The following is a 144,179-nucleotide window of genomic DNA, read 5'->3' as shown; positions in this document are numbered from 1 at the left end:
AAGAGTTACTCTAGGGCAAGACAATGGCTTTTGCTGTTTTGAGGATTATGGGTTCTTAGAGCCCAGTAACGGCTGTTTTATTTATCAACGTGCGCATTTAAATAAAAATGAGCCTTTTCGCTCCAAAAAAAACATCGTCTCACAAAAATGTTTTCGTGAAACAATATCAATTTTTTAAGTTTAACGATTTGATTTTTGAATGAATGGAACTTTAAATCCTTTTTTAAACTTAATGAATAAACTCTCTAAAATCACTTCAATATTTTTTTAAGGAGTCATTGAAGATCGACTGGGCCCTGGTTATGGAGTGCTCATAGCCGAACACTCGGAACCTCTGCATCCCCGAACGTATTAAATTGACACTCGGCCCATCCCTTATTTTTTGGGATACCGAAGTGTGAAAAAAACTATAGACGCGCAGTTACGTACGAATCGTTACTCATGAAAAATGCCTAGATGGCGACCGCGCACAATTGATTTATTGAAGCAAACTTTTGGTAACCACATATAGTTTCACAGATCGTGTGATTTAGCGCCCCTTGACTATTTTCTGTGGGATATGTGATGTTGCTAATCTACGGCACAACCGGCCAACCGCTGCTGATAAGCCCAACACGATTGACCACTTGAAGGACAACCTTCGGTGTGTTAATGTCCATATAAGGCTACAAATTTTGGATAAAGTCAATTTAACTTTCAGACCATAGTTTTTCATATGGAGAACATAGTTTTTACCGTCAAGAAATTTGTTCGTTCTTACTCTACCTTTGTTAAAAAATTTGTTAAATTTTTACAAATTAAAATAAATACAAAACTTAAAAGAGTGAGGTAGCGCATATACTCTTTTCTCTTTCTCTAAATATCAAATTTTCATATTCCAATGTTGCAAGTGAATAAAAAGTTACATTTGAAAACATACCAGCATTGGTAATCATTTATGCTTGCTAGCAATTTTTGTTTACGTAAATATTCATATTTATAATGCTTTGTATTTCAGGTCTTGAACTAACTCTACTTCCTGGTACATATACATACACTTTTGAATGTGTGCTGCCCTCAGAATGTCCTTCATCTTTTGAGGGTGTCTATGGTCTTATAAGATATGACACAAAAATAACCGTAATCCGACCACGAGCATTTAACAAATCCTACAAAATGGCATTTAGTGTTCTTAAAATTTTTGATCTAAATCATCTTCCTGAATTAAGAGTACGCATGTAATTTCATTTTCAAAGTTTTGAAATTTTTTAAAATGTATTTTCTTTTCACTTTAAGGTTCCTGCGAAAATGGAAGAATTCAAGCACTTCTGTTGCGGACCGTGTAGATCAAAACCGCTAATTCTATTATTAGAAATACAGAGAACCAGCTTTGTTCCAGGAGAAATAATACATTTTAAAGCTAAATTTTTTAACACCAGCAGCACAGTGGTTGAACAAATTCGTGTGACTTTGAATTTGGTAGCTTTGTACTCGGTAAGAAATCGCATTCGTACAAAAGAAGAAAAAATTGTCATTGCCAAGAAAAAATTCGGTGCATTTGATTCGAACACGGCTCAATTTATTGACAATCTTCAAGTACCTCCAACTCCACCAACATGTGTTGGACTTTGTCCAATTATTAAGATAAGTTATGAAGTAGCTGCCACAGCTAAAGTGAAAGGAGTCCATATCAATCCGATTGTTGCAATTCCAATAACAATTGGTAATGTTCCGTATGTTGGACAATCAGACAATATTATGCCAGAAGATAGTTTGATAGCCAATTTGTCAAGAGGCATTGCACCGATACAATCGCCGGATGTTGAACTCCGTAAGTTTCTTAAAGAGTATTTTGAAGAGCTATGTACATAAGGTTAATCTTATAATTTCATTCAACCAATATAGCTCCACCAACATACGAGGAAGCACATTTTCTAAGAAACCTTCCAAAAGGTACAACTAATCAAGAAAAGGAAGCTCAAATTGATAAAAGTTCAGATAAGTTCTACCCGAGGTATCCTTTTTACAGTGAAGCGGCTTATCAATAAAATACAACTCTAAGACAAGGAGTAATTTACTTTGGTAGATAAATTCTGACATTGTAAAAAGTTGAATATAACTAAAATTGTATACAAAATATTTTAAATTAGAGACATAGTTAACAAATAATAAACTTTAATGTTGTATAACTTTTCTATCGTTTAAAGTAAGCATCAGGTCATACAATTTATGACTTATAATTTGTAAGGCCATTTTTTCACTCGAACTTATTTTCCTAATTTGAGGTTTTGTATTTCTTCATGCCAAGTTTTCATTTTCAATGCAGGAATTTCAACTCAAGTAATGAAGAATTGGGAATTAAAAAAAGGCAACACAAAATGCTTCAAATTATTGGACTTGATAAATGGGATGACGGCGACAATGTTTACGGGTTTCAACACATTAATGGTGCTTAACCTTGTAAAATTCTCTTTGCCTTTTCATTTTACTCACAAATTTAAATACACATCAGTTTGGTTTTAACTTTCGATATATAGAATTTTGCATTCCTTAAATATTTCGAACTTTTGATTAGAATAAAACAAACATGACATTTTGATGCTAGAAGAGTCGAAAAGAGTGGGTCTAATTATTCTGTCCGTCTGTCCTGGCCCATACAGCCCAAAGGATTGTGTCGTTAGACTTTGGAAATTTAGGTTTTGAGCCAAATCACGTTAGGATTTTTTTAATGAGAAATTTGATGAGAAATGCAAAGTGTTCCAAAAGTACTAAACTTCGAAGAATGGAATGTATATTGTATAATTCTTAACTGACGTAAAGTGGACAATTTTGTTGATAAGGAAAAATGTATTAAATCGAATTCAAAATATAGAAATAATAAATTAAATCGGGTGGGCTGAAAAAGGTGTTCAATTTTGTGTTATGTTTGTGGAAGGTAAAGAACTTGAAAACAATACTTATGTAATACTAATAAGAATTCGATAGAAAAACATAAAATCAATCACACAAACAGATGGGGCACTTAAATGTCATGTTTTTAAGTTGTTTCAAAATGTATAAATATATAATACTTACTTATAAAAATAAAAACTTGCTTTTTTTATTCATTATAATTGTTTAAGAAGAATGAAGTATTTCGGGGGCAGTTATAGCTACAATACGTTTCCAAAAAACAATTTAGTGGAAAATAGCCTTACACTTACTTACTTAAGGTGGAGCTAAAATCCTGTGTGAACTAGGGCCTCACCCAACAAACTTCTCCATCTAGCTCAGTCCCTAGCTAGATGTCTCCAGTTTCGCGCTTAAAGTTGGGTGAGGTCACCTTCCACTTGTGCGCGCCACCTGATCATCGGTCTTTCTCTACTGCGCTGTCCTGTGGGTGTGAATTCAAAGACTTTCCGGGCCGGACCATTAGTTTCCATGCGCTCTAAGTGACCCAGCCATTTTAGTCGTTGGACTTTTACCCTTCTGGCTAAGTCTACGTCGCTGTACAGCCCGTACAGCTCGTCATTCCATCTTCTCCTCCACTCCCCTCGATGCATACTGGACCATAGATCACACGAAGAACTTTTTTCGCGAACCAATCCGCTTTTGTCATAGTCCATGCTTCTGCACCGTATAGCAGCACGGGGATGATAAGGGTATTATATAGCAACACTTTGGTCCCCCGAGGACTTTACCACTCAATTTCTTTCTTAGTCCAAAGAAAGCATGAGTTATTCTGCGTTTGATCTCAGCGCTGGTGTTGTTTTCTGCGTTTACAGCGGAGCCTAGGTAGACGAAGTCCCTGACTACCTCAAAGTTACGTCTGTCGATGGTGACGTTTTGACGAAGACGTCGGTGCTATAGGTCCTTTCTTGACGAAAGCATGTACTTTGTTTTGCCCTTATTAACCGTTAAACTCAATTTTTGACGCCTCTGCCTCAATTCTCACAAAAGCCCCATTGACATCACGCTGAGTTCTTCCGATTATGTCAATGTCATCAGCATATGTTAGTAATTGGACAGACTTTTGAAAGATAGTGCCTCTAGTGTTGACGTGTGAGCTCTAAACTATTCTTTTAAGCACGATATTAAAAAATCACATGACAGCGCATCACCTTGTCGAAAACCTTTTTTGACATCGAAAGGTTCTGTTGAGTTGTTTCCAACCATAATGGAGCAGCGTGAATTCTCCATGGTCATCCTGCACAAACGGACTAGTTTGGCAGGAATGCCAAAACTAGACATGGCTCTATACACCTCGTCCCTGTAGATGCTGTCATATGCGGCCTAAAAATAGATGAAAAGATTGTGGGTGTCGATTTGGTGTTCCTGGGTTTTTTCCAAGATTTGCGTAATGTGAATATTTGATCAACTGTGGACTTTCCTGGTCTAAAACCACACTAATAAGGACCTATAGTATTGTTGACGATGGGCTTTAGACGTTCACATATTACGGCAGAGAAGATTTTATAGGCGATGTTAAGTAGACTGATTCCTCTATAGTTGGTGCAGTTAAGAGGGTCTCCTTTTTTCAGGATCGGGCAAACAATACTGAGGTTCTAGTCATGGGCATGCTTTCTTCCGACCATATCTTACAGATAAGTTGGTGCATGCTCCTAACCAACTTATCTACAGCTGCTTTAAAGAGCTCGGCATTCAAGCCATCCGCTTCAGCGGCTTTATTAGACTTTAGCTTAGATATGGCAATCTTTCCTTCGTCTAAGTCGGGAGGACGGGATTGTTGGCTTTCGTCGTCAATGTTGAATGGATCATTCTGCCTGACAGCGGAATGTGGTTCGTCGTCGCCGTTATAGAGTCTGCAGAAGTGGTCTTTCCATATCCTCAGCATTGACTGTTGTTCCCCTATGATGTTTTCACTTTCGTCTTTGCAGCCTTCGGTTCTAGGTTTATGTACCTGTAAATTTCGTTTCACCTGTTCATAAAACTTTCCAACTTCATTCCTGCTTTTAAACCTCTCAACATCTTCGACCGCACACTTCTCATGCCTTCTCTTTTTCCTTCTGAGAAGTCGGCGTTCCTCTCGCCTCTTCTGCTCATAGAGCTCATGAGCAACTCTCGTCCTTTTATCCAGCGCCGCTTTGCGTGCCTTTTGTTTGGCTGCATTTGCCTGTCGACATTCCTCATCAAACCAGAGGTTCCTTTTTGTTGGCTGTTTGAAACCCAGCACATCAGAGGCGGCTTCTCTGATTGCATCTTGGCAATGTTGGCACTGGTTTTCGATACATTGTGTTAGCGGTAGAGAACTTCGAGAGAGGTTACTTGTAACTCGGTCGGAAAAGGATTTGTTGATCTCTGGCGATTGTAGCCGTTCAACGTTGTACCTTCTCCCAGCACCTCCCTGTTTTGCCTTGGGTCTGGAAATCCGAAGTGCTACCTTGGCTACAACGAGATAGTGGTCCGAGTCGATTGTGATTCCTCGGAAAGTTCGTACATCAATGAAACTGGAATCGTCTGGCGTCGATCGCAATATTGGCATGAAGTTTTGCCCCGGAAGCAAAATCTATGAGCCTAAATCCGTTGTCGGAAGTGTTGTCGTGCAAGCTGTTCTTCCCGATTATTCCATCAAAGATGTCTTCCCTTCCTAGCTTGGCATTAAAATCGCCCAGGACTATTTTAATATCGTAGCTAGGACACTGCTCATATGTTTTGTCTAGGAGCTCGAAGAACATATCTTTGGTGTTGTCATCTTTCTCTTCTGTGGGGGCGTGCGCGCATATCAGGCTTATGTTGCCGAATTTAGCATTGATGCGTATGGTCATGAGGCGCTCATTGATGCACCTATAGCTTAAGACTTCTTGCCTAAGTCTAGCTCCAATGACTAAGCCGCATCCAAATAAGCGCTGTTGGTTTTCGTAGTAGCAGTCACTTTAGTAAATATCGCAGTTTTTCATGCTCTTTTTGCCCGGCCCATTCTAGCATATTTCTTGTATGGCGGAACAGTCTGCTTTATAGCAGTCTAGGGCCTCCGCTAATTCCTCCGTCGCACGTGGTCTGTTAGAGCACCTAACATTCCACGTGGGTATCCGAACAGTAACAGTAAATCCGTCCATATCCGAGGCTTGTTGGTGCTTCGCAACTCAACTTGGAGGGCCAGATAAAAAGCATAACTCCAAAGATGGGGAGCCGGATAAAACCGCTCCTTATAGGCGTGGGCTCCGAATAAGTCGAAGAAGCCATAAAAGGTGTTCACTAAGTAGTTCAACCTTACTGGAACTGTAGACGCCACCGTTGATTTCATCTCGGGAATTCCTCCGCTGCCGTCTGGATAATGAGAGGTGCCTTAGTGGAAACACCACACCTTTCCCCCCTCTCTCGTTTGCTGCCCCCAACAAATTTCCACTGGGGTTGGAACCCAATCTCCAGTTGAGATACTAGGCATCCGATGTTCACCACTGGGAGGTGAGAGTACCTCCTGTTTATTACTGTGAATCTTTCATCCCATAAATCTGGTAATGCATTAATATTTCTACAAAACCAATTTTTAAAAAAAATCGTTTTTCATGTAATTTGATGATGTTATGTGATTTTTGAATTCGTTGGTTATGTATAAAGTTAAAGATGCATCACTTAAGATCGTCTAAGATGCACAAATTGTGTTAAGATTTGTATGCAGAAATATACAGCGGCTTCCACGACTAATCGGACACAGCAATGAAACATTTTGAAAATGCATTTTCTACAAGAAAATGTATGTAGAATTGTAGATTGAAGGGGATTTTCGCCGTTACAACAAAAATAATTTAACGTTATCTTCATCACATAAATTAGTAACCTTTAAATGGATTAACCGCTTCAATTCAGTTTCAAAAGATGCAAAAGAAATTATTTAAATAACGTTTAATGAGAAAGTTCATAGCACTCGGTTGTATGATAAGGAACTTTTACATTAAAATTGTTAAAAAGTAAGTTTTTCTTCGAGAGGAGTTACTTAATTAAGTCATTAATATTTCTTGAAGTTCAAAAGTGAAGTAAGAAACACATAATTTCCAAATAGTTAATACTAAATATTATATCAAAATATGTTGTTTAAGGACAACAAAGTTAAATTAATTTTAAAGAAAAAAAAACTATATCTATCGCAATATAGTTACAGCTTTAAAAAACAAAGAAGTGGTGTTAACCAACTTCAAACTCAAAAATCTCAAAAAATAACCAACGATCTTGGAAATATTTGGCAGACGTAACATGCTAAGCCTCACCTTTCATTTGGTACTATTTTTATCAGTGAACACACAAAAACAAAAGTTCAGCAATCTCCTTTGATATGAACTTTTGATTTTGTCAGCTGCAGAATTTAAGACAAGTTAAAAATAAAAAGAAATTTATTCTAGGACCACCATCATATTTGTTGGAGTTGCGAGTAAACAAATTATAAAAATATTGTATTGAAAGGTCTTATTAAGTAAGGTAACAAGTTATGGGAGCTATATTTTATCCCAAAAAGTATACAGTTGAGGTGATTAATCAGTAGTAAATCCTTCGGCCAATGGGATAAATATAGGTCAACTATCAATAACTTTGTTTATTTTTTTCTGAAGTTTATCAATGCATCAAAACGTATTCAACAAAAGTATATTTTAGTGTATCTTATATAGGCACTTCGAACACCAACCCAAATACATTGGTTGATAAGATATCACTATCTTATAGGCACTTGCTTTAGGTTCAATTGATTTATTTTCAATCAACCAATTTTCAAGCAACGTATACAAAAAATTAAAATTGTTATAAGAAATTAGTTGGATTTGTCTGTTATTTGGCTTTGTTTATAACTAGAAGTGAAATTACATCAAACGTTATTTCGCAAAATGGTTGTAACTTGTGAGATTAATTTCGATCAAAATTCTCATGGAACTTATTTTGCTGGACAAACAATATCCGGATGTGTTATTTTGAATACGGATAAAACAAAAACTATTCAAGGTTACTATAAGAAAAGTCTTTCTTTTTGATCTGATAATAGTATCTCCCGAACTGCAGGAAAAAAAAATTATAACCAGTACCTTTATCAATGATTCCAACATTTTTTGATAGTGTTTTGAATGCAGAAATGGAAAATTTTTTGTGTGCAATTCCGTGTTTGATACATAAATATTGAAAAATTGTTTCAGATTTTCCTGAACTGTTATAAGTGGATTACGTATAATTGTGGTGAATGAAGTGTTTTGAGTTTGGTAGTAAATATTTTAAATTTTGTGCTTATTGCCCTTTTCAAAACAATTTTTTTGCAAGAAACAGGTTGATTAGATTTGTTTACGTGTCAAAAATTAATAAAAAAGCGGATACTTCCCTTACAATATGCTACGGTCTGGACCTGTACTAAGAGTAATGATGTCGATTTAGACAAGACGACAGCAGTGAGGAAAAATTGGATCGAAACTATTAGCAGAAGGAAGCCCGAAAGAGAAAACATTCAGAAACTTTCTTAATATTGTTGATACAGTGGAAGAATATTGAAGGTATAAGTGTTAAGAGAGGACGTTAGCGAAGAAACTTCATGACTTACATGCAATCAAAAAACTATACTCTGGAGTCTGGATGACAGGCACCCTAGCTCAAATTACCGAAGAGGAACAGGTTGGGAAGCTGTTTGCAGAACTGGACTGGAGTCTAAAAAATAGAAGCATCAGCGCATATTCTAACACATCATGCAGCTATTAAATTCTTCTGCACTTATCTCAGCAGATAGTTCTGAACACAAAATACAAGATAATTTTCTGACATTGTTTATGTTACATAATTCAGTTAGGACGAGATCGGTACAGTAATTAATTTTTTTCGTAGTTTTGGAAACAATGATTCCGCATATCGATTACAGAAACAGAGCCATTTTATGCAGAGCTGGACCCTATTAGGTTTTCAGGATTCTAATTTCGCAAGTGCTTTTATGCAAAAACACAGTGTGACCAAGGGAGTTGGTGCACATTGGTTCGCATCGAATTCCTGAATATTGCAATTAATGGGAAAGACAGAGTGTGGTAAGGTACTTCAAATTCGCATAGTACTGCTAAAAAAACGAATCTATGTACTTTACATTACGACCGAAGTTGATCTCAGTGCTATACTGATAAGCAATCTAAGTACTGCGAGTATTAAACTGTTGAATCTAGACACTTTCCGATGATGTTCAATCGACGTAAAGGAACTAAATATGATATTATCATTAACCAATTTAATTGCTCTGCGTTCAATACTGGGCAATTGGCTTAAGTAAGGTGCAGCCAGATCAGAAAGGGAGGAAAGTTTCTTGCATTGCCTTAGGAATCACAAACATCAAGACATCGCGTTGTTCAGTCCCATTGATACAAATGCCATCTATGGATAATGCCAAGGGGTTGTTTCTCGTTTAAACAATACAAGATAACATTGGGTTTTCAAAGCATTAAATTTCACGCTTATCATATTTTGTAGCTGCAGTTCCACATCCTTAGAGTCGGGATGTGAGTCGGAAGAAGAATATGAAAATCTAAGAATGCTAACAGCGAAACAATGATTAGAAGTTGCTGACAGGAGATAATTAATACAAATCAGAAATAGTGTAGGAGATACAACAGAGCCTTGGGGCACACCAGCATTTATTATGTGATTTTCAGACTTGAACCGATTCAGTACTATTTGTATTGAACTATCCGAAAGGTTATTACTAATCCAATGGAGGAGGGATTCATGAAAACCAAAGGCATTTTCGATAAGAGAGCCGGATGCCAGATCCTATCAAACGTTTTAGAATTATCAAGTGCAATAATCTTACTTTCTCCAAAACGATATACAAATTTGTTCTACTGTTCGGTGAGATGAACCATGAGTTTAGTAGTGTACCTCTTGCTTCAAAAGTCGTTATGCCGGTCATTAAGAAACTTTCGTATTTGACATATTTTTTTCATTGATAATTAATTAGAATTCCATGACTTTGAAAAGAAGCGACTTAAGTGCAACTGGTCAATAATTGGAGGGGGAGGAGGATTCGCCTTTTTTAGGAATGTGTTGCACAAATGAAGTAGGATGGTAAAAAAGCTTATGCAGTAGTTTCGCACTTGAGATCTTGTAGGACTTTCGCTACAGTACGAATGCGATACAAGATTGGCCCCATTGAATCATTAACACGCTCAGTGAAAAGCGGAGACAGAGGAAGATTTCCCCTTGTATGACCAACATTTTATACTATAACCAACATTTTATACTGCATTATGAACTTATTCCGGTTTTGCACAGTTCCATTGGCTTTAAAACAACGGAAACTTACCTCCTTATACCCAATAACCTCTTTACAGTTCCAAAGGAACTTGTGATCATATCAGCGCTGGCGTCAACGTCACTATCGACAGAGCAAAGTAGCAACTTAAATATCCTAAAATGAAAATTGTGACCGTCCCAGTTGACTTTCTCGAATTGCCAAACGGTTCTCTTAGGAATTCTTTCTTTAAATTGAGTGTTTTAGCAAGAGAAATTAAAAGATATAACACAGTGGTCAGGTGTGAAATAAGTCAAGACCTTCCACGTCCGAGATTCGAGTGGGTTCGTCACACTCTTCCTCTGGTGTTGTTGGCCCAAATGTTGAAGCCAAGCAATAAAGAATTGTGTACATTGAAAAAGCCCGTGAAAGCGATTTCAGTACGAGGATAGGACGAAACATGGAATCAAACAATGCATTAAATTCACGAGAACTTGACACTCTGTTCGATAAAGGAAGCAATAAGGAAAATGTAAATCATATAAAATTGAAAAAAACATCATTCATTTTGTGTACGAGTATTTAAATTTAAACATAGAAAGCGTTAATTAGAAAAGGTCAAATTATGTTATGATAGTTTCAACTACAGTGATAAGAGTAAAGTTACTTTGGTAGGGCGTTTCTTAAATTAGCATTGCACACTTGGATCTAGGATAAGGCTGATTCTAGTATTGAAATAGAACTTCAATACTAGAAATATATATATATATCATTTCCTGAAGGTAGTAGTTACATAAGTGCTACCTCTGTTATAACTCCCTTTGAAACTTTCAACTAAATAATTTTAATTAAATCAAATTTTATACCTAACCTTATTTTAATTTAATTATAGGATTCGCTCTAAAAATAATTGGCTTTGCTCGTACAAAATGGACCGAACACTCTAACATTAATGGAAAATCAAAATCAAATTCTCAAAATCAAATGACCACCTACAGTGGCAGAGAAGACTATTTGGCGTCTACAACTTACCTTTTAGGATCCAAGGATAGTATGTGACAACCAAAAATTGTATCACTTTCCAATACACATCTTTTTTTATAATTTCAGGTGAAAATGTTGAAATACAGCCTGGAATTCACAATTTTACATTTGCATGTGTTCTCCCTGCACAGTGCCCGTCATCGTTTGAAGGAAAATACGGTCACATACGTTACTTGGTAAAAGTTGTACTCATACGCCCATGGAAGTTTGATCAAACGTATTCACGCGGCTTTACTGTTCTTAAATTAATGAACTTAAACTATGACTCACCAGTTCTCAGGGTAAACACAATTTGTTGTTCCTCATGCAACGGTATTAAGTAAAACTATTTCATTAATAGGTTCCTGCTGTTCAAGAGACCTTTAAAACATATTTCTGTGGACCCTGCACAAGTCAGCCTATAAAGTTGAAAGTCTTCCTGCCACAAACTGGATTTGTTCCTGGTCAAGATATAATTGCCACCGTCACTGTAACAAATGAAAGTACGCTTAAAGTGATAGATTTGAAGATATCTTTTGTGATGCTTGTAACTTTGTTCAGTCAGCAACCGAAAATGAATTCGCATTTAGAAAGATTTAATTTGGCTAAAATAAAAGGAGGATCTGTAAACTCTAAGACTTCTCGAACTCTTAGTCATCTTATTCGCGTTCCAGCAACACCCCCAACGTGCTTCAATTCGTGTCGTCTAATTAAAATTTCATATGAATTAGAAGTTGAAGCAAAACTCCAAAAAATTCATCATAATCCTCTCATTACCATTCCGATTACAATTGGAAACGTTCCGATGGTTGATGTGGTTAATTATCAGCCATTACCGAGTCTAAACAATTTCCAGATAAATCCTTCATCGAGAACTGAAGACATCGATATATTTGAAGAGCAAGTATCTACAATTTCATCGGGGAACTCACAACCTGTAATCGATTTTGATGATCTTCAAATTTGTAGGTTAAAATAATATTGCTTGAATTATTAACTTATACATTATGTACATTTGTATTTTCTCCAAACTCATAGCACCGCCATCATATGAAGAAGCTGTATACATGACTCGAGCAGATTGTAATGAAGATGATAACAATGCCCTGGGGAAGAGTGAATTTCTTCCAAGGTATCCGGTTTATTCTTGTTCAGAACTCTGTTCAATATCTGAAACTGAACCTTTTTCAAATAACGAACCTCATAAGAGTACTTGGCTGTGATAGAATTGTTGAAAAAACTTTTTAATTTAATATTGTCTTACGTTTATTGTTTTTGTTTTGATGATGATGATTACTGGGAAATGTAAATCTTTGATTTAATTTTATAAGTTGAGTTTTTATATGTAATGAAAAACATTAATCGGATGATATTATTTAAGTTAACATTTCTAAGATTTCGGAGACTTTTGTATTCTCAGAAATATAATCAAAATTAAACATGCAAATTTCTTAAATTTGCTGTCAATAGTCTGAGAATTCAATTTTAATGATTCGATTTCTCAAGAATTCTCTATCGCACAATTCTTAAGGGAAGAAAAGAAATACAAAGCTTATTTGATTTCTAGGTGAAAATAAATCATCTCCTACTCCGTCAATCTGACTCAGAAAGTTCTCAGAAATCTTAGAAATATTTCAAATCAATTCAATTCATTTTTATTTTAAATCAGTGTATACAATTATTATTATAATGAGATATTACAATAGCAAAATTAAAACTAAAAATTTACGTTGAGAAAGAAATTTTAAAATTTCAAATTTGTGCTATGTTCATAAATTAAGTAAAATTTAAATTTATGCGTATACTTTTGTGATTTTTAGTTTAGTCAAAACAAAAAGAAAAAAATCATTGATACAAATTAAATTATTGTGATACTTATAGGGAAGAAAAAAATCTATCTTACAAGCATTTTTATTTTCGTATAACAATTTCCAGGCAAAATTATTAATTTTGACTTTTAGTTTAGTCAAAACAGAACGGTAGATCATTGTTTTTTCAGAACTTGGTAAAAAACGAAACAACAGGAAGTTTTTAAAGTGTTTAAATATGGGTTGCAGAACTTCTTTATTCAAAACATATTTAAATATTGGTCTCGATATTTTTTCGCATTTGAGAGACACGTCCTATAGAAGACTTCCAATTTCGGTTACCATTCAAAATATTGACACATTCATCTAATGATAGGGAACTTTTGCAAAATCAGACATAACGCTAATGTAGCATACTATTTCAAAATAGTCAGTAAACTTTTGTTTCGCATTATGGCTAACTGCAAGCACTCGTTATTTACTTATGTCAATGTACATAGAAATCGCTGCTTAAAATTATAATTGGGCCTTATGAACGAATGATTCAACCGAAAGTTATTCTTTTTTTAGTTCTCGTTATCGATATCTAATCCACAATTCAAAAGAAGTGAGATAAACCACGTTTTAAAGTAGTTTGTGAAAAAATAAAAAAAAATTGTTTGTGCTTTTCATCGAAAAAAACGTGTTTTTTTTTGTCTTGCAATAATTAATTAAAACAATTAAATTTGTCGTAAACGTGGACAAAGTTCTTAAATGACGCAACAATCGTTTTTCTCAAAGCTGTGTTAAGATCTTTATTGCTTCCAACCAGTGGTTCAAAAGCTGAATTAAAGCGCGCGCCGTGTGGAAGTAGGGGTAAAATACTTTACAGACGACGATATGCGAAAGCTCATACAAGAGACTTCTAGAGAATCCACCGTTGAATCTGCCGATGAACAGTTTTCTGATACTGAGGACATCAACGAGGAGCAACGTTTGGAGAAAAACGTCATCGGATTTTTAAGAAGAAAGAAGAGATTAATAAACTGCAAAAACAGCTTCAAGAAATTCAGCTCGAGGAGTCTGCAACCAATACCAAAACTAAATCGACTGCAGTTTGTTTCAGGGATATTGAAGACTCCATACCCCCTGTTAGTGGCGACGACAATTTACCTGTGCAAAGTTGGATGGAACCATTCGAAGACTATTCCGAAATCTTAGGCCTGATGAAGTAAAATTTATTTCCGGGAAAAGACTTTTGAAAGGTGCAGCCAAATTATACATCAGAACAATCATTACAAAAAGTTGGCAAGGTATAAAAATTATTTGATCAATGAGTTTAAAAAGAACGTGACTAAGGCTGATGTATACAACGATCTTCAAAATAGAAAAAAACGTCATGACGAGACTTTCCAGCAATACGTTCTTTCAATGATGGAAATAGCTTCACAAAGTGACATTGAATAAGAAGACATTAATCAATTTATAATTAAAGGAATCGCAGATGTTGAAATTAATAAGTCAATTTTGTATAACGCCAACACCATCATTGAATTAAAATCAGCCTTACGCAAATATGAGAAGTTAAAGCGCAATTGTCGAAACAATTTTTATGACGTCAGGCCATCGAGAAGTACACCAAATAGTTCTCATGTACGCAACATTACACCAAGCCGATCAAATGTCACAAATCAAGGTTTTAATCGTATCAGCACTCAAACAATACCTGATAAGCGAGAAGTTTCGTGTTTTAAGTGTGGGAAGCAGGGGCACATTTCACCCCACTCCTCCGCGAAGAAATCTTTCATAATTGTGAATACGAAAGATCAAGTCGAAGAAAAAGAAAAAATTGGTTTACCAGCCAGCGTGAACACATATGAAGACAGCGAATCATCAAGCAATGAATTCGAGAAAATTATCAGCTTTAATTTTGTCAGCAACACTCTTGACTCTTTTGGATTCAGGTTATATACCTCCGTTTTTGATATCATCATTAGACCTGAGAAGCCATAAATATGTTTGAGTAAACAACAGCCCGCTGGATGTACTAGGAAGTATAAGTTGTATCATATCTTTTGAAAATTCATTTATAAATTTACAAATGTTAGTTGTTAAGAATAATTCAATGTCTTATCCTGTAATCTTAGGTAGAGATTTTATGGGCAAAAATGGTTTTGTTCCACAACAACAAAAGAAGAATTATGTAAATGGATTTGATCGAGATCTTCAAGTATCATTTGGCCTTCGTGATGCTCCAGCAACAAGTCAAAATACTGAGCTCATAAGTACAGGTGATGATGTCAACTTAGTTTTTAAGGTTATAAATATTGACTCGGGTTGGAATGTGAGTAAATTAGATTTTAATATTGATGAACATTTACCTGAGGTTATAAAATAAAACTTTATTAGGATCGTTACACCAGCTTTCTCTAATTCGAAAGTTAATGTGGCGGAAAACTCAATTAAATACACGTCTTCCACGACGCCTCTAGGGCAATTTGAATATGTAAAGATGCCATTTGGCATTAAAAATGGTCCATCTGTGTTCGAACGGTTTATTAAGCAAGTATAAGTAATTTTCCAATTCCCAAGAGTACAAGAGAGGTTCACAGTTATGTGGGTCGTTGTTCATATTTTCGAAAATTTATACAAAATTTCTCAAATTTAGCCAAACCATTGTAGGACCTTTTGAAGAAAAACTCACCATTTGTTTTTGGTGTTAATGAAATAGAATCTTTTAATTTACTCAATCTCCAGTTCTCTCAATCTATAGTTCTCATAACGTAACGGAATTGCACTGTGATGCGAGTAGTGTAGGCTTTGGTGCCGTTAAACTCCAAAAACAACATCACAATAACAAATTCCATCCGATTTTTTTTTTCGAAGCGAGCCACAGAAGTTGAAAATAGATACCACAGTTACGAGCTAGAAACTTTGTCAATTATTTACGCCTAAAGACGGTTTAAAATATATCTCATTGGAATAGCTTTTAAAATAGTCACAGACTGTCAAGCACTGACATTGACTCTAAAGAAAAAGTCAATTAATCCGCGGTTTTCTCGTTGGGCCTTAGAGCTAGAAAGTGTTTACTATAAGGTTGAGCACCGTCATCATGTTCCCTGATGAATCACGTCGATGCTCTTAGTAGATCATTTAATATACTCCACGTTGAAGATGAATCTTTTGAGTTTGCTTTAGCAGCAGTACAGAGACAAGATCGTAAGATATTATTAATCATCAAAAAGTTAGAAAAATCTGAAAGCTCAATGTATCAGATGATAGATGGTCTAATATACCGAAAAACTAAAGAAAAGGTTCTTTTTTACGTCCCTCTAAATTTGGAAGACCAGGTGATTCGAACTTATTATGAAGCAATGTGCCATTTAGGGGCACCTATCTACAACCTACTGGTTTCCTAAAATAAAGAATAAAATCAGAAATTATATTAAAACCTGTCTTAAATGTATTTGTTTTTCTCCTGATTCTGGAAAAATTCAAGAAATTTTGCATTCAATACCTAAGGGAAATATGCCCTTTGACACATTGCATAATGACCACCTTGGCGCATTATCAACTAGGAGCAAAAAACACCTTCTCTGCGTAACAGATGGTTTTACAAAATTTTTAAAGTTTTTCGCCTAGTACACTCTTGTTCGGAACGAACCAGAGAGACAGTTTTGTGATAGCGTCAAACAGTTTTTAAAATGGATTCCAAAAGAGTAAGATTCGAAGACATGAGAAATAAAGCTAGTGGAAATATAGAAAAAAGCCAAAACTTAAACAAGGTTTATTATGATAAGCGCCATAAGAAAACCCATGTGCACAAAGAAGGAGACTACATAATGGAAAAGAATATTATAAACACTCCTGTCGTTAATAAGAAACGATTTGCTAAATTTAGGGGTCCATACAAAATAGAGAAAGTTATGCCTAACGATAGGTACCTGATAAAAGATATTGATGGTCTACAATTAACCCATTTACCATGTAGGGGAGTCTCATCACCTTCTAATATGAGGCCATTTTTGACTAAATATATCTTGGAACTTGACGAAGACGCGGATGACGTTGGAGATCATGATAACAATGATTTTAATAAATAAAAAAGAAAAATTAATGATAAAAACCAAACAATTTTCTTCAGATCTGGATTTATAAATAAAAACATGCATATCTGTATTTATGTTTTATAATGTAATTTCGTACAAATACATATATAATCATATTTATGAACATTTTAATGTATTATGCATTATATGAATAATTGCATGGAAATTTTCACGATATTTTAAATTAATTTCATGCAAACTTTCGTATTATTTTAAAAGAATGAAAAAAAACATCAATTAATCTTATTACTTTTCAAAAATGTAAAAGTTCGATGTTATTCAAAAGACAATTTATTTTATTAACATTATTAACTTTACAAAATACTTAATGTTTATTATATATTAAAATGAAACAAACATTATCGCTATAATAAGAATCTTCATTTATTTCAGAAAAATGTAATCGGGCGATTACTCGATCAGGCTGGCCGATCTGTAGCATACTATTCCAAAATAGTCAGTAAACTTTTGTATACCACTATGACTAACTGCAATCATTCGTTATTTACTTATGTCAATGTACATAGAAATCGTTGTTTAAAACTTTGATTGGGCCTTATGATGGAATGATCAACCAAAGTTATTCTTTTTTAGTTCTAGTTATCGATATACAGCTTTGTCAGATTATTAAATAAATATCCTTCCTCCTTAATTCGTCTTACGAAATCCCCAACACTAAAAAGTTTAAAATATTTTCGTCCTGATCAAGGTTGTAATATGTAAAGCGAACAGATTTCTTTTATGTCAGACCTATGTAGTCTATACATAATTTAATTCTATGATTTCTGTTCTTAATTTGAAGATAACATTTATTTCAAGAACTGGAGCTCATTTCCAAAGTAATTTTTTTACGCCACATACAAAAATTGTTGTCAATAGATACTTCTAGAAGATAAGTTGAAATAACGCGTCATTTATGCAGTCGTAAAACAACGTTTTTAATTCTTCCGGATTATCACTTCGTAGTGAGATTGCAAAATTGTACGTCCCCGCTAGATGCTATCAGTTTTGATAGGACTGTAACCCTTGTCAAATCAGATCTTGAGGATACGTTTTTGGAGATTTTCATCAGGCCGACGTATTACCTTGGTTATGTTATCTGTCCTTGACTTCAGATTTTTCAAAAATATTTGTGGAAGGAAGGTTTCCACGTGGTTGTCATAATGTGGCAGTCTAAAAATTCTTTTAAAAAACTTCCTCTGAACACTTACCAGTTCTTCCGACTTCCCGTATGAATACACTTCATTACTATGCCAAAGGCAACATTTTAAATTTTGGGCTGGACCAAGGGAATTTGTTAGTAAACAATTTAAACACATTAATAAATAACCAAGATATTTGAATTACTACATTACTTAAAAAGCATCGTCCCCGAAGGTGCAGTTAAGACTATATAACCTATTAAACTGTTATGTAATTTGAGCTCTTAATTTGTACGTGATTTGAGCTCTTAATTTGTTGGTCAAAAGTATTGCAATATTGTCATAGCTTGTTAATCTGTAACTGTAGAGGAACTGCGTTGCCAGAAAATATAACTAAATCGTCTGCGTAAAGTCTAATTTTTATAATTTTATCATTGAGGATCCTCCCCCTGTGATATAAATTTTGACATAATTTATAAACAGGGAGAAAAGCAAAGGACTTAAGACAAAACGTTGATGAACTTCGGTTTGGCATTTAAAGTTTCTTGAAATTCTTGGACCTTTATGAACAGCTGCTTCTCGTAGAACTATATTTGATAAACCGATTACTAAAAGTTTGTATATTATTGATTTCTTGTTGACCATGACAAAAGCAGCTTTCAAATCAACCAACAAAGCGTATAAACATTTGTTCGTGTCGAAAAAACTCCTGGCCAAAGTAACTAAAACAAAAATTTGATCAATAGTTGAAACATTTGTGAGAAAACCAGTTCTAAACAATTTATAAGTTGAACTTATAGAATTTCTGACAACAGTTGTCTTAGAGAATTTTTCACAGCAATGTGCCTCTAGTTTTCTGGTTGATTCCGATCACATTTTTTAAAAGCAGATTTAAAGCTTGTTTTACCGTAGTAAGTATCAAAGTTAGGATTTTATCACAGTTGGTCGTATCAACGAGTGGTAAATTTGGTACGTATTCATTATGTTTGTTAACGTAATTAATAGTTTTTTTTTCTATTTTAAAATATTAGTCCCCAATTGTTGGCAGATGCGATAATTTCAAAATTGTTTGTAATTCTTAACTAATTGCTTTTAATAAGACATAAATCAAGCGTTAAGATGAAAATAAAGATTCCATTATCGGAAGTAATATTTTTGAAAAAGTATTCTTTTACACTGCCGGGTCATGAGGTTAAAAGCAGACATTTTGGAGAAGTAAAATCCCCATTTCTTCCGTTACATGATGGATTAGAAAAAAACAACTATGGTAAATGATGGACAATTTTGTTACCAAGATAATATTTAATTTGGGTAAAGGAGAGATTTAGCTAAGGGAACTTTGATTGAAAATTTTGAATTGAGTCAAGAATAAAACGGGTCATTAGAATAGAAGCGCATTAGATAAATGGAAAAAAGAGGCTGGGATGCGACCCACACTGATAACTTCCCATCCCGTCTGTCGACGTTAAATGGATTTTTTTTAAATATACTTCTTTGATATCACTTTACAGTATATTATATAAAATTTAATTCAAGTCTCTATCGTTTTTGGTTCGTTAGATATTTAGGGTTAACCAAAATTTTCACCTTTTTTCAAACTACTATGGTAAAAAAACCACCCACGCAATTTTCTTGAGAGCCCTTTCTGCATCTTTCTGCCTTATTATCTGTATAACAAAATGTATTTGAAATCGATATCTCTTCTGATTCTTGAGCTACGAATGTACGGACAGACATCTTTCTAAAAATCTTTTATTTCGACTCTAGGGACTTTGAAACGTCGAGAAATGTCAAAATTTTCAATTTGACAAATACTTCAATTTGACAATAACTTCTTATGGGAAGTTAAAAATGTAAACTTCTTTGGAAAGTGACTTTGTCAGCTCTCATTTCATTCGATTGACAGTATTACACTTGAATGATCTTCTTCTCCCGTAAGTCTCTTATATGGTAATTGCTTATCACCATACGAGTATGTTTGGTTCTAGCTCCACATTTGACGGATTTTTTAGATTCAGTTGATGGCACAGCGACTGAGGTCAATATTTGATTTGGCGAAGCTATGTAACTTCAAGGGAAATTGGAATACTTACTTGTTAATTTTCTATCTTTTGAGTCATCCAAAAAGCACAAAAACATTCTTTCTTTATTCGATTGGAGCAATAAAGGTTTATCAACATATGTCGTAAGATATCGCATAACTCTTTTTAGAGCTTTCCAGTTACTTTCAGTTATAGATTTTATTTTACTGCTTAAAATATTAACAGCTAAGGATACATCTGGTCTTGAAATGTTACTAATATAGAGTAATGACCCAATAGGTTGACAATATAAGGTATTATTTGGTAACTTTGGACTTGTTTCATCATTTACACTCAAGAAACCTGTTTCGATTGGCGTTTCGTTTTAAATCTTCAATTAGGTTCTTATTGTTTAATGAAATTTGGAGTTTTGAGCCATCTTTTTCACGCTTGATTTTTATACCTGTATATAATGTTTTGCTTCTCTCATGTTTTAATCTTTCAATGTTTTTTTAGGTCTTTATAAATAACATGTATTAGTTCTTCGTGAAAACCAGCCACTAGAATGTAATCAACTTATAGCAACATGAATGTTGTTTAACCGTTGCTTTCTTTTCTTGAGAATACACACGAATCAGCTGTCGATGCCTTGAATCTCATTCCAAGCAAGATTTCTGTTGCTCTCTTATTCCATTCTCGGGCTGATTGCTTTAGACCATATATACTTTTATTGAGTCTTAGTACCTTTTCTTCATTGACCAACATTTTGAACTCTTCGGATTAATAAATTAATTAATTAATTCACATTCAAGTAACGTCTCAAACTCGCAACCACAGGATGACATCGTATATTTTCGTGCTTAAACACTGAACCAAAAGTTTCATCACAATCTTTACCGTATTTTTGAGAAAATCCTTTTTGCAACAAGACGACCTTATGAATAGAAACTTGTCCGTCTGCATTAAGTTTTAGTTCTAAATTCATGCATATTTCTAGGCAGCTTTGGATTGTTAGGTTCATTTTCTATAATTCTCAAGGTCTTTGCTACCGAAACTCTACTGGATTTTGTATCAAATATACGATAACCTTTTGAGTAGAGTCGTATCCAACAATAACGCGTTTTTCAGCTTTGACATCCCATTTCTTCTACTTCTGCTTTGCAACTATGTAAATGAATACGCTAGTATGGTTCCGATGCGTTTTTTCTCCTGTAAACTGTGTCTTCTCAAAACAGTTACTGGATACCCTATTTCGCAAATAGGCTGCAGTTAACAAAACATACCTATCCAAAATCAAATATTTATTTTTTTTTTCAATAAAATACTGAAAAGCAAAGAAATGAATCAACGGGAAACATTCGTTTTTTGTATAGGGTAATTGCGGGAGAGATGCCGCGCTTTTTTAAAAATTGATGTAATTTTTTATAAAAGTAAAAAAAACACATAAGATTCGCAGCCGGCTCAATCTTCCTTTTTGAAGCTTTTTTTTCTTCTTGGGGCTTTGGAGACTTAATTTTCTTCTTTTTTTCTATTGAGCTGGGTGAAGTTAAGACTTCTGCCTTCTGTCTTCTTCTTGAAAAAGTCAGCGCTGGAATTTTCGGCAGTGGTAAAATTTCTTGAAGTAGTTTTGTTGGCGTAGGTTTATTGAAGCATGTTGAAGTGTGTGTTTCATTTTCAGAATGATTACAGTTGTGCGATGTATTGCTGGTGGTTGGAATTATCGGTTCCAAGTTCGATTCAGGAGATAAAACGATCGTTTCTGACGGAAGAGCTGCCGATTGCTGAATCTCGACCGCAGCTGAGTCTGATATGCTAAAGAAGTGATCTGGAATAGCTTGAGGATTAAAAGGGTAGATTCCTGTGGCTCTGAAACCTGAAGCTCCATTTCCAACAGACGCGGCTTTCTCCCATGCATTCCCAATTAAATGCCCAGCCTGGTATCTTGATAAGTAGAGGTGAACACCAAGACTTCGTAATTCAGAATGAAGTTTTAATGTCAAAATAGGTACATATATTAATTCAGAGTAAGTCAATGACAAGTACAGTGATTATAATATTTAATATTAAGGTTGCGATTACAACATCTCCTCCGCTACAATTACAAAGGATGTAAGCACTTAGCATCCTTGAGGGAACCGTACAGGAGCCTTTTTAGGTCGTTTGAATCTTCTTAGTTCGAGTGGACCAGCTGGTGAATCCATATCCGCATGATTGGAAGCGTGCTGGTGCACTTCTGAAGTTGGTTGTGTGACTTGTTCAAATGATTCCTGCTTCGGTTCAATTTCCATATTTTCAGATGAACTATCATCATTGTTTTGTCTAAAAGATGAAGAAAATTCATGGTTATTTAAATTAACATTACCTTCCATTGAATCTTGTTTAGAACTTGGTGAAGTTTCTGAACTTCCAATGAAAATCGAGTCTGCTTCAGGTTGATGACGCCTTATGTATCCTCGATCAGTTTGGATACCATACATGTTACTACCCAACACGCTAGTAATAACTCCATTGCACCACTTCTTAGACTTCCTGTATTGTCTGGCTAGAACTTTTTGATTTGGTTGGAATTTGGAACTCCTTGGAACCTTGGAACTCGCCTGGTGCGCTGCTTATCCCGTACGGCAACCGATTGAATCGTAAGAGACCAAAAGGTGTGTCACCACATATTCTCTCGAAGATTCGTCCAGTTCAATCTGAAGATAAGCTTCCGATAGATCAATTTTACTGAATACTTTTCCTCCACGAAGCTTGTGAAATAAATCTCGTGGTCGAGGAAGTGGATGACGATTGCATGCGATTTGTGGATTCACCGTTGTTTTAAAATCGCCACAAATCCGTATCCCACCATTAGCCTTCTCGACGATCACCACCGGTGCAGCCCATTGAGTGGGCTGAACCCAGGACAAAATTCCCTCGGCCACCAAGCGATCTAGTTCTTTTTTCGTTCCATCTAAGAGAGCATAGGGAATTTGACGATGACGTACAAACTTTGGAACTGCACCCTCCTTCAATTCCAAGTGAGCTTGAAAGGATGTGCACTTGCCTAGCCCCGATGAAAAAAGTCTGCCGTACTTCTTGCATAACGTCTCAATGCTGTTGAGAAGAAAATCATTAGATTTAATTTGTAAAATAGAGTGTTGAACCTTTAAGCTGAAAGCTTTAAACCAATCTAGACCCAATATGTTCGCACCAGAGCCATCAACTACGAGCAAATTCATATTATGTGTGGAATTTTCGTATGTCACCTGCACAGCCAGTTCTCCTTTTAACCTTAGTGGTGTTCCACCGTATGCTTGGAGAGACTTGGTTGTAGCACAGCACTTTGGTTGCCCCAATTTCTGGAATCCTTCTAATCCAACTAGCGAACAAGATGCCCCCGTGTCAACCTGGAATCTCATCGGGCACCCATTGACAACGACATCCACCATAATCCACGGCCTTGATTCAGCTTTCACCATCGCACATTCATGTGACGCAACGACTTCACTAAAATGAATTTGTTCAATTGAATTAGCTGTATATTTACCGCTCGATTTTATTTTGTCTCTTCTGTTTGACTTGTGCTTTTTGTTTCGTTTTGAATTTACCGTACTAGCATTCCCATCGTTCACACTCATCAAACAAACAGCTGCTATATGCCCAATTTTTTTTGCATTTATGGCAAACAGTTTTATTGTGGCGACAATCGCTTCTCTGGTGATTCACAAAACAGCTGGGACAAGATTTTCTCGCTGAATCGGATTGTGTGCGCGACTGAGAACATCCCTTTGAGGTCGATAATGCATTTACCTCCATCTCATTATTGTTCTCTTTGATCGCCGAAAATGTTTTTTGTGTTGTCTCGTATGCAGTGGCTATATCCAACACATCTTTTAACTCTGGGTCAATCTTTTGTAAAGCTTGCGTTCGAACAGTGTCATGCGGAGTATAGAGAACAATGATGTCACGAATCATGTTATCTACGTACGATTCTGAACACGTTTCTTTTGGACAAGAAAACTTACAGTTGCGTGCCACACCTCGAAGATCAGCAACCCAATCGGCATACGTTTGCCCTGGCTTCGTCGAAGTTTTGTGAAATTGATATCTGGCAGCTAGAACATGAATTTTGGACACGAGATGCTCACTAAGCTTCTCCGTTAGCTCTTTGAACGACTTTGTAGATAAGTCTTCTCCCCCATAGAGCTTCTGAAGAGTTTCAAAGTTATCACTTCCAATCCAAGAAAGGAAAAATGCGCGCTTTTGTTTATCCTCTGAAACTCCACACGCCTCGAAATGTTGCTCCAACTGCTTCAAGTAGGTTTTCCAGTTTTCATCTTTTTTGTAAGCCGGAAAAGGCTGAACAACTGACATACCTGAACTGCCCACAATTGTGCCCCGCGTGTTTGTCTCCATCCATGATTTCTGAGCCTCCAAAATCTGTGCCATCCAATCATTTAGTGATTTTAAAATAGCTTCCAAGGTTGCTTTGTCCATCGTTTTATCTTACCCTTTGGTAATTTCCTTGAATTATCGCAATTTGTGGTTCGAAATTTAGAAAAAAAAATCCTCGTCGCCAAATGATAAGTAGAGGTGAACACCAAGACTTCGTAATTCAGAATGAAGTTTTAATGTCAAAATAGGTACATATATTAATTCAGAGTAAGTCAATGACAAGTACAGTGATTATAATATTTAATATTAAGGTTGCGATTACAACATATCTCGTTATGGTTCTGTTTTTATGATGGTTCATCCAAGCCTTGGCTTCGTTATGGAAAAATTATTTTAATGGCTTGAAAAAACTTCGATCTAAAGGTTGCATTGCTTGTGTAGTATGACTTGGTAAGCAGAGGATAATGATTTCGTTGTTTTCAGCCAATTTCAGCATCTCCAAGGCGTTGCTTTGAGACGTGTGACCATCCAAGATTAACAGTGTCTTACCTACAGGTTTTCGTAGCATGAAATGTTCTTTCAACCATCTAAAAAATAACTCAGTATTGATGTACGATGATTTTTTGTTCATGTAAACATCGGAGCCACTTGGTAATCCGTGCATAAACTCTGCTTTTCTATTTACTCCTTTCATTATCAAAACAGGTGGTAAGAAGTTTCCCTCTGCGTTACAACATGGTACAACAGTGACATTTTCTCCTTTCTCCTTAGCAGTTACCACATGAACGTCCTTAACACCTTTTTGCGTTAACACCTTTCCCGGTTTATTGTTCAGTTGTAATCCGCTTTCGTCCATATTAAATATATTTCCGGGTTTGTCCATTAAATTGTTTTCAGTTAAAACTTTGTGAAGAACTTCAAAAAAGTCATTTGCTGCCGATTTATTCATACCCTGAGCGCGGGAAAGGGAAATTCCTTCGGATTGTCTTAATGAAATGTCTTTATTCCTTTCCAAAAAGGAGGCAAGCCATGCATATCCAGCTTATTTTTTAGTTAAGTTAAATTTGTGTTTGATATTCATTTTCTCCGCTAGCTTAAACGCCAAGCTCCTAATTCCTTCTCTGTCAACACCAAATCCTGCAGCCGCTAATTTTTGTATGTGATCTGCTAGCTTTCTTTCATTTTCTTTTCCAAGAACACCTGTCAATAGATATACAAATTACCTTCATATACCTTCAAAGTTCAATAACTAATTAAGTAAATAATTACCCATAAAGCCTAGTGGTTTCTTTACAAAATTTCCATCTTTTAACCGTCTCGAAAGAGTTCTAGCCGGTACGCCAAACAATTTTTCGGCTTTCCGAACGGACATCCCATCTTCAATGCTTTTTCGAGCATCCTCCAATGCCTCTTCGCTCCAACTTCCTCGGTTTGTTGTTCTTTTATATTTTCGTTTCATTTCTTATTCCTATATTAAATTTTAAATGCAAAATAAACAATTTAAATATGCGGCACCTTCTCAAAAAAAAGTGCGGCATCTATCCCCGTAGTGAGGGAGAGATGCCGCACCACGTTTCATATCGAAAAAAAAAAAACGAAAACAGCAAAAAATCACACCAACCACTTCTTTACACACTATTTAATGACACAAAATACTTACACTTGAGAAAACACGCGTGAACTTGTTTTTGGATCCACAAACTGCAACATACTGAAAAATTTCAGTTACATATTCTATGCAAGTTGTTTTTTTTGTGTACGTTTTCTTTTGAGTACTTTATGAACAGAAATCAAAAAAAAAATTTCCGTGGATGACTAGATGTATGAGTTTGGTTGAGTGCGGCATCTTCCCCGACGCGGCATCTCTCCCGCAATTACCCCAATAAAAACTCGTCCCCCAACTAAGATGAAGAATTTCTTTAAAGTTCTTTGTTTTCTTTAAAGCTTAAAAATAGTTGCTTTTTTCAGGTTAACACTTTCAATTGTTTACAAATCTTTACTATTTGACACTTCAAAAATGAAATTAGAAACGATGTATTAACGTTATATTGTTAAAAACCGTTATAATCTTATCGTTTATGAACGACAATAATTACAATAAGAATATAGAACCAAGATTTCTACGTATTAGCGAAGTGGATCGATTTTTATACCGTTATTGGAAATGTGGGTTGAATTTTATAAGTTTGGAACAACTGAACACAGTTTCCTAATTTTCGGATTTGTTTATTTTGTTTAAATTTATAAAAAAATATTTTCGATTACTATTTATAGGAACACTAAAGTACGTACACAATTCATATCCATCTTAAAACTTGGCGCCCAATATGCCATCTTATGGGAAGAAACCGTAAATCAGAATGAATTGTGGATTGTATTTTATTCACTTTTGAACTGGGAAGAACTTTGGTTCGTGTATTTGGTAACAAACTACAATGATGCCAAAGCATTGTTTCATGCCCATAATCATAGTCTAAAGTACTTTTCACATGAGCACGACCAACGACCAACGAATGAACGAATATTCGTCGATTTTGACGTTTCTTTCACATGAGAGTTTTTAATTCGTCGCGAATGAAGCCACAGCCGAACACCATTCACCACCGAAACCAAAATAAGAATGATTTTTTAGGTTAAGTACGCGCGATTATTTTATTCGTTGCGAGTGTGGATTATGTGGAACGCGAATAAAGTTTGAAAGTTCGTATCAACTATAATTTTTTTCGCGACGAATAAATTTGTTTTCTTAAATTTAATCATATATTATATTGAAAAGTAAAAGTGTGTATCATAAATCAAATATAAACTATATTGCTATCGTTTTGTTAAGAATTTGTGTGGAAATATGTCTTCAAACGTATATAAACTCACATTTTGTAATTCATTCGTCGTTCGTTGGTCGCGCTCATGTGAATACTACTTAAGTGTAGCTACAATAAAATTTAAGTATATGTATGTATATAAAAAACTGAAGAAGTTTTGGGTCATGTTTCCTTTATCTCAGCACGAATTTTCACACGCGATTTTTTTAATTGATAGATAATCTCTAAAAATTATATTATTCGCAATTTAAGGGCGAAGAAATTGTTCCATTTTTTTTTTGGGAAATTTTACATAAATTTGGGAAAAATTTGGGTAATTGTGCTGTTCTCACATTTTAATGGTTAAAAACAATAATATTTACATTTAACGGAAAATATGGCGCAATCTAAGAAAAATTCATTATTTGAATGCAATTTTAATATGTATATCAAAATAGAAAGCAATGGTGGATCCAGAGGGGGGGGGGGGGGAGTCGCAGTGGTCATGACCCCCATCTGAGAGATAATTTGTTTATATTTTTGTAGGAATTCCCTCTAATTCAAAACAAATCGTATTGAGTTAATGGGTATGACCCCTATTATATATTATGAATTATTTATTTCTTTTCACTAAAGGCTAGACCAAGAACATAATATGAATCTGACAATCAGCCCTATTTCAAAAACTTAGCACAAATTCATCAAATTTTGACCAATGGACAATCCAGAAGAGTCATATGAGCCATAGATCTTACACAGTTAAGTTGTATAAGTAAGTACATTCACCAAAAAGTTACTTGCTGTCAAAAACATTTAAAATTTTTGTAACTTAAGTAATGCTTTAAATTATTTTCATAAAATTTGTTGTTTTTAAAAGGAAATCTTGAATAAGAGATCTTAAAGTTTATATTAATTTGACTATAAATTCGTGAAACTAGCCTTCAATTCCATCTTATTTTGTATGCACATAAATAGTGAACATTAAAGTGATTTTCAGTTGCGACACATAGGAACTATGTATATGGCAAGTATTGCATTAGTAAAAAATTTCGAATCTGTTTGACATTACGATGATAAAAACTTCAAAAAAAGTAGGTCCCCCCATTCCATCCGTTTGTCTGTCTGTCCTGGCCCCTTAGGTCTTACCACTGTGCCGACTAAGACTAAGCTGATTAGCTTAAGAAGTATTTTTTAAATTTTTTAATTAAAATAACAGCAGTCCCCATAAAATTTGTTTGGGTGTAAATTCGAAAATTCGAATTTTTTTCAGAAAAGAACCAAAATATTTTCTTAGAACTTTCTCTAATTTTTTCTTAAGTCGAGTTCTTTCTACAAGAAAAACATATTTTGGTATTGCTCCAGAAGGGTACCCCCCATAAAGATGTTGTTTTCAAATTTTCTCAAGAACTTAATCAACAGATTTCAATAATCTTGTGTTTTAATTCAAGCTCCTTTCGATGGTCAAATTTTTGTTCGTCACTTTTTTGTATGGCATTTAAATTTAAAAAAAATTATGTTGCAGGTATTGCAGCCGGGCAATATATTTCTTTCAAAAATGATTTTCTGTTGAATAAAACTTTTAAAAGAAATCTACATTGAAGTGAATTTGCTTTAGATATTCTAGAACTGAGATTTAAACACGAATTTCAAGAATATAAATTTCCCAAAAACAGCAAAAGTAACACTTTTGTCAAACTAATGGCTAATTGAAAAACACAATGCACGTTTCATAACTATTAATATAAAAGCTTTGAATCTCTTGAAAACTGAAGAGAAAAGAGATTCTGAAACGTGTAATTTGTGGCTGTCACACAAAAGTTGCTTCCCAACTTATTTGTTTAAATTTATTTGTTTTTATTTTATATTTAGAAAAATTATGTACTTAAATGCACATATTTCCTTAAAAAAATTTCTCTCTACAATTTTACAGTTGTGTTGACTTCTTTAAGGGCAAAATATTTTCTAGCATCAGCTCCAAATACGAGTTGGCGATAGTAATAATAATAGACTCCCGAAAATTGAGTCCGAAAACACCACGTCAAAAAAAACATTTCTCATTTTCTGGGTTTTTGAATTTTTGTAGCGTTTTTCGCATTGATATAAATGGCAACAAAAACGAATATATTCTTTTTGGAAGAATGCAAAGTTTTCAAGCAATTTCGTACATTTTTCAGTGAAAGCAATAAAAACCCTCTAAACTATTGTGGTTTGCTTTCATATGAAGAAAGTCTACTAAATTTAATAGTTAGACCATACCTTGCTGGATAATAGCGTTCTAAAATAATTTAATAACTAAAGTTGTCATTTTAGCCCTTGAAATGTATACATTTAAGGTTAATATGTACATTATGTTATTTAAATTTTGTTAACCTCCTTTTAAGAACATTTTTAAGCGATAAGTAAAAACTCGTCTATATGTTAAGCGCGTGATTAAAAGTCTGGATCCGCCCTTGATGGAAAGTGATCCTTGGAGTTAAAATCAATTAAGTTGAAGAAAATGCCCCAGCAAAAAATTAAATCCTGACGATGCTCGAAAACAGTGGTAATTATTAAATAGTATATAATAAATTATTGTTTTTCTTATCTAATGTAATTTAAGGAATTTAGTTAACCTCTACAAGCACCTCAGTAACGAACCCTTGGCTGTGAGACTGGCAGAAGAGCTGGGTTTGTTGATGGATTTTAAAAAGTGCAGGATTCATCGAATCCCAATGGCTACTACACGCATACAAATTCCATTGGTTTCTTCCATTGCGACAGGGGTACGTGCCGAGGCAAAAAAAAAAAACACGTTCTGTTGGGACGTGGTTTGAAGAGGCACGTATCCGTGTGCAAAAGGGTAATGTTCTTGTACAGTTTCGCCCGAAAATTTTAGAACGAAACGATAATGGTGGAAGACTTTACTTTCGCTTCAAGTTGTGTGCCAACGAAAACCATCGCAGATTGGTATAACTACTACCTTGAAGTTATCGTTGGTGGGTCTGGACGCTTCGTTCAAATTGAAGAGAGTAAATTTGGCCAACGAAAGTTTAATAAACGTCGTCGGGTGGATGGACATTGGGTTCTCGTTATGATTATGTTAGTTTGTTAGTTTTAATAATTATATAAACTATACAATTGTATTAATTTTTTTATGTCAGGTACTGTTTCCGTTGATAAAGAAACATGTAGAGGATGGGACGATAATCCACACCGACTACTGGAGGGCATATTATTGTCTGGCAGAGCATGGTAACATCTATTAAAAGGTGAACCATACCCATCTCCATTATCTAATTGTAGCGGAGGATGGTACTTGTGGATAGAATCCCAATGAAGGGTGGTAAAACGCGTGTTTTATAACGATAGTTATAACCACAGTTTTGCCGACTGGGTTGTCGAGTACCAGTGGCGGAGTAATATGCAAAAGAAATGCCTTTATCCGTTTGAGGAATTGAGAAAGATTCATAAAAAAAATGATTCACTATTGTTTACTTTGTATTTTGTAGGTAGGTACTGTTTTGTGAAAAATTTAAATGGAAGGAACTTTGCACATACCCTAACTCGCACCCACCCCAAATCCTATAGTGTGTCCAAGCAGAGGGTTGCAGGGGGGCAGAATTCTATACCTCACTGTCTTTGCGTCGTTTTCAAACCGAAACTATTGAGCTTTTTAAGTGATAAGAAAGCAATGTAATAAAAAACATTATCGTTTAATTTTCTGTTGAATAAATGCAAAAAATAGTTTAATTGCTATATAAATTATACATTTTTTGACACTTACTAGCGAGTTTTTCGGAAAAAAGGAGTGATTTTGTGTTTCGAGATTTTGAAAATGCGAGACTTGAAAATAAGTTATGTTGGGAATTCGAGATTTCGTTACGCGAATTTTTTTTCAAATTTGCGAGATTTCGGTAAAAGTGATTTTATCTGCGGTTACAGGTAGTGCTCCCATTCTTTTAGTAAATATCTAGTATACTTCTGGAAAATCTTTTAGTTTTTCTTTAAAATAATAAGCTAATCAAAAATGCAGTTGACTGTGTTTCTAATTTCAATTTTGTATCACATTGAAACTTCTATCGAATAAGGAAAACTTGGAATAAAAAACAGGATTTGAAACATAATTTAATTGACCAAATTTTAAGTAGATTTAAAATATGGTCGAACACTTATATCATTTTTACCTTCACTTTCTTTTTTGAACAACTTACAAATTTAAATAAGAACTCACGATACTGCTGAAGCCGTAACTATCAAAATTGTATATTTTTTCAGTTAACAGACAAACCATTAGTATCCCGTGCAACCATTGAATAATAGTTCTTCAACCTTTTGTTATTTTTATGTTCTTGCACTCAAAAATCCTAAATAATATTTTTAGATTTTCTATTGTCTTTAACGCCAAATTTAGATTATTTATATTTATAGAATGGTATTACCAACAATTCTTGGCCTTAAAGTGCCTTAAAGCGTTTTACAGTTATCTACATTGCTTGACCGCTAATTTATATTAATTCAACTATCTTTATTTTCAACAAGGACTTGACAACTTTTAATTTATTTTATGAACCCAACCTATTACTAATCATCGAACTGTCACTATCAATTTATTCGCTTTTATCATGGTAGAGTACTGAAATTAGGAATTGGCGACCGCAACTTTAACTTTACTTAATGGGGTTGTCAACAAGCAAAATATGCGTTATTGGTCGGATCACCATTTCGTGCACGAAAAATTTTACTTTAAGCCGATAGTAACCATGTGCATTCAAGAATACACAAGCGTCCACAGGTTTTTCTCTAAACACACCTCAGTCTTTCAACTCCTATTCTCACCTCCCAGTGTTGAACATCGGGTGCCTAGTACCTCAACTGGAGATTGGGCTCCAACCCGAGTGGAAAGTTGTTGGGGGCAGCAAACGAGAGAGGGGGGAGAGGCACCTCTCCCTATCCAGACGGCAGCGGAAGAATTCCCGAGATGAAATCAACGGTGGCGTCTACAGTCCAGTAAGGTTGAACTACTTAGTGAACACCTTATAGCGCTTCTTCGACTTATTCGGAGCCCAGGCCTATAAGGAGTGGTTTTATCCGGCTCCCCATCCTTTGAGTAATACTTAGGATCTGGCCCTTCAGGTTGGGGGTTTTGCCGTCGAAGTGACTTCCTAGCCACGTAAAAGCATCATAGTTGAGAAGCACCAACAAGCCTCAGATACGGACGGATTTACCGTTGACAACTAACGCAAACGATTTAAGGACAACGAACTTCGGAAATGCACGTGGAATGTTAGGACCCTTAATAGACCACGTGCGGCCGAATAATTAACGGAGGCCCTAGACCGCTATAAAGCGGATTTCAACAAGAAATACGATGGAATGGGCCGGGCAAAAAGAGCATGCAAAACTGCAATATTTACTATGGTGATTGCTACCACGAAAATCAACAGCGCTTATTTGGATGCGGCTTCGTCATTGGAGCCAGACTTAGGCAAGAAGTCTTGAGCTATAGGTGCGTCAATGAGCGCCTGATATGCTCGAACGCCCCCACAGAAGAGAAAGACGACAACACCAAAGATATGTTCTTCGAGCTCCTAGACAAAACATATGAGCAGTGTCCTAGCTACGCTATTAAAATAGTCCTGGGCGATTTTAATACCAAGCTGGGAAGGGAAGACATCTTTGGTGGAATAATCGGGAAGAACAGCCTGCACGAGAACACTTCCGACAACGGATTCAGGCTCATAGATTTGGCTGCGGGCGAATCGTCATGGTAGCCAGTACGCGTTTTCCACACCTCAACATCCACAAAGGAACTTGGACTTCTCCAGATCAATCTACCGTCAACCAGATTGACCATATTGCGATTGACGCCAGACACGCTTCCAGCATCATGGATGTACGAACTTCCAGAGGAGCTAACATCGACTCGGGCTACTACCAACTAATGCTTTTCCGACCGAGTTACAAGTAACTTCTCTCGAAGTTCTCTGCCGCCAACACAAGGTATCGACAACCAGTGACAACTTTGCCAAGATGCAATCAGAGAAGTCACCTCTGATGTGCTGGGTTGCAAACAGCCACCAACAAGGAACCCCTGGTTTGATAAGGAATATCGGCAGGCAAATGCAGCCAAACAACAGGCACGCAAAGCGGCGCTGCATAAAAGGTGAAACAGAATTCACAGGTACATAAACCTAGAACCGCAGGCTGCAAAGATGAAAGAAAACAGTTGATGCTGAGGATATGGAAGAACCACTTCTGCAGACTGTATATATATACATACCGAATTCCGCTGTCAGGCAGGATGATCCATTCAACATAGACGAAAAAAACCTCCCGACTTAGACGAAGTAAGGATTGCCATATCTAAGCTGAAGTCTAATATAGCCGCTGAAGTGGATGGCTTGAATGCCGAGCTCTTTAAAGCAACTGGAGATAAATTGGTTAGGAGCATGCACCAACTTTTCTGTAAGATATGGTCGGAAGAAAGCATGCCCGATGAATGGAACCTCAGTATTGGTTGCCCGATCCTGAAAAAAGAAGACCCTCTTAACTGCACCAACTAAAGATGAATCAGTCTACTTAACATCGCCTATAAAATCTTCTTTGCCGTAATATGTGAACGTCTAAAGCCCATCGTCAACAACCTGATAGGTTCTTATCAGTGTGGTTTTAGACCAGGAAAGTCCACAATTAATCAAATATTCAAATTACGGCAGATCCTGGTAAAAACCCAAGAACACCAAATCGACACCCACCATCTTTTCATCGATTTCAAGGCCGCATATGACAGCGTCTACAGGGACGAGCTGAATAGAGCCTTGTCTAGTTTTGGCATCCCTGCCAAAGTCGTCCGTTTGTGCAGGATGACCATGGAGAATTCACGCTGCTCCATAAAGATTGGAAACAACTTAACAGAACCTTTCGATGTCAAAAAAATTTTTAGACAAGATGATGCGCTGACATGTGAGTTTTTTTTAGCATCGTGCTTAAAAGAATAGTACAGAGCTCAACACTAGAGGCACTATCTTTAAAAAGTCTGTCCAATTACTGGCATTTGCTGATGAGATTGACATAATCGGAAGAACTCAGCGTGATGTCAATGGGGCTTTTGTAAGTATTGAGGCAGAGGCTGCAAAAATGGGTTTAACGGTTAATGAGGTCAAAACAAAGTACATGCTGTCGTCAAGAAAGTACAAACAACACCGACGTCTTGGTCAAAACGTCACCATCGATAGACGTAACTTTGAGGTAGTCAAGGACTTCGTCTGGAAAGCAATTACGTGGTAAAGTCCTCTCTCGAGGGACCAAAGTGTTGCTATATAAGAAGACCCTTATCATCCCTTTCCTGCTATACGGTGCAGAAGCATGGACTTTGACAAAAGCGGATGAAAGCACCTTGGGTCGCTTCGAGAGAAAAGTTCTTCGTGTGATCTATGGTCCCGTATGCATCGAAGGAGAGTGGCTGTACCTACAGCGACGAAGACTTAGCCAGAAGAAGAACTTGACAACTTTTAATTTAATTTATGAACTCACTCTTTCACTAATCATGGGACTGTCACTGTCGCTTTTTACATGGTAAAGTACTGAAATTTGGAGTCAGCGACCGTAACTTTAAGTGCGTTTTTTTTTTTAAGTGACGAAGTTCATTTTCGACTCAATGGGTTCATCAACAAGCCAAATATGCGTTATTGGTCGGATCACCATTTCGTCCACAAAAAATATTATTTTAAGCCGATAGTAAAGTTTTTGAAATACATAATAATACAAGTTGTCAAGTCCTCATTGGAAAACCATTTATACTACAGTTCTTATATAACGTATGTATCATTAATTTCAAACTTAAAACTATATTTCACAAATCAAATAATACAAGAATTCATAAAACTTTAAATAAAATTAAGTAACCAAATAAATAAACTAAAGATATTATATATGGAATCACGATTTATTCGAAAAAAAATATGCGTCAAGACAAGGTGTAATGGTCATCTTCTGATTAGCCCAACCATTTCATCGGGGCGAAAAGCATATACTCGTATGAACACCAAGCTGGAAGTTTATTGTTGCATAGCTATATATAAGACCACCAGTTCAGGCGGTTCTTCTTAATCTCTGAACAATGCATTGTATATTTAAGACGGTCTTTATTTCGGAGTTGCTGACTATTTTGTGCTACATCGTGTCTTTTAACCACCTTTTTAATCATTTCAATTTGAATGTCTGGATGTAGATCGTTATTTCTTATATACCCAAAGCCATTCCTTATTCCACAAAGGACTTTGTTTTGAAATTTTTTGATAGCGTATTTCCAAAAGGGGTTAAGTAATTGTTTTGATGATGTTTAGTTTGCTCTGATCGGTGGGTCAGAATTCCTTTCTATTAACTAATACATTCTTTAGTACTTTAAACTTAGCTCTCTACTTTTTCATGGGTTCTTTTCATTTAAGCTTTGTATGTCAAGATATTTGAAAATATTGCAGTAAGGTATTTCTGTACATTTGGCACCAATAATACAGGACTATTAACAAAGGTTGCCTCGGCATGATAATGTTGATATGAAAGATAAAAAGGCTTCAAATTTATTTAGTTCTGGGTAAATTTGGTACTTAATTCTTAAGATTAAGCTCGTAACACAAGCTTTTAGCATTTCTTAGAATTGTCTGAGAAAGTCCCTTTACATTTTGTCCCAAGTGCAGATAAAGCTTGTCAAAGACTTGAGTAACTTATAAGAATATAGCCCAGTATAATTGTTTTCTTCAATTGCCTTTCAAACCACGCCGGTTCTGTAACCGTATTTGCCAGAAATGGGCTAAAAACATTTGCCGAAGTAAAAGTAAGTGAGATTTTCCTTGGCTTTTTTGCCAGTCGGAAAGTTTTTTGACTAATCAGTTTTATCAAATGCATGATATTTCTGTTTCAAGGCTATGCCAACGGTCTTTAAGCCATGTATTCTTTCAAAAAATGATATTGAAAACAATTATAATATTTTCCTATTTTTTCAAAGCTTTATAGTTGAAAATTAGGTTTGCTTGCATGGAAACACTCTATTTTTATGCTGTAGCCAAGCCCCTTAAATCAAAATCATTAGCATTTGCATATTACTACATGTGGCTTTATCGATTACACCTTACCTACATTACCTACAACCTGATCTTGATTAATATAGGCTTACATAGGTACTTGTTAATAATATTATTTTAAATTAACACGTTCGATGCATTATTTTTCTGTAATATAAAATAAAATGCAATTTAAGTTCATGCATACAAGTCATTGACATATTTAACCAGTTTGATTCTTATGACAATTTTATAGCTTAACATATTAAACTCTCATTTAGAATAATCCAAACAAGTTCTCTTAAACCACGTCTAACATCTTTAAACCTGCTGTTTTTGTATTTATCAAATTAATAATGAATTATTTATAATACCTATTCAAAGAATTTCTCATTGCAAAGCTTCATGTCGAAACCGATTGAAAGAGAATTATTTTTCAAAACAGCTCTAAGCTGATCCAGTATCAAATCTGACCTTAAGATGAAAACTGCTAATTGGACAAGTCGTTTTATTACATTTGTTTGTTTTGCAATATTTGCATTTGCTGATAGTGAGTTCAATTTTTAAATTGTATCTGATATGAAAATAATGTATATTTTTGTTTAGAAAATTGTTTAAACCCTAATAATCGTAAGGGTTATTGTATAACATCTAAGGAATGCCCTGTGCTCCTGGCTTTAAGATCTAAAACATCACCAGCAAATGAAGAAATCAAATTCCTAAATGATTCGGCTTGTCAGGATGGTTTTGGGGAGCCTCCGTTTGTTTGCTGCACTATTGATTCAACTTTTAGTAATCCGGGGATAAATCAAAGATTATCAAATGATTTATTACCTGGACTTCAAGATTGTGGTGATCAACCAAGTGGAAGTAAGATCTACAGTGGAAAAGAAACAGAAATTGACGAGTTCCCTTGGATGGCTTTATTAAATTATGGTGAGTTTAGTTAAAAACAAGTTTTTATTTTTACTTCAATTAATAGAATTCAAAAGTAATTTACACTTTGTTGACGATGTTTTATAACATATGTAAGTGAAATTTGCATTGATGGCCTGGAAACCAGTTCTAAGAAATGTATTATTTTGCAAGTAGGTTCATAATTTATTTTACATATCTTAAAACTTTCTTAAAACGAACGCGATGATTTTATTGAATAAAGAATCTTCGCGAGTGCATCGAAAAAATTAAAACAAAATAAAACTCATTTCAAATTTCGTTATCTCACGAAAAGATTGGAAAACAAATTAATCTTTTGATGCTTACGTTTCAGTATTTTCATAAGTGGGCCAGAAAAAAGTATCCAAGTTTGAAAAATATGTTTTGTATGAACAAGAAACAAATACGACAGCTTGTTTGAGTAATTGTCAAAAATTTAAACCGAAAAGGGACAGGAAACTTAAAAAGAAATTTTATAAAAATCCACGGTATCAGTTTTAGTAATAATTTGAATTTGGAATCAACGGGAAGTAGATTTGTTCCAATGGTTGGCAAGGTTTCTAAAACGTCAGAGGTCAAGTTTCTACCAATATTTTAGAAAACTGCAGCTCCATCAACTCAAGTTTCTGTGGAACCAATTTTTAGTGCTCTTTTAGTCATTAGGAAAAATAGGAGTGAACTTTTAAAAGGAACAATTTAACAACAATTTAATTCAACACGTTTAATAACATTTGAGTACATTTTTATTTGTATTGAAAATCACATATTAAAATTGAAATTCATAATTATTTTTATAACTTTAAATGGTTTTCACTTTTTTGAACTTAAAAAGTTATAGTTTCATAATTTATTTTAAAAAATTGAAAAAGTAAGCAATTTAAAAAAAATAAAATTATGAAACCCTGAAACCAAGAATTTTTTTATTGAAAATAAAACTAATTTTATGACAGACAAATGATAAATATTTACTACTCTTAATTCGTTTTACAATTTTAATGTGCTTTTTTTAAAATGTGTACTTCGAGACATCGTTCACAATTGAATTTGATTGATACATATATTGAATATCGTTCTATAAACTGGCGCACATTGGTTTAACAGTTTTGAACATCAAAATGGGAGGGAACAACAGAGTAAGCTAAAGCATTTCACATTCTCAATGTGCGCTTTAAAAAAGAATCTCTATACTTGACAGTACGCCTGAAATTGAGCTCAAGAGTAAGCCGACTAATTTGACGGAACATTGCATTTCATCATGCTCTTTGTTTTTATCAAATTTTCTCTTTGTTAAGCAAATCTAAAGCTTACATCTCGACATGAAAATGGTTTTGAGTTTTTCCATAATGTGATCTTGTCTGTTTCGTTACACAATTTCATAGGGACCAAACTAGTAAAAAGAACTGATGAGTTATCTGAGCTTTCCAAAGAAAATGTTTGTTTAAAACAACTTTTAATCGATGCTCCTACAAATTTCCATTTAGATTTTAAACAAAGATCAATGTTTTTTATCTATAAATTTATTGTCAAGACATTTAAGATATTTTTGTCTGTCTGTTTCGCCAATCAAAATGCTTTACTTTAGAGGCAAGTAATCTTTTTTAGTTGTTTGAAGCTGGAAATATGATGGAAATAAATCAATACCATGGTTCACTACTAATTTTTGTATCTCTCTATACTGTGCATTGCTAAGGTCTAACATTGAAGCTAAGACTTTTTCATTTGAAATGATAGGAACTGATTGAAGAAATCAATTACTTTAAAACCATCAAGCTAACCTTTACTTTTCATCCTCATTTTTGCGGCAAAAAGAAGCGTAGTACTTACTGTACTTTTTTGTCGATCAATCAAAAAAAGTTCACTAAAATTGTTTGCGGTTATTAGGGATGGTGTGTTCAATTTCGCTTCAAGCCACCTTTTAAACCGTTTTAAAATTTGCATACTACAAATCAGTTTTATAGTTTCAAACAAACCTTTCGAAAAAAATTCAAACAAGTCAAATTTTTCCCCTAAAATTCACAACAAGTGATTTCTTTAAAGATAAACAACTTCTTATTTTAAGGATTTTTTAATGGTTAATTTTAACTTAACCAATTTCATAACTAAGAAATTTAGGTTGAAAAGATAAAATAAAAAGTGCCTGAGAAAAACAATAATCACAAAAATGTGTTAAAATTCCATTTACAATTGGCTTTAAAATACTGAAACTTTGATTGCTTGTTATTTAAAAATTAAAAAAACTGCATGAAAAACTGTCTTATATATAAAACAGGTGACAATATATGTATTTAAAAAACAACAAATATTTAAAGGAATGAAAAACAAAATCTCATCCAATGTCCGTAATTTTGTACTACATGTTTCACTGGGTGCCGCGCGCGCCGCTTGCTATTTCGCATTGCATATGTACATAATACTTCCAGAAATCAAATTCTGCATAATATTCAACCTCTTACAAAGGGTTTTTTTTTGGCGCTCTATGGCAGGCATTTTGTGTTTGTGAATTCTGTCAAATCTTTTGTTTATTATTCAGTTATTTATGCCAAATCACCATGACAAGTTATATGATTTAACATCATATGTTAAAACTTTATTATCCAAATGAGTGTTCGTTAACGCAAACGTTGCGCGCATTGCTCCCGTTATACGGTAGACGTGGTGGCCCTTCGCAGTCGACTCTTAAACGTTTGGTGACCAAATTTGAGACGACTGGTGCAGTAAACAATCAGCCAACACCCGTACGTTTAAGGAACGCAACATCGGCTGCGGTCCGTGAAAGTGTAGAGCAGAACCAGAGAGAGTGTATTCCTCGCCGTGCCAACTCAGCCTTTCACAGACTTCAACTTGTCGAATTTTGGCTTACACCCATAAAAGATCCAACGTCGTTTGTTCGTTTGATTTTGCAACACATGAAATGTCTCCTCTATTAAACCATTTCAAATAAAAAAACGACCTCTCGAAAACTTTTCAGACACCTTCTGAAACTAAAGTCTTACCCAAGAATCTTTCCCAACCCATATTTGGAAAATTCTTTTATCAAATCTGCAGCAAGTTGTCACGTGCATCAACAACATGAAAATAAAAACACTAATATTTTACATTTATTTTATTAGAAACCTCAGAACAAATAAAAAAGTAAGAAATTTTAAAAATTATGACAGTGAAAAAAATAATAATATATTGACTTATGTGATATACACTCCTTATATCAATTACTACTAAATTGGTAAAGTTTATGGATTGAAAAACGAGTGCTTCCAGCTTTTTTTTTGAAATAACCACACATTTTACGCTGCATTAGATCATACAATTGCTTGAGGTAGCCCTTTTTGTTTTCGTAAGTTTTTGCGGTCAATTTAGTCGTAGGAAATTCTAGTTTAAAAATTCCGTGATAAGAAATGGACTCCATGCTATGACACCGCAGCTGAAGATTTCCATTTAAAAAAACTTTCACTTTTTTATTTTATTTATACTTCACGCACTGTTATGGGAGATCCAAAGAAGGTTTCCGAGGTCTGACTATTAAGAATTCTAAACAGTAGTGAAGCTTTGGCCCAATAACCTTATAACGGTTATGTTTCTATTATTCTTTAAAATTTCATACATTTCCTAATGCCTATTTCAAAAACCCTTTAAGTTCACTAATTTAGGAGTATTGTGTATGTATACAAAAATCTCAAAAAATTTCACTTGAAGTAATTTCGAAAAGTATTTGAAGTTATGAAACCGATAGAATGATAAAAGCCTGAAAATGATTTTACTCGCTTTTCAATTAAGATTTAGATTTCGTTTAGCTCCATTTTGGGAACAAAGCTGACAGAGTCATTAATTTTCTGGTTTAAAATTGGTAGCACTTTCATTTAAAAGCTCTGTCAAACTAAGCTGTCATTTTTAGTGTCTTAAAACAAGTTGAATGTATACGAAAGCGAAACATTTACGATAGTAAATCATTTAGCAAACTTAAAACGTGTTAAAATTGCTAAGACTTACTAAAGATGCACAAACTGTGATTCAAATGTTAATACCGCATTAATTGAAGCCAGGATATCTGTTCACATCACCGCAAACACTCTTCTGAGGTACTGGCGCAACATACAAGAAACACTGATTTTCCGAAGAATATTTGTTTCTGAATTTCTTACTTAATTTAGCTTGGGTAAGATTGAGAAGAGAACCCATTTAGGTATACAGTGGCTATTCGGTGTGCTCTGTATTTAAGAGGTGTCCATTGGTTTGTATTTGGGCAGATGGTTACAGTCAATTCAGAGAGATATTTTGAATGATAACGATTTTTATGATCGGGGATTGAAGATTTAATAGAGTTGTGTTTCTAGCAAGATTAGGAAAATTTCTAAAATACATGACAAATTCTGTCCTTATTGTTTGAGAATTTCTTAATTTTACGATTTTTGAACGTCAGGCTCATGCGATTTGACAACAAAATTAATTTCTGTTGAACTACTTAAAAAATCATGTTTATGTGTGATTTGTTTTTCAATCTTAATGCAAAAGTTCAAACGTCATTATGAAAGCAAATGTTCATTGAAAACGTGTATCGCTGTGTTTATTTTAATAATAATAAGGTTTATTTCGAACTCGAAAAATGAATAAATAAAAACATCCTCTTTGATCTGTTTTGTATTAAAAAGGAAATTTTCCGTTAAACAAATGTCTTCAGTTCTTGTGTTGCATTTATAAGAGTATACAAATTATTTAAAGCTTTGAAAAGAGTTTTAAAAAGTGACAGATTGAAATTTTTTGTACTTTGTTATGTTTTCTTTCTATTAAAAATTTTCAATACAAAACCCCCAAGTGAAGTTAAACTTCAAACAATTTTTGAAGAGCGCATATCAAAATTTTAAATGAAATGTCACATCAATTTATTCTGAAAACATGTCATGTCCAAAAAATGTTCACTTTTGTTTCTTATTTTGTTCAAGGTCAATAAAAAGTGCTATTTTATTCAGAAGTTTTACAAGGCTATTCAATATTTTTTAAAGCTGAAATTTTTTTAAATAAAGTATCATGTATGTAGGTGCTTTTGGTCTTTAAAAAAAAAAAAAAAAAAGAAACTGTGTTGGCCTCTGAAACATATTTCTACAGGAAGAACAGCAGTCATCACCAGGAACTCAATTATCAAAAATAGAGCTCCGAATAAAAACAGATAGGCAATTAATTATATTTTAACGAATTTCGAAACACTGTGCATTTTACTTTACTTTTTTAAATTCATCTGAATGTGTTGTTGTTTGTTTTTAAAGGTCCAGGAAAGGATGGTAAGCCACAATTTTTCTGCTCGGGCAGTCTCATCAACTCAAGATACGTTCTCACTGCTGCTCATTGCCTCGTTGGAAAGCCTCTGTAAGACCTCCTTTAGATTTGACTAAGTTTTCCTATATACATGTGTACATATATATAATATTATTTACATACATATATCTACATTATGTATAAACTAACTACATATTTGTTTCTTTTATTTTGTATACCTTCAAGTCATAGCATTCGTTTAGGAGAGTACGATACCAGCAATGATGGTATCGATTGTATCGGAACTGATTGTGCTGATCCAGTTCTAGATGTTTATGCCGAAGATATTATAGTTCATCCAAATTACAATGAAAAGAGTCTCCATCGACATAATGATATTGCCTTGATTCGATTGAAAGATGATATTCGATTCACTTCGTTTGTTTCGCCAGTTTGTATGCCTTGGGTCTTGAAACTCAATCGAAGTGAAGTGGGCAAAAATTTGGTAGCTGCTGGATGGGGTAGAACATTGAAAGGTAGGTTTCGACATCGTTTTATTCTTTATCATGCTTTGTTTCAAAAAATTTTATATCTATTTTTCCATCACAGAAAAGAGAAGTAATATAAAACTAAAAATATCTCTACCAATAAATGGGCCAGTTGAATGTCAAGATGCATACAAAAGAACTAAAGCCTACGTGTTGGATTCACAACTTTGTGCTGGAGGTACATTTATTGAGGATACCTGTGATGGAGATTCTGGGGGGCCATTGATGGTTTTCAAGCATAAATGGGCGATTGAGGGTATAGTTTCTTATTCACGTGGATGTGGATTAGAAAATTTACCTGGAGTCTATACTCGTGTAGCTGAGTTTGAAAATTGGATAGTTTCAAATTTGAAGGAATAAGAATATGTATTCCATGTTTTTATTTTGATTTTTTAAATAAATACATTTATGTACATAGACGAGTATGAAATGTAAAAGTAAATTTAAATTAAGTTTTTTGTTTCTGAAAGTGGAATGGATTACTATCAACTCGACAATAATACATTATTTTCAATTTAAGATTTGAAGACTCGACGGATAACGTAAGTATTAGTTTTATGAAAGTTGTATGTAGTTCTTTGTTTTATAACGTTGTAAGTCGTTGTAATCTTCTAATAACACTTTCAAATTGATTCAAACAAATTTCGGGAACAAATTTCAGAAGAATAAACAACAAAAATGTGCACTTTTACAATTTAGTGATGATACTGTTTTGTTGATATTGTGATATTATCGCTTAATCCAATTTTATGTGATATCTGTATCAGCTTTCAAAATGTTGTCCAAATATTGATGGGTTTTGTGATATCCGTTGGTTCAACTATTCCCTTATGAAAATAATTTGAAGAGAACTAACCGAAATCAACCACAAGTTTTTATTTCGTCCAATGGTAGGCTACTAAGATTTAATATTTTTTTGAGTCATCTGAATAGGTACAAAAATGTAAAATGTTCTTGGAATAAAACAAGTTTATATTAATTTTGGTATTTGGTACTTCCACACTTTACTTTTAATCATTAAATAAATTATTTCCGTTATGAATTTTACAGTCTTTAGATGTAGTTCAACGATATTTCGCTAAACCCTTACTTACGAACATGTTCCGAAAGTGAATTGAAATCACTTTTCAATTTCACATGAAATGAATTTGCATGTTCTTCAGTTCGATCGATTTCGAAATTGCTTTGAACTGTCAGAACTGAAGGATCATCCATTTTTATTTTGTTTCTGAAGTAAAATATTTGCTGTTTTGAAAATAAGGACAATATTATTGGCAATTTTAAGGGAAAAAAGGAAGCAGAATTCAAAAGAAAAAATAAAATATGTATGTATATTGGATTCATCTGACACAATGTATGTATGAAAGTGTGTGAAAAAAATGTAGAATTGTTCTGATACATTACGTAAATTCTTGATTTCCCAACAGAAGGAAGTTATATAAGATCAATTCACAGAATTAAAAAATGTGATATGAATGCGTATAAAAAAAGCAATAAACCGAAATACAGAACATCCATTTGCATATTCAAAAATCCAAATTACAATAACGAATTAAGGAACACCCAAATTCACTTTCGCAAAGTGTTTTCACAATAAGTGGCAGAACATGGATTATTTGGCTTCAAACTGACAAGTGACAACCTCTCATTGATTGCGGCTACTAACCAACCCCAAGTACAGTCAATAATGTTAAGATCAAATGAGAACCGCAGTTATTGAAGGAAGTTCAAATTTTGCTCCTCTGTCCAAGCTGAATGACCCGTTGTTATGTTAGTAGGCCAAGTTTATGAGTCAAAAAATGTTTACGAGTTGAGGAAAATTTCTTTCTAAGATTCCCTTATACCCATCTGCAGTAATCTTTGATGTAACGACCTCCACTTTAACTTTTTCATAATAACTGCTGGCAACCTTTAATATAACAACACCTCCTTCAATTTTTTTTTTTTATTTTCTCAAATCGTGTAAATAAAAGGTTGGCCTATCAAGGCTACCAAAATTTAATAGTTTTATCGACTGAAAAAAACACGTGCTAATATGCTCCTTCTCAAGATTATTTAAGTTTTGAAAAACTCTAATAGCATAACTTTCCGTTCGTTTAGGATGGCTAGAATTATAAAAGATCTTGAAATTATTGAGAGACTTGCGTTTACGTCAATTTTGTTTTCAGTTTTTGCCCCAGAATCATAAGAATCAGATATAAACCTTAAAATTGCTCCTCTTCAAGCTGCTATTTCTGCACTTCTTTTTAACTTCCATTGTGTTTTATTTGTACGAATCTTTATTTTTTAAGTAAGAATAAAATATATTAAGACTTTAGCCAATTGTATTAGCTGCTGCATATCCGGTTAGTTCTTGGTATCTAATTAATTCGAATTTAACTTTTAAAACACTGCTAAGTATGCGAAAACAGGAGTAGCAGTTTTATATTGATATTATTTGTGAATTATGTTTAGAAGACGAAGGTAGTTCTACGTAACGTTTGACGCATATGTTATTCTTTGGCAATTGTCACAGGCCGTTCTGGGTTTTGTGTCTTTTGCTCTTGAACAAAGATGACCCCTTTTGCAATGAATTTTCTCGGGGACTATAACTTTGCAGGCTGCGAACGTTCATTCATTTCAACCTCTAACAACTTTGTTGCCAGTTTAATAAGCGTATGATTTCTGAAAAAAATATTCGATTCTTTGGTGAGTTGAAATATCGAAAAATTATGACAGACACTATTGCTGATATATCTAGTAATTTGTAAAATACAACCATCGTCCAGCATTGTGTTTGACGTGTTTTGGAGTAAATAGAAAACAGCGACTCAGCTTTGGTTTTGTTGTAGTCCCGTATTAAATAAATAAATTAGGTGGAGCAACAGTCCATGAAGAACCAGGGCCTTGTGACTTACAACATTCTACCTTTTCTATGTGCAAGTAATGTTATCAGAGATGGAAGGGACCTACAGATTATATGCTGCTAATTTGAGAACGCACTCTTTCAAGACAAGAATTACTCTTGGAGAATTTGTCGATTCCTCGCAAGAGTCAGTTCCCGTGAAAAAAGTTAGGTGGCACAGGCAGGGATTGAACCCAAGACCCCTTGCATAACAGTCCAACGCACTAGCAAGCACGCTACGAGTACTAGTCCCGTATTATGAGAGGCTTATTTTTAGTTATATTGCGTCGATATCAACACCATTTATTTAGAAAATCAAAATATAGATGAGTGGACTGCCGAATACTGCTTCCCGTTTTTCTTAAGATGGTGATTTTGGTATAGAGTTACTTCAAGGCCAAGTACACGGATGTGAAGAAGTTAAGGATTATACAACATCACCACATCATATGCACGACTAAGTCCTGTACTGTGATCAGAGCTTAGCTATTACTGACCAATAGTTATAACTAACTTTTTGCACTTTTTCTTTATTTAAGTTCCAATAAAAACAATTTCAAAAACCACCAGAACACGTGGAGTAAATAAGAGTTAAGAGAGTAGTTAGCATCGGCAGATGTCACAAAAACCCTCAATATTTGAAACTAATGTAAGAAGCATTTTCGAAAATGTTTGTGCGTATTCAGTCTTCAACCAACTGTTTGCCTTTCCTCAAACATATCATTACTAGAAACAAGTTTTGACGTGTGGTTTTCAAGAAGAGATGGGTGTCCCAAAATTAACGCAAGATTTGAATTTGCCGCCATTCGTGCAGTGAAGTGTTGGCAACCCTGAAAAAAAGCAATTTTACAGCTAATAGTATAGGGTTATTAAAAATGGAGCGTTACACGATAGAACAACGTGTCTTCATTATTAAAGAATATTTCAAAAATAGTGAAAGCTTGCCGGCTGCAGTTCAAAAATTTCATACAAAATATGGTCGGAATAGTGTTTTAACTTCGTCAACTGTGAAGAGATTAATTGAAAAATTCATGGAGACTGGATCCGTTGGAGACGCCAAACACACTGGTCGTCCAAAAACAAGCCGTTCAAATGTGAATGTCGAAGCAGTGCGTGAGAGTGTTGCTGACAATCCAGGAACCTCAATTCGACGTCGTGGACAAGAATTGCAAATTTCAAGAACCTCTCTACAGCGTATACTCACCAAAGATCTGTGTCTTCATGCTTAAAAAATTCAATTAACACAACAATTGAAGCCTAATGACCATGGACAGAGAAGAGAGTTCGTTGAATGCATTATTGAAGATCAACAAATGGACCCCGATTTTTCGAGCAAAATCATCCTAAGCGATGAAGCACATTTTCATCTTGATGGCTTTGTCAATCGCCAAAATTGCCGCATTTGGGGTTCGGAGAACCCACATGTGATTGTCGAAAAACAAATGCATCCACAACGCGTGACTGTATGGTGTGGATTTTGGGCTGGAGGCATAATTGGGCCATATTTTTTTGAAAATGATGCTGGTCAAGCAGTGACTGTTACTGGTGCTCGATATCGCGACGTGATTACACAGTTCTTTCCAATGGTTTCAACAAGACGGTGCCACATGTCATACAGCCCGTGAAACAATACAATTACTGCATGAGACATTTCCAGGTCGTGTACTCTCTCGTTTCGGTGATCAAAATTGGCCTCCTAGATCGTGTGATTTAACACCATTTGACTTCTTTTTATGGGGTTATTTGAAATCACAAGTCTATGTCAACAAGCCCAAATCACCCGTGCATTAAAGGAGGAGATTCAACGATGCATTAACGAAATTCAGCCACATTTATGCAGAATGGTCATGGAAAATTTCAACAAAAGAGTGCGCATGTGCATGCAAAGCCGTGGAGGCCATTTGTCCGATGTGTTATTCCACACATAACCCTATCCTATGTACTTTACGAGTAAATAAAAATATAACTATCAAAAGACTAAAAACGGCGTTTTCTATTTAATTCAAATCTTGCGTTAATTTTGGGACAGCCTTTATATTTCAATATTATGGCCAAGAATCCCACTTTATTGAAAGATTAAGGTTTACATTTACGCCGCAGATGGTTCCACTGAATTCTAACGGAGAAGCAAAGTTTTCCACCACTTTTTGCGTAATGGAGCATTTTAATAGCAATAATGCCTTGAGTGTTACCTTCCAAGTTGCCAATTGTCTCGGGCTTATCGGTGTAGACAAGGTACTTCGAATAACTCCACAAAACATATTCAAGCTGTGTTAAATCGCAAGCTCTTGAATTCCACACGCCCCACTAAAAGTTTCCTTCATCCCGCCCTCCGGCCGCCGCCGTGCGTACCGACCCATTATTAATTTCCTATAAGAAGTTATTTTTTATGAAAATATTATCATTTTTCAACGTTTCAAGGTCTTTTTCAAAAGGTTTTTGGAGGTTTTTGCCTCTTGCGAGGAATTGACAAATCCTTCAAGAGTAATTCTTGTCATGAAAAACTGCTTTCTCCAACTAGCCGTTCGGATTCGGCCTAAAATTGTAGGTCCCTTCCATTCCTGACAACAATACTCGCACACAGGAATGGTTGAGAGTTGTAAGTCCCTAGGCCCTGGTTCACAACGGACTGTTGCGCCACCCAATTTAATTTAATTTTAATTTTTTGGAGATATGGCTGTGTGTGTGGTATAATAAAGGTATTAACTTTAGAATTATTTCGCTTAAGAGGCTGAGATGCGACCCACACTGATAACTTCCCATCCTGTATGTCGGTTTGTCTTGCTTAAAAAATTGTAGGTTCTCGATTTGGGTTAAAAAAAGTTGTCAGTTGAATTATTCTTAAACATTTTAAAATTACCAACAATATTTTTCATACAAAGAAATAGTTTAGTTTGACAATCTAGTTAAATAGTTTTTTAGTCGAAAACAAATGTTTGCCAATTTAGGTAGCGTTTCTTAAATTTTTACAAATTAGATTAATGTAAGTAATTTTAGAGATATTAAGAACAGAACATCAGTTTTTACCCATTTTGCGTACTATTCCTTGTAGATTTTATTTTTGTATGAAAAAGCGGACTGTTGGGTTTTTATAAAAAAAAGTACTGAATATCGAAAACAATGTCTTCTGTATTGTTTTTTGTTAGGTTTTTATTATTTGTAAGAAAGAAAACTGTCAATTCGATTTTTCTCAAAATTTTACTTAATGTTGACAACAATATTTTTTAAAAGAAAGAAGTGATTTAAACCAATATCTCAAAGCTTAAAAAAATATTAGAGTCGAAAATCAATTTTTACCAACTTTTATTATTTTTTGTTTATAGATTTTTTTCATAATTTTTCAGAATGTTGAAAAGAATATTTCTTATAAGTTAAAATAAGTTGGAAGTCATAATCTTAAACATGAAAAGATATTTAAGTCATAATGCAATTTTTACCAACTTTTAGTAATGTTTTTTTTTAGGTTTTTATTTCTTATAAAAAACTGTCAATTTGATTTTTCTCAAATTTTTACCAGATGCTAAAAACAGTTTTCTACTAACTGCATAAAATTGTTTTGGAGATGAAATCATTTTATATTCGTAAAATTTTCAAGGTGACATTTTCTTTTTCAGTTTTATTTGATTTATAAAAAAATGATTAATTGGATTTTTTTTTCAAAAAAATTATTTTTTTGGTATCACGTTACAATATATTATATACAATTTTTATATCTCTACTGGTTCTTGAGCTATGGACGACGAAAACAAAATTCGGATGTACGAGTACGGATGTAGGAACTTACGTACACACGCACGCACAAACATCTTTCTAAAAATCTTTTATTTCGACTCTAGGGACCTTGAAACGTCGAGAAATGTCAATTTGTCAAACCGGACACACTACAATAACTTCCTATGGGAATTTTACTAGAAATATTCAACCAGTATTTTTTTAAGAAATAAAAACTTTTAAAAATATTACCACTTTTGGTAAAAATTGTGTGTTTTATGAAATATTTTTAGCTACAAACCAATCAAAAACTGATAAAATAGTGTTTTCGATTCAAATATCATAAGAACAAAGAAAGATATTAACTTCAAATTTCTTCAATAAAATGCAAATTCTTACACAAAACGTTATATATTTTGTTAAACTTTTAGGCAACTCCAATCAGGCACGTTTCTCGTATCTAATTGGTCAAATGCGAAAAAATACCTTCCAATTAAGTAAACATTATTAAAAAGTTGACTGGAAAGTAAGCCAAGAGATAGCGCTCTAGCTATCAAGTCTTACGTCAAAATGACAGCTGATCATAATTGTTCATTAAACTGAAGGCTTAGTCTGTGATTTTTTTTATTATATGCATAAATCTGATGTTTTATGTATAAGGGTTGCTTGTCATTTGGTAGTATTTGCAATTCCACGATCAACTGAAGGTAGAGGTAAGTTCTTAGTTTTAAATTTATAACACATGAAAAGCTTAGGTACTAGTTGCCTTGGTTAAAATTTACGTTCACAGAATGCAGTTGTCTGCAAATGAATGTTGTCCATTATGTTGTCCAAACCTGCCCATTATGAAATGGCAAACCAAACTGAACTGAAAATCAAATGACAGCTGTCAAAAAACTAACTCCGAAAAAAATATTTCCAGACTAAAAACTACAAGTCTAAGAAAAGGGAATATACAACAATATGTGAAATGTAAAAATCATTTCCTTGAAATACAGTTGCTTTTCTTTGTTTCATAAAACCTTTAAAAAGTAAACTTAAAATTCATCAAAATTTCGTTTATTTCCATTGAATAATATTGTCCAAGCTAAAAGCTACATTTATATTATGTACACATTTTTGTTTTTCCTATTTTTGGTTTACATAATCTAACTTCAAGGTCGAAGAGTGCTCCTTATCCAATCTTCATAATCAGAAACTTTTGTATAAATTCCTGGCCATCCTTCAAGACCACATTTGTTTCCAAACGAGACTATACCTACAATTGCGTAGTTTGTTGCATCCTCTCCCATCATAAGTGGACCACCCGAGTCGCCATCACAACTGTCTTCAGTGAATTTTCCACCCACACATAATTGAGAAGTAGAAAGATGTACACGTTTCGCTGCAAATTTCTGAGAACATTGTTCAAAATCATTTAAGGGTATGTAGAGCTTTTGCTTGATGTCACTTTGTCGAGCTAAGGGTAAAGAAAAAGAAAATTTGTATTATTTGAATTTTATAGAATTTAGGCATCTACTTTAAAATATAGGATAGATTTTTTGCGATTTCTTATAAATAGCTATCGACACATAACCTTGGCAAGCATTCAATTCTTTATTAAAATTATTTCCCAGAAAAGACCTTGTGGCCTTAAACTCCGCAATAATCTTTGCTTGATTTATTTACACATCAAAGTGAATCAGCGAAGATATAAACTTATTCAGAAGAAAATAAAATTAATTACTCACTTCGAATTCTGTTTAAGACTCATGCATTGAATCGCCACAGCTTGATTCAGTATTTACCATAAAAATATATGTACTTACTAATTTAATTTATAATATTAACATAAAAGAAGCCTTTCACGTTTCACTTACAATTCAGTGTTCTGCCCCAACCAGCTACGATTAAATTAGTACCCGTTCGAATTGATGGTTGCAGCCCCAATGCCGACGGGAGACAAACTGGTTTAATAAAATCACTGTACGTAACAACTCTATCAAGACGTATAAGTCCAATATCATTTTGCCTGTTTGAACTTGAGTCATCGTACTCGGGATGTGGTATTGACTCTTCAATGCCCATTGTAACGATAGGATCTGCGCAATCATTTCCAATGCAATCGATGGGCTTGGACTTATCATATTCACCCAATCGTACAGAAACTCTTTAATAAAAAATTAAAGCTGCGTTTGAAAAAATTTCAATTTGTATATGAGTCAAGGCGCACTTACAATTTCCCAGATGCCTGCAGAATAGCTCCCGTTAAACAATGTGCTGCTGTTAGGACGTACCTCTGGTTGATTAGACTTCCAGCACAGTTAATTTGCGGCTTGCTACTACCTTTTTTCAATTTTATAGTCACTCTAAAAGATATACTCGACAATGTACATACCTTTGGCATATTCCAGAAGTACCATCCAAGCAAATTCATCCAAGAGAGTGTCATTTCCATTGTATATTCTATCACCAATAGCCGCTTGTCCACATCTTGGGGCAGAAGGTAATATAACACCTTCTCCACCTGCTCCAGCTGCTGTTGAAGCAGGTGTAGGAATTTGAACGTTTCCGGAGACAGAATCATTTGGTGTGCAACAAACATGCGGTGCTTGACCAGTTCCACCTCGACATTGGGATTTCTGGGCAAATATTCTGTCCTCGGCTGGGAGTGGACGTTGCTGGATAAGTGTTAGGAGACGTGGACAGTTGTGTATTGAGATACAATTGCCATTTCTATTGTCTGGGGTTCTACATGAATCTGAAGTATTAATTTTAAAGAGTTACAAATGGTTTTCACTTAAAGGCTATAATAGGTAGAGTGTAAAGAACATACTCTGTCCAATTGATAGCTGCACAAGGGAGCATAAAATCAATGCACCTGCAGTTGACATTTTACAAATGCCATGTCTTTTATAAGTGTTGGTGCTCCATTTCGAAGACATCATTGAAATTACTTGGAAATGTTTTCGTTTTTGTTTTTGTTTTCTGTTTTTAGTCTTTCTTTTAATCTCTGACCTTGACTGGTTCGTTATCTTCTGACCTGCACTGACCGACCAGAGAACAACAAGGTTTAGTGTTAATTGTTGTTCTTTTTATTTTATTTTGTTAAGCTATTCGACCACAACCACCATCGATCTTTTAGAGAGCACGACTGAGACTGAACTTACCGCTGCTGCTGAGCTGTCTTTCTAGTCAATCTCTGAAGCTTTGAGATAATCTCTTATTTTCTCTTCCTCAGAATAGTTTATTTAAATTTTGCAAATTACGGCGGTGGCGGTGGCGTTGCGCGTGACGTTCGATTATCGCGTATAAATCTGTGTTCCCAGAGAATCTTTTCTTGAAACCGGTATTTGTTAATACTGCCTTTTTTGAAACACCAAAATATACTTTGAGTGGTTTTAAAATGAAGGTCCAATGTTTTGAGTGAACTGATAAATTTATTGGATTAAAATTATAATAAACAATGCACGAGCGAACCGTAAAACTGTTGATCGGTGCCGGGTGAACTTTACTTATGAACAAATGTATGTAGGAATTTATTAAAAAAGCTATGTATGGGAATTTCTTAAATATTATTAATCATATGCAAAGTGACGTTTAGATTTTGTTTGTATTATTTTAATAAGTGTGGAATTTCCAATGTTTACTTTTTTTATATATTTGTCATGAAGGTAGGTTTAGGTATCTACCAATGGCAGGTACGAACTTTTCTCCTCAATTATTATAATTTTTTTAAATAATGTATGAAATTAATAGCTTGAGATTTAATCTTACAAATGTTTCTCATAAGATAATTAATATAAATTCTCAGGTAGGTACAGAGATACATAAGTTAGGTAATAATAATAACACAATTAACAATATTTTATTTTAATTGAATTGCAATAACATGATTTATAGGCATCGCATATGAAATAATACTCATAAAAAAAGGTGTTTTGTTTTTGATTCATCAATTTATCGTTGGGGCTGTAGAGTTCTGGAATTAAAAGTAACTTTCAAGTTAAACTTGTTAGATTTATAAATAACCCTTAAACTGGTTGAATATTCATATTTATTCGTTTGCGCATTTTATATGTGGGTTCTATTTTTTATCTAGTGAAGATTTGATCAGAATTTATGAGTAATAAGGAAAAGCTTTGAGTTGGAGTATCTTTATAAAATTGTAGTTCATACTAATATTTATGTTTAGCAGGGGTATCAGATGCATTCATTTATTAACTTTCCATAGGAAGTTATTGTGATGGGTCCGGTTTGTCGGATTGAAGATTTTGATATTTCTTGAAGTTTCAAAGTCCATAGAGTCGATATAAAATATTTTTTGAAATATGTCTGTGCGTGCGTGCGTACATATGTACGTCGGTACGTTTGCGACGTTTTTTTTGCCGTCCATAGCTCAAGAACCAGTTAGGATATAGACTTCAAATAAATTTTGTTATCCAGATAATAATACAGAAGGATGCAGAAAGGGCTCTCAGGAAAAGTTGCGTGGGTGGTTTTTTTTACCATAGCAGTTTAAAAAAAGGTGAACGTTTTTGTTAACCCTTAATTTCTAACAAACCGAACGCTAGAGACTTGAATGAAATTGTATATTATTTATTGCAATGTGACACCAAACCAGTATAAAAAATCAAACTAACGATTTTTTTTATTAATCAAAAAAACTGAAAAAAAATTGTCACCTCGAAAATTTTACGAATAAGAAATGATTTCATCTCCAAAACTATTTTGTGCAACGAAGAATAACGTTTTAAGCATTTGGTAAGATTTTGAGAAAAATCAAATTGACAGTTTTTTTTTTTATAAAAAATGAAGATCTAAAAAAACATTACTAAAAGTTGGTAAAAAATAAATTTCGACTCAAAAATCTTTTTTTTACAAAAATAAAAACCTAAAAAAAACAACACTAAAATTTTTTAAAAATTTACTTTCGACTCAAATAGCTTTTTAAAAATTTGAGATTATAGCTTGCAACTAATTTTCACTTATAAGAAATATTGTTTTTAACACTCTAAACAATTTTGAGAAAAAACAAAATGACAGTTTTTCTTTCAAAAAAGAAAATCCTAAACAAAAAAATAAATAGCAGTTTTAAACAATTAATTTTCGAATCATATATCTTTTCAAAACTTTAATATATTGGCTTTAAATTACTTTTATCTTTCAAAAAATATTGTTGTCAGCGTTCAGTAAAATGTTGAGAAAAACTAATTGACAGTTTTCCTACAAAAAATAAAAATATAGAACAAAAACAATACGAAAACTTTAAAAATTAAAAATATTGTCTTCTAAATTTTTTTTATTTCACAAAAAATATTTCTTTTGATGTTTATTAGTTTTTTTATAAAAATCCAATTGTCCGTTTGTTCAGAAAAAATAAAATCTACAAAAAATAGTGCGAACATTTGGTAAAAATTGGTGTTCGATTCTTGTTATCTCTCAAATTAATTTCATTCATCCAATTTGTAAAAATTTAGGAAATGCTACTTAAATTGGTAAAAATTTGTTTTCGACTAAAAATCTATTCAACAAAACTAGATTTTCGAACTAAATAATTTCTTTATGAAAAAAATTGTTTATAATTTTTAGTTTAATTTTTGGAAAAAATCAACTCATAATTTGTAAACAATATACGAAAACAAAAACAACAAAAAACTGATAAGAAATGGTTTTTGAATAAAGTATTAGGGGAACAAAAAAAGATATTGACTTTATATTATTTATCTCACGCAAAAGTTTGTTATGTTAAAGTTTTAAGCAAAACAAAGCGACAGACGGGAAGGCATGTTTTCAGTGTGGGTCGCATGCCAGCCTCTTTTCAACTTCCCGTAGGCCCGTAGGGAGTTATTTTAATTGGTCCGATTTGTCGAATTGAAAATTTTGACATTTCTTGCTTGCGTTTGTACCTTCGCGATATTTTCTTCGCCGTCCGTACCTCAAGAACTAAAAGAGAAATCGACTTCAAATTAATTTTGTAATACAGATAATAATGCAGAAAGTGATCTCAAGAAAATTGCATGGGTGGTGTTTTCAAAAAAAGCAGTTTAAAAAAGGTACAAAGTTTGGTTGGAAAAAAAAATGAATAGTTCTTTTACAAAAAATAAAAACTTAAAAAAAAAGAGGCTGGGATGCGACCCACACTGATAACTTCCCATCCCGTCTGTCAATTCTCTTGCTTAAAAGTTTGTCTATATGTACTCGTATAAATTTTTACCAAATTTGCGTTCTATTTTTTGTAGATTTTATTTTTTATTAAAAAACGGACTGTTGGATTTTTATATACAAATCACTGAATATCGAAAACTATATTTTCTGTGAAATAAAAAAAGGTTTGAAGCCAATATTTTTAATTTGAGTCGAAAGTAAATTTTTACCAAGTTTTAGTATTGTTTTTTTAGAGTTTTATTTTTTGTAAAAAAACTGTCAATGAGATTTTCTTCAAATTTCTACCGAATGTTAAAAACAATATTTCTTTCAAATTTTTGAAAATATATTTGAGGTGAAAATCAATTTTTACCAACTTTTGTTAATTTTTTTTTTAGGTTTTTAATTTTTTGTAGAAAAACTATCAATTCGATTTTGTTCAAAATTTTACTAAACGTTAACAACAATATTTTTTGAAAGATAAAAGTAGTTAAAAGCCAATATCTACAATTTTTGAAAAGATATTTGAGTCGAAAATCAATTTTTACCAACTTTTGTTAAATTTTTTTTAGGGTTTTAATTTTTTGTACAAAAACTATCAATTTGATTTTGTTCAAAATTTTACTGAATGTTGAAAACAATATTTCTTATAAGACAAAATAAGTTTGAAGTCTAACTTTCAAGTTTTTGAAAAGATATTTGAATCGATATTCAATTTTTACCAACTTTTGTTAATTTTTTTTAATTTTTTTGTAAAAAAAACTGTCAATTCGATTTTGTTCATAATTTTACTGAATGTTGACAACAATATTTTTTGAAAGAAAAAAGTAAATTAAAGCCAATATCTCAAAGTTTTGAAAAGATATTTGTTGTATTTATCAGATTTTAAAAACATTATTCTCCGTTGCTCAAAATTGTTTTGGAGATGAAATCATATTTAACTCGTTAAATTTTGGAGGTGACAAATTTTTTTTCAGTTTTTTGATTTATAAAAAAACCGTAGATTTTTCAAAAAATATACTTCTTTGAGATCACATTACAGTTTATTATATAAAATTTAATACAAGTCTCTAGCGTTTTTGGTTCGTAAGATATTTAGGGTTAACCAAAATTTTCACCACGCAATTTTCTTGAGAGCCCTTTCTGCATCTTTCTGCCTTATTATCTGTATAACAACATTTATTTGAAGTCGATATCTCTTCTGGTTCTAGAGCTATGGAAGACGAAAAAAACTTCGCGAACGTACGAACAAACGTTTTTTCATAAAAAAAAGAACGCAAATTTGGTAAAAATTGATGTTCGGTTCTTGATACCTCTCAAATTAATTTCATTCATCGGATCTGTAAAAATTTAAGAAATGCTACTAAAATTGGTTAACATGTTTTTTCGACTTAAAATCTATTTACCAAAACTAGATTTTCAAACTAAACTACTTTATTGCTTTTTTTTACCCAATTCTACAAACTTTTAAATAAAACGAATCTACAGACGGGATGGGAAGTTATTATTGTATGTCACATACCAGCATAGAGTAGGTATGTCAAAAAATCCAACACAATAACGTCATGAAGGAACCCTAGGATAACGTCACATATTGACCAAATTCTGCACCCAACCTTTGGGTCCCAAAATTCAACTTTTCACCTTAAAGATTTCCGGAACCTACTGTCTACCTTTGAACAAACCGCAGCAGCCTTTTATAAAGAAAGCTATGTGGGTCAGGGGCTGTTAATCTATTAATTGAAACATACAAACTTGAGAGTGGTGTAAAATTTAGTGAAAATTAAGTAACGAAGAAATTAAATAATTTTAAAGTAATGTAAAAGAGAAGGCATACCTTAACAAAAAAGCTAAATAAGCCTATAATATTGAGTGATGGCTACAGAAACCTACGAGAGCTAATAAAAACTCAACTCTCCGCTTTCTAGCTTTTTAAAATTATTTACATCTTTCAACTGCTTTCTAATATTGTGCAAAACAAAATATGCGATAGTAATATTTAAACTGCATTTTGTTATAAGATTTGTCCTGATTACTTCAAGAATTCTCAAAAGGTGTCATAAAACAAGTTTCAATTCTATACCTACAAGCAGAACAACATTAGTGGAACTTATCATTATGGGTTCCAAAAAACTTTCTCTCATTCCGGACTCGTGAATTATATTCCACAGCCATTTACATGTTGCCTGTCTGAGTTTCAGTATTTCAACATGTGTGCAACCCCTATGCATGATGGAAAGCTATATTTGGCAAGCGATTCGTCTTTCGCTCTCACAGCTGTTCTTCATAATTTGATGGAAATTTTGTAAATACATTGCTTTGTTCTTTATTAATTTGGTTACTAAATTTACAGTTCTAGACACAGTACTCTGGAACGTCTTTATCCAAGCTCCAACTTGAAATCCAACGTCCTCAGAATAACGTTAAAAAATCTTCTTCGATACTTATAGACTTTTTAAGAATTAACAAGAGCAAATTTCTTCGTTTCGATAAATATGGAATGATTGCTCTGACTTGAGTATTTAAACTGTTATTCTTTGCTTTTATGACAAATTAATTATGAGTTTAGAGTAAAAAGTATGTGCTAAGACTTTTTCAAGTTGCAATTTTGTAACTTTAAACAAATTAAGTAATTCTTTCTCAAAAAAGTACCTATACTTCATTTCATGCCTGCGTAATGTCTGCGAAGACAAGCGACAATTCCGGCTTAAGAAGTCATAAATTGCCGAACCAAACTGAGTAAAATTTGAAAGTTGTCAAAAAGAACAACTCGAAAAAAACTTTTTTTTCCATTTTAAAAGATGAAGTAGTTTTTATTTTTTAATTGATGACAGTTTAAAAAGTGACAGCCTTTATAACTCAGGCTCACGAACTCTATAAACTCCTAGAAAAACATACAAAATTACTCTAGCTAATGTCTTCGATCTCTGTGAAGCGTTTTCAAATTCCCTCTTAATCAAATTTATAAATTACAATTTAATTTCAGCACACTCTCAGATCTCGCCTTAAAAGGGGCAGCAAGTGTAAAAACTAGCCGTCAAATTATGGCTCATAGCTAGGTGTTGATGTTTTAAGTAATTATTCTCTCTCGCCTTAAACGGAAACAAGGTGGAAAACAAATTAAAGATCTTGAGATTGTAGGTCAAATTTACATTCTTTTACATAAACATACATATATTACATGTACCTACTTATGTGAAAACTTAATTGAGTAAATGTCTTTTTAATTCAATTTCATTTTTATAAGAAATTACCAACTTAAAGAATAATTTAACACAGGTAAGTTCTACCTATCTATGTAAACCTAGGTAGGTCTAGGCATACTTTAATTTCACTTGAAATATTAATTCAAAAGGATTTATTGATAGTGCGTGCACCTGCCAACTGAAAATTTAATTAAATAGCAAATGGTATTTATTCAAGCTTGTTATTTTTTCAAGCCTAGGCATTTATTTCGTTAAAATAAATTAAACCTCTTCAACGCCCTACTACCCTATCACTGCCTGCCGTCACGATACGGATACGGTAATGTTTTTTTTTATGAAAGCCCACAAAAGAAATCAAGGGTTGTCAACTTTGTAAATAAAACATAAAATGTAGGTTGAGTTCAGGGCTCAAGCATACCAACTTACCTATCTATGTATCTATACATATCCATCTATAAACTCATCATAAAATGCAAACAAAGTAAAATGCTTTTCCATCTTCACAATGCCAATCTATCTATAAATACAAACCCTATTACAGCGCTAGCTTAACCGTTATCATAAAAGAGATGTCTGCCAGTGCCAAAAAATTGTTAAATCACAATTCATTTAAAATGTATAGATTGTTTTGTTTGGCTCGGAAGTCATCATAGGCATACAAAAAAGAAAAACAAACGAGTAAGTTTATACATAAAATAGGTTATCCCTAACCTTAACCTACCTTAACTTAAAAAACACGCGTAAGTATTTTTGGGTTAATCTTGAATTAGTTTTGTTGTGGTTTTAATTTTCATAGTCAACCCGTTTAGCATCTGACACTGAAGACTGAACAGAACTCTGAATTCGATAGTGAATAAGGGAAAGCTTTTGTTTTTAAAAAGCTTCCCTAACTAAGGGGTAGCAAAAGCTATATAGCTTTAAAGAACTATAGCTGTTGCAATATTTTGTCCACTTTTGGCAGCGACAGCATGAGTTTTCTGTCCTTCACTAACATATAAAAATATTAAAAGCTGTGAGGTGAATTTGTCAAAATCATTTCTCCTACAGTTTTCCGGTTGGTTTAAGGCATTTTATAAATAACAAGGACTTTTTGTTGATAGTAGCTCCTGAGCTTCTCAGCTCTTGAGACGACTAACAAACAAGCCATAGGTTTGGAAGGACTAGGTTCGCAATATTAGTTCAATTCGATGTGTACGAGTGCAATAATAAGTTTGAAACTCGATAGTTCGTTAGATCCTTGAAGACGTTTATTTTTATAAGCACAGTGCTCGAGTAGGTATATCCTTGTAGCATTGCCCTTGTTCATCGAGCAATGGAATCAAATAGAAATATTATGTTGCAAGTTTTATTTCACACTATCGCCTGTTTAATATCTACTACACATATGTATGTACATATATATATGAATAAGAACATTGTGTTTCTACATACAAATGTACATAGATATATAATAAAAGGATATATCACTTTCAGTAGTTTTTGCTTTTATATTTTCATAAAAGAATCTGCAGTTTCTCAACTATCACCAGAAGGATAATTGTGTTTTTCTTGCGCGCCGCAATTGCTATCTTTTGAAGTGAGTGTTCGTATACTAAATTGCTGCTGCACATCACATCATACAAAAGGATATTGAAGACACATTTATTTCTTTTTGTAGTCGTCTATCTTTTGGATTTTGCATTGTGTGTTCCGAATTAAGTTGCATTTCCTTCCTCTTGATTGAATCTACACTTTTTCTCTTTAAAGCTTAGTATTCAGTTTTTCGCAAATAAAAATGGGGACTTGTTTTTTTTTTTTGGAATATAATTTGGTTTACTTTTCTTTTGTATAGTTTTGTCACAAATCATTTTGTATTTTATCGTTTATTTTATTTTGTCCTTCCTTCTTTCTCTCTGGTGTTGGAGTAACATATACATTGATATATCTATTCATACAAGAAGCATTTAAAGGAAAAAAAGGGTTTTTAAAAGGATACGACATTTTTTGAAAACTGTCTTTCAAATATGCAAACTTTGATTGAGGAAACAGGAACATTTCAAGTACACATACAATATAATATTTAATGTTCCCATTTGGAAGTTTGATTTGGTAATCTTTTTTCAACTATCGCTGTTTTAATGTGTATGTAGGTAGGTATTAGTATGATTGGAAAATTTACAGATTTTTGAATGTCTCGACATTCTAAGGACATATAATTCAAATTCGAAATTAATGATTTTTAGAAAAATATGCGTGTGTACGCATATGTATGTTTACATCTGTAGATAGATATGTAGATAAATAAGATTTTTATTTCTTGCCTTGAATATTTTACATTGCTTACAAAAATCAAAGGAACATGGCATTCCGCCGTCTGCCTAATTGACAAAACATAATCGGATACTTGTTTTTTGTGTGATGCTATACTCCAGAACGCACGAAGCGATTTCCACGGTTTTGCATTTGTTTGAAAGGTCTCGGGCGCCGTGAGGTTTATAGTAGACAAAATTCGGGACAAATTTTAACCGAAAAGCGGTGAACTCTATTTAGCTTCCCATAGAAAGCTATCGTTAAGTTCCGATTTGTGGAATTGATTTTTTTTTAAATTTTTTGACGTTTCAAGGGCCCTATATTCTAAACCAAAGCTTACTTTTGGGAACTTTTTTTAGTCAACCATATCTTTAGAAACGTCAGATATATAGACTTCAAATAACCTTTGTTTTCAAGATATTAAGAAAAAAATGCAAACATTACTTTTAAAAAAACTTAGTGAGAGTTAGCAATTTAAGAAAAAAGTGAAAAATTTGCTTCACCTCAAATCCACTTATATAAAATTCTGTATTACACATTCTGAGCAAATTTGGTATAATTTCGAAAAAATCTGTTTTTTTTTTTTAATCAAAACACAAAATAATTTTTGCAACGTAGAATATTTTGAGAAAAAAAACTTATAGTATAAAATGCCTAAAGTACAAGAAGTGCGAACATCGGCCGCCGCACAAGACATGCAAGCCAGTCAACAAATAAATTTCAACGTCGCAAACACGGAACCCCAGTTCCAGATTAGCCACTGGTATTTTAAACTAACGCGCTAGGTCGCATGTACACTGTTGATCCTAGAAATGATGAATGTTTTTATTTGCAACTGCTGTTGGTAAATGTACGTGGACCAAAATAGGAAATAGGAATGATTGCGCCAAATCGATCGATGCACGATCCAATGAACCAAGAATTAAATCGAGAGCTGCAATAAAATGTCGATACATTCAAGGAATTCGTTTGAAATAATGTGCCGTTGCTGAATGAACATCATGGACAATAATACTGGTGGTCTATTCTTGCTGGACGCATCTGGAGGAACAGGGAAAACATTTGTCATTTCATTGATTTTGGCCACTATTCGATCAAGATGTGACAGCACTGCACATTGTAACACAATTGATACTCCAAATTTAAACACAATTGATACTCCAACATGCAATATTTCCCGATTCAGTGCAAAGGGAACATATTTGATGCAGTGCAAGCTCATTGTTTATGGGATGAGTGCATAATGGCACATTGGAAATCACTTGAAGCACTTAACTTCACACTGAAGGATCTTCGACGAGGTAACAACATCTTTGGCGACTTAATGATATTGTTGACAAGCAATTTTACTATTTTAGGTAGATGAATTGAATGCCTGAAGGTATCACTTTTGTGGAATATTGTAAAAACATTATCGCTAACCACTAATATGAAAGTTCAACTTCAAAATGATCAAAGCCCTGCACAATCGTCCAAACAATTGTTAGCTGTTGGAAATGGAAAAGTGCCAGTTGATGCAACAACTGGATTAATTACTCTTACCAACGGCTTTCGCCGATTTGTACCAGGATTTCCATCACATAACTTGCAACTCAAAGTTGGTTCAGTTATTATGATATTTCGTAACTTGAATCCACTGCAGCTTTGCAACAGTACTCGACTTACGCTGAAAAGACTTATTCCGAATTTGATTGAGGCAACCCCGAATATCAATAATTCCGACAGAACTACCGTTTGACTTCAAACGATTTCAATTTCTAGTTCGCCGTGCGTTCGCAATGACAATTAACAAATCGCAAGGCCAATCGCTTAGTGTTTGCGGGATAAATTTAGAAAATCACTGCTTTTTACATAAGCAGCTATATGTTTCGTGTTCACGTGTAGGGAAAACATCCACTTTGTTTGTGTTAACGTCAGACCAAAAAACAAAAACTTTGGTTTACCAAAGACCACTTTAATGAAACGGATAATTTGCTGACAAGTATAACGCTTCGATTCAGTATTTACTTTGGATTCATTTTCATTTTTTACTTAGGGAAGTTCAACTAAATTACACTTTATTTTGTATAATCAAAATTAATTCATACTTCTTCTTCTTCATCTTTTAATCCCCAAACGAAATGAAGCCATATGCTGATGAAACGGAGTTCACCGTTTTGCACATTTGAGCCAGTTCGCAGTACATAATCGTCGTCGTTGTAAGAAAACTTCCTAAGTCCATTTTTTGCAAAAATGAAATAAATACGCTAAGTTCATGCAAATGACAAAATTAATATTTTTTTCAAAATTCCGTAAGCTTAACGAAACACCATTTTTAAATTATAAAGAATTAAAACTCCCAAAATCTATTAATTTGCATGTTGATTTCAAAACTTTTAACGCAAATATCTCAAAACACAAAAAATTGGACCTAGGGAGTTTTAATAGAACGACGACCATATAAAGGATTTTAATGTCGACTTCGTTCAACAATGATACAATTTCATTTTCAACCAAAAAACCCGTTCCAAGAACATTTCTTCTGTTGTCTTTAAGAATTGGACATTTACCCATGAAGTGAAATACATCTTCTCCAACTTGTAGATTACATAAGGAGAATAATTTTGGTAAATCCTGTCTACGTGGAATGAAGTTAAGAGGTACGAGTTCACTATTACCGAAATCTCCTCTACGCTGTTTTCATCCCGAAAACAGTCTCCTCCAAATTGTGATTGAGCTTACCCTAAAATGCTCTGTGTAGAGACCTAGTTGGTGGGTTAAGGCATTTTCGTCATAACTTTTCATCCGTTTTCGCCGATTTGTGACTCTTTCCAGTAATTGATATCAAAGTTATCCATGTCACACTCCCTAGCAAGTTTCATGCACTCTGCAAACCATCCTGACCTATCTCGAATAGTTTGAAGTGACACTATTTTTGGTAACCGGCGGGCGTATTTGGTGCCAGTCCGAAGACTCTTTTAACATTGAAGCGAATTTTCCCACAACCTCATATTGCAGTGCTCCCCTTAATTGATATGCATAGAACAAGTTTGATTTTGGTTCTGCCTTAAAAACAGTATACCTACTTACTTTTGTTTCAGAAACAACTACTCTATGATGCGCTAATGGAGGCTTTTAAACTTGTAAGCTTTTCTCTCAGATGTGTTTCCATATTCAAATTTTTTGTCAAGTTCACTTCGAGGTATTTGAACTCTGTGACTATCTCTATATTCTCACCATTGTAGTTCCATTTTTCATTCAGGCAGTTACTTATCCTCCTTCGTTCTGAAAAATCATGATCTTTGACTTTTTCATGTTTCAACTATTAGGTTCCATATTTAACAGCACGCGGGAACCAAAATATCGTCCGCGAACAATAGTGCTTTCGTAAGTTCTCCAGCTTGTTCGATACCAGCAGGTAAGAAATCTACTAAGTCTTCGATAAAGAAAGCAAATAAGCTTGGGCTCATCGTACAACCTTGTCTGACGCCTGATTCCGTTCTGAGACATTTCGACTTTTCTGTATTATTCTAAAATGCTGCATTAGTATCCATACACAGGCAGAAATTTTCCAAACTTTAACGACAAAGAACTTATAGAAAAGAGCTTGCCTATTCACTGTGTCATATGCAACCATCAAATCTACGAAAAACGCGTATAACGTCTTCCTTCTACTTATAAATGAATCCGCAATTTCAGAACAAAAATATGAGTTAAAAATTTGTCTAACTTCAAATATCGTATTTTACAAATAAAAAATCGTATTGCTTTCAAATTGAAAGTTTTTATTAGGTTATGTAGCAACCCAAGCCTCTTTTAAATTATTTCATTTCATTGAAATCAGTAAATGTATCTATAAATATAGTGTATGAAGTTTTTCAAGGTAATCTCCCACTTGCAGAACATAGCCAGAAATTTCGCTAATAGTTAAATACAATTATTATAGCAACTTTACGTCTTTACTTTTGGCATACCTATTTTCGTTCATACCTGAATGCATCAAAGAGTAGCGTTTTTAACATCTGGTAAGGTTTTTTCTTAGAAAAATCGGAGTGATAGTTTGTCAGTAAAAATAAAATTCTTAGAAAAATATTACTAAAAGTTGGTAAAAATTGATTTTAGACTCGAACATTTCGCTAATCGATAACAGTATATACAAGGTTATCTATGTTGCGGTTTCAAAAGTAAACGTTAATAAAACACATATGAATTAGTTTGTTTCATGATATTTGTTTTTTATTATAAAGTTGAAATGTTGACACTTTGTGTTTAAAACACTACATCATTAAATGACCACCACGCCTTAATTGTTTTGAGGTAATTTTCGACCACTTTTTGGCACATATTGGGAAGTATCTCAGCCATAACTTGACGAATGTTGGTTTTTAAGTGCTCAAACACGGTCTTTGTCGTAGCCAGAGAAATAAAAGTAGAGCGGTGTCAAATCGCATGATCTTGGTGGCCAGGTGATACCGCCACGGCAAGAAATAAAGCGGCCAGGAAATGTGTTTTGCATCAAAGCCATATTCGCTTGAGTTATGTGGCATGTGGCACATTGACGGTGACATTGATTCCACATACGAACAAATACGTGCCAATCGCACCCCCTGAACCAAAAAAAGATCACCAAACAGTGACTTTTTGTGGATGTAATGGCCTCGTTTTTGAAGAAAATGTTTTTTTTTAGTACCAAGGTTTTAACAATTTGTATTCGTTTTTTGTAAACGTCAGACTTAAACCTGAAAAAACAACTGGTTAAACAATGGCATTATTAAAGGAAACAACCGTCAATCCTTCTTTAAAGTTCGACTTAACTGCTCGGAGATGTTATTTTTCAAAATTATGCCGACCCGACAAAGGAGATTTTGCGTCAATTATTCTTGCTTAAAACTTTAACAAAATATTCATAACAATATTTTTTGTGAGATAAATGATTTCTTCTCCTAATATTTGAGCCAAAAACCATTTCATATCATTTTTTTGTAAGTATTCGTGTTTTGTTAAAAAATTCTGCCATGTGAAATTTCTAGAAATTAACAAAAAATATCGAACAATATTTTGTTTATGATAAAATAGCTTAATTTAAAAATTCATTTTTCATAGCGAGATTTTGAGTCGAAAACCAATTTTTTCATTGACAGTTTATTTTTTCTTACAAAAAATAAAAACCTTTAAGAAACATTACTATAACTTTGTACAATTGTACATTGGCCTTGAATTTCTGAATATTGCAATGTCTGGGAAAGACAAAGTGTGGTAAGGCATTCCACTTTCGCGTACTACGGCTAAAGAACGAATCTATGTACTTGACGGTACGACCGAAGTTGAGCTCGGGGTTATACTGATGAGCATTCCTAGAAGCGCGAGTATTACGGTTGAACTGTTCAAGGGGAAGAATCAACCTGGATATTTCACTAGAGCATAAATCGTTAAAATAACGGTAAAAAATGGTGAGACAAGAAACTTTACGACTAAGTTAATGAACTTATTATGATATTATAACCTATCAATTTAAATGCTCTACGTTCAATACTGTCCAAGAGGCTTAAGTAAATTGCAGGAGCACCCGCCCAGATATGGGATTTATACTCAAGCTTTGGACTTATATAAGTCTTGTAGATAAAAGGCAGATCAGAAAGGGAGAAAAACTTCTTGCATCGCCTTAGAAAACCCAAATAGTGGTTGGTGATACACATACCGAGAATATCGAGATGTTCAGTCTCCTCGATGCAAGTGCCATCCATGGATAATGGCAAGGGGGATATATCTTGCTTTAACGATCCAAGACAGCATTGGGTTTTCGAAAAATTTAATACCACGCGGTTTTTTTTTCCATTGTTCAATGCTATTTTTGTCGGTATTTAAAGGGCTTATCATATTTTGACGATGCAGTTCCGCATCCGAAGAAGAAGGACGTGAATCTGAAAACGAATAAGAAAAGTATTGTATTAGAAGTTACAGACAGAAGATCATTTATAAAAATCAGAAAGAGTGTTGGAGATAGAAAAGAGCCCTGTGGCACGCCAGCATTTATTAGGTGATTTTCAGACTTGAAACCATCCAATACTACTTGCATTGAACAATTCGAAAGGTAATTACTAATCCAATGATGGAGGGATTCGTGAAAACCGAAAGCACGCATTTCGATAAAAGAACAAGATGCCAAACCCTATCAAATTCTTCTAAAATATCAAGTGCAATAATCTTACTTTCTCCAAAACTATGTAAAGATTTGTTCCACTGTTCGATGAGATTAACCATGAGATCACTAGTGGATCTATTGCTACAAAAGCCGTATTATCGGTCATTAAGAACCTTTTGATCTTCGAGATATTTCTTGAGCCGATAAATAATCAGCGTTTCCATGACCTTGGAAAGAAAGGACGTAAGTGCAATCAGTAGGTAATAAGAGGGAGAGGGCGATATGCTGGACAAATGCGGTTTTCCATCCGCTGGAAAAAGCTTACGCAGTGGTTTTGCCATCGTTGAAGAATACCTCTTCAAAGCAATAGGGGTAATACCATTTCGACCAGTGGATTTATGCATGTTAAGATCTTTAAGGACTCTCGCCACAGTGCGAAAAAAAATTTTCGCCATAGATCAGTATAACTTGGGTGTAGCTTTAGACTCAAAACATAGATTTACTGAGCATATTAGCTTTGTTGGTAAAAAAAGCTTTATTAAGAGTTTGGGTCTCGATTTCCGCCATCCTTATGTATGTGTTCAAGTTTTTGTTTTATTTTCATTAGCTGCTCGAACTATGGTGCTACGTTATCCTCTTTATTACTTAATTGAAATATTCAATGAATCTTATTTTATTGTACAATTACAGAATTTTCAACTTTGACGAAACAGAAGTGCCAACTGTAACTGTACTGGAAACACCTAAAGTTTTGGCACCAAAAACACAAAGGCAAGTAGGGCAGATTGTATCCAATGAGAGGGGCGAACTCGTAAGCGGAAACACGATCACGCCGCTATTCGTATTCCCACGTGTGCATTACAGGAGTGGATGGATTCATTCAGATATATTTGTTAGTGCAAACATATTCAAAAGCACACTCTTAACTCGAAAGAACATCCGATCCTTTTTTTTATATATATTTACGCGGGATATGAATACCCTTATCATGATTAATCACAGAGCGAGCAATTAAGAAGGGAGGATAGGATTAGAAAGGAGATACCGATTCACATTGGTTTTAAATGTCTGCACATTGTAATGACTGGGAAACATTGAGTCTGGTAAAGCATTCCACATTCATGTGGTGCGACTGAAGAAAGAATCTCTGTCCTTTACAGTATGTCCGAAATTGGGCTCAACGGTAAACTGATGAGCATTTCCAGAGGAACGGGTGTTACGGTTGAATTGTTTGAGGGGAGGAATGCAACTGGCTATTTCATTAGAGCATTGTTTATGAAAGTAGCGATAAAATAATGACAGGCATGAAACCTTACGACGACGGTGCTCGAGAGATACAAAAGTTTCAGTTAGACAACGGTCACCGAGCTTCGGACGTATATAGGCTTTATAGATTAAAGCCAGATCAGTATGAGTAAAAAACTTCTTGCACCTAAACACTTAACAGCATTTTTGGCGATGTCAAATATGTGATCACTCCACAACAAATGGTTTGTAATGCACATACCTAAGACTAAAAGCTGTTCGGTCTCCTCGATGCAAGTACCACTCATGGATAGTAGACAGCATTGAGTTTTCGAAGCATTAAATTCTACACGGTTTTTGATTCCCCATTGGACAATGCTGTCAAGATAAGAATTTAATGAGCTCATCATACGCTGCCGTTGGTAGTCCACATCCGAAGAACAAGGATGAGAATCTAGAAACGAATATGAAAAGCTGAAGGTACTGTCATCAGCGAAAAAATTAAGTGGGTTAGAAGTATCAGACAAAAGATCATTTATAAAAATAAGGAAAAGTGTCGGAGACAAAACGGAGCCCTGGGGTACACCAGCGTTTATTTTGTGGATATCAGATTTGAACCCGTCCAAGACTACTTGAATTGAACGGTCCGAAAGGCAACTTCTAACCCAACGAAGAAGGGATTCATCAATACCAAATGCACGCATTTTTGATAAGAAGCTTGGTGCCAAACTCTATCAAATGCCTTTGAAATATCAAGTGCAATAATCTTACTTTCTTCAAAACGATGTCAAGATTTGTTCGACTGTTCGGTGAGATAAACCATGAGATCACTAGTGGATCTATTGCAACGAAAGCCATACTGCCGGTCATTAAGAAGCTTCCGTTCTTCAAGATATTTCTTAAGCTGAAAATTTATCAGCGTTTCCATGACCTTGGAAAGAAGGGACGTAAGTGCAATTGGACGATAGGTAGATGGTGAGGAGGATTCACCTTTTTTAGGGACAGACTGGACTGATGCAGTTTTCCATCCACTCGGAAAGAGACCTGTAGCATAGAACAGATGGAAAAGCTTACGCAGTGGTTTTGCCAGCATTGAAGAACACCTCTTCACCTATTGCAAACATTGATTTAAATATTTATCAAGTCTTTTTTTTTAAGCAGAATTAGAGGTAACAATGGGTCAAATTGAATCATTAATAAGTAAGTAAATGTTTTAAACACGGTTTTCGGTATTTGACAAATCAAAAGGAAGTCAAATTAATTTGTCCACTATCCCGTATGAATACTCCCCATGTCGTACGAAGGTACCCCATTGGTGGGGAGGATTCGTACAAAAATCTTATTTCATTAAAATGCCTTTCACTTAGCAGTGTACATTTTTTTCGTAAAGTTTAATAATTGCTGAGGCAAGTTAGGTTATAACGAATTAAAATAAATTAAAATTTCATTAAATAATTAGCCAAAAAACAGAAGTTTTATGAATTTACTATACAACTATATTTATATTAAAGTAAATTAAATTTACCTCTATCGTATAGTTTATTCTTTAATAATAACTAGGCATACAGCTTAAGGTATTGAACATCTAAATGACCTCTCCAATTGATAAATTTAATAAACATAAAATGTAACAATACAATGAATAAATTCTGAGTCACTTGCTTATTAAATACAAATTATCTATTATTAAATGATATACACTCGTAGGTATATAAAACGATAATGCAATTTTGTTTAATTAGATGTTATCCTGTTTTTTTTAAGGCTTACGGGTATTGCTACTGCTAGTGAGTTGTGAGTCCTACTGGCGTAAAGGTTGTAACAATGGAGCCTGGCAATTTAGATCCCATTGACAAAACCTTCTCTTATGTTTTTCGTTATCTTACTTTCTTTGGATTATTCACTTACAATTACAATTTAAATCAGAGGAAACTCATCCATCGACCACTTGCGGTTGTCTATTGTGCATTTATAGATTTTTTTTTACTTGCAACATCAAACTTTTATTTAAATTATTTTCCCTTTGCTAGTTATCATGAAATATATACAAAACACGACCTTGCCTTGTTCTGGAGAAGTGATTTGCTTTTAGTGAATTTTGCTTGCCTTGTAATAAGTCGAGTAAAGAGCTGGACAATGCGAAGTAATATTAAAGAAATATTCGATGAACTAAATAAAATAAGGCTCATTGACCTGGCTGACTTGGCCCGCAGTAATTTTGAAGTTCGCAATGAATTGAAAAAGATTATATTCTTAAAGTTAATGTGTTCTATCACAATAGTGTCAATATCATGTTCGTCAACTATGTATCAATCCATTGGTGGCTCAGCAGTGGATTATTTTTGGGAGGTAGTTTTTGTAATTAACATGATCCTATTGAATGCGGTTGAAAATGAAATAAATTTTGGAATGCTGTACGGGGTGTATCTGTTTAAATTGCTGAATTTTCATCTCCAATCAATGGTGGAAGAAATAAAAGTTTCACTCGAAAATGTTAACATGAGTGCCGTGAATGAAGAGACAAATTTTTTGTGCGGTGAATTTTTGAAAATAGCGAGAACTCATACAAAAGTGTTTAAACTTATTGTTGAATTAAAAAACTGTTTTCAAATGAGTATAATGTTTATTTTGTTGGGAATTATTGCTTCGCAGTTTTATTTTGCATTTTTGATAGTCGTACTTTTGAGTGGGACTTTTGCAGATGTAAGTTTTTTCGCGACTTGTGCATTCTTGTCGTTGGTTACGGCTTTTTTAAACCTATGGTTGCTTACTCATATTTGTGGTGATATAATTGATTCATGTAATGAACCAGCACATATTTTAGGATTGTTACCATCGCATGTTTTATTAAATGATCGACTGGAGAAAACGGTAAGCTGATGGTTATATGATTTATTTAAACAAATAATTCAAATTGTTTTTTTTTTTCTTTTTTTTAATTTAATTTAAGATACAAAGTGTGACTTTGATGGCTAAGCAAGAACAAATGAATTTGTCAATTTACGGCTTCTTTAATTTAGAATGGGCAACAGCATTTATTGCTACCAGTACGGCTTTGGATTATTTAATAATTGTCGTGCAGTTTGATTATTATAATTTTAAGTAGTTTTAATAATCTTAAATATATTTTTGTTTTTTTTTGTTTTTTTTTTAAATATAATGCATATTTTAATTGAATGTATTGATTTAATTTTTTAATTATAATCAAAATGTAATCACATAACGATAATTCACAAGCAATTTTAGAAGAACTAACATTTATAGTAAGCAAATTCATAAAGAGATTCTAATATATTTCATTTAGCATCAAAAACAACATTTATTTATGTTTAAAAACAAAAGGAAATGTTTAAGTAAGTTCTCAAAAAACATGTTTATTTATTATAGACTTTACAGAATTAGTTATCGATTGATCTTTTGTGCCTTTGAAGACTATAAATATGATTTTTTATGACTTTAAATTATAAATCCATTACAATTTTGGATGAAAAATGTTAAAATATTAAAAAAAAAACTAACTTAAGAGTGGTTTGTCAAGCTATCACTGGCCAATGGCCAGTCAGGGGGTGGTTGTAAGGTCATATTTAACCCCAAGGGAGATTATTGTTAATTAAATTTTCAATTCAAAACTTATCGTATTGCGTTATATTTTTGATTATTAACTTCCCATAGGAAGTTATTGTAATGGGTCCGATTTGTCAAATTGAAAATTTTGACATTTCTCGACGTTTCAAGGTCCCTAGCGTGCGTGTGTACGACGCGAACGTACGTCCGTACGTTCGCGACGTTTTTTTCGTCCTCCATAGCTCAAGAACCAGAAGAGGTATCGATTTCAAATAAATTTAATTATACAGATAATAAGGCAGAACGATCCAGAAAGGGCTCTCAAGAAAATTGCGTGGGTGGTTTTTTTACCATAGCAGTTTGAAAAAATTTGAAAACTTTGGTTAACCCTAAATATCTTACGAACCAAAAACGATAGAGACTTGAATTAAATTTTATATAGCAAGAAAAAAAAATTTGTCACCCCCAAAATTTTACGACTAAAAGTTGACTTCATCTCCAAAACAATTTTGGGCAACGGAGAATAATATTTTTGACATCTGATAAAATTTTGAGAAAAATCTAATTGACATTTTTTTTTTATAAAAAAAAATAAAACCTACAAAAATTACTCAAAGTTGGTAAAAATTGAATATCTATTCAAATATCTTTTCAAAAACTTGAAATTTAGGCTATTTTATCTTATAAAATATTTTGTTTTGAACATTCTGACAAATTTTGAGAAAAATCGAATTGACAGTTTTCTTACAAAAAATAAAAACTTAAAAAAAAATTAATAAAAGTTGGTAAGCAATGATTTTCGACTTAAATACATTTTCGAAACTTTGAAATAATGGCTTTAATTTAATTTTAAATATTGTTTTCAACACTGGATAATGTTTTGAAAAAAATCGAATTGACAATTTTTGTACAAAAAATTAAAAACCTAATAAAAATTTAACAAAAGTTGGTAAAATTTTATTTTCGAGTCCAATATCTTTTCAAAAATTTGAAATATTGGATTTACTGTTATCTTTTAAAAAATATTGTTGTTAACATTCAATAAAATTTTGGAAAAAATCGAATTGACAGTTTTTTTACAAAAAATAAAACTCTAAAAAAAACCAATACTAAAACTTGGTAAAAATTTACTCAAATAGCTTTTCAAAAATTAAAAATATTGGCTTCAAACTTACTTTATTTCACAGAAAATATTGTTTTTGATATTCAGTAATTTGGAACAAATTGATACGAGTACATATAGACAAACTTCTGAGCAAGACAAATCGACAGACGGGATGGGAAGTTATCAGTGTGGGTTGCATCCTAGCCTCTTTTTTATTTTTTATATACGAAGATAGAATTTGTTTCTTACCGCTTTAAGTTTTGTTCATACATATAACTAAGGACTGCATCAAGAACATAATATTAATCAAAAATTCAGACCTGCTCGAGCCATTAATCTTATACAGTTAATGTGTAGAAATAAAGATTTTATCTAAAGATCTGTTATTATTTTAACGATATTCACCAAAAAGCAGTCTGCTGTCAAAAACAACTTAAACCTTTGTTTTTAAACAATTTAGAATTTAGAAAAACTTAAGTAATGCTTTAAAAAATTTGTATAACATCTTTTCTGAAATAAAGAGCAAATATTCAGGTTCAGAAGAAACCTTAAATAAGAGATCGACAGTTTGATATTAAGTTGTTTTTAAATTCCTGGAACTTGTCTTCAATTTCATCTTTTTTTTTGTGTGAGGCTTTCTTGAAGTGTTTTTTTCTTTTAAAATTGATTTTCTATTAAATATAAAATCTTTTAATATCTTACAAAATTAAAGAAATCTACTTTTTGAAGTGAATTTGTTGTGGATGTTTCATATTTATTAATTTAATATAATTTATTATTTCCGGAAGGATTTTGTTTTGGATTTTTTAAATGGTTCTAGCATTGTTTCTTTTTACAACCCAATAGTTGGGTATCAAGTGTCGAAACGGGTTTCAGTTCTTGTTTATTTAAAATAGGTTCGTATTGGAATTCTCTCCTATTAACCGCTTCTTCTGTACATCAAGTTTAGCTCTTGTTAACGTAAACGTAAAGAATACTGAACTTGCAGATCCAGAGTTCTGTACTCGATCAAAGATCGATGTATTGTTAGGAGCTGATGTATATGGTAAAATCCGGCTGGAGTGATTGAAGAAAGGTATGCCAACTGCACAAAAGACCAAACTGACCTGGATTTTATCTCGCCCCATAGCTAGAAGCGCATCAACTTCCATGATAATAACATCAGAACTCGATGAACAGCTATCAAAATTCTGGGAACAGGAGGAAATCGAAAGGAAACCCTTTTTGTGTCAAGAACAAGAGATGGCAGAAAAGCAATACATTACAAATGTAAAAAGGATGAAAGATGGACGGTATAAAGTCAAAATGCCGTGGAAAGATGATCCTAGGACAAAACTTGGCCTCTCGGAAAAGTCAGCTATTGCCAGGTATGTCTGAAACGAAAAGAAGCTATTAAAAATAATCTTTTTGAGGTATACAACAAGTGCATTGAAGAGTATCTAACACTTGGACATATGGAAGGGATTCCCAGCAATGAAGTAAACAAACCTTGTTATTACTTGCCTCACCATGCAGTGATTAAAGAAGAAATTATAACAACCAAGGCCCGGGTTGTATTTAATGCCTCAGCAAAATCGCCTTCCGGAATGTCACTAAACGACTGCCTCATGGTAGGTCCAACAATTCAAGATACACTTACAACTATGATTCTGCGATATGGAACATATCCAGTCGTCATAACAGCGGATATTGAATAAATGTATCGGCAGATATCAGTTGAAACCACCGACTCAGATTTCCAACGCATCCTGTGGCGTCCACACAAAACAGACATTATAAGAAACTATCGTTTGAAGACGCTAACTTTTGGAACTGCTAACGCTCCATTCCAGGATATTCGTACGCTACCCTTCCGCAGCGAATCACTTGAAAACCAGCTTCTATGTAGACTATTTTCTGACTGGCGTAGATACAATTGCAGAGGCAAAAGTTTTATACCTGGAGCTGTCACAACTCCTAGACAAAGGAGGCTTCAACTTAGGTAAATGGAATAGTAACCATCAAGAAGTCCTCAATGCGATACCTGAAAACCATAGAGGGAAATGTTACGTATTCAATGAAGAAGAAGACGTTACAAAAACACTGGGACTCCAGTGGCTCCCAAAGAGATGATCAATTCATCTTCAAAGCTGACGGGTGTGAGAACAACCAACAAGAAGTTACAAAACGTACCATAGCTTCCTTTATGGCACGGCTTTTTGACCCATTTGGATGGTTGCAACCCATTGTTATTCGCAACAAAATTTGTATGCAACGGCTTTAGCTTAGCAACCTTATCTGGGATCAGGAGCTACCAACAGATCTGAAACATTAAAAAACGTCCATCAGATTAAACTACCACGGTGGATAGGAACGACGCCCAAAGATATCTATGAATTACATGGTTTCTGCGATGTATCACAGTTTTCCATGGCTGCTGTCGTCTACATTTTCATCCATACCCCAGAAAGAACGCCAATAGCTACACTCCTAAGCTCCAAAACAAAAGTAGCACCCATAGCTGTTCAAACTATTCCAAGATTAGAACTGACGAGTATTGTTCTATTAGTCAAGCTCATGGAACAAATCAAATCAGCCCTAAGAACTGCAGACAGCAGCCGAATATATTATTGGACTGACTCAACAGTTGTCATTTCATGGCTTAGTGGTCACCCATCACGTTGGAACACGTATGTAGCTGATTTTGCTGACGTGAATTATTGGCAGGTGATGACGAACAACAACATAAGGTCATCATTTAATATTAAGTTATGTCAACTAAAGAGTTAGTATTGTATCAAAAACATTGGTGTTTATTTAATCATTTACCTTTTCAGCACAGAATCATCTCAAGGATTTTTCTGTCCAATAAACAACTTTTTACTTGATAATTATCTCAAGGATTTTTATCTGCGGACAAAACAGCTCTCCTCATTTCTTTTTGATGTGCTCTATCCATTTTAAAAGGTGTTTGGCAGTATTGGAGATGTTGAAAAAGTGACTTATTGGAATTTGCTTTTTTACATCCTTGAAATTTCTAAAATTCATCTTTAGCTTCATTTTAGTTTCTTACTTCTTTTTAATTGCTATGGTTAAAAAACCACCCACTCAAACATTTTCTGCATCTTTCTTCATTATTAACTATGTAACAAAATGTATTTTAAGTCGATATTTCCACTAGTTCTTAAGATATAAATTACGAAATATGCTTCTTGAAAGACGGGCGTTCGGAGGTACACACGCACGCACACAGATCTCTCTTAAAATCCTTTATTAAGATTCTAGGGACGTTGAAACGTCAAGAAATTTTTAATATAGGAAGTTAAACATTTTCTAAAATTTCGAAGAATTACGTTTCTATGCCCAAAACTTTGGAAATTTGCAAAAGTTATTGTTTTATAGTTATATTTTTGGACAATAACTTTTATAAACAATAGAGCTGCAATTCAAATTCAATTCGGAACAAGACTTCTAAAATCGTTCGTCACCATGAAATGAACTCTTTTGTTTGTAGGCTTTAAAAGTTTGTTCATCATCAATAGATTAATTTTCAAGAGATCGATTTCACAGTTTAAAATTTAAAAATTTGTATGCAATACAATGTTGCAGACATTTTCTATTTTAAAATATATTACTATTCTAAAAAAATCCCATTTTTTCACTATCGACACATTGAAATATCATACTTTTAAGGATTAAGAACACAAAAATAGTTTAATAGTTGATATGATTAAATGAAGTAAAAGAGGCTCAGACAGAAAGTCCAATTTTATTAAGAATATACAGGAAACTGTAAATATTTTCATATTATTTAGACTTTTTTAATATTTATTATGATACTTTTTTTTGTTATTTTATCTTTTGGATATTTTGTAAAGTTTTTGAAACAAATAAACCGAGGGATGTGTTGAACGATGGTTGTAGAGTAGATGTGGGGGCCCACTGGGTATCATGCACAGTACACTTTACACAATAAAAACAGATTAAACCACTACCGTTCTGGGTCTCTGTCCAGAAGGCGAAAACTCTATGAAAATTCGTGACATTATTTTGTGGTAATAATTTGATTTGTATGTTTTCCAAGTGAGAAATTCAACGAAGTGTTGAACTGTTGATGTGCAAGTCACACAGAAAATAATATACGTTTTGGCATCGGATTGTGCAGTTGTAGTACAATCGTATTTTGTCAGTGGAAAATGCGTCTAGCCACCATTTAAACTTTTAATGTAGCATAAATCTGTCTTTTTTTATTTTTTTTGTGGTGGACTTTTAATTTTTCAAAATACGAATTTTGGGTGAAATGAAAATAAAAAGTATGAAAATTTAATCGACATCAGTTGCTGCATATATTATTTTGCAATGTATGTTTGATACGAGGTAGGTACCCAAAAACAAACTTTCAAACAACAACAACTTTTAAACAACCTTAAAAATATGTTAATTTATTTTCTTTCAGAGGTAAATTCTGCCAGTTATACCTCACTCATATTTATTTTTAAAAACATTGCTGGTACATCTGGATCTGACTATTTTTTTTGGCTTTGTGGGTATGAATACCCTTATAATGATTATACACAATGTTAAAAATTAGGAAAGAGGCATAGAATTCGAAAGGAGATTATGATGCAAATGCATGTCTGCACATTGTAATACGTGAGAAATATTGATCCCAGTAAAGCATACCCCATACATACATGTAGCAACGCTATAGCATTTGCCATACAGTTTCCCGGAATGTGTCCATGACCCGACACCCAGCGAAGGTGAATATTAAACTGTTATAGAGTTTATAAAAACTTAGTCCAGAGATTTGATAGCGGCCAGACTATCTGAGAAAATACGGATATGAGAAGTTGATATCACGTTTTCTTTAAGTCAGGACAAGACTTCTTTTATCGCCAAAAGTTCCGCTTGGATCACGGTACAATGATTGGGGAGGCGGAATGAAAGACTTGATGTCAGTCGTCCAGAGTATACACCTCCTCAAGTGGACTGGTTCGTCCAACAAATTTTTCGTTCAAAATTGTAACCTTAAGAACATTTCCCACCTTTATTTAATATCTAATTTTATACCTTTTCATAGCTTAGATGCATTTAAATTCCGAACCAAAATGATAGGTAGCCAATTTTAATCGTAAGTTATGTAGTGGAATTTCTGGCAATTGCAGCAAATTCAAAAATTCAACAAGATAGTTTACTTCTTCTTCGTAATCAGCATTTGGATCTTAACCATCTAACGCGTTATAACCTAAACGCATACAAATCGGACCAGCCGTTATGGAGGAGTATATTAACATTACTCATTTTCAAATATGAAAAAATAAAAATTTGTGAACTTCAACAATTACTTACTAAGTCTAAATTTTATATTTGAATAAAAATAACACACAAAATTATTGTTAAATGAATATTTATTTCGTATATTGAATATTTTATTGATTTTCTTACATCATAGAATATTTTTCAAAGTTATATTTAAATATAAATATGTTATATGAAAATATTGTACATATATTGTATGCGTATCTGTATTTTCAGTAGAAAAATATATTAAACAAAAATTGAATGCATTAAAATAAAAATGTATTAATAAAATATTATTTGTTAATAATAATAATACATATAAAAAATACTTCCAAGGTTGATAATTATTGTAAATTCCATGTGATAGTACAATTGAGGAGGTTTAAGTTCTACCTATTCTTGACAAAATATATTGTGCAGTCGCGAAATTATTTTTCTAGTTTGACTCTTTGACACATATTTTCAACCACTTAACATTTTAATTAATTCATAATCTTGGTTAAGTTGAAGGGTTAAACGGTTTTAAAATTGATATTTATGAAAGTTTGAAGAATCTACGAAAATCTTTACAAGTTATTCCACCCTATTGCGAGCAGTCAATTGTTCATTGAAAGTTGATAAAAATGAAAATTAAACCATGAAGATCTGGGGTGTTGTCAATTTTTAAAACTGGTGATAATTAATTTTAATATTAATGGATTACTAGCTGGTGGTTATTTCAATCAAAACAAAATGGTATAAGCTTATAACTTCGCAACTCATTGTTATTTAGATTAAGTCGATTAACAACACGAATATTTAGAAAACCGATGAAATTGCATACAAATATGTATATCTTCCAGCTGGATAGATAATAACCCGAAACATTTCCATCGCTAGATAAAAGAGAATATAACCTCCTTTTAGAAATGAATTAATTGTCCATATTGCACTTAAATAGAATAAAATAATGAAAAACCAATTTAAGAAATAAATCCCACTTTTACATAATTGTATCCGAGGAATATCGAATATTATTAAAAAAAAAACAAGGAGGCTGGGTTCCTCGCACATTAATAACTTTCCATCCCGTCTATCAATTTGTATTGTTTTAAACTTTAACAAAATAATCATAACAATATTATGTTATGAATAGAAACTCGCGTTTCGTTAAAAAAGTTGTCAGTTGAGTTTTTCTAAACAAAATCTAAAAATTACCAACACTATTTTTTTTCAGAGATGAAATGCATAGTTGGATTTCAAAATCTATTTTTGGAAACGAGATAGTCGAAAACCAATTTGAGAAGCTTTTCTTAAAAGTTTTCATTTTTTATAGAAAGAAGTACTAATTTGATTTTTCTAAGAAAATTATGCACCGATAGAAATCATTTTGAAGTCAAAACCTTAAACGATAAATCGAGAATCGAACAACAATTGTTTAAATTTTGTGTTCTATTTTTTGTAAATTTTGATTCTTATGAACAAAAATTATTGCTGGATTTCTATTAAAATTTGACTGAATGTTGAAAACAATATTTTGTATAAATTGAACTTAATTTGAAGCTTATATTTTTAATTTTTGAAAAGATATTTTTTTTTTTAATTTGCAGGAACTCAAGGGGTTATTAGTAGAAAATAAGGAAGGATTTAAAAGGGGATACCGGTGTACATTGGTCTTAAAGTTCTAAACATAAAAATGGGAGGGAAAAACAGAGTTGGCTAAAGCATTTCACATTCTCGATGTGCGATTTAAGAAAGAATCTCTATACTTGACAGTACGCCCGAAATTGAGCTCAAGGGTAAACTGATGGACATTCCTGGAAATGCGAGTATTACGGCTGAATTGTTTAAGGGGTGGAATGCATCTGGCTAATTCGACAGAACATCGTTTGTAAAAATATCTATAAAACAACGAAAGGCATGAAACATTGCGGCGGTGTTCTAGCGATGTAAATGTATCGATTATATAGTTCTGTCACCTATCATTTTTATAGCACTTTTTTGAATTCTATCCAAGCGATTTAAAATTGTTTTGGGGGCACCTGTCCAGATATGCCAATTATATTCAAGCTTTGGACTGATGAAAGCTTTGTAGATTATAGCCAGATCAGAAGGGGTAACAAATTTCTTGCATCGTCGGAGAAATCCTAAGCACCTGGCAGCATTTTTGGCGATATCGAATATGTGATCATTCCATAAGAGGTGGTCTGTAATACACATACCGAGTACTGATAGTTAATTGGTTTCCTGGATGCAAGTGCCACTCATAGATAGCGGCATCGGGGGTGCGTTACGCTTTAACGACAGGAGACAGCATTGAGTTTTCGAAGCATTAAATTCTACACGGTTTTTGATTCCCCATTGGACAATGCTGTCAAGATCAGAATTTAATGAGCTTATCATAAGCTGCCGTTGAAGTTCCACATCCAAAGAACAAGGATGTAAATCTAGAAACGAATATGAAAAGCTGAGGGTACTCTCGTCGGCGAAAAAGTTTAATGGATTAGAAGTGACAGACAAGAGATCGTTTATGAATATAAGGAAAAGAGTCGGAGACAAAACGGAGCCCTGGGGGACACCAGCATTTATTTTATAAATTTCAGACTTGAAACCATCTGATACAAATTGTATTGAACGGTTAGAAAAGTTATTTCTAATTCAACGAAGAAGTGATTCATCAATACCAAAAGCACGCATTTTCGATAAGAGGGCTTGGTGCCAAACTCTATCAAATGCTTTTGAAATATCTAGTGCATTAATCTTACTTTCTCCAAAACGATGTAAAGATTTGTTAAACTGTTCGGTGAGATAAACCATGAAATCACCAGTGGACCTTTTGCTACGAAAGCCATACTGGCGGTCATTAAGAAGCTTCCTTTCTTCAAGATATTTCTTAAGCTGATAATTAATCAGCGTTTTCATTACCTTGGAAAGAAGGGACGTGAGAGCTATTGGACGATAGTTAGAGGGAGAGGAGGATTCGCTTTTTTTAGGGACAGGCTGGACAAATGCTATTTTCCATCCACTCGGAAAGAGAACTGTAGAGTAGGAAAGATGGAAAAATTTACGTAGTGGTTTTGACAGCGATGAAGAGCACCTCTTCAAAACAATTGGGGAGATACTATCCAGGCCAGCGAATTAATGTATGTCAAGGTCTTTTAGTACTCTTGCAACTGTACGAGTGCGAAAGAAGATTCGTCCCATAGAATCATTTACGCTCTAAAGAACAGGACGACTCATGACACTATCCGGTAGCGTCGAATTAACAGCAAAATGTGCTGCAAGCAAATTGGCTTTATCAATCGAGCTTACATAGGGAGTGTCATTGTGGACGAGCGTTGGAACCGAGGATGACGTGGTTTTTCGTACGTTTTTTACAAATGACCAGAAATTTTTACTACCTTTGGGACATTGTAGTATTTTTTGCCTTAATTTCTGATCATGCAAAAATTTAGTTCGTCGAATATGACCGTTACAGGTCTCTCTAGCTTGTTTAAACTTATTCCGGTTTTCCTCAGTCGGGTTGGCTTTAAAACTACGGAAACTTGCATGTCTGTTCCTAATAACCTCTTTACAGCTCGAATCAAACCATGAGTTCTCTTTGGGTTTGATAGATTTCAGCCTATCGGGGATAAAATTTCTCATTCCACAAAGAATTGAATTTGTTTCTGTAAAAAACAAACTTTCACTTTGATCTTTTCCAAAATTGTAATGAATGGTGAAAACAAAAATTTGGATAACTTCATTGTTTGAAGACGATATCTTCAATTTTTTAATAGATATTTAAGTGGAAATTAATTTTTACAAACTTTAAGTAATGTTTTTTTTAAGTTTTTAATTTTTATTTAAAGTTATAGGCTACTAAAGTTTTTGTTTTCTTCTTTGATATCATACCTAAAAACGCAAAATAAAACAAAAACTAAAGAAACATTTCAAAAACAAAAAAACATTTCTGAAATAATTCTACAAATTTGTTTTTGGTCTGGACGCTCTCGAAAAATATCTGAAATATTTCTCTGTTTCCCATTTCGAATGTTAAATTTTATTTGTTTCAGTGTTATCATTTTGTTCAAAATGATCGTTAATTTGGTCATTCTGCCTGATCTAGAAAAAAAAATAATTTTAAAAGTATAAGAACTCAATAAATAAACAGGAAACAATTTGAAAAAAAGTAACTAACATCGCCGCTGGAAATAATTGTGCAAAACATTTTGGTTTTGAAATTTACAAATAGTTTATTTACCAATAGTACTAATAAAGTACCAATAGTGATAGTTTTCGAGGTTTGTTGATCTTAAAGAAAGTCGATATTATGACAACTTGCAATAAGGCCGAAGATAGAAACCAGCGTTATTTCACTTTTTAAAGTAGAACTAAGACGAATTTTAAAATTCACCGTTTTTTCGTTATTTTATGGGACATTATTTCAATATATCATTGCTACGAATACCCAAAAACTTCAAAGTACGTGATGAAAAACGTGGAGAAAAATATCATACAAAGGCTTATTACGAAAAATTAGGTGCAAAAGCAATTATCGCAAGAAATTCTCAAAACAAAAAAACTGTCAAAACATTACGTAAACATAAACGTATTCTATCATAAAGATAACGTCCTAAGATCTTCTTCGTTTTTTTTATCGGTTATTTTTCAGGAATTTTCTTCATCATTCTCTTCCTTTCTGGCGGTAACAAGTCGAATTATTGCAAATCATCGAAATCAGTCCAGTCATTTTTGAGTCATAAGCTTAGTTACTAACGTCAATATCTTTTTATAGATTTATAATTATTTATAGTTCATGCTCGAAATAAGAGTGTTTGTTTAAATTGTAATTGCTTTCGATGCTAAATCAAGAATATTTGACATTTAAGGAAACTCAAAACAATTTTACTAAAAATTATGAAAGAAACTTTAACTTAATTTGTACTTTTACATAAGAATAGAAAGTTGCCAGATAATTTTAATTTGCTAACTTTACCAAAAGGAAAAACCCACAATTTCTGACTGCACTGTTGTTTTAAAAAGTTAATTTATGCTTAAAGACATTTGTGATCCGATAAGGGAAGCGAATGTGTGAGCAAAGTGGAAAATTAAGAGATAACAATAATCGTTATCGGAGTTATTGTGATTACTACTTTTGTTTAAGTTCAGTTCTGACAGTTCCCGTACTCGATGAAGTATCATCTGACGACGATGAAGACGAATTCACTGATGATGATGATGATTGCTGTTTGGAATTTTCTAGACTTGCAGCTGCTGCGCTGATTGTGGCTGCTGCAGGTGTAGCTTGCTGTGTGTTGTTGGGCAAATCTGTAGTTCCCTGTAACGATGATGAACTGTTGGATGTTGAGGATGGAATATGAGTTGGATTTCCTCTCTTCTGTGGTATTCGCGAGGCATAGCCTCCAACAGAACCACAATTTCCACTGACTGAACCTGCTGCTGCTGCTGCTGTGGGTGTTGTGGGTGTTGTAGTTTTACGAATTGATGGAGGAGTGGAGCCACCACTGGTCATGTGCACCCGCGGAATATTTGACTTATCCATTGCAGACATTGCTTGCATACTTTGTTTAATTACCAACGGCGTCAAATCCGTGACGCGGGGCTGGATAGTGTAAGTTGCCTCTGTGTGATGTGATGCATGCGTTGTTGGCTGGAAAGTGCTGCAAACTGATGTCGACGATGACGAAGGCAAAGACACCATTCCGGATTGCCGTATTCCTGATTGCCGTTGGGCGTTTAGCTTACCCTCCGACAAGGGATCAGCATGGTCGACCGATGATGGAGTTACCGGTGCTGATGCGGAAGTGCAATTTTTACTGATTCTACCAGGCTCAAGTCCAAGATGGCTTGGTTTCTTTTTACTCACTGTGGAATAATTACTTTCCAGATTCTTTGGTATAATCGGACCGACTATGAGGGTATTTTGGGTGATTTCTGGTTCCTCCTCTTCGGAGCAATCCTTTGCTAGCATCACCGGCGAAGTGGTTATGCTGTGACTTTGCCGTCGCAAGGATGGCGGCCTTCGACCGAGAGTGGATATAGTTCTTGGTGGTGGCATTGGTGGCATTTTACCCATTTGATTGGGCGTAAAACTGTTCGGCGGCAACGAGTTTCTCTTAAAGTTATTCGATTGTCGGTCATTAGTTCCTGGCACAGTGGCAGCCAGAGAAGCTGCTGTGGTTTGTGCTACAATTTGGTTTCCAAATGAATCACACGGATAGTTGGGCAGAACTTTGGGAAAGTTACGACGTTTAATGGCGTATATCTGCTGTTCCTGTGTCAGGGGATACTTCTCTGCAGAGTTTGGCTCACGGCAGGTAACATTAATGTCTTCGTTAATGAAACTGGTGACTTTCTCGTCGTGGCCGTGCACACTGTAGTACATATCAACTGGGTCGGAACGCGAGTGTTTGTGATCTATGCGCAACCCCTGCTCTTCGGCTGAACTAATGTCGCCGGTTGTGGCGTCAATGGTAGCGGCGGGGTTAGTTTGTTGAGCTAACATGGAGAAACTAGCGCTAGCGCTGGTGTTGAAACAACTCGAATCAATAGAGTCTTCTGTAATGAGGTCAGTGTCAACGTCTACTTCTTGGCATATTATTAAGTTACGGGGGTTGTCAGATTTGAGTTTGGTTACTTCGATTGGCTCCTGGCGCAACACACTGTTGCTGCGGGCTTGTGGAGTAGCATCGATTGCCACACTAACCTTTTCTGGTCGTTTAAAAAAGTTTTTGCTTCGAAACGAGAATGTGGGAGAAGAACTTCTTTTGGAACTTTTGGGGCTGCTTTTTGCTGCATTTTCCTGTGACATCCAATCACAAACTTTGGTGTGGGCATCCATGGTGCTAGAGCTTAATTGGCGCGTGATTTTGAAGCCATTTATTGGGGAATGATTTGTTTTGACTGCTTCATAGGTATTTGATTTACGGACCATATCTAATACGTAACTGTCTTCGCCATCGTTATTTTTCGAACGTTTTAGTTCGTCATCAGTTGTACCGTCGTATGAAAGAATTCCAAGTTTTCGTCCCATGATGGTGTGTTTTTTTTTCTTTTGAATAAGAAATGTTGAATAGATGATGACATTGAGTACGATAAAAACTGCTATAAGTCCTATCAGGAGGTGCATTGTACTTTCTGATTTTGCAACTTCCTTATCATCAGAAGATTGTGTAGATATGATTGTAGATAAAGTAGTTGTGAGGGTTTCTTCATCTTGTTTTTCACGGTATACAACTCCGAAGGTTGGTGGTGCGTTGTACATATTGTCAGCAGTTTCTTTTGTAATCGCTGAGGGATGTGACTTCTGCAAGAGTAATCTTAGAGTTCTCTGTGGATCATCGGTATTGTGGTCGGTGTGTGAGGGAGGAAATTTACTCATACGACCGTTAACAACTTCGTTTGGAAAAATCGATGTCCCACTTCTAGATACTTGATTGGGTAAATTTGAAAATGTGTGAATATAAGGCTGCTGTTGAATATTCCCTATTTGATTCAGTTCATTGGGGAGTTCCTTGTTCCAGTAATTCATGTATTCGTAACGGTATTTGTAGCCGATTGAAGGAGGGATACCTGAAGTAAAAGAAAATTATAATTTAATTCAATAACTCCAATTATTTTTAAAAATTGTGATTTATATATGATTCGTAGAAGACACAAATATTGGCAAATATGAAACTACAACCCACTTATTTTAAAAAACAAACTCATGGACAAGATGTTTAATCTTTCCCTGGCAAATCAGTTGAAATAAGTTTTCCTAGGAAATTTTTTCGATTTTTTTGAATGAATTTTTATGTAATGCATTTGAATCTCATCAATTAGTTAATGGTTTATCAGTTCTTCGTTTTTCAAGTCGTTTGTCTCTCAAAGATGTTCTTCTTCTCATTTGAAAAATTTCAACCTAGGACTTCAAATTGAGATTGGGTTCCAACCCCATTGGAAAGTTGTTTCATATAGCAAACGAGAGAGGGGCAGAGGTATTTTCATTAAGGCACCTGCCCTGCTGAGGAATTTCCAAGATGGAATGAAAATTGGCGTCTACAGTTCCAGTTAGGTTAAACTACTTAGTAAACTCCTTATAGGGCTAGTATGACATATTCAGAGCCTGGGCCTGTAAGTATCGGTTATGCCGGCTATTCCCCTTGGCTTTCCAATCAATGACCTGGCCCTTCAGGTTAAAGGTCGTGCTTCAGCGTGACTTCCTGACCACGTACAAAAAACAAGTTGCGAAGCATTACTAATCCTCCTATAATTAACTGTTGATAACCCACGCAAAAGACGGGAACACTCTTCAATAGTTTCTAAGACCTAAGTTCCCCTAAGGGAAATATTAGTCTGCTATTCGACAGAACAATTTCTATGAATTGCGTTCATAAAACTTAATTTTTATCATATTTAACCAATCGTGTTCAAACCGTATCTTGTAATGCCAAACTGTCTTTGTTGCTTCCAGTTCATACTGGTGTTCCTCAAGGATCAATCCTTGAGCCTTTACTGTTTTTGTTATTCATTAATATTCTGCCTTCTGTTATGTTTTTCTGTTAATACCATATATACGCTGATGATTTTTAGTTAAGCTGGAGGCATAGCTAAAATAAATATTGATCTACAGTCTATATATAATTGGTCGACCAGCAAAAGGGCTTAAACTTAATCCTGACAAAAACTAAGGCTCTTCCAATATCGAATAAAAACTCAAACCTGAAAACTTTTCTTCTGTTAATTAAATAATTCCATAATTGATTATGTTACACAAGTCAAAAACTTAGGATTGATCTTTGAAAATAGGCTAACTTGGAATACCCACGTAGATTCAATTGTGTCATACACATTTAGGCTTCGCTCAGAGGACTATCTGTTATTTGATCAATTCTACCCACTCATACTAAATTAAAGTTAATTAAGTCACTCGTTTTGCCCTTATCCTTTGGGGTGCGAGCTGTTTCCAGACTCTGATTCTCATTAGGTTTAGAAGATAAGGGTAGAATCTGGGGAAAAAATGGTGTTTTCTAATCTATAACACCCATTGTATTTGCTGTAAACGTTTTACGCTCTCAAAGTTTTTAACCATTTGAAAAAAACTAATTTTGTAAATTTAATAATTGACTTAAGATAGAGTTCAATATTTCAATAAGAATACACTTTTATAAAAACTCAAAGTCCTTTGACCTTATAGTTCAAGACTTACATACAAAGAATCGACAAATTTATCTGAAGCATTTTTTTTACGTAAGTGCACATTTTTTAGGTCAGTGAATAAATATTTGTATTATCTATTATTATATTTGATATTGATAAACTCACCAATATTAATGTAACATTGATTTCTTTTGTTGAATTCAGGCCAATCCAAGTCATATCGATCCCACTCCAGTGCATGCAAGTTAATAAATGTTCCCTTCCATGGAGCCTTTGGATTTCTTAAAAATATAAAATAACAAAGTACATAAAATAAATATGTTATATAAATGCATGTTCATTCATTTATAGCAGCATTTGAAAATAAATCAAAACAAAAACCACACTAAATCAACCAAAGACCATACCCAGACCAGAACACCCAAGACCGAATGCCTTTTAGTCTTTTTCTTCGTCGATATTTCTTTCAATTTTAATGAATGAAAATAAAAAAATATAGTGAACAAGAAAATAGTTTTGCTCACCCGGTTTTAGCAAAATTAGTCCAATAAGACATCACAGCTTCTGAAAGAAGTTTCTCTTGTGCATTGTATTTATTGTGAAAGGGTCCTGCTGGGGCCAATGGTGCTCCAAATACAAAAGCTAGTTCTTCACCAGTTATGCTATGTGGCAGCTACATATAATATTAAAGGGAAAATAAAAGAAGACAAATATTGTGTAAGAAGGTTAGTGACACAGAGCAAGAAACAAAGGGTAAGGATTTTTAAGAATATATTGTGGGGTTGTATTGAAATTATTTCATGTTTTTGTTTTTTTTTTTTATACCATATCACATTGAAAGACAATAAATAAATAGCTTTCATGGCAAAAGAAAAAAATATAATATACTTGAAAAATGTAATTTCGGAAAATTATTGAGTATCGTTTATGGGAGTATAATTTAAACGTGACTTTCATTTTATATTTCTTACAATCTGAGCTTTGTAGATTGTGTGATTGATACCTTTTGTTGTTTTTATTTGTACAGGGTCCGCAAACGGATCTCCCATATTTTAAAAGTGAACGCCGTGAAGTGTGTACTGTGGCTGCATCTTGTTGGAACCAGACTTCTTTGTGGTTCCTAGTAAACTGATTTAAGTTTGGTTGGAGGAAGGTCTCAATAGTGAGACAGTAGTGATCCGCATTAACTGTAACTTTTGCCCATTATCTTCGAAAAAATACGGAAATAGGGATATATTCCTCTACGACAAATGCACGATTCTCACCGTGCGACGCCATTATGATTACTAAAAACGGCACGTAGACCTCTATCTATCTATACCCTGAATACCATTTTATCTATAAATATCTTAAGCCGGGAAAAAAGAGAATGAAATTGAGGATCGTGGCTAGACACGCTTCCAGCATCATAAATGTCCGAAATTTCCTAGGTGCTGATATAGATTCGGACTTCCACCTCGTTGTAGCTATGGTAGCACTACGGGTTTCTACACCCAAGGCAAAACAGGAAGATGCTGGAAGAAGATACAAGGCCGAACGGCTACAATCGGAAGAGATTGTCAAATCCTTATTCGACCCAGTCACAAGTAACCTATTTCGAAGTTCTCTTTCACCAACACAATGTATCGAGAACCAGTCGCAACTTTGCCAAGATGCAACCAGAAAAACCGCCTCTGACGCGCTTGGTTTCAAACAATCAGCAACAGGAATTTCCAGGTTTGATAAGGAATGTCGACAGGAAAATTCAGCTTAACAACAGGCACTTGAAACGGCGCTTTAAAAAAGGACGAGAGCCGCTCAAAGCTATATGAGAGAGAGCATTAGAAGTGTGCGGTTGAAGATGTTGAGAGGTTCAAAAGCAGAAATGAAGTTCGAAATTATTTTGAGCAGGTGAAATGCAATTCACAAGAACATAAATCCCAAACCGAAAGCTGCAAAGCAAAAGAAGGAACATCATAGTGGAACTGCAGTCAATACTGAGGATATGAAAGGACCACTTCTGCAGACTGTGTAATGGTGACGACATACGGAATTCCGCTGTGAGGCAGAATGATCCTCTCAATAATCCCGTCTTCCCGACATAGACAAAGTAAAGATTGCCATATCTAACCTGAAAACGGCAGATGGTTTGAAGACCGAGCTTTTCAAAGCACCTGGATATAGTTTGGTTAGGAGCATGTATCAATTTATCCGATATAATCGAAAGAAAGCATACCCGATGAATGGAGCCTGAAAAAAAGGAGACCTTCCAAACTGCACCAACTATAGAGAAATCAGTCTACTTACCATCGCTCGGAAAATATTCTCTGTGAAATATTTTAACGTCTATAGAGCCCATGGTCAAAATCCTGATAGGTCCTAATCAGTGTGGTTTTAGTCCAACAAAGTCCATAGTCAATCAAATATTTACACTATTGCAGATCCTGGAAGCCCCAGGGCCTCCACAAACGGTGCCCCCACAATAGAGACGTAAGGTTGAACCCACTCGATTACGGGAAAGTACAAGACGCAAATCTGTAACCCAAGGAAAAATACTAATTATCCGCCTTCTTCCCAGTGATTGACCAGCTATCCGTTTCTCTTACTGAAAGATTGCATGAATATGAAGATGTACGTTCGAGATTTGGATTCCTGATTCACATCGAGCAGATGGATGCAGAAAATTTGCACTTTGCAGCAGAAGCATTGGTGAAAGTGTATCCGGATGATTTAGAGCCTAGTCCTGGTAATGAGTTGGTTCATTGATTGACTCATTCAAAAAGGAAAAGAACTATGGAATAGATCAATTGCCGGAACTATTTTACTACCAAATTTTCGAAAATGAAAATTTAAGAGTTACATTACCAAACTTCGAAATTGCATTGAGAATGTACATATTTGGTTTCGATGGTTACAAATTGCATTGGAGAACGCTCATTTTCAAAAATGAAAATTATAAGAAATAGGCTTCGAACCACGATGGGACAAAACCGTCTATTGAAACTTTCTCTCTTGAGCATTGAAAGCGGTTTACTCCGAGAACTGGATTTCAAAGAAATCATCAACGATTTTTCGGCGAATAAAGCTTGGAAGGTTCCATTCGTTAACCCTAAAATTGAATTTCAAATAATTCGATTTTATATGTTTATATTTATACATATGTATGTATGTGTTTTGTTTATTCAATACTTAAGAAACCTACTTGGTTTCACAATGAATTATTAATTGAAAAACTCAAGTGAAAAGAAATGGTTAACTTTATTTTGAAATTAATTTGGGGCGAGGGGTCCTCCACTCCTTTATTCCCCCGAGGCCTCTGGACCTCTAAATGCGGCCCTGCACAGACACCTGGGTAAAAACGTCACTATTTTCTCGAAAAACTGAAAAAAAATTTGAGATTTATGCATCAATTGAAAGGTGGGTCGATGTTCGGCTGGGTCACGTAGAGCGCATGAAAACCAATGCTCCGGCCCGGAATATCTTCAAATTCACACCAGCAGGACATTGCACCCAATTTGGAGTGCGCAACCGAGCTAGATACAGAAGTTTATTGTTTGGGTGATATCAAATATAACTACTATCTGATACTATCCTTGACTCGGGCTGTTTCAGATAACCAAAACTCCAAAGTATCTAGATATTTTGAACTGTACTGATATTGAGGTAATGATTGTTAGTTCGTTGGACTATCATGTCAGAGGTCTTGGGTTCGATCCCTATTGAGCCACCTAAAGCTTTTTTCACTAGTACTGCCTCTTGTGAGGAATCGACAAATTCTCCAAGAGGTATTCTTGTCATGAAAAATTTCTCAAATAAGCCGTTTCGGATTCGGCATATAAACTGTAGGTCCCCTCCATCCCTGCAATTACTCGCACACAGGAATGATTGAGAGTTGTAAGTCACTAGGCCCTGGTTATCAACGAATTGTTGCGCCACCTAATTTTATTTTTTTAACTTCTAATTCAATTTTATTTTAATTTAAACGATTTGACAAATCAAATGTGTTAGACATACAAATTCAGTGGTTGGTTTTTAATACAGCAATTCAAAAAAAAGGTAAATTAAATTGAATCCAATTTCATTCATAACTAACAAAAGCGACTTCGTATCTATTCGTATAAATTCCAAACTCAAAGAATTACGGAACTGAAAAAAAATATTTGCCATTGCGAAAATATTAAATCCCTATAAGTTTACGTCTTTTCTATGTTCTTTCTGAAATGTCAATTTTGATATTTATAACATTTCAGAAAAATCTTCTTGACAGTTGTTTTCACAAAAAGAAAATTCTAGCAAAAATGGGTTCAGTTTAATTGTCATAACATCTCAAATATTGGTTTTTGTTGTTCTATACTTGACAATTTTTCTTACTACCTACAGTAAAATATCTTTTTTAAGGGCACCAATGAGAAATTATCAGTGCGGATCGCGTCCTAGCCTCTTTATTGCTTTAATTTATTTTACCTAGAAATGTATACAAATTTAACAGTTTGTTTTTCTGATTTCCTTAGATCCGCTTCAATTTGGCTTTCAATGAAATTCTGTCTCTAGTTCAACCTAATTGCATTATTCAACACATTTCAGGAAAATCCATTGTTGAATTTTATAATTCAATAACATAGGTTGGATTTTAGATTGTATAAAAAACAGCGCATTCCAAATGCTAGTTCAAATATTATTTCAACTCATACCTGTGAACATATCTTCCATATGAAAAGTTTTCATAAAATTTCACTTACATCCGTTTCTGACAAAAGTAATATAAATCGAAAGTTAAGGCTAAAGTTCTTCTGCATCTACAATTATTCATAAAAAGAAAAAACTGAAAAATCGTAGCTCGACACGTATCCTTCCGATAGTTGTACGTGATTGAATAACCACACTAGAACAATTTACTGTGCGTGTATGACTAAAGGTTCAACTTTAACCGCCGCCTGTCGTAATATAAAAGTCCTAACACTAACATCCATATATTGGATGTTCATATATGTTTGTATACAGCTAAATGAAACAAAGAATCTAAAATTCATACATCCTTCGACCCATATTCACTGCATATCGAGCTACCAACTTTGCAGAATACTACGGGAAACAGAACACACAGTTTTTAACAGTTTTTGTTTAAGCTTTCACCCTTCAAGCACTAAATTCATCCCAAAAAAAAAAATGTTAAAAAAAGTTAAGCACACAGGAACCAGGTATCAATAATAACTGCATTTATGTTGTTTTGTTATGTTATTTTTAGATCAAGGCCGTTTGCAATGGACGTCGTCACCATCGTTATCGTCCTTTCTGCATCTGAATGTAATATTACATGACTATCTAGAGAAGCTGGAAACTACGAACTACCTTCCGGCAACTGGCTCCGAATGGAACATTTCAATTTGCATATTTTCGTAGGTTATTGGATACAGATTAATTTAACAGTGCTTTCATATAAATGTTAAATAGCTAGTTCTATTGAAATGTGATTTCGAAGAGACAACGTTTTTCATGTGTCCAATATAGTATAGGACCAATAGCCTACAGGCCTAATAATATAATTATAGTTTATTTTACTAACTGAAGACAGTGCCAATAAACATTCTTTTTTAGTATGCACACTGAAGAAATATTTAATACAGGGTGTCTGGGCCCTACTGAGCCAATAACAAGTCGAAGATATTTTGATGCATATAATTTTAGAGATGTAGGCCTCACCGCAATGATTGATCTTGAATATAAAATGTTATAGTGATTGAATAAGAGGAACCCGTGCCGGCTTCCTTGAAGAAAGTTATCATACATTTTGATTTGAAAAAATTAAAACATAAATATTTCCGATAAAAATATTGGAAATATTTTATTTAATAAGCTTTCAGCTTTTATCGACTTTAATCTGACACTTAAATTACTAGAGTTCTGAAAAGTCAAATTAATGAAATTTACGATCACTTAAGTCTTACGTTCTGTCAAATTGATGAAATTTACGATCACTTAAGTCTTACTTTCTGCGCTTCTTCCATTTTATGGTCAGTTTAATCGACCCACTAAAACGGCTATTTGAGCTATTATATCTAAATTTCGCACCAAATTTACATTGTTGGACATTAAACCACCAACACGCTTACGTAGAGTGCGAATTTAAGAAAATATAGCAGCTTTATCGGCTAGTGTTAATGATGACCATATTATCGGTTTGTCGCCATTCGCAGCAATTGGGCCTCTGTTACTCAACAACGTGGAAAATTTTGCAGAAGGATTTAGGTGTGATGCCTTTCAAAATAGAGCTGGTGCAAGAATTAAGCCAAACACCTACTACAACGACCAATTTTTGATGAATGTACCATTGGAAAGTTGACCGAAGATCAACTTTTTTACCGAAAAATTTTGTTCAGCGACGAAGCACATTTTTGGCGCAATGTGTACGTAAATAAGCAGAATTGTCGATTTTGGAGTGAATATCAGCCAGAAGCATTGCAAGAGCTACCAATGCATCCAGGAAAAGTCACAGTTTGGTGCTGTACCGTTACTGTGAATGTTGAGCGCTTGGCTTGCATGACATGTGGTTTCAACAAGACGGTGCCACATGCCTCACAGCGCATGCAACAATGGACTTTATGAGAGGCGAGTTCGGTGAACATTTTATTTCACGGTCGGTACCGGTCAATTGGACGTCTAGATAGTGCGATTTAACGTCTTTAGAGAATTTTTTGTAGTGTTATGTTAAAGTTCATGTATATATAGACAAGCCCGTGTCAATTGACGCATTAGAAGACAACGTTGAAGTTTTTTTTATGAGATACCGGCCGAAATGTTGAAAAGAATATGCCACCATTTGACTAAGCGGATGGACCATTTAAGGCGCATTTCAAGTCAACATTTGCATACAAAAATTTTCAAACATTAAATTATATGGACCGTATTATCGATTCAAATAAATAATATTTCATGAATTTTTTTGAATTGTATGTGTTTTTTTTTTGGAAAAAACTTTTCTATAGCTTTTAGGAAATCACCCTATAGTTACAATTTAATTTCTATGTTTAAAAAAAATGGTTAGGTACACAATTTATGACAATATAATACGTATTACTAAAATGACAATATTTTGTTTTAAGTTTAAAATTAGTGTTATTCCAATTTGTAAGCACATTATCGATTGTGGCAGCTGTATTCACTAATGGCTTCACGAATTTTGTTCTTTAAAGCGTCAATTCTCTCTGGCTTGACAGCGTAGCACTTATCTTTTACGGCAGTATAAACATAATAGTCCAACAGTGTCACATCGCAGCTCTGAGGTGGCCAAACGACATCAGCTCTACGACTGATAATGCGATCTTCAAAAACATGTCGCAAAAAAAACGGTGCACATATACATAGCCAATATATTCCTCTTCAATTTTTGTGAACAAAACTTCATTCAACATGGCCCGATAACGATCGCCATTGATTGTAACGGCCACTTCTTGCTCATTTTCGAGGAAAAATGGCCCAATTATACAACTGAACAAAATTCGCACCAAACAGTGACTCTTTTCGTTCAGTGGAAGTATAAAACTAATTATCTGTCAAATCCGACATGAGCTAAGTGTCACCATTCACGGAATAAGCACTTGTTTTCCTGAGTTTTCTTAGACCCTTTTTTTTCTCGGCTAAGTAGTTGTGGTTTTGTTCTTAAGGTTTCCTCTAAAAATATCAGCTTTGGTTTCGTCGGATATTTTTTCTTCGGAAGTATTTGTGTTGGTCATTAAGATTTTTTCTGCAGTCTTTATAATATTTTCTATATTGTAATATTTATTTTTAAATGTTTGTCTGCTATTAAAGCTGATTGATCTTTGTTTTTATAATTTCGTTATAGGTAATTGTTTTTTGATTAGGAACTATTTTAGGGATAAAATAGATTTGACGATTTCTTCATAATATTTTATGGTTAACTTTTATCTTCATTCTTACTAGTCTGTGATCGCTGTTCAAATGTATATTATTGAGGACAGTATTGTCTTGGATGGTTTCAATTTTGTTTGTGAGGATGGAATCTATTTCGTTTTTAGTCTTTCAATTCGGTTATATCTACGTCCATTTCCTGCTATTTTTCTTTATGAAGAAGAATGAGTTTCGGAATTTCAAATTCGTTTCTCCTAACCACTTCATGAGTGTCTTTCTTCTTTTATTTCTTGATCCATATCCATGAGGTCCCATATAGCTGAGTACGTATTATTGAATGTTTTTTCTATAATGTCGTAACGTTTTCGTCATCAGCTTTTTCTATCTGTACATATGCTCGTATTTTTGTTTTTGTTAAGCTTACAGAAAAAAAAGTTGTCATATTAACAATCGTCGATAGTCAACTTGAAATTTGGCCAATTTGTCGCATTGACTACCAAAATAGACAATGTGACAACGTTATTTAAAAATTGACTACTGGATAGTCAATATAACAATTTTCTATTGTCAATGTTGGTTAGTCGATATGACAACAATAGTGTCAATAGAACAACTTCGGTAGTCAATGTTACAATTTGGGTAACTATTAAAATTGTTATATTGACTATCGGGTATTTAAATTAGATTACGGTTTTTAGAAAAAATTGTCATATTGACTACCACAACTGTCCTATTGATTACCACAGTAGTTCTTTTTTGATCAGAAATCGTACTCAATAGAGTCCTCTAATTTCTCCTTCGTAACAGAAAATATCGTTGTAGTAATTAATTATTCTTTGTACAAGTAGTCTTATTTCGACTAGTCTTATTATATCCATATATTGATTAGCTCTTCTTTATCTTAGGTCATGAATGTAGTCAAAAATACAACGGAAACTTTTCTTTTGCTAAAAAAATATTATATTTGTGGAAAATTCTGTATACAACACAACATCACCCAAGTTTAACTCGATAACAAAGAAAATGTAGGTACGACTGCATATCAAAATCAGTAGTTAATGTAAATCTTTTCAAAATGTTTGAATTCAAACTCGAATCACCACATAAGGTTTAAAATTAAAAAAGAAACCAATGATAGAAGATTTTATTTCAAGGTTAATTTTCGTAGTTTAAAATGTTTTTTTTCTTCTCAATGCCAAACGAAAACAAAATCACTCTTCAATCCTTTATAAATATTTGCGCTAAATTGTTTTCAGATTGACATAAACCGATTTCTAGAACTTAAATCTGTTAAATCTATTAATTATTATGTTTGTATGTATTTTTAAAAAATTTGATGTTAATTTCAAATCATTATTTCGAAAACATTGATAAAAATCTGTTTGAGTTTATTTTCCCATACAAAGATGTCATTTACAATATCATTTTAATGTTCGACACCATTAACCATTAAATAAGTTCTATAAAGTAAGTTAAAAATGATTAACTTTTTAAATCCTACTTCGACTTATTTGTCTATATTTATTTATTTAAGAATTTTTGTCTTTCAACTATTGTTAGGTTTACCACAATAACCGAACTCTTGAAATCATAGTGCAAGATCAAGAAGATAACAGACGGTGTACATAAACAACGAAGAACATATTATTACTATACCTAACCTAACCTATGTTAAAGCAGATACTTACGTTTGAATGTGGTCCAGCAGCGCTATTGTGCCCAAACACGTACATATAGTTTCTCGGATTCACATCCGCATGAAATAGTCCTGTCTGAATTAATGGTCCAACAACTCTAGCATCAGATAAAATATCTAACACAACATCTCGGTGTTCCAGGCTGGATGCTTTAATAGGATTGTTATACATATCCGTGTACCTTTTCATCGTGATAAGTTCAAAAACAGGCGAATAGATATGAAATACAAAAAAAAAACATCAAATAAAAGTATGTATATATTTTACTGGTTTAAATATTTTAGATTAAAAACATTTGGTATGTGATTTGTTTATAAATAGTTAGAATTTAGAAAACGTATTCGAAAAATAAAAACAATTGGATACTAAATAAAATGGATGTAATGGTAACTCTTTTTCCGCAACTAAAAAACATACCTACAATTTTCTGCCTCATAAAATCGTTTTAGGTTTGATGACCGCGTTTTTGAATAAGTTTCACCGCTTACTTACATAATGTATATACGTCATAACATGCAAACTATAACTGAAATATTTTTAAAATGTAGTTTGTCATGATTCATAAAAATGAAAAACTAATTTAACTTAGAGCATTTGGATGCTTCATTTGTACTAGCATAAAAAGGAAGGATAATTTTTTGACTTCAGATATCGAAGTCTACACTTTGACGACAGGAGACAGTATTGAGTTTAAGAAGCAATACATTCTACACGGGCAATAAATCCCCATTGGAAAATGCTGTCGAGATCAGAATTCAATGAGCATAACAAAAGCGGCCGTTGAAGTTCCACATCCGAAGAGAAGGTGTGTGAGTCTGGAGACGAATATGAAAACCTAAGAGTGGTATCGTCCGCGAAACAATGTATTGGATAAGAAGTAGCAGACAGGAGATCATTTTTAATAATAAGGAAAAGGGTCTGAGGCTCAACGGAGCCCTGGGGCACACCAATATTTATTTTATGGGTTTCAGACTTGAATCCGTCTAAAACAACTTGCCTTCTACTATAAATCATGAGGTGTATTGTTCTCTTGAAGTTTAATCCAGACAAGCTATTAAGCGATATAAAGTTGGTTTCCATGAGGTAAGGTAGTAAACGTAATACAGTTCAGATCAACATCTACCTGCTCGGCTAGTTTCATCCAGTCTTTAAACCATTCACTTCGGAATTATATTTGTATTTTCTTCGGTAGACAATAGCTTGGCATATCGAGAGCTTTGAGGAAGTAATCGACCTATGAATAAAGGCGATAAACCCGTTTCCAACATGATCATGTAGTTTGGCGTACTCAAACGAAGGTAGAAAATCCGTGTTATGGCAAATCTGAGCATTTATCCACTTGTTCATATTTCCGACTTCACCACGCTTAACATAACCGATTCCGATACAGATTCGAAGACCCTGAATTTCTGAGTATGAGTAATTTCCTTATTATTAAAGCATTGCTTCCATGCTACGTTTATAGCTGTTTTCGCCTTAACAAGTTTGTCAGTAAGATGTTTTTCCATGCTTTGTGTCCTATACCTATATCCCATTTTCTTTTGCTTCCCCTTCTCCTCGACTTAATATTGCACTTCTAATTTCAAGCTCAATACCTCTTAACCACCTAAAAAGCTATGGAGCAACCTAAGTAAGATTAGTGTCTTCAAAGATATAGGAGCTCAATGTTCTCTGGACCCGGATAAGCTCAATAATTATTTCCTTGGAGAGCCGGTTTCTGTTGGTGATTTTGAACCAATACTACATTTAACTCTTTGAATTATGTGCCTAGGCTGGAGGATTTTGATGTTGTTAGTGAAGATGATATTCTAAAATGTGTGAAGGCTATCAAGTCTGACTCTGTTGGTGGTGATGGAATGCCTATTCGTTTCGTTAAACTCATGCTTCCACTAATTATAACCCATCTAACTCATATTATAAACTGGTGCATTGCCACTTCTACTTTCCATCGCTCTTGGAAATTGCAAGAGTTCTTCCAACGTTTAAGAAGCGTGACTCTAATTCTCCAACTGATTTTAGACCGATAAGCATGATACCTTGCCTCTGTAAGGTCTTTAAGAAGATAACTGAGCAGCAGATCTTAAGTCATATTTCACTTAACAATTTGCTGTTTGAAAAACAATCGGGTTTCAGAGCAAATCATAGCTGATCTACTGCAATGGTTAATCTTCTTGAAGATGTTAGGTTGGACTATGATAAGAGTCAAATAAATCTCCTTTGCTTGCTCGACTTTACAAAGGCCTTTGACAAAGTGAACCACAGTATTCTAAAATGGAAACTCGTTAACTTCTTCGGCTTCAGTGAGCGGGCATGCTCGCTAATTGGTGACTACCTATCTGACAGATCGCAAAGGGTTTTTTTTTCTGGGGGGAAATGCTCAGCTCTCAGACCTGTTACGCAAGGAGTCCCACAAGATTAAATTCTTAGTCCAATACACTTTTGTATGTTCATCAATGATCTGCCTGGGTGTTGTTCGCACTCTTCGCTTTACCTGTATGTTGACGATGTTCAACTCCAACTTGCCAGGACTTTTCATCTTCTCAATGAACTGTCTCTCTCCATCAACCATCCACTGCAAATGGCCTATTCTTAAATCCTTCCAAGGCCCTAGTCATTCCAATTTCGAAGAAAAAGTTTGATCTCTCTACTCTACCTAATATTTGGCTAAGTGATCGTTTAATTAAAGTAGTGGATCATTGCAACAGCCTTGGATAAACTATTGACCGTCATCTGTCAGGCTATAGACACACTAATTATGTCATTGGTCGCATTTATGGATGCTTACGTAAACTTTGGCCCTCAGCATACTTCACCCCTGTTGAGACTTTGACGTAAACTAATAATTGCTTTGATAGTTCAACTCATATGATATGCTGAAATAGTGTACAGTGATCTTGATTCACTATCTAAACAAAAACTGCAAGTTGCTTTCAATGATGCTGTCCGTTACGTAGATATGACCATGTTTTGAAATTTTCTAAAAATATATTGGGTTGCACACTGCAGCAATACATAAACGAAAGAAACTTCAATAAATTCATATTAAGGCTCCATTTTATCTGTTTACCAAGCTATCATTTAACCATTCCGTTAGTGTCAATATTACCCCTCAACTCTTTAACTATCTGAACTCGTCCCGTTTTTTTTTTCATACGTGCTGTAAAACTCTGGAACTCGAGCCCATCTCCGATTAAATTAATTGTTAACTATATACAACATTTAAAACTGCAGTGTTTCTTCACTTCTTGTCTCTCCCGATTCAACCGTAATCCTCTCCCTTTTCACTTCAATCACAAATAATTGCTTTTTACATTAATAAAATCTCGTTCTCTTAAATTGTATTTAATTTAATGTAAATTTGTAAAAATATTATAACTAAGTACTATAAAAGATGTAATCTTACTGTACGTACCATTATTGTCAAATAAATGAAATCAAATCAAATGAAGTTCTTACAATATTCAGCAAGCTTATTTATCATTAGCTGAGGGAACTGCGAAGTGTGCTCGAGCAGAACAATGTCGTCAGTGAAAAGAAGGGCTTTAATGTTAACACTTGTGCACTCGACTTCTGCTGGTAATGCTTCTACTATATCTTCTATCATGAAGAATGCAAACAAACTTGGACTGAGTGTACAGCCCTGTCCTAGATCGACGTTGTCGAAAACGGATTATTAAAAATATAGTTTTTATCATTCAACAGTTGTTTTTAGAATACTACACAAAATTGGTGAACATTGGTCTTTGAACTAAAAATCTTGGGAACAAAAACAGATATTGAAATCAAACTTATTGTATCATATGCTGGATATGCAAAATACTGATACTCGCGAGGGCTTTTCTACAGTTGAACAAATTTTCGCTTTATCGAGTATTCCTAACAGACTTAAAAGCTGCATTTGATACCGTCAATCGACAAGCTCTCATTTACAAAATGGCCTCACTTGGTATATCTAGAAAATTTCTAAATAGCTACGAAAAATTTGTATGAAAGATTTATGTGACAGTTTGGGATGGGGCAAAGATTTAAAATTAGTTTCAAACGACTGCTGGTGTTCCCAAGGATATGTGGCCAGCGCAATCTTGTTTGCCCTTTAAATTGATGTTATTTCAGATAATTAACCCGGTATAGTTTGTTTTTCTGATATCGTAAAAAAATACTTCTTTACGCGAATGACTTGGTTATGATAACGGATAATCCCTATTCTCTCCAGCTACATCTCGATAGGTTCCAAACGTGCTGCAATATCTGGGACCTTAAAATAAACTCAGTGAAAACAAAAATAATGGTATTTGAGGCACGGAGTTGTAGAAAGTTGAGCGAAGGTAGTTCCTTAACAACCAACCTATTGAAATAGTACAGGAATTCAAATTTCTGGGAGTATTGATGTTTGCTCACGGTAGTTTCAATAAACATGTTCAGCATAAAAGTAAAGAAGCTAAAGTAGCTCTCAAAATAATGTGGCCAACTTTCTTCTCAAACAAAAACATAGACTAAGGATCTAAATACCGTGTTTTCCAAGCAACCATTAACACTTGCTTGTCTTATAGTATTCAAGTTTTTGCTCACACCTATTTTGAAGAATTTGAGTTGATACAACGCCTTTTTTTAAAATATTATTTCGGTTACCTAATTCGATTCCAACCTATGCAATTCATGTTGAATCTGGAATTGCAACGATTTATGTTAAAAATTTCAAAATACATGCAGATTTTCTAACAAAACTGATGAGTAAACGAAGTTCAAATTTTCACACATATTTCATAAAGGTTCTTTTGCCATTTCTTAAATGAATTGCATAGGTTGGATTCGAACTCGGTAACCGAAATAATCTTTAAAAAAAAAAGGCGTTGCATTAACTCAAATTCTTCAAAATACTTGCATATCATAAGACCAGCAAGTGTTAATGGTTGCTTGGAAAACTCGGTATTTAGATCCTAAGTCTATGTTTTTGTTTGAAAAGAAAGTTGGCCACATAATGTTATGAGCTACTTTATCTTCTTTACTCTTATGCTGAACATGTTTATTAAAGCTACCGTTAGCAGACATCAACACTCCGAGATATTTGAATTTCTGTACTATTTCAATAGGCTCTACAACTCCGTGCCTCAAATACCATTATCTGTGTTTTTTCTGAGTTTATTTTAAGGTCCCAGACATTGCAGTACGTTTGGACCCTATTGATTTGTAGCTGGAGAGAAGATGGATTATCCGCTAGCATAACCAAGTCATCCACGTAAAGAAGTACTTTTATACGAATATCAGAAAAACAAACTTCACCGAGTTAATTATCTGATATATCATCAAAGTAAAGGGCAAACAAGGCTGAGGACACATCCTTGGGGAACACCAATTTGAAATCTCGGTCCCATCCCAAACTGTCGCATAAGTCTTAAATACACATTTTTCGTAGATATTTAGAGATTTTCTAGATATACCAAGTAAGGCCATTTTGTATATGAGAGCTTGTCGATTGACGGTATCAAATGTAGCTTTTAAGTCTGTTAGGAATACTCGATAAAGCAAAAATTTGGTCAACTGCATATGATACAATTAGTTTGATTTCAATATCTGTTTTTGTTCCCAAGATTTCTAGTTCAAAGACCAATGTTCACCAATTTTGTGTAGTATTTTAAAAACAACTGTTAAATGATTATTATAATATTTTTAATAATCTGTTTTCGACAACGTGGATCTAGGACAGGGCTGTACACTCAGTCCAAGTTTGTTTGCACTCTTCGTTGAAGATATAGTAGAAGCATTACCAGCAGAAGTCGAGTACACAAGTGTTAACATTAAAGCCCTTCTTTTCACTGACGACATTGTTCTGCTCGCGTATACTCCGCAGTTCCCTCAGCTAATGATAAGTAAGCTTGCTGAATATTGTAAGAACTTCATTTGATTTCATTTCATATATTTGACAATGATGGTACGTACAGTAAGATTACATCTTTTATAGTACTTAGTTATAATATGTTTACAAATTTACATTAAATTAAATACAATTTAAGATGTTAAAAGAAATTATTTGTGATTGAAGGGAAAAGGAAGAGGATTATACTTGAATTGGGAGAGACGAGAAATGAAGAAATATTGCAGTTTTAAATCTTGTATAGTTAACAATTAATTTAATTGGAGATGGGAGCGAGTTCCAGAGTTTAACAGCACGTATGACAAATAAACGGGACGAGTTCAGATAATTAAAGAGTTGAAGGGTAATATTGATACCTTTGCCGGAATGGTTAAATGAGAGTTTGGTAAACAGATAAGACGGAGCCTCAATATGAATTTATTTATATTCCTTGCGTTTATGTATTGATGCAGTGTGCAACTTGCAGTTTTCGTTTAGATAGTGAATTAAGATCACTGTACACTATTTCAGCATATGATATGAGTTGAAATATCAAAGCAATCATTAGTTTACGTCAAAGTTTCAACAGGGGTAAAGTATGCTGAGGGCCAAAGTTTACGTAAGCATCCATAAATGCGAACAATGACATAATTAGTGTGTCTGACAGATGACGGTCAATAGTATATCCAAGGCTGTTGCAATGATCCACTTCTTTAATTAAACGATCACTTAGACAAATATTAGGTAGAGTAGAGAGATCAAACTTTTTCTTCGAAATTGGAATGACTAGGGCCTTGGAAGGATTTGAGAATAGGCCATTTGCAATGGACCACGCATTAATTTAGTAAAGATCCTCGTGGATGGAGACGGACAGTTCATTGAGATGATAAAAAGGCCTGGCAAGGTGGAGTTGAACATTGTCAGCATACAGGTGAACCGAAGAATGTGAACAACACTCAGGCAGATCATTGATGAACATACAAAAGAGTATTGGACCAAGAATTTAATCTTGTGGGACTCCTTGCGTAATAGGTCTGAGAGCTGAGCATTTCCCCCCAGAAAAAAACCCTTTGTGATCTGTCAGATAGGTAGTCACAAATTAGCGAGCATGCCCGCTCACTGAAGCCGAAGAAGTTAACGAGTTTCCAATTAAGAATACTGTGATTCACTTTGTCAAAGGCCTTTGTAAAGTCGAGCAGGCAGAGGAGATTTATTTGACCAATCCTAACATCTTCAAGAAGATTAACCATTGCAGTAGAGCAGCTATGATATGCTCTGAAACCCGATTGTTTTTCAAACAGCAAATTGTTAAGTGAAATATGACTTAAGATCTGCTGCTCAATAATCTTCTTAAAGACCTTACAGAGGCAAGGTATCATGATTATCGGTCTAAAATCAGTTGGAGAATTAGAGTCACGCTTCTTAAACGTTGGAAGAACTCTTGCAATTTCCAAGAGCGGGGGAAAGTAGAAGTGGCAATGCAACAGAAACCGACTATCCAAGGAAATAATTATTGAGCTCATCAGGGTCCAGAGAACATTGAGCTCCTATATCTTTGCAGACACCAATCTTACTTAGGTTGCTCCATAGCTTTTTAGGTGGTAAAGAGGTATTGAGCTTGGACGCATTATAGTTGATTTTGGATGATCGGATTATAGTTGTCGCTTGATTACGGGCTACAGTAAATGCGCTCCAGTTAACAGGTGTTGGTCTACGCTTCCATCTACTATGTAATTTGTTTCTATTTTTAATGCTGGTTAACACGTTAGAAGTGAACCAGGGGCAAAGGTTATTATAAAAAATGGACTCAACTCTCCCCGTTGCATTACATCGATAACTGGCAAGATATCTTTTTGAATGTTATCGCAGAATTTGATGAAAATATATGTTTTCAACATCTAAATAAAGCATCGTCATCGTCAACAAGAGAGATTAGAGATCTAAGCCATTCCCTTCAATACAATGCGACAAATAAATTTTATAATAGACTTTCTTTTATAGGTACAATTTTCAGAACAAGGGTTGAAATATATTCCGCATCGGTCAAATCTACCTCTCCTTTGTAATTATTGTATAGTGTCCTCTCTAGAGGACGAATGTTTTTTTGTAATGAACAGATCTGTTGGGTGGAAAAATCTCTTCTGTGACCATGTCTTAAATTATCGAAGAGTCTTTTCAACCTTTTTTCTGTTTTTCTAAAAATATTAATTTGCACATTTCTTAAAAAAAATTATAATATGAATTTATAAAATGTAAACTAAAATGCAAAACCATTTTCATTTATTTGTTTCTGTTAAAGCGAATGTAAAACAACAAATTATATTTTTTTTATAACAAGAAATCTAATAAAAACCTACCTACTATTTATTTTATTAAAGCAAATGTTATTTTCTGACACACCGCAATCTTTCCATGTTCATATATTATTTTGATTTTCAAATTGTAAAAAAATGTTTTTTTATGAAATAAAGGAATACAAAAAAGAGGCTGGGATGCGACCCACACTGATAACTTCCCATCCCGTCTGTCGATTTTTCTTGCTTAAAAGTTTGTCTATATGTACTCTTATCAATTTTTACCAAATTTGCGTACTATTTTTTGTAGATTTTATTTTTTATGAAAAAACGGACTGTTGGACTTTTATATAAAAATTACTGAATATCGGAAACAATATTTTCTGTGAAATAAAAAAGTTTGAAAAATTGTCAGTTCGACTTTTTCAAACTTTTACTGAATGTTCACAACAAGATTTTACGAAAGATACAAGTAAATTAAAGACAATATCTCAAAGTTTTGGAAGGATATTTGAGTCGAAAATCAATTTTTACCAACTTTTATACTTTTTTTTTAGGTTTTTTATTTTTTTGTAAAAAACGGTCAATTCGGTTTTTCTCAAAATTTTTCAAAATGTTCAAAACAACATTTCTTATAAGATAAAATAAGATTGAAGCCCAAATTTCAAGTTTTTGAAAAAATATTTGAATCGATATTCAATTTTTACGAACTTTAAAAATGTTTTTTTAGATTTTTATTTTTTATAAAAAAAACTGTCAATTAGATTTTTCTCCAAATTTTATCAGATGTCAAAACCATTATTCTTCGTTTCACAAAATTGTTTTAGAGATGAAATCATATTTCAGTCGTAAAATTTTAGAGGTGACAATTTTTTTTTTTCAGTTTTAGTGATTCATAAAAAAACCGTTATATTGATTTTTTTTTCAAAAAATATATCTATTTGGTATCACGTTACAATATATTTTATCCACTTTAATTGAAGTCTCTAGCGTTTTTGGTTCGTAAGACATCTTTCTAAAAATCTTTTATTTCGACTCTAGGGACGTTGAAACGTCGAGAAATGTCAAAATTTTCAATTTGACAAATCGGACCCATTACAATAACTTCCTATGGGAAGTTAATAATAATAATACTTCTACTAACTTTTATGCAATCTCTTAAAACAAAAACAATTAACAAATCTTCTTTGCAAAACACGAAAAGCTAAAAAAACAACAAACTCGCCTCAAGTATTTTGACAACAATATTGTTATTATTTTTGTGTTGAAGTTTTAGAAAAACCGTCAGACGGGCACGGATGGGAGGTTAGCATTGCCAAGCTTCTTTTTTTAATGTAATTTTAAGAATTATTCGATGATAATACATTTTTTTTAAAGTCTATACATAGTTTAAACCCAGATTGGATAATTTGAAATTTAACTAATTACATTTATTAAAGTGAAAAGTTATTACAAGAGATCAAAGATAAGAATTTATTAATAAATGGTAAAAGTTAATTTTGTTTTAATTCTTTTAAATATTTTAACATTCATGCGATAATAATCGACATTTTAAAATAATACATTTAATATAGATTCAATTCGGCATGGGTATGCATGCATTATCATAAAAACATCTATGCTATTTAAATAGTTAATAGATTGTTTTGTAAATATATTCTGTAAACATATTCTATAGGTATTCATTACAGTGTAATGATTACATATTTGGTGAGATATTTAATTGGATTAAAATAGAAATTATTTTGAAAAATATTATTGCATCTACTATAAATTTTATATATTACATACATTCACAGATAGACATCTAATAATTGTTTTGTAATTGCATTTAGTATGTGACCACAAAAACAAAGTAAAATTGAAACAGTATTCCATATAAACAAAAACACATGTAATTTTATGCATTCACCTAATTCTATTTTTTTAAATATAAACAATTAATTGCTCGTTATAAACATTTGGTCGATGAGAAAAGTTCGGGACTTAATATTTTACGATTTCGGAGGGGTCAATACGAAAATCCGATGTAAGTTTGTTTTAAAATCCATAATACACATACATACATACATACATGTATTTTTACCTAACTCTGCGTAGATTTAGAGCTTTAAAGGATATGTGGGTGTTGTATGTGCATTTATGTTATTACAAACCAATTTGTCTGCTTTTGGAAAATATACAATACTTTATTGTTGAATTTTCAATTGTATTTTCATTTATTTTGTTTAATTTAGTTTTTCCCCCTTTTGCTTCAATTGGAAAGAAAAGTTACATGTTAAATAAATTGACCTACTCACAAAAATACGCCTGGCAACTAAAAGAGTAAAACAAAGTCGTCTGTACCAATTAGGGACCCTATAAAATACAGTAATTCAAATGCAGATAAATATCGCTGAAGTTCAGGTGTCCGTAGCAAACGATTAATGTCAGTCAATTCCAAGGCGTCCTCAAGAATTAGGCATCGCATCGCTCAGACCACATTATGACGTACTTTAACAAAGCGCCGCCCGTGACTTACACCCTAACAATGTCATTCGGAGAGTTTATGTTCTTTGAGCAGATGGCTTAAATGCCGAGCTCTTTAAGGCAGCTGGAAAAAATAAAATAAGGCCGGAAGAGAGCAAGCCCGATGAATGGAACCTCGGCATTGTTTACCCGATACCGAAAAAAAGGAGATCCTCTAAAACGCACCAACTGTAGAGGAATCAGCCTACTCAACATCGTTTACAACATCTTTTCTGCTTTAATACCTGAACGTCTAAAGCCTATGCTGAACAACCTGATAGGTTCTTATAACTGTGGTTTTAATCCAGGAAAGTCCACAGTCTATCAAATATTCACATTACGGCAGATCCTAAAAAAAGACCAAAGAACATCAAATCTACTACCACGATCTTTTCATCGATTTCCAGACAGTAACTTCAGGAACAAACTTTATAGAGCCATGTTTAGTTTTGGCATCCCTGCCAAACTCGTCCGTTTGTGGATGATGACCATGGAGAATTCACGCTGCTCCATAAAGGTTGGAAAAAACTCAACGGAACTTTTTGATGTCAAAAAAGTATTCAGACAAGCCGAAGTACTGTCCTGTGATTTCTTTAACATCGGCCTTCAAAACATAGAGCAGAGCTCCCACGTTAACAATTAACACTAGAAGCACTATATTCCTTAAGGCGTCTGCTAACGACATATTCGGAAGAACTCAGCGTGATGTTAATAGAGCTTTTTTGAGTATTAAGAAAGAGGATACAAAAATTGGTTTAGATGCTAAAAAGGGCCAAACAAAGTCATCAAGAAAGAACCTACAGCACCATCGAGAGACGTATAACTTTAAAGTAGAAAAGGACTTTGTCTACTTAGGCTCCGCTATGCACGCAGAAAACAAACCAGCTCTGGGATCACACGAAGAATTACTCTCACTTTTTCCTGAGGCTAAGAAAGCAATTGAGTAGTAAAGCCCTCTCTTTAAGACCTTCATCATCCCCGTCCCATTATTAGGTGCGAAATCATGGAAAAGATAAAAGCACCTTGGGCCGTTTCGAGAACAGAGTTCTTCGTGTGATATACGGTCCCGAATGCATAGAAGGTGAGTTGAGGAGCAGATGGAACGACAAACTATACGGACTGTACAACAGCCAGACATAGACAAAAGTCCAACGAATAAGAGGGCTGGCTCGGAAAGTCTTTGAGTCCACGCCCACAGGACATCACAGGAGAGGAAGACCGCTGGCGCTGTTCAGTTGGTGCGCAGAAGTGGAAAGAGACCTCACCTTATTTGGAACGGGCACATGCAGACAACTAGCTAGGGACCGAGCAAGATGTCGGGTGAGGCCCTAGTTCAAACAGGTAGTATACAGTGCGGTAGCGTCACCTTAAGTAAGTGAGCAAGCAAGTAAGTAAGTATGTTCTTTGATTGGGAAAAAGAGAAATGTGCAATCTTGAAGAACTATTACTCTCTTTAGTATTTCGAACTGAATCAACTGTAAATAAAACTGACTAAAAGAATCTTGATAGTTGTGTCTGGTCCACTTTGGACCTTAAGGTTATTTTAGGAATGCTTATTAGGTGTGGCTATTTTTTTTTAATTAGCTCTTTTCTTTAAATAGTCTCCAAACCAAAGAAACATTTCAGGAAACATAGTTTGAAAATCGTCCCTGAAATGTTTCCAATTTGTTTAATAACTTATCTTAGGAACATTGCTGACACGTTTCTTTTTGGTTTTGATGCTTTGAGAAACTTTTATGAAACGTTTTTTTTTTTTTATAAATTTCTACTAATTAGATACAATTCTCGTTGTTCGAGACTTTTTAATATATGAATATGCTATTTCGGAAAGGGCATATGTCGAATAATTTGTCAAATAATTTCATACCAATGCGACGTAAATGCTACATGCAAATGTCTACACTCTTTATTATCGAAATCAGCACATCTCTACTATTAATTTTAGTAAAAACTTTATGGCCTGTACAGACAAAGTTTCAAAAAGGTCACGTCTATAGAGGATTTAAAATACGGCTGCCATGTTTCTGTCTGTTTTTGTTATAAAGAAATTATAATTAAATATTTGTCACTGTTTTGAAGGAAGTCAGCTAACGCGTCACGTTAAGCTTTCACAATAAGTTCTTTTGATTCCGACAGTAAAGTTCCGAAAAGAGGTGTCTTGGAAATACTAAGAAAAAATTTTAATTAAAAATTCTAAAATCGAAGATTTACCCCGTTTAAAACACAAAAGTTAACTAGCACCAGGTTTTCGGTATTAAGTTCTATCTACCGTTGCCCAAATAGTAGCAAAGATTAACACCCAGCGGATCATTATTAAGCAGTTCGTTGAATACCGAGAACCAGTACACCTGCTGTTCATCGACTTCGAGAAGGCCTTTGATAGCGTCAACAGGGAGTACATCTGGTTAGCTTTGCAGAAAAGAGGCATTCCAGAAGAACTAATTGCTATTATAAAGGCAAAATATAATGGATCCAAGTGTCACGTTCTGCACGATGGGAGGTTTTCAGATGATTTTGAAATCCGTAGTGGAGTCAGACAGGGCTGTATTCTGTCGCCATTACTGTTTTTGCTGATGATAAGCGATGTACTGTGCGCATCTTTGTCAGGTAGTGGAGGCATCTAATGAACTTTGACATCTTATTTAAAGAACTTGGATTACGCGGACGATGTTTGCTTACTATCTCATAGGATCATGATTCTCCATCAAATAACAACAAGTGTGGAGAGAAAAGCAGAAGTCGTGGGTATAAATAAATAAATACCTAAATTGTGTGGCGCAACAGTTCTGTTTGAGAACTAGGGCCTAGTGATTGACAACTCTCAACCATTCCTGTGTGCGAGTACTGTTGTCAGGGATGGAAGGGACCTACAGTTTTAAGCCGAATCCGAATGGCAAATTTGAGAAAGCAGTTTTCATGACAAGAATTACTCTTAGAGAATGTGTAAATTCCTCGCAAGAGGCAGTACCCGTGAAAAAAACTTAAGGTGGCATAGACAGGGATCGAACCCACGACCCCTCGCATGACAGTCCATCGCACTAACCATCATGCCACGGGTACTACGAAATGCCAAAGCAAAAATGATTAGCCTCGGAACCCGACCATCCTCTCAAATAAATATTCTCTCGCAATCGGTGGAAAAAGTGGCAAGCTTCCAAAACTTATAAGTATCGCCTCCATTGAAGACGAGACCGAACAAAACTTGATATGCCGCAAAACAAAAGCAGCGTTCGGTATTCTGTCGAAAATTTGGAGGAATAACTGTATCACCATCAGCACAAAGCTAGGACTGTTTCGCACAAATGTGAAATCTGTGCTTCTTTATGGATGCAGCATCTGGTAGATTACTTCAGCCATTTAAAGAAAGCTGCAAACCTTCGTGAATAGATGTCTTTGCAACATCCTAAGGATTTTCTGGCCAAACCGTATATCTAATGAGGTCTTTCATAGAAGGACAGGTGAGGAACCTATGACGTAAGTGGCAATGGATTGGACAAACGCTTTGAAAAGGTAACGACTGCATTGCAGGCCAAGCAATGCAGTGGAATTCGGTCACACAAGAAGGAAGAAGAGCTGGACGAGAAGCACATGAAGCAGAACAGTCGAGGAGGAATCGGCGTCACTAGGCTGTTGGATGTAGCTAAAACACGTCTCTGAAAACCGCACACGATGGCGCGTAGGCGTAGTAGAGGACCTATCCCAGTTAAGGGGTACCCAACGGACTAAATAGGTCTGAGGACTTAAGAAAGTAACTAAGTAAGTTTGCCGAAAAGTTCTTTGACTTTTATAGATTTACATACATTTGCAGTCGTTTAAAAATCATATTAAATTATTTATAAGCTGTTTTTTTTTAATATTAGGTAAATAAGCTTTTATATTACGTTATTGACTTGTTTTATTTTTTAGGGTTCGGTACCAAAATTTAGAAATAGCTAGAGAGGGGATACTTTCACAGATATATTATGCCTCTATTATAACTAATAATAATATAAGCAACTTTGAATGGGCGAACAATTTTAGCTTTTTGTACGAAGCCCTCTAAGTCCCGAGTTCAGCTCGCACTTTTACATCTTTATTTTTCAAATTAAACTATGTAGGATAACCGATAAAGTTTTTTAAAAGGTACCCAAATCTTGTACAAACCTCAAAAAGCCCATAAAAGGATATTAATATAAAAATAAATCAATTTAGCATTTTTCAAATTCTTACTAACACCAAAATGCAACTCGATATTTATTTTAAGAAATTATGCATTAGTTTAAAATGTAATCGGTTTATTTTCAAATTTCGAACATATTCATTTACAAGAAAAATAAAGTTTCCCGTTTGGAATTTCTGTTACATCGAAACAACGTTTGATTTCAATATTACAAATTTGTTTGTTGAAATTAATATTTGGTATTTAAAATCTTGAAATCTTTCTATGTTCTTCTTTAAAGTTACAAGTACTGAAGCAGAAAAACACACCTTTTAAAAATTATAAGGGTATAAAATTACTCTAGCGTGAAGACAACTTGCAGTTCCAATTTATAAATAAAAAACCTTTTGTAAACCTGCATCGAGATCCTTTCAAAAGAAAAATAAAACCAGATGATACGCGGCGTGGCATAAGGTACCAGTGCTATACTTACTTTTTAAGTGTTGCAGCCAATGCAAGGTCTGGACGAATGTCAAAACGACTTTGCATGTAAAAACGCAATAAATTATCTCGCTCCTGCTCCTGTATTCCATCTTCCAGTTGTGGTGCATTTAACGTGTGATAGGACTCAACCTCTGTCATGCCAAATAATAAATCATATCTGTAATATTCACGAAAAAAAACAAAAAGTAAATAAAATGAAGTAATGTGCATTTAATGTCAGGAATCTTTTCATTTACTTAATTAATAGTTTCCTTAAGCCCCTTTAAAAGGATTTCTTCACCTCAAGGTGATGATGAATTATATTCGTGCGATGAAAAAGAGTTTTCAATTACAATTTATTTTATTCACGTCTTTTGAATACCTCCTCCCCATTTGATAGGTAAGGTAAGTATATATGCTTAAGCATGTCTTTATGTTTCAATTCAACTTTGCTGAACTTAGCAAAAAAGTCGAAAAGTACTTGTCATTCAGGATTCTTAAAATATCTTTAAGATTTTTCTTCGGGTGTTTTTTTTACCGTTTAAGTAATAAAGTTAAATGAGTTGAAATAGTCGGAAGGGTAATGTTGTATTTTAATTCTTATTTAAATGTAAACGAACTCATAGCATGAATTAAGATAAGCAAAAGATTTAAATGCGAAAAATACATTGAATCTATAGATCCCTATCAAAATTCCGACACTATTATTAAAATGCACAAATCGATTAATATAAATTTTTAAATTCAAAAAGGCGAAGAAATATCTGAACCGTGTTGATATTGCGATAAAATTTGGGTTCAGAGTTTTTCTTAACTGTTTTTGAGTTTCTAGAATGTCTGGTTTTCATAAAATCTCTAGATTCGATTGAATTTGATCTTAATTGGTCAATCTAAGTTTTTGAATCTCAATGTGATACCGACTTATTCGAAAGCCTTTAATGATATTAAAAGTATTAAGTTCTTTACAATTGTTTTCAAATATAAGCATAACCGTTCTAATATTACATCTTTTACTTTGGTATTTAAATATTGGATTAATTTAACATTAACAATCGATCAAATTCACTATACTTCTTGTTCAAACTTTTATTCACTAATTCAGTAATATTCTAATAAGAAGATTAAAGGAATATGAACAGTTGAATGAGTCCAAAATTTTAGTGTTCGATGATGCTCATTTCAAACTTCCTGTAGACGATATAAAACAAAAGATGTTTTTTGGGATTCCATATATAGTACAGTGAGAAGTTGAATTAAAATGTAATAAAAACTGGAAGAAAGGGTTCGTTCGTCTATTATGGTCTATCTTCGAGTGCAACAGAAGGCGTTATTTTTATTGACATTATCTATTTGCAAAGTTACAAATGATTTAACGACTTATTTGAGCCAGTTTACAAAAACAAAACTATGTATATTTTATTTAGTCTTCAATTCACTATCCAAAAGATAACAGAAACGCAGAAAACGCAATGAAATGTGATGACTCCCAGAGAGATTTTTTTTTAATTAATTTTCTAAGGAATTCTCCTGAACTCAAAGGTTATCGTATTACGGATATGTCCCCGATTATATTTGTAATCATTTTTTTGTTTGCATATCAATATAAAATTTATTTTTTACTGCTTTAAGCTTTGTTGTTAAAAATAATTCCTTTAACTGAGGACCAAGAACATTTTATGAATCGGAAATTCAGCCCACTTCCAATTGCTAAGCATCATCAGCTTTTGACTGATTAACTATCCAGTAGGGAGGAGGTCATATGAGCAATAAAGCGTATACGCTATACAGTTCAAGTTGTATGAATAAAGATTTCATTTAAAGATTTTTCAGTAATTCAACGATACTCACCGAAAATCGGTTTGCTCTCAAAAATAGCTAGAACTTTGTTTTCACACGATTGAAAATTTAGAAAAACTTTAGTATTGCTTAAAATATTTTCCTAAGACTAAGAAAAAGTAAATAATCTGGTTCTTAAAAAGAAACCTTGGATAAGAGATCAACAATTTGATAAAGTTAAATTAAAATTAATGAAATTTCATCTAAATTTATTTTTGACGCACATAAATAGTGTAAGGCTCTCTTAAAGTGTTTTTTTCTTTCAAAATTGATTTTCTTATTAAATCTTAAAAAATTCAAGAAATCTATTCATTGAATTTACTTTGGATACTCTTGAACTGAGATTTAAGCACAAATTTCAAGAATATAAATTTCCCCAAAAAAAAACAAAAGGCTGATTGAAATGCATAACAAACGTTTAATATTAATTCCTTTAATACAAAACTTTTGAATCTCTTGAGAACTGAAGTGAAAAGAAATTCTGCAACGTTTGATTTGTTAATGCCCCACTACAGGTTTTTCCAACTTATTTGTTTACCTTAATTGGTTTTTATTTAATTTTTAGAAAAATTATATACTTAAATGCACATATTTCCTTTAATTCAAGAACCAAACATTTTTCTCTCTACAATTTTTAGGTTTTGTTGACATCTTTAAGATCAGCATATTTTTGAGAGGTTCAGTCATTTTTTAATATTTGTCTTCTAGCATCTGCTCCAATCTTGGAGTAAGAACACTGAGTCCGAAAAATTAATTTTCTTATGTAAAAAGATACAAAATGTCTGCCAAACTTTCTCCATTTCTGGGTTAATGCATCTTAATATATTTTTGTGTCATATATAGAAATGTACATAAGAACAAAATGTATTGCTTTTGGAAAATAGCTACTTTTTAATAAAATTTCTTACATTTTTATGTGAAATGCATCAAAAACCTTCTTAAATATGGTATTTTATTTAATAAAAACGGCCTATTGAGAAAACTGTTGACATTTTTTTTCTAATAATCTAATATCCAAAATTGTCACTTTAGCCCTTGAAATATGTAAATGTAAAGTTAAGGTACAAATTATTTTATTTAAATGTTGTCACCCTCCCTTTTTTATACGGTGCCCAAATGCTCATATTAATGTTAAGTGTGTGAATCCCCTGCGAATTCCATACCTCAAGATCCACAAAGGAACTTGGATTTCTCCAGATACGCCAGACACGCTTCCAGCATCATGGATGTCCGAACATTCCGAGGAACTAACAATGACTCGGACCACTATACCTCGTTGTAGCCAAGGTAGCACTTCGGATTTCTAGACCCAAGGCAAAACAGGGAGACGGTGGGAGAAGGTACAACTTCAAACGGCTACAATCGCAAGAGATCGCGAGTTACAAGTAACCTCTCTCGAAGTTATCTGCCGCCAACACAATGTATCGAAAACCAGTGGACACATTGTCAAGATGGAATCGGTGAAGCCGCCTCTGACGTGCTGGGTATTAAGCAACCATCAACAAGGAACCCCTAGATTGATGAGGAATGTCGGCAGGCAAATACAGCCAAACAACGGGCACGCAAAGCGGTGCTGCATAAAAGGACGAGAGCTGCTCATGAACTCTATGAGCAGAAGAGGCGAGATGAACACAGAATCTCAAAAAGGTGAAAAGAGAACATGAGAAGCATGCGGTCGAAGATGTTGAAAGTTTTATGAATAAGAGGAACGAAGCTCACAAGTACATAAACCTAGAACCGAAGGCTGCAAAGACGAAAGTGGAAACATCATAGTGGAACCGCAGTCAATGGAAAGACCACTTCTGCAGACTGTATAAACGCGACGATAAACCGAATTGCGCTGTCAGGCAGGATGATCCGTTTTATATAGAAGACGTAAGTCTTCCCGATTCCGAATTAGACGAATTAAAGTTTGCCATATCTAAGTTGAAGTCTAACAAGGCGCCTGAATTTTAAGGCAGCTGCAGATAATTTGTTTAAAACATGCACCGATTTGTCTGTAAGATATGTTTGGAAGAAAACGTGAATGGAACCTCAGTATTGTTTGCCCGATTATGAAAAAAGTAGACTCTCTGAACTGCACCAACTATAGAAGTATCAGTTTACTTAACATCGCTTATAAAAACTTCTATAAACTTCGTCAACAACCTGATGAATCCTTATCAGTGAGTGATTAGCAGATCAAATACTCAAATTACGGAAGATCCTGGATGAAACCCAAGAACACCAAATTGACACTTAACATCTATTCATGGATTTCAAGGCCGCAAATGACACCATCTTCAGGGTCGAGCTGATGTACTTGAAATAATATTACACAGCTCACACAAAAACACAAGAGAAACTATCTTTCAAAAGTCTGGCCAAGCAAGTAGGATATTATTCTGATGAGATTGACATAATCGGAAGAACTCAGCGTTATGTCAATCGGTCTTTTGTGAGTATTGACGCAGAGGCGGCCAAAATGGGTTTAACGATTAATTAGGGTATAAGACCCTTATCATCCCCGTCCTGCTATACAGTGAAGAAGCATGGACCATGATTAAGGCTGATGAAAGCACTATGGGTCGTTTCGAAAAAAAAGTTCTTCGTGTGATCTACGGTCCCTATGCATCACAGGGGAGTGGATGAGAAGATGGAATGATGAAGACTTAGCCAGTAGGGTAAAAGTCCAACCACTAAGATGGCTGGGTCACTTACAGCGGAAACTAATTCTACGGCCCGCAAAGTCTTCAAATCCACAGCCACAGGACAGCGTAGTAGAGGAAGACCGCGAATCTGGTGGCGGGCACAAGTGAAAAGTGAAGCTGGGGATCGAGATAGATGGAGAAGTTTGTTGGGTGAGTAGTGCCACTCCCCTGGTTAAAATTCTGGATCCGCCCTTGCCATGAGTAACTAAAATTAGACACCTAAGAAACCTTGTGTTGCTGCTTCGAAAACGCGTTCGTTTATGCTATATTATACACATCATTCTTTGACACTAAAAATGCTTTCCACACCGTTTTTAAATTTTACGCGTTTAAGTAAAACAGTTAAAAGCACAAGCTCTCACTGGAACAAAAAAATTACAAATATTTATATTCAAAACTCGAATAAACGTTACAATTTATCCGCAGTTGGATTCTACTTCAAAAATTATACTTGACGCTCGATATTTTTGCCAAAAAACGCAAGTATCTAAGTCAGTAAATATTTACTCACTATGTTAACCAATTTTTTTTTTTTTTAAACGTAATTGACGATTACTAATTTCCACTAAAAGATGGTGCCTTTACCAAAAAAAGGGTGTACACTTGATAAAACTTTTCCTTAAAAACTTGTCAAGTCTAAGTTGACAACAATACCTTTTATAATTCAGCTTTAAGCTTTTCAAAATTCATATATCGACGAGATTTGAGAGAAATTTAAAAATTATCTAACTATCGCTATTATACAACTTTACTTTCTAAACAAAATTAAATTTAAATACAATTTGTACACCACAAAAAAGAATATACTCAGAAAATAGCAAAAGAAAAGTGAAGGAAGGATTCATCTTAAGCATAGTTTTACGTAGCATAAGGAAGTTATTAATTCTAGGATACATTTAAGAAGGGTAATTTATGCATAATAGTTAAGAATATAACTTAGTTAAAAAGAAGAATAATTACAAAGACTTTAATGTAAATTTTTTCTTAGAACTACGCATAAGAAGAACCATAACAATATTATTTTAAGCCATTCTTTTAAACCAGAAAAGTGTTTTTCTTTTTCAAAACTTAGCAAGCACAAAAAACTAATTGAGTTTTTAGGGGCATTCTAGGTTTCTTTGAATGTAGACTTTATAACAATTGATTAATTCTTGAAGCTGAAAGTGGGAAATCCACTGTTGTGCCGCTTATCCATGCCATAAATAGATATAAGAAATTAGCTTGAAGATTTATAAAAGTATACAATACTATTTTATAGAATAATATTCAACAACTCAAAATTATATCACATATTATAAATTTTATACTAACCTGCTGAATAGTTCTGTATACTGGCTCATATCTTTATACGGCTGATTTGGAATAACATTTCCATCAACGATGGGACCCAAAGATGTTGAGAACTGAGAAAAGGCAGTTGGTATTTTCTGAATGTCTTCATATCTAATAAGAAAGAAAAAATGTGTAACTAACTAATGGAAAATTAAAACTTAAACAAATAATTGATACAATTTGTCAAAAACGGTGTAATGAAGGTATCTATAAATATTCGCATGTTCCAAATAGTTTGAGAACAATTCATTTTATTGAAGGGTAGAATAATGAATAATGGTTACATTTTTAACTTCCCATTGGAAGTTATTGCAATGGGTCCGATTTGAAAATTGAAAAATTTGACATTTCTGCACTTTTCAAGGTCGAAATAAAAGATTTTTAGAAAGATGTCTGTGCGTGCGTGTGTACGTACATACATTCGTACGTCCGTGCTTTGGCGACGTTTTTTTCGTCGTCCACAGCTCAAGAAGCAGAAGATATATCGACTTCAGATTAATTTTTGTATACAGATAATAAGGTAGAAAGATGCTGAAAGGGCTCTCAAGACAATTGGCTGGGTGTTTTTTTTACCATAGCAGTTTGAAAAAAGGTGAACATTTTGGTTAACCCTAAATATCTTACGAACCAAAAACGCTAGAGACTTGAATTAAATTTTATATAATAAACTGTACTGTGATACAAAACAATTATATTTTTTGAAAAAATTCCATTTAAAGGTTTTTTTTATAAATCGAAAAAACTGAAAAAAAAATTGTCACCTCCAAACTTTTAAGACTAAAATATGATTTCATCTCCAAAATAATTTTGTTTTAATGTTTTTGACATCTAATCAAATTTTGAGAAAAATCGAATTGACAATTTTTTGTATAAAAAATAAAAATCAAAAAAAACATTACTCAAATTTGGTAAAAATTGAATATCGATTCAAATATCTTTTCAAAAACTTGAAATTTGGGCTTCAATTTTATTTTATCTTATAAGAAATATTGTTTTTAACATTCAGTAAAATTTTGAGAAAAATCGAATCGACGGTTTTTTTTATAAAAAATAAAAATTTAATAAAAACATTACTCAAAGTTTGTAAAAATTGAATATCGATTTAAATATCTTTTCAAAAACTTTAAATTTAGGCTTCAAGCTTATTTTATCTTATAAGAAATATTGTTTTCAACATTTTGAAAAATGTTGAGAAAAATCGAATTGACAGTTTTCTTACAAAAAATAAAAACCTAAAAAAAAGTAATAAAAGTTGGTAAGAAATGATTTTCGACTGAAATATCTTTTAACTAATCTTTACTTATAAGAAATATTGTTTTCAACATGAGGAAAAAGTTTGAGAAAAATCGAATTGACAGTTTTCTTACAAAAAATAAAAACCTGAAAAAAAGTAATAAAAGTTGGTAAGAAATGATTTTCGACTGAAATATCTTTTAACTAATTTTTACTTATAAGAAATATTGTTTTCAATATGAGGAAAAAGTTTGAGAAAAATCGAATTGACAGTTTTTGTACAAAAACTTAAAAACATAAAAAAAAAATTAACAAAAGATGGTAAAAATTGATTTTCGACTCAAATATCTTTTCAAAACTTTGAGATAATAGCTTCTAACTAATTTTTTTTTATAAAAAATATTGTTTTCAACATTAGGACAAATTTTGAGAAATATCGAATTGACAGTTTTAAAAAAAAAAAATAAAACTCTAAAAAAACAATACTAAAACTTGGTAAAAATTTACTTTCGACTGAAATGGATTTTCAAAAATTAAAAATATTGGCTTCAATCCTAATTTATTTCACTGAAAATATTTTTTTCGATATTCAGTAATTTTTATATAAAAATTCAACAGTCCGTTTTTTCATAAAAAATAAAATCTACAAAAAATAGTACGCAAATTTGGTAAAAATTAATACGAGTACATATAGAACAACTTTTAAGCAAGACAAATCGACAAACGGGATGGGAAGTTATCAGTGTGGGTCGCATCGCAACCTCTTTTTAGATTTTAAATTCAGTTTGGGTATTATAAAAGGTTCTTTTTGAACTTCTAACTATTTATGTTTTTTCTATATGAGATTATCCTTTTTAAAAATTATGCGGTCTTTTGCCGGATTCCATCGACATTAATATATCCTCGATGTTTAGAGGCATGTGTTCTAAGTTATTCAAACGGCCGCTTTGGGGAGATTGGTTTGTCCATAGAGTTAAGGAATAACTCGCGTAAGCTAGCCTTTTAAGTAGCCCACATAGAACTTGTCAAATCTCATGAACATGGTTGCCAATTGACGTAGCCAAAACATGACATTACGGAACGAGGAATCTTACATAATAATACCAGTCAAAAAGGATGGGCCACTACTTTAAATAATGGAAGAGCATTAATACAAAATTATCTTTCAGGTATAAGGAGAGAATATCGAAATGGTATAAGATCATGTGATCTATTAGGTCGTGTTATATAAAGAGTTTTTTTTTTAATTGGAGCGGGTAGATTTTGGCGCCCCGTGGCAGCCATTTTGTCTTGGTGACATCTGACAGATCTTTTGTTTATTATTTTGTTTTTTATGCCAAATCATCATGGCACGTTCAAATGATAAAACTTTATTATCAAAATGAGTGTTCGTTAACGAAAACGTTGGACGCATTGCGCCCATTTTATGGTAGACATGGTGGTCCTTCACAGTCAACTCCTCAACGTTCAGACTACCGGTTCAGTAAACAATCAGCCCACACCCGTATGTTAAAGGAACGCAAGATCGGTCGAGAACATCCTTGGTCTGTGAAAGTTTACAGCAGAACCCGTGGCAGCCAATTTCTCGTCGTGCACAGACTTCGGCCTATCGCAGACTTCAACTTGGCCAATTTTGTGTTGGGTCTTCGGGCTACCCTCATAAAACATTCAACTGATCAAAGAGCTCAAAGATCTTTTGTTTATTATTTTGTTTTTTATGCCAAATCATCATGGCACGTTCAAATGATAAAACTTTATTATCAAAATGAGTGTTCGTTAACGAAAACGTTGGGCACATTGCGCCCATTTTATGGTAGACATGGTGGTCCTTTACAGTCAACTCCTCAACGTTCAGACTACCGGTTCAGTAAACAATCAACGTTCAGACTACCGGTTCAGTAAACAATCAGCCCACACCCGTATGTTAAAGGAACGCAAGATCGGTCGAGAACATCCTCGGTCTGTGAAAGTTTACAGCAGAACCCGTGGCAGCCAATTTCTCGCCGTGCACAGACTTCGGCCTATCGCAAACTTCAACTTGGCCAATTTTGTGTCGGGACTTGGGGCTACACTCATAAAACATTCAATTGATCAAAGAGCCCAAAGTTTATGACCATAGACGATGCCGTTTGTTCGCTGACTGGGGTTCGAATCTTTTAGAAGAGGACCACAATTTTGGCGCGTATTTTGGGTGAATGGCTGTGTTAAGAAGCAAAATTGCCGTACATGGGACGACATCGTTTGGTGGGGATTTTGTGCCGGGCGAGTAATTGGTCCGTACTTGTTTGAAAACGACGTTAGTGAGGCTGTCAATGCCAACAACGAGCTCTAGATAACGAGGATAACTAATTTCTTATGGCCCAAATTGAACCATATGGGCCTAGGCGACATGTTCCTAGACGACTTGTGATACGTGCCATACATCAAAAGTCATGCGATTTGACCCCGCTAAACTTTTTCGTGCGAAGTTACTTGAAGTCGCAGATCTATGCAAATAAACAACAATCGATGCCCTTAACATAACATAATCCATCGCCCAAATTTAGCCGAATCTAAGCGGGAAAGTCATTGAAAATTGAACGACTCGAATCCGTGCTACCGTAAGAAGTCGGCAGACATTTGAATGATGTCGTATTTCACACTTAATGGCATACATGTGCTTTCAAGAAAACATGTAATTTTGTTAACACAAACAGCTTTTTTAATTCCATTTCAACACCTACCCGCCCTTATTGAAAAAACCTTTAAATGCATTCTTGGTCAAATCTGCTGCTACAAAAGCAGACATAACGAGCCATACCGTTTGTACGAAGCATCTAATCTCCCCTTTGTTCGTAGTCGCAGTTAACAAAATTTTCACTGCCAAAGAGCATAATTTGCATTAACAGGGATTTAACCAACATTAGGTGAATTTTCACGGGTGTAACATATAAGAAGCTGACAGTATTCCCGACCAAAAACAGATAGTATATGGTCGTTACAGTTAAGTTTGCCGTTAAATGTTATAACCAAGTTTTTCCATGGTCTACGAACTCAGTGATTGTTTAAATAAAGGTTTAGAAAATAGGAAGTATCAATATTAGTTCTTGTAACTATCAATCATTTAAATTTTGTAGAATTTAAAAATAATACATTTTCATCCTTTTTTGATGGTAGTTTATTTTTAATGCTTGGATGTATTTATAATGTACATATTTATACAATTTAATACATTTAAAACTTTAATGATGGTCAACCTACATATCTATAAATGCTTAAAAATATTCTTAAAAGCTGAAAATATCCAATCAGGGAAGTTGAAAAGAGCCCTTATTAGTCTACCTCTACATGAATGAAAGAGACTTTCCTTTCGTTTTGAATCTGCAAGAACATAATTTTATTGGTGCAATCTGCGAAATGTGTCCTCCAGTCCATTCCATGGATGCAGTAAATCATGCTGTCAATTTTAAATTAATATATCTTCTGCAATAAATATTGGTTATTGATTTTCGATTTGTGCTTTATCGTTGAATATTTTTTTTTTCTATCTTCCTTTTCGAGTTTACTAAATCAAGGCCAGTAGGAAGAATTATAAATAAAGGAATACTATATCCTTTTTTTAAAATTTAAATGCGAAAAGGCATTGTTAGACTTTACGAGTATAAGTGAAAAAAGAAATTTTAAATTCTCTTTTTTAACTTTCAGAATAGCAATAGGTACATATGTATTTTTTAGGGTTAACTACTCGTATCTTAAAATTGTTGAGTATATATTGGAAACAATTAAAAATGTTGTATATTTCCTTACTAAGGAGAGTGACAATTTTAAAGAAGTTCGAAAGTGGAAACATTATACTTTTGCAGATTGCATAACGGCAAAGAAGAACTGAATTCCTCTATCAGGCAGAATGATCCATATACAACAAAAGCCAACAATCCCGACTTAGACGAAGTAAAGATTGCCATATCAAAACTGAAGTCTTACAAATCTGCTAGATCAGATAGCTTAAATACCGAGCATTTTGAAGCACCTGGATATAATTTGGTCAGGAGTATGCACCAACTTATCATTAGAATATGGTCGGACAGAAGAATTCCCGATGAATGAAACCTCAAGAACATCAAATCGAGTTGTACCGATCATTTGATCGATTTCAAGGCCACATATACATATGTATAAGTATAAAACCATTTCTGTATTTGGCATTCCTGCCAAACTTGTACGTTCGTGCAGGATGACTATGGAGAATTCGCGCTGCTCCATAAAGGTTGGAAACAACTTAGCCGAACCTTTATATGTAAGAAAAAGATTTAGACAAGGAGTGTTGTCATATGAGTTATTTAACATAGTCCTTCAAAGATTAGTGCATAGCTCCCGCGTTAACAATAAAGACACTTTCTTTCAAAGGCCTGTGCAATTACTAGTATATTATGCTGATGACATTGACATTGAAAAATTTTAGCGTGATGTCCATGAAGCTTTTGTGAGTATTGAAACAGAGGCAGCAAAAATGTGTTTAACGGTTAATGAGAGCAAAACAAAGTATATTCTGTCATCAAGAAAAGGACCTTCCTTCAACACCGACGTCTCGGTTAAAACGTCACCATCGACAGACGTAACTTTGAGATAGTTAAGGACTTTATCTACCTAGGCTCCGCTATGAACCGACAAAAATAACACCATCGCTGAGATCAAACTAAGCATTACTCTTTTCTTCTAATTGCTATTTTGGACAAAGAAAGGAATTGAGTAGTAAAGCCCTCTGCTAGGAAATTAAAGCGTCGATATATGGTACATAAGCTTAGGCTATGATAAAAGGGGACGAAAGCACCTTGGGTCGATTCAAAGAAAAGTTTTTCGTAGACTTAGCCAGAAGGATACAAGTTCAACGACTGAAAGGGCTGTGACACGTAGAGCGCGTGGAAACCAAAGCTTTGGCCCGGTAAGTCATCGGCCCACGCACACAGGACAGTGCAGTAAAGGAAGGCCTTGTATCAGGTGGCGCACACAAGTGGAAAGGGATTTCATCTAACTTAGAGTGCGCAACTCGAAACACTCTAGCTATTGTATGAGGCCCAAGTTCCCACAGGACTGCAGCGCCACCTTAAGTCACCTCAAAGCAATGTATTAGGTCAGGTAAGATAAATGGGCTGGCGATTTATAACGTTATCGACACACTTAGACCAATTCCCTGAAAATAAAATATATAACCTATGATGTCTATGGAATGTCTTGTTCGAAGAAGTAAGAGGCTTTGAGAAAGAATATTAAGCGGTTTCCTGAAATCTCTACCAGTTCTTAGAAATTTGTTTGGTTCTTTGGTGGCATAAGAATTTTGTCTACATGCATATTCTAACTAATTTCGGCCATATGCTTTGGGCTGAAGCATAGGTTAGAGGCTTACCCATCTTTCATTGTTTTTTTTTTTTTGAAGTATCTTGTTACTAATGATCTGCTTAAGTTCACAGGGGTGTATATATCGGATTATTTAAGAGTTGTATCTGTCCTCTCCAGCTCATCAGCTCTCTTGATCGCAGACACATCACTTTGACCTGGTACTCAGTAAAGAGTCTAATGTTATGCTGTGCTTAGAACAGTTAGTTCTTGGTGACAAAAATTTAGAAGGTTCCATTTGATTACTTTGGCAGAAATCAATTTAATGAAAATAATGATATCAGCTTGTGACACTGCCAATACCTCAGCTTGAAAGGACACTGCTTTGTGTCGGAAAGAGTCGGCAATATTGAGTGTTGCAGAAAAAAAGCCTGCATCTTCTCCAGCATCCGTTTTCAAACCGTCATCACAGTATGTATGGACATTGTCGACTCCCTTAATTCTTTTATTGAAGTTCAGACAGGAAGGCATGTAGTCTGTGCGTACATCGTTTCCTATGTATTCAAATTGAATCTGCTGCCCTATGTGGCTGGTTTTCCACCAACTGGTGTGGCTTAGCCGTAAGGCACTATGCAGCAGTTTTTTTACATACAAATCCAGGTGTGAAAGATTGACTACTGCATCCATTCCTAGAGTGGGAGTGTTGCTCATCGCTTTTATTATGCCAATACATACCCTTTTAGGGTTTGAGGTAATCCAAATTTTCGACTTTTTTTTCTATCGCCATAGTTAAAAAACACACACTGATTGTCTATTGCCTACATCTTGTCTATAAGACACATTTTTTTGGGAAGACACATCTTCGTTTTTTCTGGAAATATGTCCAACGAAAAAAGGCATGAAGTTGGGTGACTACAAAAATTATTAAATATGACTTTCGAATTACACAACAAAGAGGAGGGATTGTATAGTGTAAATTTGTGATTTATGCATTTTTAGCATTTTAGGAACTACATAAATATATTGTTACCTTTATAACAACAAATAAAACATTGTATTAGCATAGCTTAAATAACAACAATATAATTAAATTACCGTTTCAATCGCAAGCAAGTCAGCAATTCTTCATTACCATCATTTAGGGGACAGTTAAGCTTATGTGCTATTTGCATAGTCAATTGTAGTGAATTATTCGAAGCAGCCCAATCGGACATTGCTGAACCAGACATCAAAATTGCTCGATGAAAGAGTCCTATAGATAAAAAGGTACGTAGAAAAGGGGATAATACTCAATATAAATGATAATTGGATATAATAGTAAGTTTCGACTCATTTATATACACATAAGATACATACCGGATGCAACAGGTGATACCATCAAGTAATTAACACATACAGCTCCTGTGCTGTGTCCCATTAGTGTGACACTATTTTTATCACCACCAAATACTTCAATATTCTCCTTTATCCAATGTAATGCAGCAATTTGGTCTAATAGGCCAAAATTACTTACGGTATCGTCATTAATTCCAGGTCTCATGAACCCTTAAGTGAATGAAAATAAATGATGCAGTAAATTGGATTGTTTGTAAATAATAATTAGTATCAGATTCATTCAACAATATTATATTATGTCCAATATTATATTATATTATATTTTGTTGCAATATGAGGTTAGGAATTAGGATGCAAAAGTGATACTATAGGGCTTCCGGATTGCAAATTATGAAACAATTAAATGCAAATAGGAGCTTTTTGTTTTGCACAATAAATGAGCTTGTCAAATGGTTTTTACCTATAAAGATTAAGGCTCATTTAATGACATCGGACATACCAGCGATTTGTGTGAGCTTTATATAGAATGTGGAACGATCTATCAAATGGATAAATCTACAAGGTCTACACGAGGGACTAAACGACTGCAATAACTGAAATATATTAGAAGGCAACACTTTTCAGGGAATAAGCTAATAGTGACTTACAAAACTTAAACATTTCTCTGTGCCAGTTATTACAGGGATGAAAGGGACCTACAGTTTTTATGCCGACTCCTTACGAATAATTTAAGAAAGCACTTTTTATGACAAGAATTACTTTCGGAGGATATGTCAATTCCTGGCAACAGACAGTACGAAAACTTAACAAAATGGTAGGGTTTCGTTCGTAGATTATGAGCACTCAAGGGGTCATTAATACCTTTTAGACGTTTAAAGTTTAAAAATAGGAAAATAGGGTAATCCTTCTAAATATCAAAATGAAGTTGGTTAAAGCATTCCACATTCTTGATGTGCGGTTTAAGAAAGAATCTATATAATTCACAGTGCCCCTGAAGTTCATACCAAGATTAAACTGATAAGCATGCCTGGAAGTGTGACTTACAGCTGATAAGTTTAATGAGTGGAATGCTACTGGCTAAGTCGAAAAAAGATTGTTTGTAAAAATATCGATAAAACAACGAAAGCGTGAAACCTTAGAGCGGTTTAAGAGATGTAAGTGTTCTGGTTGTAGTTCTACAGTCTATTATTTTTAAATACCTTTTTTGGATTCTATTCAAGAGATTTAAACTTGTTTTTGGGGCATCTTCATGCATGCCTGTTATATGCAAGCTTTTGAGGAATAAAGGCTTAATAAATTACAGCCAGATCAGAAGGGGTGCCAAATTTCTGCACCGTCAGAGATATCGTATGCATCAAGCAGCATTTTTGGTTATGTCAAATATGTGCTCATTTCATAAAAGGTGATTTGTGATTCACATACCGATTCTGAAAGTTCATTAGTTTCCTGGACGGAAGAGCCACTATTGGATAGTAGCAACTGGGGTGGGCTACGCTTTAACGACAAGAGACTGCATTAAGTTTTTGAAGCATTAAATTCTATACGGTTAATAATCCCCCTTTGGACAATGCTGTTGAGATCAGAATTTAATGAGCTTTTTAAACGCTGTTGTTGAAGTTCACACATCCAAAGGACAAGGATGTGAATTTAGAAACGAATATGAGGCAACTGTTGTCAGCGAAACAGTGTAATGGATTAGAAGTGGCAGACAAGAGATCGTTAATAAATATCAGGAACAAATTTGGTGACAAAACGGAGCCCTGGGGAACACCATTATTTATTTTATGAATTTCAGACTTCAAACATTCCAAATATAGCTTGTATTGAACATTCTGAAAGGTACATAGTTACTAATTCCACAAAGAAAGGATTCATTAATACCAAAAGCACACATTTTCGATATAAGAACTTAAAGCCAAATTCCATCAAATGCTTTTGAAATATTAAGTGCAATAATCTTACTTTCTTCAACACGACGTAAGGATTTGTTCAACTGGTTGGTTAGATAAACCTTTCGTTTTTCTAGATATTTCCAAAGTTGATAATCAGCGTTTTATGATCTTGGAAAGAAGGGAATGAATGCTATTCATTCCCTTCTTTCCAAGGGAAGACCCTTTAGGGCAAAGCGAATGGAATTATGTTGAATTGATTCAATACGTTTCCTATAAATTTCGTAATAAGGAGTCCATACTTGCGATGCATATTCAAGATGATTAGAAACTCGACAATTGTATAAAGAAAGAGTAACTTTGAACTTCTTTGCCCAGCGTTTTATAGCAAGCATAGAACTTGCCTTATTGACACTAAAATTAATGTGATGTGTAAACTCTAAGTTGGAACAGAAATAATAAATACCTAAATCTTTAAAAGTTGAGACGCGACAGACTTTTTGCTGTAATATACAATAATCAAATACACTAGGGATTCGTTTTTAAGTAAAAGTTATTGTCTTGCATTTTAAAGGGTTGAGGGAAAGGCTATTTTTTCCACACCAAAATATTTATTTATTTATTTATTTATTTATTTATTCATCAAGCAGAGACACAGCTCTTAAAGACTACTTAGAACAATATTAAGTTTATATAAATAATAATAAATAAAACAAAACAAAAAATAGGATGTACAATTAACATTAACCACCGAAGTTTATTATTAATAACAATTTTTTTTTAAAACAGTCCCTACTTAAATATAAATTAAAATCAATGGCATTACAAACAGAATTAGCTTGTCTTAAACAGCGAGTAAAGGGTTCATTGATTCCATAATTGACCCTATGAAAGGGTACACAAAATAAACGATTATTACGTAATTCACGACAAGGAACATGAAAGCCAATCAACGAAAGCAAGTGAGGGCAATTGATTTTATAATTTATTAAGTCTCTTACAAGCATTACATCGAAATAAATACGTCGTGATTCTAGGGATTGAATACCCAACAACAAACACCTGGTGTTATATGAGGGCATATCCGTGTTCCAACGCAATATCCGAATTGCAATTCTAGTAAAGCGTTTCTGAATTCGTTCAATTCTCGCCGAATATGTTATATACATAGGATTCCAGATAGATGAGCAGTATTCTAAAATTGAGCGAACATAAGAAAAATATAAGGCTCTAAGAGTATATGGATCAGAGAAGTCTTTAGCGTTCCTGGAAATAAATCCAAGCATAGAACTGGCCTTAGAAATAATATAGTCAATGTGATTAGCGAATACGAATTTTAAATCAAATATTACACCCAAATCTTTTTTCTCAGTTACTTGTGTTAAGGTTGACCCAAGTAAACTGTAAGAAAACATAATTGGAGAGGTGCCGCGACAGAATAACATACTATGACATTTAGAAACATTTAAATGAAGATCGTTGTTAGAACACCAAACGGAAAGATTGTTAAGATCATTCTGCAGCTTTATACAATCGGAAATAGAATGAATGCGCAGGAATAATTTAAGGTCGTCAGCATACATCAAACAAGAACAATTTTTTAGACAACTGGGAATATCATTAATAAACAAGAGAAAGAGGAGAGGACCCAAATGACTTCCCTGTGGTACACCGGAAGTAACAAAAACAGGGTTGGAAGTAACATTATTAATACGAACATATTGAATTCTGCCAGTAAGGTAAGATTTAAACCATGTCAATAAATTGGAATGAAAACCGATGTTATGCAATTTGGAAATCAATATTGAGTGATCAACTCTGTCGAACGCTTTCGCGAAATCGGTATACACCACGTCACATTGGTATCCTTGTTCTAGAGCTTTGAGTACATAATTACTAAAAATTGTAAGATTAGTTGTAGTTGATCTTCGACTGATAAAACCATGCTGCAAAGGTGAGATTATTTCTTTCACAGAAAAAAGTATTTTTTTATAAATAATTTTTTCGAATAGCTTTGGGATCACAGATATTTTGCAAATCGGACGATAGTTGGTTACATCATTTTTGGATCCTGATTTAAAAACGGGATAAATAAAGGAACTCTTCCATTGTTTTAAAAAGCAACCTTCACGGAGAGAACGGTTGAAAATGATATCAAGGGGGATTGCTAAGGAAAGAGAGCATTTTTTTAAAACAATAGGAGCAATTCCATCATACCCAGAGTGTTTATCTTCATGTAACTTTAAAAGTTCACAGATAATGTCTTCTTTATCAACTGATAATTGGTTTATATTAATCAATTGAGGTGAAGACATCAACCAAAGCCTCGTTTGATTATAAGAAGGTTTAAAGATGGATTGAAAAAAGTCAGCAAAAAAATTGCAGATTGTAGACGGATCACTAGATGTTTGACCATTATACCGTATAGAATTCGGAATTCCGGTGGTACTTTTTTTGTCATTTATAAACTTAAAGAAACATTTACTATTTCGTTTTAGTTTAGATTCAATACTTAAAATATATTGGTTGTATAAGAATTTATTGAGAAAATTGAATTCACGATTACATCGAAGATAGTTCATGTATAGACTATTATCATCCCTAGAATCACGATAAAGTTTGAAAGCTTTATTTTTTCGATTATTCAAATTAATGAGCTTTTTATTGAACCAGCAGGGCTTAGTTTGAGATTTCTTCAAATATTTAGGAGTATATAAATCAATTGCCTCACCCAGCAGATTCGTTAAAAGAGTAAACGATTCCTCCACGTCAACATTTTTAAACATAGAGAACCAATCAACCCCATTCAAAAAATTTGAGACATTAAGAAAGTTACATTTATCATAATTAAGAAAAGAAGTAGTTTCAGAAGTTTGCTTTATATATTCTAAAAATTCAAATGATATGCAAAGTACAAGATGATTTTCGGAGTTAGGTAAAGGAGGTGGAGTAGGGCTGTCAATACTCACACCAAACTCATTATCAGTGAAAACTAAATCAAGATAACGATTAAGTTTATTACGAAAGCAATTGATTTGTTTGAGCCCAAATTCAGCTAGAGTATCAACAACCACACTCTCGCAATCACTACTAACATTAAATGGTATTAAATATTTATCATCCGGATCAAAGACCCAATTTACAGCAGGTAAATTAAAATCACCTAAAATTATAATATGCTGATTATCTGTTAAATTATTTAATATAAATGAACAATTATCCATATGCGTTTTATATACTTCAAAAGAACTCTTCGGTGGTATATAACTAATAATAAGAAAAACATCATGATTATTATTAACACAAAAACGAATAATTAATTGATCAATATTGAATGTAGAATTTGAAGAAGACGGCAACTCTAACTGCATACTTTTGATAGACGAACGCACTGCAACTAACACACCACCCCCTCGAGTCTGTCCAGTTGTGAACAAACAGCGATCATTACGATAAACATTAAACTGCTGGTTGTCAAACATTTCCGAACTGAAATGGTTCTCAGAGAGCCACGTTTCAGTTAGAGCAATTACATCAAATTGTTGAGAAGATGAGAAGAGAAGAATGTCATTCATTTTCGTACGTAGTCCACCAACATTGTGGTAGAATATTAAAAATTGTGAGTTTTTTGATGAAAGAGGAGAAACAGGTAGATACTCGTATGTATGTTGGGCATAGGCAGAGTTAATTTGAGTGTTTATAAGATTATTGTTATTGTTTTCAGCTGTAATTATTGATTTTAAGTTGTTGTTTTTGCTTTTATGTGAGTTTGGTTTTTTGGAGAAGGAACAAATAACTTTACGCGAACAAATGCAGGCCATATTGAGGGAAGCAAAACTTCACTCAATTTATTTTCAGGAACACTTAATTTAAAGTTAACAAACGGTAGTTCAGTCAATACTGCATCTTTTTTAATTAATTTGAAACATTTGATTAAATGAGCTGGAATATTTGTGGCATTGGCTACATATTCAATTATTGAATCAGGTTCAGTGTCATTCGAAAAACTTGATAAATGCACCCACTTATTACTAGGTATAACATTAAGTTTGCACTCAGGGTTTGTCATTGTACCATAGATGGGGAGGGTAGCATTAGAAACGGGGCCGCGAAGGGGATTTTTTTTGTTTTTCTTTTTATCAACCTTTGCGAGAGGAGAAGAAGATATATTAGAGAGCACATTAGGTGATGGTGATGGATGAGTCAGTGATTTTGTTAAATGATTCACTTCTTTTGATTCAAGATAAGCAGTGGAGACACTTTCAGTGACAACATCTGCACTTGCATTATTTAAATTGGAAGTCGATGGATTAGGATTAACAAGATAAGAAATTAATGAGTTGTTAGTGAGATCAGTTAATGATGATCCTTGATTTATAATTGGTTTCACAGGAACACTTTGGGAGCATTTCAAATAATCATGTATGGAGCAAATCTCTCTCTTTAATTCTCGAACACACTGAGAAAGCTCCGTAAATCGAGTAAAAAAGTTTGAGAAATTAATGAGAGCACAAGTGTCACATTGCCAATTGAAGTTCGATTTTAATAAAAAATTTGATTCTGCGGCAGAAATTCCAACACAATCTTTATGAAAATACTGTCCACAAAACAACCGACATACAATCAATTCTGATCGTTTCAATTTATCGTTGCACTTAGCACAAGATTTCGACATTTTCATAAATTAATTGAAATTAGAATTAGATGGAAATTGAAAAAAAAAGACTGGAGAGAACAAAAGTACGTGTTGCTCAGACGACAGTTTAAAGAAAAAATGATATGAATATGAAACTATCTATGTCGGCTTGTAAAAGGATACGATCATGGGTGGACTTTATAATCTTAAAAATGTTCATGTCATCAGCAAAAATGAGAACTTCACTTGAACGTAGACATAACGGTACATCGTTAATAGACAGGGTGAATAGAAAAGGGCCAAGATGACTTAACTGGTGAACACCAGATTGACCAACAAAAGGTTTTGAAAGACAATTTCTAAATTTTACCTCTTATTATCTGTTTTCAAGGTATGATTTGATCCAATCTAAGAATAATGGTGGAAAACCAAGACCTTTGAGTTTAAATAAAATAATTCTATGGCTAAGTTGGTCAAAAGCTTTAGAAAAGTCAGTGTTTACACAGTCAACTTCATAACCTTGTTCTAAAGCGTTTGAACATATGTTTGAGAATGTGAGGAGGCTAGTAACGGTTGATCTTTTTTCACAACCATGTTGCTGTCCGCAAATGAAATTTTGAGATATTGAGAAATATATGAAAGGAGAAGAGGATTCATCTTTTTAGCAACAGGCTGCAAAAATGCTGTTTTTTATCTGCTCGGATAGAGGCCTGTAGAGTAAGAAAGATTGTATATTCCAAGGTCTTTTAGAACTCTTGAAACTGCTCGAAGGCGAAAGCAGATTCGTCCTATAAAACCGGTTAAGCACTGACGAACAAGAGGACTCATGACACTTGCACACGGAGTCTCAAGAAGAATTGGTATAAGAAAACCATTGAAGTAAATCACGCTGTCCGTCCTGGTCCTTAGAAAATCGATATCATCAAAAAGCACAAACAAAGGCTGTCAACATTTCTTGAAACACAAGTACATAGAATTATTTTCTATGAAAAAAAAATTTAGAAGAAGGGCTGCGACAGCTTTTGCCAAAAACGGCACAATCCTGAATAGATCTTAACAAGAGTGTCATTTATTCAATAGTCGTTCCTGAGGTTTTAACAACTTTAACAAAAACGATTCAAAACATATTTCCTATTAGAAAACCGTGCAAGAACTTGTATACAAAGATTTCACAATGATTCGCCCTATGGAGAAAAAAAATGCTCCAACAAAATGTAAAAATGTTGACAAATTCACACAAAATATATACAATTTTCTTTAAGCTTCTTACCCAATACTCCCAGTCTGTAGTTCACTGTCACTACTATCACTTGCCCGTAGCTAGCAAGCACAGATCCATCATAAGGATTGCCACTATTCCATTCGAAAGATTCTCCGTGCAAGTAAACTATTACCGGATACTTATGGATGTGATCTATTCCATCTAAATGACGAAAAAATAATTATTATTTACATTAACAACACATTAAGCTGCTACTGAATATTTAAAAAACATTAAATTATAAGATTATAAGCTTAAAAGGTCGTGTGTAAACAAAAAGGTGTCATTTTCGACCCTAACTAAATCTTTGTAATGAAACAGTGTCATATGTAGCTATTATGATAAACTCAACTCACCTCCACTTGGTACATAAACGTTTAAATAAAGACAGTCTTCATTTTCAGTTTTAAGATACGGTAAGAGTCGTATTAACTGTTCATATCGTCCTTTGGACATTTTAACACTGCCGTTTGATATGTCTGGAATTTTTTGTGGACACACTGATGGCAAATGTCGGGCTATTTTTAATCCTTGCCATGGAAGTGGTGTTCCTGAAATTAAATATGTAAAAAAAACAAATAAAATCAACTAATATTCTTTTATTATAGGGAAAATAAGTTGGGATAAAAGTGATAAATTCTTGCTTATAAAATTAAACGTGTTTTATTAGTAATTTGTCAGTTTTGCAATATTCAGTTACATCAGTAAGTGTTTCCTTAGATTTATTCTTATTTAATGTTAACTGGGTTTTTTCATGATTGAAAAAACGAGTAAGTGTAATGATTGGACGAAAACTTTAAAGGTATACAAGAGGCAATTGATATTTTACAAATTAAAAAAGATCCTAGTAATAAATAAATACTTGGCCGGCTTAGAATTTAAAGCAACTAATTGACTCACATGAAAATAAATAAAAAAGAAAAGGTTCGCAATATTAAAGTAACACAATTTTTAAGAACCCCTTTTACCTTTGTTAAGTTGAATATTTAAATAATAGCAGTGGCCTGACAGAGAAGATTACGTTCTTAGGTTATTCGTACATGACAAGAATTAATCTTGAAGGATTTGTCAATTCCTCGCAAGAGGCAGTACGCGTAAAAAAATGTTAGATGTCACAGGCATTTGTCTGGCATTCTGTATTACTGATATTTTACAATACTTGTGACTTAAGAAAAATGACATTTAAAGTGAGCCATCCACCTGAACGAATCAAAATCAAATGGGGTGGCGCAACAGTCCGTTGTGAACCAGGGCCTAGTGACTTACAACTCTCAAACATTCCTGTGTGCGAGTGCTGTTGTCAGGAATGGAAGGGACCTACAATTTTGGGCCGAATCCGAACGGCTAGTTTTTTGAGAAAGCACTTTTTCATGACAAGAATTACTCTTGAAGGATTTGTCAATTCCTCGCAAGAGGCAGTACCCGCGAAAATTATTTTTTTAAATTAAGGTGGCACAGGCAGGGATTGAACCCAGACCCCTTGCATGACAGTCCAACGCACTAACCATCATGCTACGGGTACTACCCACCTGAACGAATAGTCAATTTAAAAAAAAATAGACTATACTCTGATGAATTGCCATTCTTGTCAGTCTGTCGAAATTTTGAAAAGTTTTACAAAACATTAATAACAATATTTTGTGTAAAATAAAAAAGTTTGAAATCATTGCTCGCGTTCGTTAAGCTGTCCGCTAGACTAGCTAAGCTTCTTTAGAATAGGATATGTTTGTTAACGACCAGGACCGCATCTTATCTGTAACCATCGTCCTATAGCTAAATTGTATGTTGCCTCAACACTGTTTGAATCTCCTTTTGTGATGTTATTTCCATTGATTATTGTTTCTCTTTTCTTTGTGATAATCAACATGGATTTGTAAAAAAAAAATATGCTGTTTAACCAAAATTCGAATTCACAACATTTTGTACAGATGCTTCCAGTAAAAATAACAGTTTGATTGCGTATTTAACGAATTTAGCAAAGAATTTGACAAACTTCGTAAATAACTATAAAGTAAATAAGATCAAATACGCTATAAGCTAATAGATATCATCTACTGTTGTCTTCAAAAATTACAATTATTAATTCTGGAGTACCTCATTACCATATTAAGGTTTGACATTTCTCGATGTTTTAAGGCAACAAGAATCTAAATAAAAATAAAGAGTACTATTGTCAGGAATGGAGGGGACGTACAGTTTTTTAAGCCAAATCCGAACGGAAAAATTGAGAAAAAACTTTTCATGACAAGAATTACTCTTGGAGAAATTGTCAATTCCTGGAAAGAGGCAGTACCCGTGAATAAGACTTTAGATGACATATGCAGGGATTGAACCCAAGACCTCTCACATGACAGTCCAAATCAGTCATTTCACGGGTACCACATCTAAAAAGAATTAAAAAAAATGTATGTGTACTGTACGTACGTAATTCGTGCGTCAGTATTTCCGTCCGTATGTTTGGAAACCTTTTTTCCCTGTCCATATCTCAAACACCAGTACAGCTATCGACTTCAAATGAATTTGTTTGTACCGATAATAATGCTAGTTACGCTAGTTACTTGAGTTACATTCTATATTATATAATGTGACGAGATCTAAAACTAAGATAATTTTAATAAAAAACAAAATTATTTTTTTTTAATAACATTTTACGAACCAAAAATTATTTTATCTCTTATTATAAAACATTACTTAAACTTGTTAGAAATTGACTCAAATATCTTTTGAGAAATAAGTTTGAAGCCAATATTTCAAATTTTTTTAAAGATATTTGAGTCGAAAATCAATTTTTACCAACTTTTGTTAAATTTTGTTTAGGTTTCAAATTTTTTGTACAAAAACTGTCAATTAGATTTTTTTCAAAAATTTAATGAATGTTAACAACAATATTTTTTGAAAGATAAAAGTGTTTAAAGCCAATACCTCAAATTTTTGCAAAGATATTTGAGTCAAAAATCATTTTTTACCAACTTTTGTTACTTTTTTTTTCTGTTTTTATTTTTTTGTTAAAAAGTAAATTAAAGCCAATATCTCAAAAATTTGAAAAGATGTTTGAATCGATATTCAATTTTTACCAACTTTGAGTACTGTTTTTTTTAGATTTTTATTTCTTATAAAAAACTTTCAATTCGATTTTTCTCAAAATTGTATCAGATGTCAAAAAAATTATTCTTCGTTGCACAAAATTGTTTTGGAGATGAAATCATATTTTAGTCGTAAAATTTTTGGAGGTGACAAATTTTTTTTTCAGTTTTTTTGATTTATAAAAAAATCGTTATATGGATTTTTTTCAAAAAATATACTTCTTTGATATCACGTTATAATATATTATATAAAATTTAATTCAAGTCTCTAGCGTGTTTGGTTCGTAAGATATTTAGGATTAACCAAAATTTTCAAACTGCTATGGTAAAAAAACCATGTACGCAATTTTCTTGAGAGCCCTTTCTGCATCTTTCTACCTGTATAACAAAATTTATTTGAAGTTGATATCTCTTCTGGGTCTTGAGCTATGGAGGACGAAAAAAACGTCGCGAACGTACGTACACACGCACGCACAAACATCTTTCTAAAAATCTTTTATTTCGACTCTAGGGACCTTGAAACGTCGAGAAATGTTAAAATTTTTAATTTGACAAATCCAAACCCATTACAATAACTTCCTATGGGAAGTTAAAAAAGGCCCGTAAAAACGTCTAGAGGTGTTCATTATCACGTTCTAGGCTGTTGCTTGTTTAACCATAAACCTAGCTCCGATGGTGAACACAATTTGCTCGTTAAATATTCCCGCAAAAATTTTAGCCGAATCAATAATTGGCTGTCATCACTTCGCGTTCTAAATAATTGTATTAATAGTTTAATGTCTTGTAATGTAAATTTGGTGGGAAATTAAGTCTCATTAAGCCGCCTCAGAAAGCCGTTTAAATTTACCAAAAAATAGCGTGCGATGGACTTTGCACTTTCTTAAAGTGCTCGTGTTCGTTTGTTAGATGATTTCAGGTTGAATTATAGACCAAACTGAAAATGTTTGACAGTCGCCATTTATATTTATTTATTGACAACATAAACCAACACCATCTGATCATCTTAACTATACGTCTTGTTTTACTCAAAACCAAATAAATACGCTTTTAAACATTTAAAACTATCTCAAAATTGAAGAGAGAAAAGCTTACAATTTACAGCTTGCAAAAAATATGTATTTCGTTGGATAAAATTACAGTTTTTTCAACGAAAAACCAAAATTCTCTTGTTATTATAACAAATTTCAAGTTCAAATATTTAAGCTTTTCCTTTTGTTTTATAATTAACGAACACTAAGAGAGTTTTATATAACTTTAATATGCCAAAGACACAGTGTGAGCATTAGGATAAGGACACGAGGTGTCGGTGTACATTGATTTTGAATTCCTGAACATTGCAATGATAGGGAAAGACAGAGCGTGGCAAGGCATTCCACATTCGCGTAGTACGGCTAAAAGATAATTCTCTACACTTCATAGTACGGCCGAAGTTGGGTTCAACATTTAACTAATGGGCATTCCTAGAGGCGAGGGTATTACGGTTAAATTGTATTAGGGGAGCAATACAACTGGCTATTTCACTAGAGCCTAGTCCTTTAAAACAACGATAAAAAAGCGTGAGACAAGAAACTTTACGACGATGTTTGAGTGACGTAATCGATTTGATGATGTTCATGTCACCAATCTATTTAAAAGCTCTTCTTTCAATACTGTCCAAGAGGCTTAAATAAGTTACTGGAGCACCAGCTCAGATATAAGAGTTATATTCAAGCTTCGGACGTAGATTGTAGCCAGATCAGACGGAGAGAAAAATTTCTTGCATTGTCTCTAAAAGCCTAGACATCTTGCGGCATTTTTGACAATGTATGTGATGGCACCACAAGTTTCGTTGATGCAAGTGCCACTCATAGCTAGTAGCAAAGAGGGTATATCTCGCTTTAACTATACAAGACAGCATTGGATTGTTAAAGTATAAATTTCCTCCGAAGAGGAGGAAGAGAGAAGAAGAAAGAGAGTCTGGAAACAAATATGAAAAGCTAAGAGTGCTAACGTCAGCGAAACAAAGTATTCGATTAGAAGTAGCAGACAGGAGATCATTTATAAAAATGAGGAATAGGGTTGGAGACAAAACGGAGTCCTGGGGCATACCAAATCAAAAAATCAAATGGGGTGGCGCAACAGTCCGTTGTGAACCAGGGCCTAGTGACTTACAACTCTCAACCATTTCTGTGTGCGAGTACTGTTGTCAGGAATGGAAGGGACCTACAATTTTAGTCCGAATCCGAACGGCTAGTTTGAGAAAGCACTTTTTCATGACAAGAATTACTCTTGAAGGATTTGTCAATTCCTCGCAAGAGCAGTACCCGCGAAAATTATTTTTTAAATTAAGGTGGCACAGGCAGGGATTGAACCCAAGACCCCTTGCACCCCTGGGGCACACCAGCATTTATTTTATTTTATAATTGAGCGGTTGGAAAGAAAATTTCTAATCCAACGAAGAAGAAATTCGTCAATACCAAAAGCTCGCATTTTCGATGAAAGAGCAAGATGCCAGACTTTATCAAATGCCTTTGAAATATAAAGTGCAATAATCTTACTTTCTCCAAAACGATGTATAGATTTGTTTCACAGTTTGGTGAAATAGACAATGAGATCACCACTGGACCTATTGCTGCCAAAGCCGTATTGCCGGTCATTAAAAAGCTTCCGTTTCTCAAGATTTTTCTTAAGCTGATAATTAATCAGCGTTTCCATGATCTTAGAAAGTGCTACCGTCGATAATTTGCGGTGGAAGAAGATTCGCCTTATTTTGCGATTGGCTGAACAAATGCAGTTTTTTTACCCTTTGTATATGGGCGTTGCAGGCCTTCCTAGCTTGTTTAAACCTTTTCCGGAAGCTTGCCTCTTTCTCCTTGATAACCTCTTTGCAGCTCGAATCGAACCATATGAATTAGTCTTAGGTTTAGACCTATTCGGTATAAAAGTTTTCATTCACAGATAAATCATACTAGTTAAGTTATCATATCTGCACTTGAGTCTACGTCCCTACCCAAGAAACATAATAACGTTAAAGAAGATCCTGAAGAAATTATTGAGACATTACCAGTTGGCTTTCTATGGATTTGTTTGACACGAGAAATTAGCTTTCCCATTACCGATGTTGTACATTTTTCCACCAACCAACTTTTATCGTAGACATTTTCTTTTAAGAGTGAACTAGTATTTTCCATAACACTTTTCAAAAAATCAGTGCTCGTTATGATAAGCAACTGTGATTAACATAGATATTCAATTTAGATTCCTCTTAAAATAGACGCGAGTTTTAAATATGTCTATGAATATGTCTCAATATGTTTTATAATAAAATAAGATGACACATATAGTAAGTAACCACGCTTAGAACTTGGTCTTACTCCATCGACCACAAACTTTCCAAAAATGATAAAAATATGGTGGTGTCGGCAAGCCCACGATCATAAATGTAGCTCCTCTTCTGGTTACCAAACCTTATTCAGTCTAGTATTTCTTTACTCCTGCGGGATAATATTTACATGCCTTATCTCAAAAAATTATTATTTTGTCTCAAAAATTTTACACCCAAACAGAATATCAAAATACCAATTTCGGATATTACAATAAATCTCTTCAAGAATTTTGTTTTTGTTTTGTTATTCTTACCTGGTGGCATAAATCTTCTACTGCCCACTGGAGCTTCTGCATAAGGTAACCCAAGATATTGGTCGACATCCCTTAATCCAGTTTGTGGATGCATACTCCTTACAATGCCCTTAAGTCTGCCCTGCTTCAACATAATCTCCTTTGTATACATAAGCTTTTCTGGTGATTGTCTTCTAGGTGGCGTTGGATATGGATATGAACTGCCATACTTGGTCATGGGCGAATCATTCAAAATGCCATCGCCATCGCCTTCGCCATTGCTAACGCCATCTCCGTTGCTATCACCATCTTTATCCCCACCATCGTTTTCATCGTCGTCAATCTTTATGCTATGCTGAGAAGTTAATGGAATTCCCTCCTTTACGTCGTCGTCGTCGAGTGTGTGTCTACGAAGATGTCCATCATCATCATCATCATCAGCATCATCTGCGCTGTGTGTATCTCTTAAATGCCTTACTAAATTACTTCTTGCAATTTGCTGGAAATCTCCCTCTCGATCAAAGGATATTTTGGGAGTTGGCGAAGATTTAGTGGTGACTTCTGCATCCGTTCCTGACAAAATCAATGTCTGAATGGTTTTAGCATTCCAGATATTTTCGTCGACATGCATGGAATTTACTTCATCAGCTGCAATCTCGTTGTTGTTACTATTGCTTTTGTTGGATCCATCGAATACAACCGAATTTAGAAGCTTGGGACTGTAAGTGCACCAAAAAAGCAAAACTACCATTCGCGTATCCATAATATTTTTAAAATGAAACACTTTTACTTTTCTTAAACTTTTCTACAACACACGAAATAATTGGTTTTGGGGCAACACTATAACAATATTTGGTGTGTTCAAACGGAATGTCAAAAAATGAAAAACTTTTAACATCAATCACACGTAATATGACGTAAATATTATTATCAACTATAGTTTATGAGCTCACACACCACAAAAACTCCAACACGAAAAACACTAAAAATATTCAAACTACGAGTATCAAAACAAAATCACTGAATTCTGAATTTTTTTTTTTTTAAAATCACTTCTATTTTGGTCAAAAATTATAACGCATATGCTTTGCAACTCAAAACAATATTCCGTTGGAGGGAGAGTTTGAAAGAATGGTGCAGTCCTATTTCTAAAAAACTATTTCAGAACATATACGAATAAGTGCCCCAACTTTTAAGGTGTAGGTTAGTGAACTTTTTACACTAAATGTTTCTTCGATTGGCAAAGTATGTTGTAGGTTATGAAAAATATTGTTCACTCTCTCTCTGTTATTATGATGGGGGGCCAAGCACGCATTCAGATATGTGTACCTACGACTTTGGCACCGATGCTGCACTCAGAAAATATACGTCAAGAACGCTAACTCGAACGCGAACGCCAATGCGAGCGCGTTGCATTAAAAATAAATCGCGTACAAGATATACAACTGCGCGCGTGGTGGTTTATTTTCGTACCTCATTAGACAAAATACGTATCTACTACGTAAATTTTGAGCGACAGGGGAACAGATACCGAAAACAACAAAAAAGAACTTAACATAAAACCTTTAATAAGACTTTAAGTTGCGTGTTTCGTCAGAGATATACAAAGATACACCTATTTACATTTTGGTAAAAATAAACACTTCAACTTTTGATCTCTTTAGTGAAAAGAATGTCATAAATATTCTTTAACACAAAATATTCTTTTCAATGCTTCGCGCAGTTCCGATTGCCGATAAAATGTCGAAAAATAAACTGCACGGTGATGTATGATGCTGGTATTGACGTAGATATATTTTTAAACAAGAAGATATATTATGTGGTGGTGTAAGCACGGTCGGGCCGGGCGTCTTCACTGATCGAGATACTATTCGGAACTGCTTGGTGTTTTCGTTGTTGAATTTTAGATGATATGAGGTGAGCCGCTCGCGCCGGGTAAATAGTCGAATTAGTTTCGTCACTATATTTTTTGGTATAAAAATTGTTGACAAATGATGTAAGAAGTTTCTGAGATACAGAAAGTGAAAATACGGACAGCTGATCTTACACTGAAAACGAACAATGAGTGTTTTTGTTAATTTTGGTCCAAACGTATTGTTGAGCGTCGACAGGAAAACATTTGAGATGTACATGTACAAGTTATTGACGTGATATTTATACAGTCATTTGTCAAATTAACTTCAAATAATATTTTCCGACAGGAAATTTGAGGTGATCGATGTTTAAATTTTTTTAAAAACAGGAATGTTAGAGGATTGTATGCTTACCCAAATACGTACAAAGGTGACTAGGAAGCATTTGATAGATTTGTCAAAATTAAGTTTTAGTTGTCGAAAAAGTTAAACATGAGTGATAGGTTAGGTTATGTTAAAGTGGCTGTCCGTGATGGAGTATAGGACACACTTAGGCCAGTCTCATGGCCTATTGTGATACCACATGAATCTTGAGGCTTTCTTCTAAACTAAATGAAAATAGTTTGAGTCTCTTACGAAACGTGAAAGACTGATTATGTTAATATGATTGAAATCATTTGAATCGTTATAGAAGAACTCTCCGAGGTGAAGAACCATTTCCTCCAATTCCTCATCCATACAGCTTCTGCAAAAGTCGTTTTAGAATACGCTTAGCTACGTGGCGTATTTTCCTATTTCAAGTTGGCTAGGGCCAGGTTATGATCCCAGCTCCCAGAAAATGTGAATATTAAACTATTATGCCACCCTCATTTGATTTGATATCGGCCTTACTATCTGAGAAAATATAGATAACAGATTTTCATATCACGTGTTCTTAAAGCCAAGCCAAAACCTAGAATACACTACAATGATTGGGGAGGCGGGATAAGAGATTTAATTTCCACTAACACCTTCATTTGTTTTTGATATATCTATGAAAAAGTGGATTAAATCGTTTTCAACAAATGCCCTATCCTCTTAAAAAGGTCTGGAAAGTAAAGAAATCTGGAAGTTTCTGTCGAATTGCAGTTGAGAGGTGGTGTAGTCTGTGTGCTTCGGAATTTATTCTAAATACTTAAAAATTACAGAGTGGCCAATGTTGTTGTTAACCCACTGCGATGAAGCTTTGAGGCGAATAGCGGAGCTTGCAGGTGTTTGTTTGCTAGAGGTAGAGGTATTAGGTGGAGTAGGGTTTCTAGTCGTGCGAAGCGATCTGCTTAAAAATAGGCTACCTGACTTAGACTTTATTTAGTTCGTCGCGTTGTTGTCTAAAATTAGACCAAGACATTTAGCCCCGTCTGAGAACTTTAATCGGTTTTGTGTGGAATGACACCCAGTCCACGCCAACCAGCCTTAAGTATTTGTTT

At 34.0% G+C, this 144,179-nt stretch overlaps 7 protein-coding genes across 9 annotated transcripts in view; 4 read left to right on the top strand and 3 right to left on the bottom strand.

Moving 5' to 3' along the window:
- The window catches only part of LOC129938479 (arrestin domain-containing protein 3-like), a 46,712-nt gene extending 44,544 nt beyond the window's left edge, over positions 1-2,168 (top strand). For both annotated transcript variants that reach the window (XM_056046087.1, XM_056046086.1), the window contains exons 4-6: positions 998-1,209; positions 1,276-1,810; positions 1,885-2,168. In XM_056046087.1, coding sequence (XP_055902062.1) covers positions 998-1,209; positions 1,276-1,810; positions 1,885-2,027 — 890 coding nt within the window. In that variant the 3' untranslated portion in view covers positions 2,028-2,168. The remainder of the gene's footprint in view (positions 1-997; positions 1,210-1,275; positions 1,811-1,884) is intronic.
- Positions 2,169-7,681: 5,513 nt separating this feature from the next.
- LOC129940479 (arrestin domain-containing protein 17-like) lies at positions 7,682-12,648 on the top strand. 2 transcript variants are annotated; one of them, XM_056048828.1, is made up of 5 exons: positions 7,682-7,908; positions 11,049-11,207; positions 11,267-11,481; positions 11,541-12,144; positions 12,218-12,648. In XM_056048828.1, the coding sequence occupies exons 1-5, from the start codon at positions 7,794-7,796 to the stop codon at positions 12,400-12,402; spliced, it is 1,278 nt and encodes a 425-aa protein (XP_055904803.1). In that variant the 5' UTR covers positions 7,682-7,793; the 3' UTR covers positions 12,403-12,648. The 2 variants fall into 2 exon arrangements, with proteins under 2 accessions (XP_055904803.1, XP_055904804.1); XM_056048829.1 differs by lacking the exon at positions 7,682-7,908 and adding an exon at positions 8,041-8,159.
- Positions 12,649-22,847: 10,199 nt separating this feature from the next.
- On the bottom strand, positions 22,848-24,714 carry LOC129945658 (uncharacterized protein K02A2.6-like). The gene is made up of 2 exons (XM_056055505.1): positions 23,831-24,714; positions 22,848-23,724 (listed from the first exon to the last, which is right to left on the bottom strand). Exons 1-2 carry the CDS (start codon positions 24,712-24,714, stop codon positions 22,848-22,850), a joined length of 1,761 nt encoding a protein of 586 aa, XP_055911480.1.
- A 12,134-nt stretch (positions 24,715-36,848) lies between these two features.
- On the top strand, positions 36,849-43,630 carry LOC129941773 (serine protease 7-like). Its single transcript, XM_056050500.1, has 5 exons — positions 36,849-37,001; positions 37,058-37,387; positions 42,646-42,745; positions 42,881-43,170; positions 43,244-43,630. Exons 1-5 carry the CDS (start codon positions 36,932-36,934, stop codon positions 43,540-43,542), a joined length of 1,089 nt encoding a protein of 362 aa, XP_055906475.1. The 5' UTR covers positions 36,849-36,931; the 3' UTR covers positions 43,543-43,630.
- Positions 43,631-50,820: 7,190 nt separating this feature from the next.
- On the bottom strand, positions 50,821-53,036 carry LOC129940223 (serine protease 7-like). The gene is made up of 5 exons (XM_056048482.1): positions 52,593-53,036; positions 52,155-52,517; positions 51,994-52,102; positions 51,637-51,926; positions 50,821-51,236 (listed from the first exon to the last, which is right to left on the bottom strand). Exons 1-5 carry the CDS (start codon positions 52,702-52,704, stop codon positions 50,932-50,934), a joined length of 1,179 nt encoding a protein of 392 aa, XP_055904457.1. The 5' UTR covers positions 52,705-53,036; the 3' UTR covers positions 50,821-50,931.
- Positions 53,037-70,489: 17,453 nt separating this feature from the next.
- On the top strand, positions 70,490-72,943 carry LOC129940789 (uncharacterized). The gene is made up of 2 exons (XM_056049268.1): positions 70,490-71,635; positions 71,715-72,943. Exons 1-2 carry the CDS (start codon positions 70,589-70,591, stop codon positions 71,868-71,870), a joined length of 1,203 nt encoding a protein of 400 aa, XP_055905243.1. The 5' UTR covers positions 70,490-70,588; the 3' UTR covers positions 71,871-72,943.
- A 10,530-nt stretch (positions 72,944-83,473) lies between these two features.
- LOC129940280 (uncharacterized) lies at positions 83,474-142,716 on the bottom strand. The gene is made up of 11 exons (XM_056048568.1): positions 140,882-142,716; positions 134,537-134,731; positions 134,190-134,342; positions 126,416-126,604; positions 126,155-126,311; positions 118,493-118,624; positions 112,666-112,833; positions 97,373-97,562; positions 88,364-88,512; positions 88,005-88,120; positions 83,474-86,270 (listed from the first exon to the last, which is right to left on the bottom strand). The coding sequence occupies exons 1-11, from the start codon at positions 141,621-141,623 to the stop codon at positions 83,827-83,829; spliced, it is 4,635 nt and encodes a 1,544-aa protein (XP_055904543.1). The 5' UTR covers positions 141,624-142,716; the 3' UTR covers positions 83,474-83,826.
- Positions 142,717-144,179: the final 1,463 nt, after the last annotated feature.

Source organism: Eupeodes corollae, chromosome 1, assembly GCF_945859685.1.
Source record: "Eupeodes corollae chromosome 1, idEupCoro1.1, whole genome shotgun sequence".
NCBI lineage: Eukaryota > Metazoa > Arthropoda > Insecta > Diptera > Syrphidae > Eupeodes > Eupeodes corollae.
The sequence above is the reverse complement of the archived record's forward strand: the minus strand, read 5'-3'. Positions and strand labels throughout refer to the sequence as shown.

Excerpts from the sequence above, each read along its gene's own strand:
- LOC129940280 (XM_056048568.1), bottom strand. The coding sequence starts at position 141,623 with ATGGATACGCGAATGGTAGTTTTGCTTTTTTGGTGCACTTACAGTCCC. Across the intron at positions 134,732-140,881 it reads TAGAAGATTTATGCCACCAG|GAACACCACTTCCATGGCAA; the intron begins GTAAGAATAACA and ends ATTTAATTTCAG. Across the intron at positions 126,312-126,415 it reads GGTATCACCTGTTGCATCCG|GACTCTTTCATCGAGCAATT; the intron begins GTATGTATCTTA and ends TTTTATCTATAG.
- LOC129940223 (XM_056048482.1), bottom strand. The coding sequence starts at position 52,704 with ATGATGTCTTCGAAATGGAGCACCAACACTTATAAAAGACATGGCATT. Across the intron at positions 52,103-52,154 it reads ACTTCTGGAATATGCCAAAG|GTAGTAGCAAGCCGCAAATT; the intron begins GTATGTACATTG and ends AATTGAAAAAAG. Across the intron at positions 51,237-51,636 it reads TTGGGGCAGAACACTGAATT|CTCGACAAAGTGACATCAAG; the intron begins GTAAGTGAAACG and ends CTTTACCCTTAG.
- LOC129940479 (XM_056048828.1), top strand. The coding sequence starts at position 7,794 with ATGGTTGTAACTTGTGAGATTAATTTCGATCAAAATTCTCATGGAACT. Across the intron at positions 11,208-11,266 it reads CCTTTTAGGATCCAAGGATA|GTGAAAATGTTGAAATACAG; the intron begins GTATGTGACAAC and ends TTATAATTTCAG. Across the intron at positions 11,482-11,540 it reads ATGACTCACCAGTTCTCAGG|GTTCCTGCTGTTCAAGAGAC; the intron begins GTAAACACAATT and ends TTTCATTAATAG.
- LOC129940789 (XM_056049268.1), top strand. The coding sequence starts at position 70,589 with ATGGAGCCTGGCAATTTAGATCCCATTGACAAAACCTTCTCTTATGTT. Across the intron at positions 71,636-71,714 it reads ATGATCGACTGGAGAAAACG|ATACAAAGTGTGACTTTGAT; the intron begins GTAAGCTGATGG and ends ATTTAATTTAAG.
- LOC129941773 (XM_056050500.1), top strand. The coding sequence starts at position 36,932 with ATGAAAACTGCTAATTGGACAAGTCGTTTTATTACATTTGTTTGTTTT. Across the intron at positions 37,388-42,645 it reads GATGGCTTTATTAAATTATG|GTCCAGGAAAGGATGGTAAG; the intron begins GTGAGTTTAGTT and ends TTGTTTTTAAAG. Across the intron at positions 42,746-42,880 it reads TGCCTCGTTGGAAAGCCTCT|TCATAGCATTCGTTTAGGAG; the intron begins GTAAGACCTCCT and ends TATACCTTCAAG.
- LOC129945658 (XM_056055505.1), bottom strand. The coding sequence starts at position 24,714 with ATGGACAAAGCAACCTTGGAAGCTATTTTAAAATCACTAAATGATTGG. Across the intron at positions 23,725-23,830 it reads TGTGAACGATGGGAATGCTA|TGAAGTCGTTGCGTCACATG; the intron begins GTACGGTAAATT and ends AATTCATTTTAG.